This window comes from Phallusia mammillata, chromosome 6, assembly GCF_965637545.1.
Source record: "Phallusia mammillata chromosome 6, kaPhaMamm4.hap1.1, whole genome shotgun sequence".
NCBI lineage: Eukaryota > Metazoa > Chordata > Ascidiacea > Phlebobranchia > Ascidiidae > Phallusia > Phallusia mammillata.
The window spans coordinates 17,780,596-17,893,701 of NC_137257.1; the positions used below are offsets into that span (position 1 = coordinate 17,780,596).

The following is a 113,106-nucleotide window of genomic DNA, read 5'->3' on the forward strand; positions in this document are numbered from 1 at the left end:
AGATTCCTCGCGTTGTAAACGGTGTTATGAATTGTGTCGCTAGTTTATATCCTCGTCGTCTTTGTACTTGCCTCGAAACACGGTGGCCTTTGCCTATGCTACTAATGTCCACGAAAAAATTGTTAGTAGTCCTACCCATATGATTAGTAAAATTTAATTTGGGAGAATATATTCACAATTTTCAAAAGCCATTCATTGTACATTAAAATTATTGTATTGGTTCAGGACGTTAAGGGAATAATCCTAACAATGTGTTGTCCAGCATTTGTTTTACTGCATCGTTTTCTAAACGTTTTCCGCGGCAAGACGTTGTTTGATACAAGAATCAAACCTGGGAGATTCAGCCTCCGACAGGCACTATTCCAGTGCAGTCGTTTTACCGTCTACTGGCAGCTCGCTGGATGTCACCAGGCTGCAAAATTATCTACACGTCTGCATACTGATCAGTTGTAAGTCGGGCCAGGCTTTTTGGAACTCTGGTTTTAGTTCCAGTCTGATTTCACACTCGGCCATTTATGTCGTAAATTTTTGTACGTATACCCAACGGTTTTAACGTAAAACTTTGGAGCCGAGTTTCCTGATTGGACTTTGTTTTCGTGCCCCAATCTCGGACTTATCACAAGCCTAAAACAAGCGCAGGTTGTGCCTGTGTTATATCTTACCTTGCACAATAACTATGTTACTTCCGCTTACGCATTAAAAATATTTGGTTTGTTTAACATGAGGTATCCATACAGAGTCAATGTATGCAGTGGCGGCTCGTGCCTAAAATTTGTGGGGGTGCTGCCCCCAGAAATTTTAGCCTTTACTGAACATATATAAGTTGGCAATATACTGAAACGCTACATTTCTAGTTTTCTAGCCATCGTTTTGTGCAGAAAAACAAGTAATACAAATCTTAATTAGCTACTCCATTGCGACGTAATTTTTGTTACGCAATAATGTACACGAGTGAAAACAGCAGACGGCATCATTTGTGTATTTTGTTCACTTGCACAGTGACGGGCCAAACACAATAACATGCAGTAATAATGTGAAAAAACAAAAACACACATGGCACAGCTTCGAAACGAAGCGGTTGTAAATACGGTAAAACACAACAGGAATATAGAAAAAATAGATATAAATGAGTCGAAAAAGTATTTTAGTTAGAAAACAAAAATTGTCATGTTTCATTTAAGTAAATTTAGTCACAGTCAGCGTTTTCAACATATTCTATGACACTTCACAGATTATTGTCACACATAAAAACTAGACATACAGCTTTTTATTGGTATCATAACTAACAAATTTAACAACCACATTACATTGGTTTCAGAAATTCATTTAATTTTTTTTTTCTTGAAGAACTTGTTCATTTAAACATCTTTCTTGAATGTTTGTGTACAGACTATTAATTGTATTTTAGTTTCTTAACTGCTATAATTGCTGCTTGCTGGCAAATAGCTTATAATTCCTTTTTTAAGTGCAAAACGCCTTCAAGCTTCAAAATTTACAACACTCTTACTTAAATTTAAACCATATTACTAAATCTTGTGCTTCCTTTTTACAACCAAAATGGATCATGAAGTTATAGTTTGGGCATGATAATATGTCACTACTATCTTGTCTGTAGAATGTTCATTCTTAAGAAACACTTCCTGTGAAGCAATTTAGCAGCTACTGTTTAGAAAAACAGTACATGTCCATTATACCAATACACATGATTGCACTTGGTTGCAAATACTGTCCACATGGTGTGTTAAGAAATCCACAGTTTAAACTGTCTTCACTCAGGTATTTCAAAATTCCTGTTGCTTCTGCAGTTGTTTGTTCTGCATTTGATATTGCCTGAATTTCAGTGAGGCATTTAACTTCACAGACACAAATTTAAATTTTCTTTTGTAGCATTAAGAACTAAAACTGAGTATTTTTGTTGTTGCTTATTCCTGCATGACATTGGAGTAGCAGATGTTTTGTCGCATACTTTCATAAAACTTTTTAATTCAGTTATTTATTATAAAGGTTAATTGTGACTTTTCAAGGTGTTAGATGACCTCTTTTCTTTTTCAAGGTGTTAGATACACTTATTTAATTCAATGAAAACTGTAAAAATGAAACCCACTTACAGTCATCTTAAAAAGTCACGACTAACAGTCAAACAATAAATTTAATGATAGCAAAATAATTATTTAACTGCACTCACTGTCGAACTTAAAAATACAGTACACGGGTTTGGCTTTGGAGCTCACTGACGCGAAGCAGACAACACAACTAGCGCTACGTCACGGGAGGGGCTGCGCGAGCCACAGCCCCCTCTCGCCTATTTCGCCCGGCATGTAGCTTTTCCAAGTGCGCATGCGCACAACTGAAAACGTCATGAAACGTCACGAAACTGGAGCTGCAGCTCCGCCATAGATAACATATTATTATTTTTGTTTTTTTTAATTTTTTTTAAATAATACAAATTTTTTTTTTTTTTTTTTAATAAAATGCCGATTAATGCCATACAAATTATTCTTAGTATACACTGATCAAACATAAAAACTATATGTAAAGATTGTTTTGTATAACAACTTGGAATAGGAATGTCAAGTAAAAATACTGGGGTGCTGCAGCTCCGCAGCCCCCTCGCACGAGCCGCCCCTGAATGTATGCTCAAGCACTTGGTTCGGCCATATTTATAGACACGGTCCCAGCATGAGAGCATCCCGAGGCTGAAGCAAGTGAAAAAACCTATACAATAGCCTTCTCTACTTAGGGGCCATGAACTACTTTTCAAAGCTTCACCCATGTTTATTTTTTAACCTGGAGTAGGTTGGGGAGAGGCGACCACCGTAGGTCATTACCCCATGCCATTTTGTTATAAGTTATTTAAACCTTCTCTCACCTAAACTGAAAGGTAATGTGTAGACTGTAGACTGAACACAACGACAAAATGTTGTGGCCATTTAATGGCCCGTGACAATTTCAGGACATTTTTCGTCAAAACAAACCTAAATCATTCATTAAATTAATCTGCAGGAACTTCAGTTTTGATATTTTATGAAAAAAAGTGCTTCGAAAATCACTTCTTAACTAAAACCAACCTCTGGGGCTAAAATGTATTTTGTGTTCAGTCAGTTACTACTTTAATATGGTATATTAAAGAGTTGCAGTTTAATTTTTGTGTCGCTTATTGCCCCTTTACATTTGCAGAGTTTTTGAACAAAATAATAGTCTGGCAAAATTTGACGTTTAAAGGCATGTTACAAGCGTTAAACACAATTTGGAAGGGCTAATCCAGTGCTCTTCAACCTTTTTAGTGGCACGGAACCCTTAAGGTATTTTGTCAAACTTTGCGGAACCCCTCATAAAATCTAATACAAGTAGGCTACATCAAAGAAAAAAAAAAAGCACATCATAAAGGTTGACTTTAATTCAACGATTCACTAAAACGTATTGCCATGTTATTTGGGACGGTTGTTTCTACATTTATCTTGCAATTTAGCTAGAGTGTATCAAGGTTGTATTTATTACGTCACAATTGATCAATGGTGTAACAAAAGTTAATTACACGGTTTGGGCGCGACTAGATGGTTTAGCAGTTTGAAACAATGATATTATGAATCATTCGTGTTTGAATTGCCACACCAAACCGCTGCGAACCCCGTGCAACCGTTAAAGTTCACGGAACCCCTGAAAGGGTTGTACGGAACCCTAGGGTTCCGTGGAACCCCGGTTGGGAACCACTGGGCTAATCAATTGAAAGCATGACGAAAACTGCAAACTAAACGTTAATTGTCAGTTTCGTGTTAGTCTCGGAAACTGACCAAAAAATCAATTAACACATATTAATTTGCGTACGTGATTAACCAACACAATGGTACCGTCGTTGATTTGCTGATTCGGCAAATCGTTATTTCGGTACGTCTCATATGTTCTCAGAGACAAACAGCTGAACGTCGGAACCACACGAAGAAACTGTAATGTAAATGGCTGGTCAAGAGTCAGTGTCAATTGACATTATGCAAATTATTGTGGCAGAAACAACTGACCAAAGCATATGCAAAAGGTTTGTGGAGGTATTGTTACTTTTCGTTTCGCTACCAACGAAGTATTGGACGAGTACCGATACAGCACTTAGTATCGCCGCCGATACAGTATTATCGGGCCAACCATATTGGTAAGCACTTTTATTTTAGTGATTTTAAGACGAAAGACTGAAAAAGGTAGAAAGGCGATGGTGTAACGTTGACCAGCACTATCGCTGGGGTACAGACCACCGATTATAATACGATGTTGATGGTTTCAATCACACATTTTTTTGTGGATGTCCACGGCACAAAAACTGAGTCAAAAGTGATTTGCAACAAGAAACGAATGGTGTCTATTAGCAGAACAACGGATGATGGTAATTTAATTATATTGAGCACAATGTGAGTTTAATAACCTTTACTGCTTGCCTAATCTACAACTAAGTACACATACGCAAACATGTACTTTGTTTGCCAGAACAAATACAAAAAAGTACAGAACAAATACAACATGGCTTAGGTATATAGCTGAAAGGGGCGTGGCGGCTGTTTAGAGTGCGTAGGTGGGCAAAGACTCGGGGTACATAACACAAAGGTAACGTAGCGGCCTCTCAGTTCACACCTGTCGTCGTTGTGGGAAGGAACTAGCCGCAGAAGCAAGTGGGCAAGAAAAATGCCAATTTCTGAAATTAACAAGTAAGTGTGTTAAAATGAAATCGTCAGGTTGATATTTACTCCATTACTATTAAAGCAATCCATTTTTGGTGTTTTTTTCTTCATTCCGAAATAGTCACAGAAAGAATGTAACGTACGCACTAGTTCTAAGCTGCAGACAGTGCACACAGTTGCGACCTATAAGGTCTCATCAGTGCAGATGGTCTCATCAGTGCAGATATCGGCCGTGTTAGCTAATGTAGAGCAAAAATGCTAATGTATCCCCTTGCCAGTTCTGTTTTGTGATTATAACGTTGGGCAAAATAATAGGGCTGGTGTTTCCTACAATCTTCACAATCGAATTTTTCCTATTTTGACATGTTTTACTAACCCCATAAGTCATAATTGAAACATTTTTTTCTCTTTTTATTATAGCAACTTTCAAAGTACACCAACACCAATCAGCAACGTTGCTCGCCGTTTTACATACAGGCTGAGCACGTTCTTGCATCTACCGTACGCCCTACACACCGGCAATGCGGTAGCACTTGCTTCTGACGGGCTTTTCTACGCCGCAGCTTGGCACGTTCAGTGTTTCAGGTCAGCTCAATATGTAACAACTGAAAAGTTGGTGGTTTTGATTTGTAGCATTTAAATTTGCGCTGCAAGGGTTAAATATCTCGCCAGATTTACCTCATGTTATCCGTTTGCAACCCATTCCCCAGTAAGAAACCTTAGTAATTTGTGTTTATTTATTGCTGATCTCAAAAATTGCAATTGATACTCAACACCGGTAGAAATTCTTTCAAAAATTATGTTTTGTTTTTGACACTCGTTACGTGCTTCTTAATCTGTGATCCAGTGGTTCTCAATCTGTTAAACGCGAGCAGCTTTCTGTCAAACTTAATTTAAGACAGTTTAAGAATTAACCCAAACTAATCAGACCTTGTTTAAGGCGAAACTCGTGTTTTGGACATTTTTTGAATTAGGTAACCTCGTTGGTTTTAGAAGTATGTCCACCTGATCGAGAATCCATATAAGGTTGAGAACCATTGGTTTAAACTTTAAACGTACATAATAACATAAAATCTCACATATTTTATTGTATATTTTAGCTGCGGTGTACGTTCCGACCTGAGGCAAGCAGATAGCTGTTTCCACGGAAGAGATTGTTTGTTTGCCAATGGTCTGGAATGTGGCAACATACCCTTAGGTAAGGCTCAAGAAAAAAAAACGATAAGCTTTTTGAAAGGAAAGGATACCATAATTAGCATATTGCAGTGGTGAGCAAACTGCCGCCATCATGATTTTCTGCTTACTTCTTTAGGCAGAGATGTACAATGTCCAGAACCCAGCGCGAAGCGAAATCTCTAAAACTGAAACCCACTACAAACTAGATTTTTTTCTAACAAGACCCAAAGATTAGGTTAACCAACGCAAAATTACAATATATGATGGGGCCGACCGAACGTTTTCAATGAGGGGGCAAGGTTCGGCACATTCATCCTTCATAGATAGATAAAGATATCAAGTATATGGCTAGATAAACATCAAGCGACTTTAACCAGGATTTCTCTATTATTTTTACAACCCTGTTTCTAATTGAATTTATGTTTAATTGCACCTACATTGGCACTACTGTACAGACCAATTCAGGCGGCTCATGTTTGTGGGTTTTCGCATTGAACTTAAACAAGTTTGCCTACCCCTGGCCTTAGGAATAGTAAAGATTTCCATGCCGGATTGATACAAAGCCAGAAATTTCACAGGCATAGTTTATTTTAATCTCCCACAAGCTAAGAACCAATGCGGTGTTGCAATTTTAGCCAATGTACATAGCAATATGTCAATGCTGCAAACCAGTTTTCTCTGTTGTAACACAATACCTGCGTGAAAATGGTTCCTCATAGCGCTGGGAAGTTTCCATGACGTCAATTCACGCGCTGGTATTTGACATTGCGACACGATGCTATTTGTGCCCGTTGCGTGGGCGGACTTGATTTCTTTGTTTGCTTGAAGGGCATTCAGGATCAAACCGTGCAACCGATTAATTTACAATGTAACGTGATAGGGTCCTATACTCTCATAATGTTTCTATTAATTAAAACGGTTGTTTGTTAATGCGTGAGGGCAAGATTAAATTAAGGACAACGTTACAATAAATACACTAAACAACTAATAGGGAATATGAAACTGTGATAAAGAGCGTTGTATAACTATACCTTCAATGCTATCTGCGCGTTTCACTTTTTTAGCCCTTGTCAAATTTTGTTTCAATTATTTTATTTGTGTAGTGTAAATGTGCCCAACCTCTATGTATTGGTTGATTGTTTAATTATGTCGTTTCTGTAAAAACTACCATCGATTGTCATTAAACACATACTAGAATAATTAACAATAAGCGATTTCGCCTTGCTTTTAGCACACAGTCATGCCTATAAGTCTTTTACTGCCATCGCATTGTGTCATAAGGTATTATGCTGGATCTGACCTTATGTCAAACAGACTTGAAACGCCTTGTTTAAGGACCAATTGTCTATTGTGTTTGTTGTCTTGGTCTTTCCTTGAGTCTTTAAAGCATAGGGCCTAAACGGGCTTCTCAAAAAACAATTAGGGTTCGGGCCGGGTTCGGGCTTCAATTTCAGGCCCGTCTACAACTGTGGTATAACAGATTCACTATTTTTCACAGATCGGTTTGCCCCTGTTCCCCCACACGGCGACACACGTGGCCAAAGCATGTAATTAACAACTTTTAAATCAACAACCAACGTAATTTGAAAATCTGATGAATTCGATCTCTGGACTAAATTAACCGGGTAATTTTGTAATCGGGGCGGTGATGCTCCTCAATTCAGGTAAGAAATTATTAAAAATGATTTTGAATGCCTAAAGTTTTCTTTTTTTAATTTTGCAAACTGCTATTGGCTTGAATGAGTTTACAGATGTTATTGTTTTTTTGTTTTTTTAATATATTGTTAGTAAATATTTTTTTGTTAATGAAATCCTATTTTAAGTAAAGCAACGCTACGATTTAGGGTAATTAAAATCAGATCAAGAAAATTCAGCGTGAAAACCACTAAATCGGCCGCTGTAATAAGCTACCCTGGATTTGCGGTTTACAAAATACGTCCAGTAGTAGAGTTGAGATGTCGTAAACAATTTCCAAACCCACAGAATGTTGCTTTTAAATTGTACTTTAAGCTAGTTTGTACAAAACAGAACAACGGAATCTAAAAATATCCAAAGAACTTAAATGTTATTGTTTGTTTTTTCTGTTTAAAGATTTTGTTATTTATTAAAACCTTCCGAAATACTTTAGGTTTTACCTGCTGCTTAACTTATAAGTTGAATAAATCGTCACTGTGGTTTGTATTATGTGAGGCACCAGGTTGACTACAAACATTCAACTTGGGGTGTTATGATTCTAAGTCATAAAACCCAACTATAGACTCGCTATAAATATGTTAAATATTTCAGATGTTTTTGCAGATGGAAAAAATAAGAACTTCGAAAACCTTAATTTTGAAAAATCTACAAAAACTAAGTCTACGCCTATCTTTTTAAGATGTGATGTCTGCATGCTTACCAAGAAACTGCCTATCGTTACTGATACGTTTATGCAACTTTGTGTGAAATCTGCTTGCTTTTATTGCTTACGCGAACAAAATAGCTACTATATTGTTACTCAAATGAAATGAAACGTGTATGTATATTTACCCTTATAAAATGAAATGAATGAATATGTGAAAAGAGATCCCTGAAGAAAAGTACCTGTTTCTATGTGTTATCTGTAAAACGTTGAATGTTACTCCTTTTTTGCGATCGAAGCCGTTTTTAAATGTACCCTGCGAGCCCAAATACTTACTTAACGAACCCTTGCCAAAGCGACGTACAAGCACCTACACTTACTACTTACTCTACAAAACAAAGCGAAATATTTAGCCGAAAGCGAGATCTTTATGTACTGTATGAAGCAAACATTGTACGCTCGAAACGTTTTAATCAAAAGTCGGAGATGCCTTTTTGCCCATTTACGAACATCATGTACTTGTTACTTGCGAAATTTGTTTAACTTAAATGCTAAAGAAGACCCGGGGTGCAGCCGCCCCCCAAACCCCCCTTCCTATTCCCATTTCCCTGCCCTGCCCTTCCCCCTTTTCCTTTTTCGCTGTGGTCTTTGTGTGTCGTTGTGTGGTAATGGAATTTGAATGAGCCCGTCCGAAGCAAGGTCATTATTGTAGTAGCTTTTTTGTAGTCGCGCACGAAATAACATTTTTGATAATATATATTTTAATAATTTTAACATAGGCTATAAGTTAATATATATTTTAACATTTATAAACTTTTTGTATGCAACCACTTTTAACTTTGCAACATACTTTTTTCACATAATTACAAATCAATAAACTTCCGCTTAAGCACAAAATTGTTTGTGAAAAGCAATTAAGTCTATTCATATTTCAATGCGTTTTTCAAATGTCAACAACTGTAAGCTTAAACAGTTGAAAGTTAGGGCAGTAGCCAACGGGATTGAGGAAAGTGTCAAGGGCTCACCAGAAAAAACTGAACACGATTTAATCGTTTTACATTTTTTGCACGTTACATACTTCTGAAATGAACGTTTTTTATTGGTTGCTGGGATCAATGGTGACAATTGGGCAAGTTAGTCCGTTGAATGGCATCGTTGTTTGATAACATGTTTTGAAAAGTAAATTGGCTCGTGATTGAGTTGCCTTTTATTGGTTTGACGAAATGCTTTGCATACAATTCGCTTTCCGTAACTAGTTTTCATCAGCTAAAAGTCTCGAAAATCAGCTAGAAACTCGAAAATATAAATAGAAAAATTGACAAGCATAAAAAACTCAGTTATGATTTATTGTTTTTTAGCTTATTTTTAAACGTTTCTTGAAATATTTCATGGTTAGTTTTTGTTTGTTAGGATTCAGTCGCAAACAACTAAAGTAATCAGTTCCAAAACTTTAGCCAATAGTTTGACTTGTCGAAAAAACAACAAACCTCTGATAAATCATGAATTATAATTTGGTATTTCCTTCAAAAATAATCTTTCTCTTACTAGCACACACGACAAAATGAACATAAAATGCTGAAAAGACACATTTTATTTGTGTAACCAATTATGTACATTGTACAACAACCTTTTAACGACGAAACTTTGAACATCAATAGATGAAATACTTCCACAGATAAGTGTTTAAAGTAGCGTAAACTGCCTATTATAGAAAATAGATATTGTTATCTGACTGGGTTACTTACAAAAAGACACAGCAGGCGAAGGCTTTACTTTGGTAATCTCAAAACTAAGAACTTTAATACGAAAGGGCAAACGAATTTTTGAAAACAGTACAATCAATGATAAGTTTTAGTTAACAGTTGAAACAGAAAGGAACGAAACAGCTTGTAAAAGCGTTATCTCCAGTGATATAACAACCTACAGAAATTGAATGTATGCCAAATGTTGTAAGAGAGACACTAAACATTACATGCATGTTTACAAGTGTAAATGTCTTATGTACACTTTTTGAAGGCTGTCTCAGCATTAAGCCAGAGGTACCCGGTCGAAAGTATCCCCATGTCTTGACCTGGAGTGGAAAACAATGCCCAAGATACCTGACATAAACGCCAGGGCCACAGCTACCCACCCAAGATAGTACGAGTAGCCAAAGACCGGATCCATGGTCTGGAAAATGGCTAATATGTTTGCTGCATCAGGTCCAGACATTCCCATATCAGGCATTTGCCGCTTTCTACGATTGCCTCCATTATTAAAGTTACCCAAACTTCCCAAGTCAAAACCACCCATACTGTTACTGGTGTCATTAAACATACTGTTAAAATCAAGCCCACCCGTATTATCTTCATTCATGTTACCCCCGTTCGTGTTGTCTCCAGCTGTGTTAGCCCCGTTTACGCTGCCCCCACCCATACTCGAGCCAAAATCATTGAACATGGATTCAAACGGGTTGCCTCCTGCACCTCCCGAGCCAGACAAACCCGGAAAACCATTTTTCAATCCCCCGGCCATTCCCATACCCCAGAGACCAAGAAATTGAATTGGTTTGTGAATGGTAGACGCCTGTGAACCACTGAACACCACCATTGCTATGAGGAAGACCACACCTGTGATAGACAAAAAACACATTTAAAGTCCGCTGGTATTTTAAAGTTTCCGTGGAGTAAACGAAAGTTAAAACAGACACTTAATCTTGATTGAATTTAAAGACACCAAACCGAATAGGATTATGAAGTAATAAGGTTGTTTAAGGCAGTGGTTCCCAACCGGGGAGCAATTTTGAAACTTAAGGGAAGGAATTTACCTTAATTGTTACATGTGTTTTGGTAGAAAAAAACTTAAGCTCTGGGAATATAACCTGTGAAGTTGATAAAATACCCAATTTTAAATGATCTGTGTATAGTTTAGCATCCACTACGTATCATATTAGTGAGTAATGATGACGTTATGCTATATTAGTGGAGGAATTCGTCGAAAAAGGTTGGGAGCTACTGAAGCAAGGTTTAGCAATAAAGACCATAAAAAAATTAGAACATTACCAAATCCCACCTCCAACTATGATAAGGCAGGAACCGTTGCGGGACCGAGAATATGCCTGCGACTTCCCCGAATGAGACTGATTGCATGTGGCCATCGAGAAAAGCACGATGCCAATGATTAGAAGAATTATCCCAACCACGACGAGAGCACTGGTCACATGAAATGTTGCGTCCTTTTCAGCAACTGCAGAAAAAAATATAAAATCAGATTAAATTTAAAAAATAATGTTGTTTTAAACGAGGTTTTAACGTCCTATGTAGGTCGTCTTTATCGGTGGAGGCACCAACACTGAAACTCACAGTACGCCGGGTTGATCATTTTTACCGATAGATGGCGTAAAGAGCACCATTTTTAAATTAACGCTGTAACTGGAAAAGAGTTAGGAAGTAAGTTTCAAGTAAGTTAGTTGATTATATTATTATTATTATGAAACCCTAGCCCAGCCCTAATAGCCCTAAACGTCATCATTTTTTGTCACGGGGTTCGAACCCAGGACGCTCCCGGGGACGAATCCCGATCAGGTTTTATTTATGTCTGCATATGGGTCAGGCGCGCCGGACCATTTGGCAAAGTTGCCCACCGTATGATCACCGCATTTTTACACAATATGCGTTTGAAAATGCGTCACCTAACGGAAATTAGCAAACCCGTGTATTGTGAGTTTTTGTGTTAGTACCTTTTCCGCCTTCATCAGGGTAATAACACTTTAAAAGTAAAACCCAAAACGAACAAAACAGAAAAGAGGCCACCCCTATTGCATTTGCCAGAAGAGCAATATTTGGTCTATATATTATGCCTGGCAGCAACAGTGAAAAAATTAAGATAACAGACTATTTATTTTCTTGACAACGGCAAAAAGGACAGTTACACCTAACACAAAGAGGTGTTTAAATGAGGTAAGGCCCACGCATACGTTACATGAGATTGCATTTAATTTAGTAACAGTTCAAGTTAAATCAGCTAATTTGACGAATTGTCCTGAAGTTGACATTTGTAGGAAATTAGTTTAGGAAATTAAAGTTTGTATTAACAACAATGTTATTAGGCCTGGTTAAACAATCGATGCAAAATGAGGTTGGGTTTGAGTGTTAATTTCGTTTTTAATCATTTTACAGGCTTTTAATTATCCTGCTTTGTTATTATTTGACAATTAGATCTATTTTTGGTAAAATGGGAAAAAATAGTAAGAAAACGTCGGCCCAGTCTACGATGAAAAAAACATTCATCTCAGTTGAAATTGATAAACAATTTGATCACTTGATGGTGCTGGTAAGCAAAGAATTTTTTTTTAAAGCAAATGACAAGTCGGAAAAGAGGCTTGTGATTAGCAATTTAAACACATTCGGCTTGTCCTGGATGCCATTGCACATACTATTGTGATTTTTTATAAACGCACATTGCTATAAATTGTCCAAAAATTGATACTAAAGGTTTTGTTATTGACCGTATTGTTATATCGAAAGTGATTGTATGTGGCATTGCTCTTTTTTATAGAGCATTTCAGCACAAGGAAAACCAGTCGGTCGCTACTACACCATTATAAAGACAGACCCAAATGTCTGGCTTATAACATTTGCCAGTTCTTTTGCTTACAGTACAATTTACACATGTCTATACATGCTATCAACCCCCCAAAAAATGTATCGAGTATACACATGCTGCAGTGAATGTCTTCGCCAGACACTACACTTTAACCCACTTATTTGATTCTTCTAGAAATTAGTAAGGCCCACAAACAGTATGCGGAAACCATTGTTTGAATATATCACCATGTGATATTGCGCAAATTTAACTCCTGATTTTTTAAGGCTTTAACATTTCGATTTTTCACGTACTTAGTTTTAATCGGTGCGGGACGAATTATTTTTTGGGTGTCACAGAAACCAGTTTTGAACGGGAATACTTGGCACGGTTTTTGAAACAAATTCCATATGTTTTCAATAATGTTTAACATTTCAAGATAATACAATATATCCCGTTATTTCTAAGCTGCTATTAACAACCTAGAACTTACATGACATTGTCACGCTGGTTTTAACCAAATTGGCCACGTTCATTCCGACCGTTATGACCCCCATAGTCAAGCACATAGTCATCTGTCCGAACTGGTCAATCATGCCTGGTGAAATACCAGAGGCTTGACCGGCGCTTCCTGCTGCTTTCATAAGGGACGACATGTTAATGCAGGCCTGTTGAAAAATGGAACATTTCTTGTAGCGTTTTGACGACGAATGCCGGACAAACGAATGAAGTGTTGTACAGTAATGTAGCACCAATTGAGGCCATTACAAATGCAATTGATTTGCAGTGTTGGGACCTAGAGTCCTAAGGTTGGTTGTGCAATATTACATTATTGACGACATGTTATTAAATGTAACACACGCTTCATAATTATTTGGGAAAATGTATTTCGCAATTTCACAGGTGAAGGAAGATGTTAACACCTAATCGGTTAAATAATTCCACTTAAAACTATGCCAGACAGTAATGAAAAATATAGCAGAACTGCTTGTTGACGGATCGCCGCTTGTTAATTTGAAACGCATGTCTTACCTAATCATGTATTACCAAGACAATGTGCAAGAAAACTTGTTTAAAAAAACATTAATGTCTCTATTTAGCTATATAGAACCCTCTCTTTTCCTAGCACGAGTGGTTAGCTTCTAAAGCAGTTGTGTTACTACATTGTCTTTCACCAAGAAATAAACTAACTCGAAGCTTGAAGAGTACTATAATCAATGCGTTGGCAACAATATATGCCTAAAACATCAACCTATGGCATCACACTGCTAAAAAACCAAGCAATTTTCAAGCAGTGATAAAATGTGCCATATACCAGGCCTTTAAGACGTTTATGTACAAAACAATAGGAAGAAATTGGGCCAGACGTTACCCACCTTAATCCATTCATCCGTTGCGACGGCAGCAATGGCAAGCAGTACGGCCAATACTGCTACAAAAATCACTACGATTTGAACAGTTTTTGCCATGATATTTTTTTATAACTGGTGAACTTAAGGACAACCTGATGTTCTGAAACATATACAAACATTTTTTGAAATTTAATTTAAACGTGCCTTCCGATTCTAAAGTAGTACACAAGTAGTTGGAAAAGTAGTACATGTGCATTACGTGGTACAAAAAACTGTATTGCCTATACTTAATAAAAAGTTATTTCACTTTAATTCAAATTAAAATCACTAGCACATTATAAAACACAATCCATAACATGTGACACCGTAAAAAACTACATGACAAATCATAAATATCAGCTACTAAGATTTGGTCCTTATAAATCTTGTAGCCAGACTTTTAAGAAACAACAGCGTCTCATCCACGTTGCTTACTGCTGAAATGCATGCCTTATTTCAGCCGCTGTGTGGCAAAGCGCAAAAATCAGCCTCAAAACTAAGATTGCTGATGCAGCCAATGTCGGCCTGAAGCATAGCGCCTCAATTTGGCGTAGAGCGCCGTTATCTAACCTTGCGGCAACTGGCGTGGAGGGGTGGAGAAAGAATAAAACAAAGCTTGGGAGAAAAAGAGAGAAAAGAGGGGTAGGAGGAGTGAGAAACCACCGCATGTTTACAGATTGGGCCCTTGCCAGTATCCGCACTTTAGATGCCAACCTTAGGACAAATCAAGTTGTTTCTATTTGTTGTGAAGGTGATTACCAGCTTATCAAATGGGCCACACAATGCTAACGTTACAATGGCGGCAATATTGAAAAACAATCTATTGCAAACTTTTTAATATGGCTCTGATTTTGTCTAACATGGTCACTGCATTTTAAGTCTTTATAGTAAAGGAAAGTTTTGTCCATTACCTCTGCAAAGCGGTAAAAAAATCCCGAACAACCTTACTATAAGTTTGCGAAGAGTAAATTATCTAATACAGGAACTTGTAATACAGTGACTTTCCGAACACAATGTGGCCTACAACCACAAGTCTTCAGCGTACATTGCAACTTGCGCGACTATCTTTGTTCCTGTTAAGTGTTAAATAGCGTTTGTTTGTTCAAGTACTTGCGGCGTTCAAGACAAACAACGATCGAGCAGTTAACCCCACAAAAAGACTCGTTTTTGTTATCACGACTGCCCTTAAGCCTTTTTTCTTCCTGTACTGGGGAGAAATAATAATTTGAGGAACTCAAGAGTCATACCACGTGATAAAAATCGCAAATTTGAAAACGTTTCTGATAAACCTTTATCATCATGAACTTCGCTTCGTTATGCACTGCGACAGCCAGTACGTTTCATGCCAAACTCTTTTAGATTTTAGAGCTCAAATGTACTCTTAAGACAAAGAAAAAAAGAATTATGTTAATTTTTTTTCGAAATTTTGTTGGTTAAGCTAAATGCTAAAATCAAGCCTATTAGATGCCAATGCGTGTTCGTCATGCTTTATCCTGATGATACGTTAAGATTAAAAGGCAATAATATTTAAAATAAGACTAAAAAACGAGTTTACCATTTTTCTGGAAACACCATGCCTATTTAGTTATTATAGTAATAGCATATATTGCTAAATCTAAACAACATAGCCTGCTAAAAGCTTATTGAACTGTTCCGTTGCCGCTGCGCAAATATAAAGTGACGATTTCCGCAAACCTGTGGCTACAGACACAAGAATCGAAAGCGAAACTGCCAAAGGGCGAGCCCAGCATGCACGTGATTGCGATAAAATGCCAGCGACTTCTGGATTCTTAAGACTAATAAGCCTAAACGACACACAACAGGTTAAGCTTGGTATTAAATCTACCGCACCACATATCACAACGGCGATGTAATATGTTTGTGCGACAAAATTTTAAGCGTATGTCATATATAGTCAACATTACAACCATCCTTTACAATTGTGCGAAAACTTTAAAATTTAACGAACTATTGCTTATTAGCTAATGTATGGTGGCCGACAGCTGCCACTCAAAAAATAAAAATAATCAACAACAAAAATAACAATTTTCCAAAATAAATAAAAATAATTACAAAATTTTCTTAAACAAAAAATATTTCAAAAAATAAAATAAAAAAGTAAAAGCAAAAAAATAAAAACGTTTTAAAAAAACGAAAAACAAAAAAGTTTTTAAAAACTGTCGGCCACCATACTGATGTCTGCAGCATGAAAAAAAGAACACAATTGTTCGCGAGCAGTCCATTAAAAAGATAAATTGTAAACAGTTGGTTAACGTCAATGCTTTTATTTATGGGTACGATCGATTACAATGAGGATGAAACTAGATACGTTGTTTACTTTACTTCAAAAACTGACAGATAAATTTCTTGCGCAAGATTTCGTATTTTGTCTGTAAACTGTACTATTTTTGGCACCAAATGGTGTTGTAATTAGGTTATTTTTTTAAAACAAATTAAAAATAAGGTTTTTAAAATTCCCGTCCATCAAAATAAAAACACAGATACATATAAAGTCAAAAATACACATCTTAAAACTCAAAGTCATGTACAGTCACATAACGATCGAAAATCCCGGCTTTAAAGCATTATGTCATGCTAAAAATACTTCCAATATTAGAACGGTAGCCTAAAGGCTCCCGTCAAGGAAAGTTATGCAATTGCAACCTAAAGAGACCATTTGAAAAGGAAATGTAACGACATTTGCTGCTTGAAGTTAATGAAATGTGACAACCTCAGCTTTTAAACTTGATTCAAATGTCTTTTGAGTAACTTAGTTTAATTGAATAATCTATACCTGGAAATTTTCTTTAGTCCTTGCGTCTACATTTTGCGCCGTACTTAATTGTGTATTATTATTATTATATTTTTAAAGGATATTCAAAAAAGGTTCAAATTATACTGATTGAAAAGAATTAACATATCCGTTTAGAGTTTATTCAAAACACGTAACAACAACAACCAGAACAATGGTTTTCCTTAAAAGATAAATTATCATGCCGTTCTCGCTTTAGGTCCTAAGTTAGGAGGAAGTCTTATCGCCCGCCTGCTGTTTGTCAGCGCGCCCACGCCATTACGCAACACATTCGCATTTTTTAGGTTCGTTCCGACCGAAACTTGTCGAACTTGTTTGCCCTTTTGCCCGAATGTTTGTCAGATTTGTCAAGTGACTGCTTATTTTGTAAGGCACAAAAAGACAACAAAAAACGTCACGCTTAACGCAGAATTAAAAGATTCAATACGCTGGCGTACAAAATACATTAGATTTATGTCGTTTATAGGGTAATGGTATGTGATATAATATTTGTATTTTTTCCTTAAATCACATTATTGATTTGCCAGTCCATCTTAAACCATCTCAAATGTAACTATAACGCATCACTGTACGGCAGCGTAACCAATTGTCAAGTAGGCAATTGGCCTTTTGTTGTCGACCCCAAACAGCGATGTTATCGCGCGCCTTGAAAGCATTCCTAGCTCAGTAAACCAAAAAAGTGTAGAGATGATTTTTTGCCGTCACATAGCCAAAAACGTCTTTGCAGCAACCCCTCCACTGTAATGGATAATAAATAGTCATTTATGCGCATTGGTAGCAGTAAATTGAAAATGTCTTTGAAATTTCGCTTGAAAAACAGTCAACCATGGACATAATTTACCTTCAAAAGTAAATCTGTCATAAAGGTATGGCTACTGGACATAAACATTATCTGTACTTCTTCCAGTCGTTTTACCAGTCACTATACCTTGGTGTATTTTGAAATAGTTTGAGAATTTAACTCAAACGCTTATCCAGCCTCGGCATTCGGCAACATGTAAGTAACACGAACCCATAACGTTCAAACGCTTTTCCCTACTTGTTTGTGTCATTTAAAATCAACCTTTTCTGACCTTCAATTGCGCAATGCGCTTTTCCTCTCTTTAAGGTGCGCGTTTACTCTCTTTGTTATAGATTCTCTGCCGTATTTAAAATGATAACAAATATGCAAAGTAGTTTTTTAAGGTGATATGGTGGGTGCCTAATGTTATGTTACAAAACTTCAACTAACACAAACTTTAAAACCAACAGTAACCAAGTATTTTGTATCATATGTATAGAAATCGTCTAACCTGAACATGTACTAGGTTTGAACGGAAAAGCCAGTTAGCATCTTGCACTAGAAAACGAGATTTAACATGATTTACTTGCAAACAGCGAACACTACAGACACTGCAGACCGAGTTCCGGTTATGCTTGGCTGCGCACGTAACGACTGGCACTTTTGTGTGACTTGAAACGGACGGATCAGATAACAAAGATTGAAACGTTTTTGTTGTTACTGTAAAAACACAACACGCACCACAGCTAAGCCTGTTTGGAACATCAAGATGTTTTAGCACAACAGTACTGTAACAAATTCGAACCACCTATATCTATTCAGCTGTTTGGGGCATTTGTTTTACTGTACTTAAAAGCAAAATACTTTTTGTTTTATGTTTACCTATTAAGTTTACTGACCCAGTTTACTATTTTATCGTTTGTTTAGCACAACAACAAAAACCTTGGATCAAGTTTCCAAACTGAACTACGGTTATTCCTTTCACGACTAGCTTTGCTAGATTCAGCATTCACTTCTCCTACATGCGAAAACTATTTTTCAATAACAATGGACACAGCCCACACACTCACAGAGCCACACTAGGACGTAACAATAAGGTATATGTCGTATTGCGCCGTTGTTTCTTTGTGCCCTAGAAAAGTGCTGCCTAACCACAGTGATAAACAAAAAAATTTAAATTTAAACTTTCGCATCACAAAGTGGAAGCTTTAAGTCGCCCAATGTTCTCGATTAGTAAATTTACTAATTATAAGCAACTAATATGATTATAATTAATAAGCATTACTATTTGTGATATCAATGATAAAAAACGTTCCATTATTATTTTTAATAGCTGCTGCTCGTTGACTGGTTAAGATCCCTTTGCTGCAAGTATCAAAATACGCTCTGCTAATCGTATTTTTTGCCATAAACGGCACCAAAACCCATTACATGAAAATATTGTAGTTAGCTAATTGCTCTAAACCGCAGTTGTTTGTTAAGTAAATCTATTTCTGAATGCTAATACTCCACCTCCTTGCCACCTACACAGTTCCTTGCTACGAATCCGTTCAGCTAACCAGGAGCAGGAACCGAAATCGAACTTCTGCAGTCGTTCGTGAATAATTGAAAGCCCCTTGAGAGCGCGTTGAGCTCGGTTAGAAAATACCAAGGGCTTAAGGCGGTATTTTCCACAGTCGCAAGGGACCTTTTGTGGTACGACGCAATATAATTATATTACTAGCTGGACTTTTTCTATACTTTGCCCTTCTTGTCACTTAGGTGAGAAAAGCTAGTAGCTAAGAAGCTTAGTTGGTTTAGGAACCAAATTTGTAGAAAAAAATATTTTTTACTTGGTATTTCTCAAACCAGAGATTAAACTACACTGAGATAAAGGTACCTGAGCTAAAATGAGGCAGTATCAAATTATCCTTTTTTTACATTTTCAAGAACGATTTACTGTTTTCAAACACAGTAAACACCTTTAAGTTGTAGATAGTTTTCTTACAAAAAGCATATTCCTCACCAGAATGAAGCAAGCAAAACAACAAGCGGGGCCTGTTAAAAATCAACAATTTGCGATTTAGACACGGCGCCTCCTTTAAAGTAACTTCCCGCACGCTTCCTAGTGGTTTCTGCGGAATTTAAGATCGTCCCTCCTACGCGTACGTACAAGCTCTACGCACATCCTCCACAATTAGCTTCTCGCCGTACCTGCCAGCTTTTGCTAAACCGAGCTACTGCAAAAACACGTCGCGTTGTTTGTAAACAAGGTGCCATGCATATCACGTCTTGTGTTAGACAAAATAGGGTGTAACCTTGTCTATTGCCGGATGATGTATTACCTATACTGAGAACTGTGGTAATTTATGTATCATTTACTATTCTACTGCATTGCCGGATATGTTAAACATGCTATGATAAACATCACGAACTATTGTCACCAATTCGTCACAGTCACGAGCAGTTCGACGAACGAAACTGTTCACCCTTACTTCACCTTCCAGTATGGGCTACTTTTCATCATACATTCTGTGCTTTTCTGCTTCCTTCAATGACTTTTTTGTTTGTATTTTTAAAACTTAAAAATCAAGTAAAGAAACTCGAGTTGTTATTTGATCTAAATTGACGAAGTAAAGTCGCTTTCTCTAGGTTGGTTTTAAATTGGACATAACTGAAACGCTTTGATACAATTAAACTGTCGTCTCTCCCATTCTCAATAATCTGCAAACCAAATTAGACGTATTCTTTCTTCGAAACTATTTACGTCTTTGCACAGGTCTTTGCAAACCATTTAGGTAAACAACTTTTAAAGACTTTGCCGTTAAAAATTCAACATAGAAAGTGTTAGAAAAGTTAAAACTAACCAGGTTTAGTTTAGTCCACAACCAAAGTATTTAATAAATAGAAAAATACTGGTACACAAGTAAAAATATTATAAAAAATGCCTATTTATGTACCTCGGTGTACATAACCTTTGCAGTTACGCAACTGCGCGAAAAAATTGTTTCACCACTGCCGATGACGCCAAATCGGAAGTTTCGAATAACTGAACAAATTTGGCCCTGCCCGAAATAGCTCCCAATGCAAAGTAGAGTCATCGAAACATTTCCTGTGGTTTTTCCCACTTGAACACTGCAGTTTTGCCATTACTGGACTTTTGTCGATGCATGCCAAGTTAAGAGTTTTTACTTTCTATTTCTGATTCACAATAGCTTATTTTTCTGTTTCTTGTGCATAGTTGTTTATTTTTTTCGTACGTAGGTTAAACAGGGTAAAAATACGCTCTGAACATTAAAAACAAAAGTTTTTGAAATGAACACCAGAATATGGGGTTACTCTCTGAAAATGTCAGAAGTCAGCAAATTTGTTTACATTGCGGGCTGTTTTAAAACTGAAAATTTGATCACGGTCAAGCGAAAAGAACAGCAAATGTTCTACAATGAAGGTTTATTACAGCTCGTATAACATAGGCCCGCTGGACCACTGGTTTAAGTGTCACAAGCAAAATAGCCCTTTCCGGTGGACTTTTTTGTAATTCTGCTTTTCAATAAAACCACTCGTTATAACATGAGATAACATAATGTTTACTAAGTTTGTAACTCTGACAATCACTATAAGGTAGAAGCACTATTGTAGGTTGTATATGTGTCTTTGATGCCACCTTGTGACCGGATTGTTGTGATACGGCTATCACTGGAATAGTCTGAATTTAAACGGCGCCTTTAACAATGTTTAATAAGCAAAAACTATACGCATAGGCTTACAACTGAAGCGTGTTTTCTGTCAAATGTTTTTAGTCAATTATTTAAATTTCTCTCTGCGTAAAAACATACAATAGGTTAAATACGGCAAATGTGACTAAAATTATATGTTGCTTATTAGAATCTACTATTAACGAATTAACACACTAATATATGGATCGCAAAAAAGTCCGTCATACTAAATCATGTCAGTTTTAAAGCATTATTAATACTTTGTTGACATTGGTAACTGAACGCAGATTGTCCAAGAACCAACTGATGTAAAAAAACAGTTTATTTGACACTGAGAACACCGTTATCCTGCACATTATACTGCTGGTTTACAGTTTGAGGACCATTTGTAATTATTTCTGGCTTTGGCAATTCGGCTCCTCCTCTCAAAAGCGGAACAAGTAAATCATGGAAATCTGCTGAACCTTTCAGTCGATTAGGCCAGTCATTCAGAAATTGTTCTAAGCCTTCACGGTCGAATCTCAGATAAAAGAGGAAAAAGCCAAGATCTCGAGCAATGACAGCACCTTCCCGATTGTTTTTTATACCTTCGAACAAAGCAGCTCGTTGGTCGGGTAAATTTTTTGCAATGTCTTTGAATGTTTTTGTTTGTTTGGTGTCACCGTGTGATGCACAAATTGCCAGAAACAGAAGTTCGTCGTTATCAACAATGGTGCAGCAAATTCCAAGTGATAAACTTACAATCTGAGCCAATGTTGCTATCATTTAAAGACCAGCTGTCATGAGAAGAATATTCATTGATGTATAACTACAAATAAAATCGTGTTCAAGAGCTTCGCACTGATATCCAGATTCACTTGCATAGTCGTGGACAATTAGCAAGACAACGTTAAACACAAACCATACAATACAAATCACTATGGAGAAAACATTTCGCCAGAAATACCACTTGCTTGCAGGTTTCTCGTTAGAACCTTGGCTCATTGGATTTAATGGCTCTCTAACTGATGTTGAATGTGTGTGCGGGCCTAATGGGTCGCTGTCGAAAAGGTTCCGAGTTATAAAGTTGACAACAATTTCCCTGCATTGCAAGCGCTTTTGTTTTTCTGGTTCCGGTGCCTCAGCCGTGTTTGCTGTCACAGCAAATTGAACTACAACATTAACCGAGTTTTCAATTCCATTGAGTAGTTCATACTTCTTTCGAAAGGAAGCTATCGAATTGGCGCAAGGCACAATATACTCCCAGAAGTTGTTAGCTATAAACAGCACTGAAGTGAAAAGTAATCCAATCCACCAAAAGTTGATGATTACTTGATTTGCACCACTGACACATTTTTGATTTACATAATCTGCAACAGGTTGACTAAATAGGATGGTCGTGTTCAAAGATTGAGGAACACAAGATAAGTTGCTTGATCCAGTGCGATAAAACAAAAGTACAGTGGAAGACACCAAACCAGCCAGTGCAAACGACCGCACAGACTCCCACCAAGGTTTCATGTTATTTTCTGAGAGAAGATCTCTCCAGTCAAACACTTGATTCATCAACATTATCAGGCTTTACTTGCTTATCTACAATCTCATGTTAAAAAGTCAAATAACAGATAAAGTTTGCCCTGTGAGTATTTTACAATATTTCAACAAATTGATGTGAATAATATAATACCACAACAAAATTTTCAGTATAAACTGATCGACAGTTTAGGACTGTGTGAGTTACAACATTAACCTGACATTGGGCGAACAATTCCTTCCTTCAATGAACCCAGTAATCTTCACAGCCAGTAACATTGTCTTCACAGCCAACTCAAACGCACTCTGCCGTAACACAACATTTAGTGCTTGACTTGAAAACAGTACAATGTATAAGGTAATGTTGGTTTCATCATAACGCTAGCCTAATCCGTAATAGCAACAAAAAGTTTGTCAACTGTACATATGTTAGTCCACTACAATAAATCAAAAGGTATTTTCCGAAAAACAAAGTTTATGCGTGTATTTCTGGTATGTTTTACAAATTATTGACACGTTCACGTGGTATCGAAGTCCAGTAATCCTACACCTTTTTGAATCATAAAAACCATGTATGTACTGAAACAAGACCTTGCAAGCACAAGAACTTCAACAACCTAACCAGAATTTACACAGAAATCAGTTGCTGTTTTTAGCAGTTAGTTTTATTTGGGACACCCCTTCCCTACAAAAGTAACTTTCGGTTTATAGTTAAACACATCATTACCACCGATCCGATATTTAATGTCATTGACAAACTTACATTTAGCCAATCAATTTCACACCCTTAATATTACGGTAAATAGCCTCTTTTTTCGAAGTTTATCTGTGCTAAGTATGTACCCTCATTTGCAAGTTTACCAGAAAATACCCTCTATTCAAAGGGTATAGGCAAGCTTTTTTGCACTGCGGACCGGTTTGAACTAATTTTTTTTATCACGGACCGGCCTTCAAAAACCACAAATGTCCTGCACTGAAAATCAATTACAGTTGTTACAACTTATTTTCAATGTGAACCTTGAGCAAGTTTTTGCGGCCCGGTAGCGAACCCTTCGCGGACCGGCATCGTTTAATGAAAACAATCTCGCTGAACGATTCTGGGTGAAACCAGCTTTTGGATAAACAAAAATCTTTAACCGCGTAATTCCAAACGATTAACTATCAGCAGAAAATACATATTCATCCTAAACTTTTACGCGACAGATACTTATAGTTTTATTAAATTAGGATTTTAATTTAATTTAAATTTTACATTTTTTTGCAACAAAAATTTTCTCTTCACATCTTATGCTGCACATTAATGCAGATACGAGGCAATCAAAACCCATAAAAGATCAAATATCAAGTCTCTCATTTCGTGAAGGAACTTGACGACGGCAGTTTTGGACAAAAAAAACAATAACTTTGACACAACATAAAACAGCATCACATAGGTACAGGGAATGATATGTATAAAAGTGGGTCAATGCCCACTTATTTCAGACTTTGGGGTGAAAAAATCCTTTAGAATCCTATTAGGTTGTGTAGGTAGGAATAACACAAAAAATATTTGGTTTTAAGAGGCAAGAATCTGATTCGAACAGGAATATTTCGACGAAATAGCTTTAGGGATTTTCCAAAATCGACCCAAAAATTTGGGTTACTAATTCCGGTTTGAAACGGTTTGAAGGTTTGGTAGGGGCAGAAACCGGTGAAAACCAGTTAGAGTAGTTAAAAAAAATATCTAGCAAGAGAGTTTTATTTACGTCTGGGTTGCCAGTACATATATTTTAGTAAACATGTTCACGGCCGCACAAATTATTCGCTTCCAGGCGCAGGTTGTGCACCTTTGCCTTAAGGCAGTGGTCGGCAACCGCCGGTTCGTTACCGGGTCCGTATAATTTTTCAAGTTAAATGCTATAAAACATTTTGTATATGTATCCCGTGGCTGATAAACTAATTTAATCGTTTTTATTGCTAAATATTTGTAGTCTTTTTGACCGGTCCGCGATAAAATTTCACTTTCAAAAAAAAGGTTGCCGACCCCTTAAGGTATTTGCAAAAATTGGGTCAACATTGTCGATTTTCAAATCCGGTTTGAACCGGTTTGGAGGTTTGGTGAGGGGCACAAACGAAAACCTACCCAAACCCGGATGTTTCTTCATTTTTTGATCACCAGAAGTCGAAAATAGCGGAAAGGCTTTGGACTTAGGGTTTTTCGAAAATCGGGTCTAAATTTTCGATTTTGAAAATCGGTTTAAACTGGTTTGGGGGTTCGGCAGGAGGCAGAAACCGGTCATCCCGAAATTTCCGAAACTATGACGTTTTGTTACGTCATAGCATTTTGCAGCAATATTGCAATTTTGGCGCATTCCACTTAGATTTTCGGAGCTATAAGTCTTTCAAAACACACTTAGCAACTTTTCATTTTTATCGTTTTATTTGAATTACCAAAATCGGGATATTTCGACCTAAAATTCAAATGTGATTTTTAGGGTTTACGGTATTTTTTTGCATTTTTAAATTCTGCATGCTTGACTGAGTACAGGTGTGCAATTTTGCCTTTCCACCTGTTCGAGAACAAAAGATATGCGGTGTTTTGTGTGTTTGCTGAAGCCCCTTTTCGCCGTTTGCCAGGATCGCGTAGGTTATTTTGCATTAGTTGGCCTACATGGTACCACCGCGTCTAAACTAAGTCTTTTCAACAAACAATCTAACAAAACGCCTGCCACAAGCATCTGACTAACACTCTTCGCTTGTCTCGGCAAAACAATGCCTGCTTCGGTCACGTGACAAAAACTAATCGATAACTCGATAGTCGACGCACTGTTGCATAGAAATCAGCAACATTGTAGGGTTAGCCCGAACTCAAAAAGTACGAAGTATTTGGTATAGTTCAGAATTAAATGAAGATCTCATCCACAATGGGCGATAATATAAATAATGGCATAAACAATACTTTGTAGATCTGTTGGTCCCGAACCTGATACCGACTCGTCTCACAACTAAATTATCGAAATACCAATCGTAACACCAGAACATATAGCTGTGTCGCAACTAGACTATATATTTTCAGTTTGGGGCATTAAATGTGAACCAACTTTTGCCGTACAGAGCAGTTCAAGCATTTGAGAAATTTCATTGACTCATAGCTTCTAGGTGTGTAGTAGAAAACCAGCCCGTTGTAGATCTATAAAACTTAGACAGAGAGTTTATCTATCTATCAGTGTTTTTCAACCAGGTGTATCATACACCCCAGAGTGTACCATAATTTTTAAAGAGAGTACAACTTTGATGGGGTGTACTAGGGTGTACCAGATACAATATACCTATGACCAAGTATCACAACAGGCAGGTTTGTGCTTTAGAGCACACTTACTGTGTACAATTACTGGTGTACTATTTCAAAAATGGTTGTCAAGCACTGTTCTATATCACAAATTGTTCCCAAGTTTTTTTTCAACATTGTTATGAAAAGCTTATTAGGTGCTACCAAGACCCCAAATCATATAAAACCAACAAAATCAAAGTATAATAACATGTATCACATGAACGTCCGTTTATTTATTACAAGAGCGCAATCAAAATCTGATCTTCACTCTACGTCAAATCAATATAATCGTCATCAGCCTCTTCGTCATCGACGCACTGGCAGGACTTTCTGCGGCGAAATTTCCCACTAATCTTGGGCACATACTGAGGGCAAGCCATGCTGCACTCGATGTAATGATTTAAGAGACATGAGTGTAGAGTGCCGGAGTCGAAGAGTCGACCATCTGATTCCCCAGGTGTTTTAATCCACAAGTAAGCGTCCAGTCCGTCCAAATCCCCGTTGCTTGGTTCACATGTGGCGTTTTGATCCCGCAAAATTACAAGGCCCATGGGGTCGGCTCGACGGCGAAATCGCAAGGAGTTGCCACGTTTTTGCGACACAAGCAAATCTGCAATTTTTATCATTGTGTAACTATTATTCGCCAAGTACAGAAAAAGAAACAGAAACAAACATGACATGTTGAGTTATTGCTTGCATTAAGTAAAGAACGTATTTCTCAAAAATAAAAGGAAAAGCATCTATTATTTTAGTAGTTTTACTTAACGAACACATTTTAACGGTGTCTAATTTAAGCAAAACTACAGGCTCTAATTTAAAGGTTTCACCTGCTAAACGGTTGTAAACCTTCAATTTCACTTGTTTTGATCCTTCTCTCCAAGCTGGAAGGTGGCCTTCTTGTACTTGTGGTGGGTCGTACTTGCAATCGTTAATTTCGTCCATGCTCCTACAAATTACTTTATTTTGAGCGTAGATCTATATTTTGTTGGCATCTTCATTTTTTTGCGTGTATATACGAAACCATTACACTTTTATAGGTTCGTGCGAAACTGTTGATATTCACAACGGTCATAAAGCAAGTCAAGGACTTAATTTGATCTTTTTTGTGGTCTCGACCTCAGTTACACCCACACTCAAAATCCAAAAAAACGTATACTTGGCAACAATGATTGGGTTTTAATCAACCGTAAACGAATAATCGCGCAACAGCTTATTTCACTGGAGTAAATGACTAGACTAGACCCTGATTTTAAAACCAACTTCCAACGCAGGGTGTAAGGGCGCAGTAAACTTGCGTAAACACCCCAAATGTTTTTACTTTTTTAGAGTTAATACATACGGCGTGAAACTTTGGTAACTTTGGTTTCCCGTAAAAACTGTGGTGCAGTATGTGGCTGTATAAACTTGACTTTTTTTCTTACAAATACAGCGACTTATTGTCTTTGAAAATGGTAAGTATTCTGTGGTCTGTTTATAATTTACAGAAAAGTAACAAAGTACAAAGAAAATTCGTCACAGATAAAGTTTACAGCATAACCAACCTCTGTGAAAATACGCCCCCATTGCGTGACGTATCGATGACGTAATGGAGACCAGTGCGGCAGTACAGGGAGTCGGCTACGTCAGTGGTATGACTGGTGTTGACGTATGAGCCCACATTGACTGAAAATCCCCGAACCGTGGTTTGCAGTTGTTCAAGAATCCCGGCCATATAATCCATATTGACTTGCCACTGCAGAAATAGGGGGTTCCCTGCGTCCACGTAGACCCACGAGCGTTTGTAGACCCTCACCATTATGTTGATGCGCTCAAAGAAGGCAAACTAAAAACAAAGGTAGGTCTATTTCCCAATTTGGCAAAGTTGTAGGATTTGGAATGAAACACTAAAGTTTTAATGGCGTTTGAGGTAAGGCCATTAGTTATGGGGACAAAACTTACTTCGTGTGAATAATTGGGTAACAAATTCGAGTGTTGTACAGTAGGTAAGCGGTTAGACCGGGTCTTATAACGCCTTCATTCCAGAAAAATGGTAATATGTCAATCCAGTTTTGCCTAATTTAGCCTCAGCCCCAAGTTTAATAAAGTGGCCCTTTCATGCTTGAAACAAAGCTTTAGGGGCATAAATGTAAAATCTATTTGGTGTGCTATTCAGTCTGCGAAGTTTAAGTCAAGTTTACATCTCAATTTTAAACAAGGCCTAATTATAGTTGTATAGTTGTTGACAGCCTCGATACAAAACAACATATACTAGATCAGGGGTTCTCAACCTTTTGTGGACCGTGGCCCCCTAAAAGTAACTTTTTAGCCTAGTGGCCCCCGTCAAGTAACTTTGTAAGGCCTGTGAAAATGGCAACCCGTGTTGGAATTCGGTACTAATTTTTGTCTTAAACAGGTCGAATAGAGTAAACAAGAATCCGAATCGTAAAAGAACTTCAATATAGACAAATAGTGTGGGAAATAGTCGATTATATTAAGGAATAAAGGTATTTGCAGCACACAGTTAATTATGTGCAGTAAAAAATCAAATGGCTTTTAGTGATTGCTTCTGGTGAATATGTACCTGTGGCCCTGGTTGGGAACCACTGTACTAGATTTAAACTTTAAGCCAGCCGAAACCAATTTTGTTAACATAACCCGAAATAAACGTAAAAATAAGTAAAATTACATCACAAATTAAGCCAAACCCGAACCAAACTCGTTTTATTCTGAGTTTTCCAAACTTGTTTACTTGATTAACAATTTTACAAACAAGTATTCTAACCTGGTAGTTCCAATTCCAATACTTGGTTTCGTAATTGAACGTGTGCATGAGTAGTGAAGGCTCCATGATGATAAGTGAAGGTATGTCCCTCAACTCCTCAGCATATATCAACATACGAGCGTCGTACTCCTCCCAAGTTTCTAAATAGAAGGCAGTTTAAGAAGATCGTTAAACCAACTAATATTCCATCTTCCCTTCTCTGTTGTTACTTAAGTCTTAGTAGCACTCTTTTCTTCTCTGTTGTTACTTAAGTCTTAGTAGCACTCTAGCCAAGTGCATTTTTTATATAATGTAAATTTGAGTTAGTTTGTTGACAATTCGAGTCAATATGGTTCCTTTTACACCCCGCAATAGTTAAACCGTTTTTTTTACTTACAAAATGATGACTTGTCATGGTTTTTAACAAACCCACTCAAGTCAAAGTACAAAAGGATTTGACTGAATTACTCGCGTGGATGTACAAAAATGTTTGGACATTTTTCTCAAGTTAACGTAAACAATGCTTGACCAAATAAGTCGAGTTAAAGTACAAAAGTACTCGACCTATTAACTTGAATCGAAGTTGAAAAGTACTCGATCAAATAACCAGAGGTAAAAACCAAAGTAAAAATAGTAGTCACATTGACTCAAGTTACAAACTACAAAGTACTCGATCTAAGCCATAAGTACAAACACTAACCAATCTGATTTTCAGGCAAGTAATGGCTGATCTCGGCGTTTAAAACCAATCCCTCTTTAGGTAACATAGCAAACACTATGACGGGTACTGTCTTCTCTTCACAAGCCAACTTCTTTATCTGTTCAATCGTGTAAAGATCATCTTTGACACCGAGTATCCAGAAAGCGTCTCGCTGTACTTCTTGTCCCGAGATTTTATCCGTGATTCGAGCAACAGTGAGAGGATGGATGCCTGTAAAAAAATTGGTGATTTTTTCTTAATTTGTTTGTGTTTAAAAAAAGACATCGGTGACTCTTCAAGACTTTTTTCAGCTTTTTTTTGGGGGGGGAGTATATTCGACCACAGCTGTTATGTTATAAACTAAATATACTCTGGTCTAAATTAAACCCTTTTACGTTGAGCTGATAAATAACCTTTAATGATACCACCACCTTGCACTACACTAGTCTCATAAATTTCAACCATTGGAATATTAGATCTAATGTAACTATATTACTCGCAGCATAATTAAAAATAACTGATATGTCATAAAACAGCATAGTGCGAACAAAAATTCTAACTAACTATTTACAATGGCAAAGGATAATTTTATAACTATTTTTAATGCTGACTCAATTTCTAAAAATCTCTAATAAACTCAAAGAGAACAAAGTCATCCAATAAGTTGACGTATAAGCTTTTGATTTAACTATAAAGTTATACTTTGCACAAAGAGTTTCTTCTTTGGCACTTACCGAGTTCAGCTTGGTAATCGTGTGGACAATTGTAAATTATGCTTTCCTTCTGTGTGATGAGAGCTTGCGTAAGAATGAGACCGATGCAGATGACACGAAGAACAAGTTGGATGTTTCGTAGGCATGCCAACACGATGCCTGGAATCCTTACTCTACATTTACAAATCAAAAAACAAATACAGTTGGTAAAAGGTTCAAAACACCTATTATAATTTTATTGGAAAGCAACTGTACCTCAAACGTTATTTAAGATAAAGCAGTAGAGTGACATCTGCCTTATACGTTTTTTTTAAATATTGCAGTCAAAGTAAAGTATGTGTTATATTCAACATTTGCAAGAGCAGTTTTCCTGGGATAACTATTTGATACATCAACATAATCCAAAACCCAATGCACAAAACCCTAGGCCAAGTACAAAAGCGACAGGTATACGACTTTTTCGCACAAAACATATTTTATCTAAAATGTTTGCATCTACAGATGTATTGGGCTTAGAATAGGGAGAATATAAGTAATGTAAACAACACTTTTACTATTTTGGACTTTTAAAGGTGATATTCATATTTTGGGAGATAAAAAACTTTTTGTTTTATTTCTTGTGTTGCTTCAAGGGTACGTCCCTGTTTAGTTAGCCAAACATGTTTACTAAAGAGCAACTATTGACTTCAAAAACACCCAAAATAGGTCCATGATCAAATGTACTGAAGCACTTTAGTGTAGTAATATTACGGCACGCATATACGTATAAGCCAAATCGTGTGAATACCTGTAATAGCAATAAATGACCACTCCTGCGTAAGGTACCATTCCCATCAAGGCCCACGACATTCCAATCACTGATGTGTAATAGTTGGTAATAGATGCAGCTGTTATTGCTGTGGAAATAAAATTGCACGTGTCAGAGTTGGCAGGTTGCACAACAAAAAAACACGTATGCAACAAAAATAAATGACAGTTTGGTTGAAGTTTTAAGTTACTTTTTTCGTGGTTACTTTTGAGCGGCTTTTCTCACCTTTTGTGATTGCGTATACGACCGCCCCGAGTTTAAACAACAACATGAAAATGTGCATAAAACACATTTTTAAGTCCTGGATGCGAAAACCAACTTGTGTTCGTTCTGTTTCGTCTTCTGTCTTCTTCTTTGTTGTCTCAAACGTCAATTCACCTGACAATGTAAAATTTACTTTCAAAAGTGTAAATTTTGAGGGTTTTATTTCCAGCCTTTGATGTATGTGTTTCTGTTGTGTTTTGTCTAGAACGGTAATACTTGGACATCGAATAAATTGGAAACAGCTACATTATAGGCTAACTGCACTATTGCGTAAAACAAAAACTGCTAAGAAATACAAGTTACAAGTAACACATAGCCATGAAATGACTACTCCCTTTAAGCAGTGTTCATCAATCCGAAATATTACAAACAGTATAAAGCAAAATTTACCCAAAAGCGCAACCAAATTTGACTAAATTTGCCAACCAAACACCCGGTTGCTTAAAATAACAGAAACAACAATATAAGTGGATAAATAAGCTGTTACTGCCAGGCATAATGTATAAACGAGTATTGCTCTTCCAGGGGTTATTATAAACAACTGACATTTCGACGTCCTATACGAGACGCCCTCATCATAATAGTGGCAATATCTGGAAAGGTGTCTCTTTTGGGACGTCAAAATGTCGGTTGCTTTAAAAAAAACTGCTGGAAGAGCAACAAAGCACGTACCTCCCAAAAACTTTGCGGCAAGAACTCCTCTTAAAGCGTGGAAAAATGTCAGCCAGAAGTTAATGGAAGCGAGTTCTCCATTCCACATATCCTTGATCCCAAAACCATTCGGAGGATAAAGAAGTATCACATTGCTTAAGGAGTAATACACCAAAAATGTAATAGCAAACTCAAGGTTAACGTGAGATATCGGCCAAAGTCCAAACAGAATCGCCCAAACTGGAATCAACTGAAAAATTGGAGTAGAGATTGCAATGCAAATATAGTTGAACCCCAATGAGCTATAAAAGATTCGCTGAGGAAGACTCAAACGACGGTTGAAAAGAGGAAACTCATCGAGGAAGATCTGGATGTTGCCTTTGCACCATCTAGCTCTTTGCTTCATAATGCTTGAGATTTCGTTGGGCGCCTGTCCAACAGCGAGAATTTCGTGATGATAAGCTACAGCCCATCCTAGCTCACAAAGACGCAGAGAGAGAAGCGTATCCTCCGTAAGACATCCGACGGGAAGGAAGTTTGCCTCTATAAGAGCGTCCGATCGGATCACGAAATTTGTACCACAGCAGTTGACCGCTCCCCACTGGTCCAATCCCAACTCGGTTCTACTCGAAACGGGGTAGAATGTATTGTTGGGGTATATTGAGAAACAAACAGGGTACATATCGGACTTTTGAACCCAGAATTAAAACTGTCTATAAGTTGATTTAGGACAGTAATTTACACGCTTTTAATCTCATGGCTTAAATATTTAGTCAAAATTGGTCAATCTTACATGCCGAGATTTAAACTTTTTATTGTTTGCTTATAAGTGATCATGGCAATTATAAGCCTCCCATATAGTAGGCTACTACAAGTTGAAATGACACCGTGACCGACTAAAAATGTGTTTATGGTCTATCAAAGAGAAGGTATAACTATAGTTTAGGAAATGTTTTGGGGACTTTGAAGAGACAGAAGGTCTGAAGAGATACACCTCTAATCCCCGTCCAAAATGTGACACTTTATAACGTTTTTTGTACTGCTTGATTAAGATAAATTATATTGTTAGGTTGACTGCGTTGTGTATCGCTTACATTCGATTTCATGGCCTGATAAACATACGTGTACAATTTATAACTGCACTGATCTGTAGTTGGTTGCAGATGCAGCTTATTTCAGCTAATTGCCATTTTGAAGGTTTGTGTTCATTTTAGGGTAATATTTGCTGTTTTGAAAACATTAGTTACATGTTAAAAATAGGATCATGTAACGCCCAGCAATGAGTACACAATTTTTTTTAAATGATTGTTTCACATGAATCTAGTATTTTTCTCACGAGTCTCACGAACCTGTGAAAAAACGAAGTGTTCATATGATCCCACATGTCTTCATCAGGATTCACGTTGTAGAAGTGCTGAGGAGTTTGAACAAGAGCAATTGGTTTTCCTCCTCTGTCTTCCGAAAAGACGGGGAGAACTTTGGTCAGAAAATGACGCCTGTGAATACAAAAAGCAAAAGTATGATTCGTCAAAGGTCTGTGACATAGTTTACATTCAATTACAAAATGGCAATGATAATAGAATTTAAATTACGAGAGACTATGGACAATTATGGGTCTTTGATTTTTACCTAAAGAAGGTGTTTTCTTTTAGCCTTTGCTTAGGAGATTCGTAGCAAAAAATGCCCCTTTACTTGATAACTTAACATAGCATCGGACTTGTATCAAACTCCAAAATTATTTTAAACTTGTGTATGTGCATCTTGTCGCCTTATTTTGACATATGATGTGTAAGTATTCACTATAGTTCACAATGCAAGCTTTAAATTTAAACAATTTACACAAAATTCCACAACTGAATACAGTTTCAAAATATAAAACATTTTGAAGCAAATTCTACAATGAATTAACAATATCATTGTATTTACTTTGGCATAAAGTCGGCATCAAAGACAACCACACATTCATTCTCAGTACAGTCCTGATCGTACAGGAAATGGAGGAGATGATTAATGTTGCCGGATTTTGCGTGATGAGGACTTCCTGCTAGCTTCGGACGAGCCACGTAATGCAGATAAACGTATCTGACAAAATGAGAAAAAAATTGAAAAAATACTCATTCAGTAAATTATATGTTTTCTATTCTTTTCTGTTATCCTAAAGGTTCTGTTACGTTTGCAATATCCTTGTATACACGGCCATTGCCTCATGATAATTTAGACTAGGGAGTGCAATCTGCAGCCAGCGGTATTGGGTAAGGCTGTCTGGTCGCAAAGACTTTGGAATGTACATTACAAATTAGAACCACATTCATTAACATGCTCGAAATGGTATCTTGTAGGCATTGCTCCAGCAAAGACTTATTTAAGTTCAATATTTTGGAAAATTACGAAAGTTAGACCAGGGTTTCTGTTTTCTTGCCTTATGGTGTCTATAGTTTTGAGAACGTTTCTAAAATATAAAAGCACCGAGCAAATACATGATAAGCTGCAGACAGTGCACACTATCTCGACCTACAAGGTCTCATCACTGCAGCAGCTGGTAACGAGAGATCGACCGCATGGGCTAATCAATGTATCCCCCTAACTGGATGCCGTAAGGAGCTACATTGGCTTATACGGCCGATCTCTCGTCACCAGCTGCTGCAGTGATGAGACCTTGTATGTCGAGACAGTGTGCACTGTCTGCAGTTTCCAAAACATACTTTTGATTTTTTTAAGGATTTTTCTAGAAATCCTAAACTAAATCATAATGCCTACATGGGCCATGCAGGTTGCCTATTAGATAAAGACTAAATAGGTTTGCCGCAACACATTTTAATCAAAAACGAAATCAAGCCATTCGTTTTTTTTTTTTTTTTTTCTTATTCAAACAGAATCAAATTGACAATGTTTTATTTGTTAGATATACAACCATACACAATACATTACTTTACAAATTACAACTACCTTTTTGTCCTTCGGTTTGCCACCCATTGTTCCAGTTCCCGTCTAGCTCCATCATCCAGAACATAAACATGTATATGCAAACCTTCGGGTATTTCGAGATTAATAATTTCTCGAACAGTTCCAGTCACTACTTCTAGTGGCTCCTACAAAGTTGCAATAAAACTCAAGTATATTGTAGTATACGTGCGCAAACATAATGAAAAAGTATAATTAGTATGACATTAGAAGTTAATGCCTGATTTTTGCATATTACTATTAATAGTGCGTCCTCGAAATTTTGTGGTGTGAACAAGTTTGAGAAACATTATAACTATAACATGAGCGTTCAAAAAAAATCGCTGTTGTCATCATCACTGAGACTGAAATATTCATACATCACATACTCTTTGGCAGTCTTGTTTTTGATAAAGTTGATTTTTAGGACCGGGGCTAGTGCTTCTATTGTTAACGGCATATTAAACACAATTTGCAAAGTATAGTGCTTCGAAGGTCGAATTCATATATTTGAACTTAGAAACGGTCAAAGCTAACTATTGAGCATTTCCAACATGTTTATAAACTGTTTAACCTTCTATGAACAAATTACCAGTGTTGAAATAATAATGATCAAATGTTTAGGGTGACACTAAAACGCTGAATGGGCGGGACGAGCGTGAGGGGTGGCGGGACGTCGCGGAAACCGCTAAATATCGGGTAAATTTCTGACGGTTAGTGCTATTAGGGTTGTTTTATAATAGTATATGAATCAAAAAATGTCCCTGCCTAAAACTTATTCAGCTGTTTCCTGACATTCAGAAAAAATGCTTGGGCGGGAAGTCTCCCTAGGCCGCTGAATGTTTCCCTCGGTCGCGGAATGTATCCGGGGGAATTATTTTTAATGATTTTCTATTATAAAACCTTATCCCAACCTTAATAGCATTAACCGTCAGCAATTTAACATCCCGCCCGTCCCGCCCATTCAACGTTTTAGTGTCGCCCGCCCATTCAGCGTTTTAGTGTCACCCAATTTTTATCCCTGTTTGCATAGTTTTCTTAAAGGGTGATCAAATAACGTTTGGGGTTTTTTGAACAGAACTGAAAATGAAATTGTGATGGACTAACTTTAAATGTTGGAACAAGGATTCTAGCTGTGTGAAACATGGATTGTTCTTTCTCATCTATAACAGGAGGCTTCCTTGAATACCATTTCCACAGACAGAGGCCCTGCATAATAAAATGTGGAAAATGTTACACTTTACATGTTGAAAATAAAATAGCTGTGGACCAGTTGTGCGAATCTTGACACGACATTGTTTGGTTCGTCAAATTGTATTGACAACTTTGTAACATTCAAAAAGTAATCTACTCCTTACGAAAGTTTTCCTGTCGCGATATGTAGAATCAATGTTACGTAGTTTCACAGGATTACAACGCCCAGGATTAAGCCAAAGCCCGCTTGTTACGTTATAGACAAGACTACAAGTGTTATTGTGCGCAAATAATTGCCTTCTTTTGTTACTTGTGACGAAATATACAGTTTTAAAGTCGCATAACCGGATTTTAAACGGGTTGTCGCTATACAAATACGCCCTTATAAAAATATAAAAATCGTGAAGCCCCTATAAACATCGCCTCGCGGGCTAAGTTTGGAAAGACGGCACAAGGGCATGTAAACTATGCGGCCCGCGCGAATCATTATTAAACTTATCCGGCCCGCAGTGAAAAAAGTTTGGTGACCCCTGCTCTAAATAACCAAAGTTATGAATATGGTGTTGGTGTTTAATTCAGGCATAATTCATATACTGTACTTATGATCAGCCGGAAATTGTATTTGATTTACCCGACGTTCCGACGTCTCATTGGGGTAATGTTTAAGCTGAGCAACATTATCGTTTTCAAACAGGGTAACACACGAAAAATAGACTGCCGCCAAAACGTTGATAAAAAGTTGATAAACTGTAGTTTAGCGGTGTAAAAAACGACCGATAGCTAATCGGCATTAAAACATCAGATCAAACCTATGTTCAAAAAGAAACAGCGCAATGTATCAGAATTTCTGTAAAATGTCGTTTAATTATTGAGTGGTATATGTGGTACATTAATTTGAATGCTGCAAAAGGCTTTGGGCACATTTTGATGTTGTGGTTTTATACAGTGATTCACCATTTACTGATGGGTATGGTTAATAATTCTTCCAACATAATAACCAAAACTAAACGGATAACTAAAATCGTTTATTTCAGCAACACATTCTGCTTTTACTTTTAATATTGCTACTTGTGTAGAAAGCTATCTTAAATTGTAGGTTAAGGGATTTTTTGTAAGAAAATATTGAATCTTATAACTTACACTACAAGGAGATAGACTTAAAAAGCGACATGCTTTATTGTTTTAACGTTTCGGCAAATGCTCATGTCATCATCAGTGATATGAAGAGCCACATCTGTTACACCTGTTTATATTACTAATGTTCCCGCGATAAAATTTACAAAACGATATTACTGCCATAAAATTACAATGAACAAAAAACAATAGAAAACTCACGTGAATCATAAGAGCTGGGGCGGTGACGATTTCCAAGGCAGCCACGAACGTGCAATAAAATCTGCTAACTCCTGGTGCGTCCAAAGTGAACGATAGACGAACATACACGTATACGGCGAACGAAGCGAGATACAAGATGTATAGGATTCTGTAAATGAGGTTAGTAGCTCGAAAGGCAACTTGTGGCACCGGGTAGCTTGCTTCCCGAATCGGTGTTTCATCGTCACTGTCAGATAGCTGCAACAATACCCAGTTATTGTTATGTATTGTAAGCTTATAATAACGGTTTTGAGTTTACTATTTTTTGTCCGATCAGAATGACTTGCTGTTTAGTTTTTGATTTTCTTAATGACCTAAGCTGAAATTTAACAATACCGTTTGTGTAAATGGGACAAAAAATAAATTTCACACAGGTGAATAGAAATGTGTTATAAAATTCAAGAAAACTATATCAAGTCATGTTTTTGAAAGTTTTCAAACTAGTATGTATTTTTTCGTTCCACGGTCACAGCCTAATAGTTAGTAGAATGTAACAAATAGGTATTTGGTTAAATATAAAAGATACCTCGGTCATTCGGATGTCGGGTTCACTTGCGGTGTCTTCATCGCCAAACATCTTTGCAGTGGTTGCACCAAATCGTTATTCAAGAATAAATTCAACAGTTAAAAAGAAGTTTTAACTGAGTTCATTGGCCAAAAAAGCTTGAAAACTAGTTCTGGCAAGGACCTGGTATAGACCAACAACATAAACTCTGATTACAACGTCAAACAAAACCAGGTAAACTTTTTTACCCGAAGAAAAGTATTCGATCTTTTCTAACCTGCACCATATAGCCTAACTAGCTAACTACAATACTACATCAATGAAAACGTGAATCGTCCGAGCATTCGAGTGTCAGTTATATGTTTGTTTGTTTCATTTTTATCCTCGGTGGGCGGGCAACGCCTGAATGCGTTATGCTCACAATGAGTCCGCCGTCGAGCTGCCTGATTTATTGCAAGTCCGTTGATAATTTTTTATTTGATTTTTTCGGTTTAGGCAGTTGGTGGCTCCAATTTAGTTCAACCCATCGGGAACCACTGGGTTGGAGCAATGCCGTTTCTTGCTCAGGGAAACACAAGCGACCGAGATAGGATTAAAACCCATGACCTTGTGATCACAAGGCGGTTGCGCTATAACACTCGGCCATCTTTGGCGGTTGTTCCACGTAAACTGCAAAGGTTGTCCCTTAATAGCAAGACCACTTACAACAACCAACAAATATCATTTTATTCTGTCTTTTGAGGATATCCATTTTAAACTGCATCAAGACTACGCATATTCAACAATAGTTCTAGCTAAACCTTTAAAGATATCTTTTCTAAATTCAGATTGACGAAAAAACGAAATGTCAGTTAGTTCTAGCTAAACTGTTAAGGATTTTTTTTCTGAACAAAAACAAGTCCATGTGTAGCCACAATCGGTGTCTAAATATCAGAGCCCTTTAATAAATTTACTTAATTGAAAACGTTGTTGTTTGAATATGTCTATCAAATCTAATAGAAAAACCATAGTTAAAAGCGAAAAACCCGCCCATACTTCTAATTTTAACATTGATACAAAAAACTGTTATATTTGGCACAGCTAACTAACCGCGATGCAAAACAGTGACTTCAAAATCCACGCAAGACTGCATATGTCCACCAGCCAATTGCTCTAAAACAATGATCAAATTCAGTGACGAGCTTAAATAGATGGCTGATCATGTTTCCTGCTAAACAAATCATCGAATCAGATTTAACGTGTGAGTCCCATATCTACCAATAAAGTAAACTCGAAGTGCAATGGTGTTTTAATGCTTAACCGCTGTTGGTTTTTGTCTTAAATCGAAGCAGGGTATAAACAGGCCACAAGAAAATTCCAAGCGGTCACACCTAAGAACCGATAATCAAAAGGTACTTTCCCATACGCATAGCTGTATTGAAAAGCTCAAATTAACCTTTAGCTGTTATGTATTTTATTGAAATTTTTTGAGTTCAATTATTGTTAGTAAATCGAAAACAAGACTGTCAGTGCAAATGTACAAAAAGTTTATCATATTTCCACAATCCACAATCGAAAACTTTTCCACAATCGCTGTTGTCATTATCATGGCATTGACAATACGATCACAATCTATTTACAATCCCAATCTAGGATTCCTCTATTGAGTCAGTTTTCTAACAGTTCAAATTGTGGTTTACCGGGAATGAATTACATCAATTTATGTGACTTGAAAATAGACAATTCAGCTCTGTGAATATGACCTGCAAAATAGATAAAAGACCTAATTTTTTTAAATGATCTCAGTGTGGTCTAGCATCTACTATGAAGCATATTTGGAAGGAATGAAAATGGATTGAATTGTTTAGGAACGAATTATTGGAAAGGTTGGAAACCACTGAAAAGCATATAATACTGAAATAAAATGTGTTTAAAAAGTCATTTTTGTAAACATTTGTAGTGATGACCACGTTTTTGAACTAAATTGTATTTTTGCTTCTATATAGCTTTACTTGCTACTGAGCTACTCCTACATTTCTTTGCAAGAAGTTTTGAATAAAACATGACAGCTCAGCTAAAAATGCCACAATTTAAAATCACAACCTAAACATGAAAAACGGTTTCAAAGTCCTTTTTTGATAGCAAGATGAAATCAAACACCGTAAGTTGTATGTATTCACACGATGATGACGTAACGCATACGTAGTTGTGACGCAAAAATCTGGCGTTTGAATAATACTGATATGGCAAGTGGGGGGAAACCGCAGGGTTAGCAAAATCAAACTTGATGTAAGACAAATCAACTGTCATGGATTCATTGGCGAGCTGGGATTTGAACTGCGAACCTTTCGGGTTTGCTTGAAAGCAATTAAAGGTGACGATTTGTCACTTCATTAGTAGGTGCTATGCTATTTTTACAAATTAATTTAAATGAGATCGAAATGGGCATTATTATACACTAAACGAAAAACTGTGTTTGTCAGCAGAAATATCTAGTATTCGAGATACACCGAACAAAAAATGAACTGCATTTCAGAATAGTGTTTCAAAATACGTGACATATTGACACACTGCTTGAAACCAGTTTCTTTGACAAATGGGCAACTTTCAGTCCAAAGCAGTGGCGACCAAAACTAAAACCAAGGTTTTTTAGTGGAAGTACTCTAGCTGTTGTAAAAAGTTTTTGTGATCAACCAGCAGTCTTTTCAAAAACCCCTTTTCAGCTTTGTTTCAAAAGGGGTTGACCGCCATATATGAGACGTATGTTACCATAAAGTATGCAACACAAAGTGCAATTCAGGGATTAATGTGAAGGTTATTTCAAGGTGCTCAGTGACAGTCCAAAGTATCGTACTGTCTTAGTAATGGTTCAAATAAGAAGGGTATATAGAAATTGCATTTGGATGACAGACGTTATATATGAACATTTTTTTTTATATATGAACGAATTAGGAAAGTACCAACGGAATATCAAATACGTACCTAAATTTTTGCAGCACCAGTTTTCTTTGCAAAAGTTAAAAATTCTACTAACATAAAAACTCAGAACAGAAAAATTTGCTAAATATCGATAAATGGCGGAAAGAGCATTAAAGATCAAGGCTATTAGGATTTGCGTGGAGTTTATAATGAAAATAGCAATAAAACCAACTTATAAACTTATTTCCTAACCCAATGATCAGTCTTGCTCTCAACTCATATAACTGTGCTCTTTGTGCCATCTACCGGTCGATAGCAAACTTTGTCTGTTGTGAGTTCTTATGTCAGTAGCATTACCGCAAAAAATCGACTTGCGCCACCTAGTAAGTTTCACAACAACGGTGTCTCACCACTAGGTGACGTACCGAGAAAAAGAGCACCGTTGGACAGTTTGTCAATTGTTACATTCGCACCGCAGTTAAATGTGTACAGAAAATAGAAAAATATTGGAGCCAAACATTTTGGCTCAAAAATATAATAAAGAAACAAAGAAATTTCGCGCGATCGCCGCCCATGGATTGGAAACAACGATTATCACTTCACAACGGGTAAATTTAGTCGTAAGGCACTGCAAGCATTCACAATGTGGGGGTTATATGGGGAATAAACGTCAAAGGAATTTGATCGCAACATCGATAAATAGGAATAACACTTGAAAAACAGTTACTGGCCATTGTTTCAACAACTTGAAAAATAGTTTTTTATAAAATACCAACGATTGTTTGTTGCTAATTTTTTTTTGTATTTAAGGTGTGGGCAGTGGTGGGATTCAGCCGGTTCGCACCGGTTCCATAGAACCGTCTCACGAAATTTTATGAGATCAGCTAACCGGTTAGCATTACTGGTAACTGTCAATGGACTTTTTGTAACAGAGTCGGCTGGAAAATATGACTTTTTTGATAGAACGGCTGACAAAAAATTGGAATCCCACCACTGGTTGTGGGGTAAAAAAGGAGTTGGTCAAAATGCACTAATTTTAACATCACCATTGAAGCCTCAGTTTTAAGGCATTCGAATAACATTTCAATGTGATGACTATGTACTACAATTTGTTTCGATTATTATAGCTTACTATGCCAAAACAATGTTGTCAGATTAAGCTATTTCGTGTTCATAACGTTTTCTAATTAAAAAATAATATTTTTTCGAAATTGAAAAGAAAAAGTTTACAAATATAACAGCAATCTCTTGAAGTAAGCTACCAACAACTATATTACCTACTTCAAAATAGCAACAAAATCTACCTAATTGAGAAGAAAAATTACAACATAAAATTGAGGTTCCTTGAATTTCTAATTATGGCATTAATGAATTATGTGCCAACTGAAATGCTTCTCATTTAAGTATTAGGGCAGATTCAAATAAAAATGCATCTTTTGACAATTTGCATTTTTTTGTAACACAACAATGGCAGTGATAAATCTAAAGTACCAAAAGATTTTATTGTCACACCCACACCCCACCAGAATCACTGGATGACCCCACAACTGGCATAGGTCGGTTCTGGGTCCGTTTTGAGGGTGAAACAGGAGGGTTGTACTGGTCTTCGGAATGTGGTGTTTCTGTAAAGTCAGAAATGGTGAAATAATTTTCGGCATTTTAAAGTTGAGATAGATCAAGTTAGGCAAAATATTTTTAAGACAGGAGTGTGCTAACTTAATCACTGCAGGGCCAAATGCTACTACCATGATTAGATTGCGAGCTGCACTTTTATATGACACAATGTGATTTTACTATGTTGTATATCAAATATGGCTATATTGAGTTAACAAGTAAAATTCACATTTAATTTCAGCCACATTATTGTCAGGTCACAGAAAAAAGGCACATTAATCTGCTCAAAAATATATAATAATTGGACTCGTTTTCCAGTACATTTGAAATTCAAGCGTCTCAGCGGGCCACACAACCTTTAGTTATTGGATCGCATTAGGCCTTGTTTTAAGAGCCAATGTTTCTTGGTAGTTAGCTTAGGGTGGTCCATGACTGGGGGGGAAAAGGGACACATAGGGTTGGGTAAATACTGGGCAGGCCACAATAGAAGAAACTCTTATGTATCAAAGGACTGAATTCAATGTTTAATCCAGTGATTCGGGGTAGAATATTAAAACTTCAGGGGAGAAATTTACTTAAATTTGTAAATGTGGTTTGTAAATAGACACTTCAGCTCCGGGAATATGACCTTTAAAGTTAATAAAAGTCCAAATTTCAAATGATCTTTGTATGGTTAAGCATCTGCTATGTAGTCTGTTGGGGGAAAATGAAAATGTTTTGAAGTGTTATGGAAGGATTTCCCAGACCACTGGCTTAATCGAATTTTCATTCCGAGACCCAAATGTCATTACCACAATCCACTTCTATTAGCGCTCAGTTACCACTGTTTTCAAGTCCCTGCAAATTCATCAAAAATAATCCACAGTTCTACACATTTATGTGGCCATAAACTGCAAAAAAGTCCTTCATATATTGACCTGTTCTTTCATAATGAATCCATTCTATTGGATGCAGAAACTTTTGCAAGCCACACAAAAGTTATTGGCGTGCCATATGCATCCCATGTGCTAGGGTTTGGATCACCCTGAGTTAGCTACTTACTGCACACTATTCTAATATTTCCAGCAAACAAGAAAACATATTGTGCCCATAAAATGGAGTAAGGTAACAGCTTGCAAAATTTTGCTCACAGTGGTCATCAGTACATGAGCTTGTATTTATGCTTAGACAATTGTTTCTCAACAAGCAACCATGTACCATTGGCGGACTTAAAAGCAGTTTTCAAATCGGCCACATAGCTTAGCCAAAGTACAGGAACCTAAAAAATTTTATTAGCTTTATTGGATGATTAAGACACTGCTTGATAGTGTTTAAATGTTTTCCCACCAAGTGTATAAAAAAGCTAAAAACTTTTACAAGTTGAGCAAATCCGGGTACCTGCATGAAAAAGTTTAAACTTTAAATCTTAGACTAAAATTTTTAGTTTTGGTGCCAATACCTTTTTCATCTTCAGGTGGTAAAACGGTGACCTTTGACCCAGTTTGACGTATAAACTGTTGCAGGTTGACCTGTCGTAGTTCCCTGTTCAAAACTTCAAGTTGCATTCGTTGGTTGTTGGATTCTAAACAAAAAAATTTTTTACTACTAAGTATGTAACAGGTTATGTGAAGGTTTCACACAATTCTAGGCAACAGCAAATATGTTGGCAGTACAAATTTGGTCTAGCTTTACATTAGAACCCGGGGCAGGGAAGATGGCGCAATGCAACTGTAAACATGTATACTAAAATATATATAATGGCAGCCATGACAGAAATAAGCGTCTTTTGCTAAATATTTTAATTTAGAAACTGTTCAAAATATATTTAGTAGGGTTTAGAGCAGTGGTTCTCCAACATGACTCTCAGGGCCGCATGCGGCTCCCAACTACTTATTCTACGCCCTGCGGCTCTCACCAAACCTTTAGAAAACCACCAAATATTGCTATTTTAGCTTTCAAGGAAATAATCTTTAGTGATTTTCTGAGGTCCCGTTTTTTTGCTGCTCCTTACACACTTAAAAAACTACCATTTGGCCCCAACAACAAAAAAAGTTTGAGAACCACTGGATTAGAGTCCAAACTTTAAACTTTTGTACGCCTATTGTGTGCAAACAAAGACTTTTTCAAATGATTTTTAAGTTAGTGATGGGAAAAAGATTAAAAATCTAAAGTAATGTATATTTTAAAATATTTAAGTGTCTTTAATACTAAACCTACATAATATATTTTTTTTAATATTCAAACATCTTTTATCCAGAGATTCGGCTGCTAATACATATAACAAACATTTGGTGACAGTCCGTGGCTTGCCCTCAACATACAATTTAAGTGTTTCAACAGTTCTATGTATACTTTAAAGTACTTAAAGACCACAGATTTACAGAACAGGACTGCTAGAAGACATGCCTCATTTTAATAACAGTACCTGCAAACTAAAAAAATACATACAAGAAAATCAAATCACCAAAATTGGACAATGTTTATGATGAGTCCTCTTTGAGCTAATATATTTTACCTTCATCTTTGTGTTGAAGGGATCGTTCAACATCTGCAATTTCCTCTGACAGTTTATTCATTTCTAGTGTTTTCTTTTGAATTTCTGTTCGTGTCTCACGTTGCCTGCAAAACAATTTCATGATTAGTAGGTTTTAAATTGTCCAGCTTTTTTGTGCTGTATAGATATAGGCAACATGCAACAGTTTTTGAAAAAAATTTTAGCCCATTTTTACAACCCAAAGAAAAACTGCACATTGTAAAGAATCTGTTTAGTAACAATGTTTGTTTTTTGGGCTGAGGCATGGTTTTTTAGATGGCTGTACTAGCCAATACAGCCTGCCTTGTCACCAGCAGCACTGATAAGACCTCATATGTCGAAACAGTGTGTAATGTCTGCAGCTTACTCCATGTTTGTTTGTTTGTTTTATTGTATTTTTCGACAATCAGGCGGCAGTCCGAGAACTGAAAATTGCCCTTTGTCGTTCACGGGGTTTGAACCCAGGATACTCCCGGGGACGAATCCCGATCAGGTTTTGTGTATGGGTCAGGCTTGCCAGGCCATTCGGCCAAGTTCCCGCCCTCAATGTTTGTTTTATTACTAAATTGTGATTGATTGGATACAGCTAATTTTTTTAACTTACAGCATTTGAACTACAACATGGTTAAAAAGAATAGTGCATTGGTGTCTACAATGTTTAATGTTAGGGCAGTTTTAAGGGAGACATTTCAAAACTTTAGGTAAAAAAATTGCTTAAATTTGCACATGTGGTTTGTAAATAGACACTATCTCTGGGAATATAACCTGTGAAGTTGATAAAAGACCCAAAATAATAAATCTATGGTTTAGCATCTACTATGTAGTCTATAGGGGAGGAATGGAAATGTTTTGAATTCTTAAGTGAGTAATTTGGCGAAAAATGTTGGAACCACGGTGTAACACTGGTTATAACAAAAACTATTTCAAACTAAAACAGTTGGAAGGGGATACAAATAGGTAATTAAACAGGAAAGAACAAAGAGTAGGTTTTTAGTTGACTTTAAGACTGTAACTAATCAGAGAGTATTAAACTTCCAACTACATCCCTATAACATAAACCAATTGTTAAAGTATTAAATATTGATTTACAACAAAGAACACAACCTTTTCTGATGTGGTTTAAACAGTCAAGTAATTATGGCAATTACATAAAGGGTAGGCATTTTGTAAATTAAATAAGCACCTAATTTACTTTGGCCCCACGTATCGAAGTAGAGTTGGAGGCACTAGCCATTTAGGATGTCTACGATTGAACTCAGACTCCACATACTTAACATGGGATTTGTAATTACAAGGCGTTGGCATGTAATTAATCTCTCAAGATCTTAAGCCTGGAACCAGGACTTGGATTAAGCTTTGGGCTGTATTTATGTGTACAAAGCCAGATGTTAAACTTTAAAAAATGTACAAAAAAGTTAAACTATTCATGAGTTATCCAAATTGTATACTAAAAGTAATAACTTTAGTAACATACATCAATTTTTTATAGCAGCATACATTTGAATTATCAAATCTGTTAACTTTTAAGATGTTTATTGAGCTTAAAGGTAGCATTATGACATTATGGGTATTCTATATTTAGGTATTATAGTTTGCGTTTGTAAACACTGCAGTATACATTTTTGTTTGTAATTACATGGGCATTTTTTTATCAAAAGAAATATGTAGTTTTAAACAATAAACTTCATAAAACTTACACATTTATGATTTTGTTCTGCGCTTCTCGCTTTTTTAGTTTCGATTCTTTGGCAATTTCCTGTAAATAAATATTTCAGTTACAAACCTCTTCAATGCGATTCATTTCAAAATAACAATTATTATTTTTCAAAAATTTATTCAACATATTGTGTCATACAAAATCTATATTAAACAAACTTCATGGGCCATAAAAGTACACACAAAGAAGCTACACAAATTCACACTCTTTGAAAGCAATAAAACAAGGCCCCCCTGCAGATCATAAAACACACAAACAATAGTAAAACTGCAGTCATAAATCAGTGCAAAACTGTGGGTGGATTTTAAATAGGATTTGACAACAAAAGGAGGCAATGCTTTTATCTAAGTTTTGTGGTGAAATTACTAACCTCATTTAAAAATCCTAGTCTTCTTTCTATTTCCTTTATCTGTGCATTCATAGTTGAAATTTCTGTTTGCAATTTGTTGCTGGAATTTTGCAGTATTGAATCTTTAAAAAATTATAATATACGTTATTGATTCCAATCCGCGCTGCTAATGTAAAAATGCTCAGAAAGTAGCTGCACATTCATTGTTGATTAAGTTTAAAGAGCTCTTCTGGCAAATGTGATTTTATTCCACCTGCTTAAAGATTAGAGGCCCAATCAATTGTTATCGCGCAGTGTTTTTGTTGCGTTGTGACGTGCTTGCGTTCCATTCTTTTTTCCTTTGTTTATCGTGCACTGTACTAGTCGCATTCAGTGTTATTTACCCTGATGAAGACGACCTGTATAGGACATCGACACGTCGGAATAAAATCACATTTGCCAGAAGAGCTCTTTAAACTTAATACTATGCCTAGCAGCAATAGCTTATATATTCATTGTTGATATTTCTGTTAGAAATTTTTTGCTCAAATTTTGAAGTGTTAATTCTTTAAAACAATTAAGGACCTATGTTATTGATTGTAATTCACTGTGTTAACGTAAAAATGCTAGGAAAGTAGATGCACATTCATGGTTAATATTTCTGTTTGCAATTTGCTCTTTTATTTTGCAGTGATGAAACTTTAAATGTTATTGATTCTAATCTGCAGTGTTAATGTAAGAAGAGCTGGGAAAAGTAGCGTTGGCATGCAGTATCAGTTGTATGATACAAAATTATGAATCAAAACTACTTTTACTTTGTTCCTCTTCTTTTGTGAGCTGATCTTCGAGCATTTTTTCATTGTACAGTTTTATTTCATTTTCTTGGATTTTTGCCTCCAGCATTTCCACTTCGTTCTGCATATAGCAAAAATAAGTGTGATAAAAAACAGAGCTGGTGTCAACTCTGTCATTCCCAATTAACACAATGGCAACCTTATCATATATATATATATAAAGCCAAAACTGTCACACAACTCTGGCTGGGACATTTTAGAAGCCTTTTTTACCAGCTAAAACAATTTCAGAAAAACTCGAAACATTTTGTTGATTTATGTTGAAGGCTGCGATTTGGATAAAAATGTTCACTAAACAGACAAACCGATTAACATGTGTGTAAATTTGTAAAAGTTCAAAGCATGACCAAATGGTTAGAACAAACCAGCAAAGACAGAGAAAGAAAACATACAAAAACAATATGTTTTTTAACAAATATATATGTCATCCAACTGGTGTGATGCAAAACAAAATGCCAGTTGTTTTTTAACATTCTTCTGTAATTATTTAACAGTATCCCACTGCTCTTGTGTACTTTTGCTTGTTTGCTCGCAAATATTTCACAAAATTGCTCAGACGAAGCCTTATTGTTCTGGTTGGCGCAAAGTAAGCAAAATTACAAGTTCTAAAAAAAAACTAGTATTTTGTTAAGCATCACACTAGTTGACCGACAATATTTGTTAAAGTATGCAACCTGGGGCATGAAATGTTTGTTTAGTATTTTCAGCAATATGTGTCCCGTTCAGGAAAAGAGACCCATAAAAAGTTTCCCTGGTTTTAATGTAATTTTGTTTGCTGCAATCGCATTCTTGATTGTATTGACTTAAAACAATCTTTACCCTGAGTCAACCTGTGGGATGTTTCACAGAGTAAATGTTAAAGGCAAAACAAAGAACACATGTGCACTATGTGCCCCAGAATATTGTTTTATCAGACATAGTAATTGCCTAAAACCTGATGTCACACTGTCTTTCAAACTGTCAAAGTGATATTGTACTATGGGGTAACCCATTTTTCAAGAAAGATCATCAATGCACACACACCTAACAACATAGCACACATGACGCACATATGTTTGCATTTACGGTTGTGACTGAGCCTATGTATGTTTATTCTTTACTTTCTCCTCAGTAGTCATGGTTGTTTTAAATGGTGTGATGATCAAAAAGTAACCTTGAGGCAAGTCGAATTTTGATTTATTTATGCAGAAGTTTGTTTGAAATTAACTTTTAGCAGAGAGATTACCAACACACATGCTTCACAACATGCCACATATGCCAAACATATATACATGAGTGATACTGTCTTTGAAGTATATATATTAACGGCATCTTTTATCACTTGATATTTTAGAAAAAGCTTTGGACAAAGTGACTTCAGTTGATCAAATAATCATTTAAATTTATTTTCTTTACAACATATAGGCAATGGTTTGGAATTTACTGAAACTCCTTGATTAAAAGGCTTATTCTATTAACCAACATGCGAGTAACCGGAATTGTAAAAATAATGCATAATCAAATTTACAGACAAATGAAGCCCACTATTGAACCTCATTTAAGATGAATTGTTGAAGTGCGGCTATGTAAACCTTGTTTGTGCTACACAAAGTGGTACACAATTATTGCAATCAAAGGTTTTTTGGGTTTAAAGTAAAAAATCTTGTCAATTAAAAAAAGAGTTTAGTTACAACATTATTACTTATACAACAGTTCCATATTAAAATTGTGGTATGGGAGCCAACTTTGTTTGCCAAAGAGCAAAGGCCTTTTAAGAAAGCCTAAGCAAATATATAGTGCTGTTTAATCTCAGCCTAAGCCTTGAACAAACACATTATCCATGTTAGTATGAAGACTACATAGTAACAGACAACATATTGACATTTACTGCACAAACAACAACGAATTACCTGGATATTGGCTGAAGCATTTGCCTTATTCTTCATGGTCTGTTGAAATTTTTCTGTCTCCTCTGTGATGGTTTTCAAAGTTTGGGATTGCTCTTTTATATGATTGTGTTGTTCCATTACCAAGCAAACAAAATCCTCTTTGGCTCTTTCAGCCTCCGCAGATTTTGACATTTTTCTAGAGGAGGTTGTAGCCATTGCTGAGTCTGGTCGCGGCTTAACTGGTGTCGTTGCACTGCTTGAACTAGTCCTTCGGTGGTGTAACTGATCAGGTGTTTTGCTCCTAAACTTCCCTGGTTGCGTAAAATGCTTTGTTTTGCTTTCGCTCAAATTTATTTTACCAACATCATTTCTTAATGGTGGGGGAATTAATGCTTTCTTTTTCGTGGGTGTTCCAGTGGGTTCATCATGTCGAAAAGCAGGTGGAATAAGTGCTTCCTTTTTAAGCCTACTTGGTGAAACTACAGTTTCTTCTTTAATAGGTTCAACATTTGCACTAGTATTGTTTCGCAGAGGTGGAGGAATTAGGGCTTTCTTAATGACCGGCGTTTTTGACTTTTCGTTGTCATTTTCTATTGTTTTGTCTGTGTTGCGATTGATTTTGTCCTGTTGTTTTGTGGCATTGTCATTCGCCAGGCCTGAGATAGTGAGGGATTTGCGCTTGGGTTCTTTTCTGTTGAGAAGAGCATCGTTCTTTTGACGATGCTTAAGTTGCGGAGGAAGACTTTGCCTGCATAATGTATTTTTTGTTAAATTTTTCATGACAAACATTGCTTTCAAAAGTCTAAAATTCATTAGCACAAAATATTTGTAAAGAGGAAACTTTCGTAACTAGAAATAAGCACCGCTGTTTAAAAAAGAGTCAAAATCAAAGAATAACAAACCGGTATGCAGAACGCTCTGGAGTTATGATACCGTCAGAACCACTAACACTGCTTGCACCAGTACGACGCAAAACAAATTGAATCTCATTGCTGGCATCACCAAGTTTTGAAAGTACCTAAAAATTTTATAATTATTCTTTTTGTAATGATTTATTGCTCTCATTGCAGATTTTTCTGTAAATCAACAGAAGTACAAATTCAGCGATAACAAGTTTAGAGACTGGCACAAACAAAATGTTAAAATGTTAGTTTATTTAAGTTCAAATGTCAGTATGTAAAACAACAGACTTGTCGGCACTAAGACACCTGTTTTAATTTCCATGGTGCTATATTGATAGTTAGTTATGTTGTTTTTTCATAGTAAAACAGTATGAAGTGTTAGGTATCATTTCTTTTCTTGCCACAATCGTTTAAACTATATATCTGTGATTATACAAACCTGCAAAGGCTTTTCTGATGGTGGCAGCATTTTTTCAATGTTTCGTCGCTGCTCTACCAAAGTATATCGGCCAGTTCGACCTTGACAAAATATACATACATTTTATTATAAAAGCAATAAAAATTTAAAAACTACAACTGTAAATCAGTAAGGCATATATATAGAAGCAATTGAGTCGAGTTTGTGTTGCTTAATACACATTAACATAGACAATTTTGCTAAATAATCACCAAGTCAGAAATAGCTGCATAATGTTTAAATATCTTGAATGCAGAAAACATGGAATGGCATAATTGGTGGGTCATGGTTAAACATGCGGCTGCTAAACTGTATTATAATGTGTTATATGACAGGTGCTTACAAGAAAGTGGTTTTGGTATACTGTGAGTAAACACACAACTGGGGTAAAATGTTGAGATTTTACTGTAATCAACATTGTCCCAAACCAAAATAACAGTGTTTGGGCTACTTTTAAATGCTGCAGATCCACTTATTACTAGTGATGTACCGAATCGGCTAAATTTCGATTCGGCCGAAACCGAATATTCGGCGGTTTTGCCGAATAAATTCGGCCGAATCAACCGAATCATTTATGACGTCACGCGAAGTCGTACGCTACGCGTTTGACGTGAAAAAATGTTTATCTACCAGGCAGCCAGTGCAAAATAGTTGTGTTTCGTCCTTATTTCAGTTCTGTGGGGTTTAAAATTGCCTTAAGCATGATTGGCAACCTGCCAATGAATTACTAATTTTTTTGACTACCGTGGGAAAAACGATAATGTGTTGAAAAAGATAAACATTGACGCAATTTTCGTTATGTTTGGGCTTTTGAAAGATTGCGTGGACCTTAATAAGCAGAAAAGACACGTTTAACGCGTTAAATTTGTGTTCGTAAAAGATTCGGTTTCGGCCGAATCGCAACAAATTATTCGGCCGAAACCGAATCTTTGCAAAAATGATCGATTCGGCCGAATAAATTCGGCAAACCGAATATTCGGTACATCTCTACTTATTACCAGCATTAACTTTAAACCCAATGTAGTAAAGAGATAGGTGAAAATTTTTAAATGGCATGTTTTTTCAACTGTGCACAGAATAAATAATTGCAAATTCTTTAGTAATTTTACCTGTGGCCTGTGCCAAAGCTATCACAACTTCTTGGACAGTAGTTTGTTCTGTTATTCCACATACTACTCTTTGTATGCCATCCACCCACACTTTTAACTCCATTGCAAGACCAGTTTTGGGATATTTTTGAAGCTCAGAGCACAGCAGCAATTGTTTTTTAACAAGATTGTGGTTGTTTGGGAGTCACACACACAGATTCAATTGGTTCACAGGTTTATGACCATAACCTGAATTTATGAGTTACAAATCCATGGGATCTAAAAAAAACACCACATATTACAACTTGTTGCAATGTTAAGAAGCTTGGGTATTTTGTTTTGTTTTTTGTTTTTTGTGCCATATGTGAAATAACAAAAAACGTTAACAATGGCAGTCGGATGAACATAAGTTACATAAAGATGAGCTCCAGAAACGGAAAAAATGAGTTATTTAGCTTAGTTTAGACACTCGGGTTCTTTGATTACTTAAAACTTGAAATTGGAAAAATAAAAAAAAATCTCTCAAAAGCTCGATATATCTCTGCAAGCGGCATTTTGTAAAAAAATCATTCAAAAATTATTCATATTGTTTAACTGAAAAAATGACAAAGTTTATTTATGGGACTGTACTGTGTACATTTTGAGATTCTCCAGAAATTCCTTTTGGGAAAACATACTCTATCAGAGTCAGAAACACTTCAAAGTTTTCTTATTAACCAACGTCCTGAGACTCCCGACTTCTGAGTATTTATTAAGTCCTTTTGGCGCACTAGCACATTTTTCAAGTTAGTTAGAAATTGTTAACCTTCTATCTCTACAAACACTTTTCACGTTTATCAATTAACAGTTACAGACACAAAATCCACACATTTCACACTCTATGCGCCAACTATTACAACACTTCGAAATCAATTTGCACATTCAAGACTTGTTTTCGTAAAATCCAGTTATGAATCACCTAGCTGCCGAGAAATTCGTGACTGTCACAATATAATAACGACTTAAACACGGCCTGTCGCATCACAATAATCCGATAATTTTCTCCACTCCCAGTGCAAAGGTATTTAATTTTTAACTTTTCCTTTTGAAATGCCCATAGGCGTTTGTGATTGTTTTGTCGACAAATTCCAATCACCAATAGAAATCATACCTGATTTTATTTTAAACGGGGCGTTAAATGTAAAATACACTTGCTTGTGATCGTGAATTCTTTTATATGTCGCTAAAACAGTTGGTACGCCTTTTAATTGATAGCAAATGGCATTAAAAACTAACTATGAAAACAGTCATATTTAGCAGAATGTTGCAATTTTATTCTTTCGCTCAACGTTTTAAATTTGACTGAACACAAAAAAGATGGGTGGCTAATTTTGACCGCATTCACCACAGCAAGAAACCAGTTTGTCATCGATGGTCGTTTCTTTACATAGGGCCACGGTTTCAAAAGAACTTTTTTGTCAGTCACTGCTGCTGTAATATTCGTATTCATCTTCGTCGGATTCTTCCTCTTCAATTTCGTCCCATTCTTGATCAACGTCCTTTAACGTCTGCATTCCTCCTTGAATCAAATCCCGTGTTCTTGTAAAGTCATCAAGCCAACTTGTTGCCTCCCCAGTGCGATTGTCAACCACGTGACCCAATAGCGCTGTAAATTTGGCGCGATTTCTGGTGCCTGCAACGGCCTGGGTTAATGCGCCTTGAGCTTGCTCTTTTTTGCCGGTTATACGGGCCATTCCGTCTGCTATGTTCATTACACCTTCAATTCCGCCCATGACGTCACCGGGACCGCCTTTGCCACGCCCCCTCATCTTAGGCATTTTTGGCATCTTGGGCATTTTCGGCATCTTTTTGCCGAATTTTCCGAACTTGCCTTTACCAAACTTCATTTTAGGCATTTTCATTTTCTTGCCCATCTTGCCTATTTTGCCACCTTTGAATTTCTTTCCCATTTTACCTAATTTGCCCCCTTTGAGTTTCTTTCCCATTTTGCCAAATTTCGGAGATTTGAACTTTTTACCCATTTTGCCCATCTTAGGACCCTTGAATTTCTTTCCCATTTTGGGTGATTTAAACTTTTTTCCGACCTTTCCTATCTTGGGGGACTTAAACTTTTTCTTCTTCATAATCTTGCCTTGTCCGTCAGCTTTTGGTAATTTAACCTTTTTACCGGGTTTGGCATTTTTTAAACCTTTTGATCCTGATTTCTTTGAAAACTTGTTTTTTCCGTCGCTTTTTGCTTTGCTAACTGTTTTGTTGTGATTTTTCTTGCTCCTTCCTTCCCCTACCAATAATTCACAGCTTGTAAGCAAAAACTTTATTTAAAGCGAATATAGGATAATATACACAAAACATGTAATGGAACAGTTAAGAAAAATATATCACTGCTATCAATTATGCGAAACATGTGTTTTCTTCCCAGAAATTAGAGCAAAAACTTGGACAAAAAAATATTCTAACCATGGGAAACATCAGATAGTTACATAAGAAGGTAATGTTGTCAGTAAAGTGTTTTTATTGGTTTGGTCACAAAGATATTACAACCACAAAATCGTAGTCAAGTTTACATCCATTCGCCGTGTAACACCCGATCGTAGAAGATCTAGGACACTAAAACACCAGAAAATGCCTCACATTTTTATGTAACTATTTTCATATTGTGCGTGTGGTTTCATATAAAACATGCAGGCCAAGTTTTGAAAAGGCTTTTATACAATCTTCATAGAGTCTCAAATATAAGAGCACAGTTTGTGGATTTAGTCACTTTGGTTTGGTACCTTTCTTCGATTTGTGGTCTTTGTGCGAGTTTTTTGCTCCACCGTCCTTTGCTGCTTTATCTGTCGGTTTTTCTTTGGAAGCCTGTTTGGGGGATTTCCCCGCACGTTGATGCTTTTCTCCGTCACGTGTTTTATTCGACTTGCCATCTTTGTCTGCTGCAACAAACATAATTGTGCCCAAGTACTAGTATACCCTTGTTTCTATGGAAGAAGCTCCAAACTGTATACTGTACGCATAAATTCACCAGGTAAAATGCCAGATGCAGTCCATCTACCCTAGCCTAAAAAGTAAGAATGGTCTGAAGAGAGCCAGACTAGTACTCGTTGCCGAGCATCGCAATACTGCTCGGTGCTCGGCCGAGCACAAAATAAATAATGTCAACCTTTTAAGAAATATTTTAAAAACAAAAAATGCTTTGAACATCCCACTGAAAATAGCGGAAATAAAACACGCGTTTCTGATTAGTTGCAGTTGCTACTAGAAAACATGGGTATTTCTGTTAGCATTGGATTCACATGTTATGCAGAAGGGACTTTAAAAAAGTAAAAAAACTACAGTGCAAATGTGAGTGTTTGTGACGTTACAATACACCGAGCATCCTCGATCAAACAGAACTGATGCAGTTTTGGTCTATCCCTACTAAAAAGGTTGGTCAGCGGTTCTCAAACTGGTATGCGCTGTCCATTACAAGTGCGTGATGCAGATTGGGACTTGAAATGGTTTTTGTGACAACACTTTTTTATGTCTACTAAATTTGTGTAAGTTAAATCTTGCTGAGCAATACTCATTATTCTATAGATACCCCGACCCTAATACAGACGAATTCGGTTAATCGCATAATCCGTTTAATTGCATCACAATCAAAAATCCCAAACCGTCGCCCATTGTTTGTTAAGAAAATCGTCCGGTTAATCGCATACCGGTTTATCGCATAAACCGGATATTCGCATCGATTTTCAACGAAATATGCGATTTACCGGATTGATGATCTCTATGTGAAAGTCGAACAGACCGAGTTTTTCGAAAAAAAAACGACGATATGATAGTAAAATCCTCCGGAGGTAATGTACACGAAAAGACGTGGATGCATGTTTGCATTCTACACCAAATAACGCATCTAATTTCAACGTTGAAAATGACACGTCTCGACTATAAAATATTTTGGAAAAGTCATTAGGAGATTAAAACGGCGTTCAGTTTACCGCTGTGCGATAACAAGGAGTCGTTATCTCAAAGCCGTGCACATTGATCCTTTTTTTTGTTTATCTAATCGCCAATATTGATATAACAGGCGTTTAAAATTTAAATGAAGAGTTCAACGTGTCAAAATTACGAAACTGGTGTTCCGGCAAGGACGCTGATTGTAATTTCTTACTAAGTGCGAACTGCACCAAATTCGAAGTGTTAAACTGTATTGAAATTTAAACAATGTTAAATGTAAAACAAATGTTTAAAAATGTTTTCTGTTATATTGTTCATGACCCGCCAAACACGCAATGGTTGTAAAAATGTTAGATCGCAAGTAATCACACGATGTTGTTTAGATTCACGTAATTGGTAACGTGCCAACGACTGACATATTTTATGTCTTCTATTCGTGACCTTGCGCAACTTATCAGGAAGAACACCGATTAAAAAAGGCATTTATTCCTCTAGTCTAGTACTTGTTGCTGCTTTAAATTTTTGAAGCAACGATCACACGTTGATCACGTGACAGTCACGCTAGTCCTGCAGCTGCAGTTTTGCTGTGTAAGCTAGAAAGTAGCGCCACAATCTGAGTCTTTAAAGTTTTGCTAAAATCAATTATTCTTTTTGTCAATTGTATAACGGGTTATAATAGAAACTGCTGCAGCTCGCCTTAGCGCCTTTGCGCTGTAGAATGTGCCAAAGTTGTAAGTTTAACCCGGTTTCGGTCGTGTACTTTCGGGTTTGGGCCTGCTTACAAATATGCACCTAGCACTTTGCCGCTTAACGCGTTGGTTTGAACTAGAAAACGAAATAGGTTAGAAACAACAGGCCATTTTACGTGTATATGAAGCGAGAGGCCTGGCACATTTATAAGGGAAACTACCCAAAACAAGACTAAAACGTCACAAACCGTCTTCATAGGGAAGTTCCCAAATTTAAATGTTGGGCCCCTTGGCTACGATGCGATGTAACATACCTTTTCAAATAAACCTTACTGCAAGAGAAAGCACAAATCAAGCTAACTGTGGCGTGCGCGCCAACTAAGAGTGTGTGTGTGCGTTTCTACTGTTTCTTCAACACACTTGGGCGATTGCACCATAGCCACGACAGTTAGGAAGCATGACGTCATGCATTGCGCTGAGAGTAATAAATCTAGTTTTGACTTGAGAGTACTTTTTTCGATTCTCGGCAACAAAAGAGAGAAAATACTGCCCCGTTGCCATAGTTGAGCGTCACTGCAACTTTGTTTTAGCTGGGGAAGTGAAAATGAGCACTTTCGTTAACGGCGTGTTCTGTTTACATAGCAACCGGATTATCTCATAATCCGGTTGATCGCATCAAATACCCGTGGCAAATCGATGATGCGATTAACCGGATTCGTCTGTAGCTCTAACCGTGAGCATTTTTAGAGATATCGTTTTAAATGGGTAAAGTGCTCAATTATCGAAATTTAGCTAAATATGGGTCTGCCGTAAGGTATGGTGTCCGTTGCAAACACGTACAGCACTCGCTGTGTAAGAGAATTTCTGCAATCGGATATCACAATACTAAAAACACATACCTTTGTGCTTCTTTTCCCTTTCGTGAGATTTTTCGTGGCTTTTTTCTTTTTTATGACTTTTTTCATGATCCTTTTTGTGATCCCTGTTTTTGTCCACCTCGGAAGACTTTTTGTCCTTTCTATCTGACTGACTTTTGTCCTTTTCATTACTTTTTCCGTGGTCGTTATTTTTGCCCTTTTCGGTAGTTTTTGTATCTTTTTTATCCGAAGATTTATTCTCCTGTTTAGTGTTCTTTTCATTATGCTTGTCTTTTTTGCTGTCCTCGTTTTTATCTTTACTTTTTTGTTGATCGTTATTCTTGTCTTTTTCAGTAGATTTCTTGCTGTCCTTTTTATCGTCCATTTTCGACTTCTCTTTATCCTTGGACGCTTTGGATTTTTCCTTTTTTTCTTTTTGCTTCTCTTTTTTCTGCTGGCCAAAAACCTTGTTACAAACATAACAAAACAACTACAACGCATTTTAACACCTCCTTTTGCCCGTGGTCTAAGTCTTCAAGGTCGTCCAGCATGCCGCCATCATCATCACGTGACCCGTACACGTCATCACCTGAAGTTCTGACGTCATCACGGCCATTAGGCATGCGAAGGAAAACTTCCGATGGACTGCTTGGCCTTCTACCATCTTTCTTGCGCATTTGTGGCTGCTTTCTATGCAACAGGTTATTAGCTTGTTTTTTACTGACAGAATACAAAAGTACAAGTATACGTATATACATACAACGTTTGGTGCACCTTTATTCCGCTTGTGGCACGTTTTATCGCTCGGTGTAACTTTATATTGCTCGGTGGACCTTTACCTAGCGATATAAAAGTGCGCTATGTGGCATAAAGGTGCACCAAGTGATATATTTTGATGTAGTTTTTAAGCATAATGTTTTTTAAAGTGTGCCGAGGAAATTTCATCTTCCACTGAATACTGTCTAATTTAAGAGGTTTATTAACTCACGTGACAGCTTGTTGCTTATTGCCTTTGTTCTTATTGACTGAATAAACGTTGTTGTATTCATCAGACTCCGACAGAATGCTCACGTGATCACGCCGTTTCGGTTCCCTGCGTCCGACGTCATCAGGATGATCGTGATGAACTTTGTCGTAAGGCCCAGCTGCAAATTTAATCACACCAACATGTATGTCAATCTATGGTGACGTGCACCATACCAAAACGTCATCAGAAACGTCATTCTTAGCTAGAACTATCAACTAATGACGTCATCCGTTGATTAACGTCATAGTTGTATTTTGGTGACGCAAATGTTAGAATGTATCATCTATTTAGACTAGTCTCATTATTTATGATGTCATAGACAACATATCGGGCGGTACGTGACGTCATTGCTATTGTCATAAAATATTTTGAAACAAAGTTCAACATTTTACCTTCCATAGAATCTGTTTCGTTCAGAGCGTTTTCCAGGCTTCTGAAGAAATGTTTTTTGCCATAGTATGGAGAGCTTTCATTTCCCTCGTTTAATGTAATGTCTTCCAGATAGCATACAAATAAAGCACTAGAAAAAAGAACACTCTTTCTTATTGTTTGAAAAGGTCCAATTAGAAACGTTCGTCCTCAAGATTATGAGATATGTATATATTTCGCGCTAACAGCATCTTTAGCATCTGTAAGCAAACATAACAAATCGTATCGGTAAAACCGTACGCACAAAGTTTCTAACTGTGCAAAATACATTGAATTGATCAAAAACGTTAATAAAAGCTGCAACAACTGAGGTCAACACATGGTAAACCACACTGCGTGGGCATAATAAAACAGATTCTGTCCAAAAACTTAAACTTCCAAACACCAAACGTAAAATCGCTCAAAATTCAAGACCTATGTTGTCAAAATGAAATTTGTGCAGTAATGCCAAAACTAAACATTATTAAAAGCAAATAAAAAATCAAAAGCTTTTGTAAACTATCGTGTCACTAATAAAAACGTGAGACTTTTAGCTGGTCACGTGATTGTATGGACATTTTGTTTCGTCACAATATCATACTTCGAACTAATTTGTCGTTGTATAACAACTCGTACTTTCTATTCATTGTACGGTTAAGTCATAATAGTCATTATGCAAAAGCGAAAAGCTTGTGCGTCCTTTTTAAAAACTGTCGAGCTTAAAAACGGACAAAAAGCAATTTCTTACCCAACGGCTCCTTCGAAGAGAGAAAAGAAAATGTGCGAGATAAGAAATGAAAGACCAGCCCCCACAGCAAGAGGATATCCATACATAAATACTCCTTCTTTGTCTTTGAGAAGAAGAAAACCGATAGGTAGAACACTGAGTGTAACTGTTAGTTTGCCGAGAAAGAGGGCGTATGACGAAATTGCAGTAATCCCTTTGAGGTGCTAAAAATGGAAAAAATGTATTTTATTCCGCAAATAGTTTGGAAAAACAGAGCTTTTTTAATTGCCTAGTCTGATTGAGCATTTTTTTCAAAACCCGACCGAACAAGTAAATACCCAGAATTTTTATGTCAAACTAGTGATGCACCGAATTGGCAAATTTAGTTTCGAAACCGAATCTGAATATTTAGCAGTTTGTCGAAGAAATTCGACCAAAACAATCGAATCTTTTGTGACGTCACGCGAAGTCGTAGGCAACAAACATGAAAGCATAGCTTGTTCTCAGCCTGCAAAAGAATAACTGATCTTTTCTTGGGGTGGACAGAAAAGAAAAAGATAGATGTAAAAAAAAGATAGATGTAACACACTCTTTCAACAAAATCTTTAAAAAATACACCACAAAATCTTCAATACCTGCTGTTCCTGCAGAATGTTGCGAATGCCACGGCCGCCTTGAAGAAACCAATGTCCCTCTAGCGCCACCATACCGTAGTTGAGGTCACTTATGTAAATGAGAACGTTGTTGAGAAGCCAAAAAAATGGCGAACAAGCGCTTTCGACTTTACTCCACACAGCCACAGCTACATAACCGTCCGGTTCTTTCTTCTTCCTTGCCACACTTGACTTGCGCGTTCTTTGGGCCGATCCTGTCCCTAATGTGGAAGCCTGTGGAAAAGCATGATAAGCTGAAGACAATGCACAATGTTTCGACCTATGAGGTCTGATCAGTACAGCTGGTGATGAGAGATCGATTAGGTTGGCGAGGCATGGCTCATGGCTTTTTTGCCTGCTGCTTCCAACGAACTGGAGAGCCGGAAGGAGCAACATTAGCTCGTCATCAGCTGCACTGGTGAGACCTTATAGGTCGAAACAGTGTGCACTGTCTGCAGCTTATCATATATTGACTCGAAGCTTTTATTACATGGTTTGTTGTTAGAACTGGTTTGGTAGATATTGTTAAATCCCTAACCCTGTAAAAATCGGTAAAAAAGGATCTGGCATGTACAGTGGGTAAAGCTACTAACACCATATCTCACGACAGATCCAGGATTTAATTAAATTTCGATAAGTGACGCAAAGATCTGAATTGTTAACATAACAGCTAAAATGGAGTATAGTTGGGAATTTTAGAAAATTTTGCGATAGGAACTAAGTAAGTTGGTTTTATTAAATTCGTAATGATATAACACCTAACCACAATCCTATTTGCCCTAACCGTCAGCATCTTCAAAGATATACCGTTTTAAATAGGGATTTGTGCTATATGTGTCACCTATTAAAATTTAGCTAAATGTGGGTCTGCCGTGAGGTATGATGTTAGTAGAGTTTCTTGTACAGTGCCATGGCGTTATCACTGGCCAAAATGTCAACCTCAAACTCTTGATTTCGCTTTTTGTCGCTTGTTAAAATGGCAAACATTACATAATTTACACAGCACTTACAAAATGGAAACCTAACAGCCGAAAATTGTTCCACCATAGTACAAAACACCAAACCTTCTGGCCGTAAGAATACTCGTCATATGAATCTTTGCCTTGGCTATATACATCATCATATATCGCTTCATCGGCAGGGACTTGGTCATAGGTTTTTTTCGTGTTCTCGTCTTTAGGTCCTTTGGACGGCACAGGTCGATCGTAATATGGATAACGGTAGGAGCCGTACTTGTTGCTAGGCACCTCGTAGTTGTCCAGGGCAACGAGCTGGTCGTGCTGCAGCTTCTTGGCATGTTCCAATGATGAGACGACTCGCGACTGCATAAAACTGAAAGCAAATTTGTGGTCTGTTTTTGTTCATATTGTGGGGTTTAAAACTACATTACGATTTTGGTGTTGAGTTGGACGAATAAATGAATTTTATAGACGCTTTTCTACAACGTGTTTAAACAAGTCTATTAGTAGTAAGGAGGTAGAGCTACTGACACCATAACTTACGTTAGTCTCACATTTAGCTAAATTCCGGTAAGTGGCGCAAAGAGCTGAATTGATAATTTAGCAGCTAAAAAGGTAGGGTTAAGAAGTAAGTTTTGGAAATTTTAAAACTAAACCAAATTTACCTTACCCCAACCCAAATAACCCTAACAGGCACCACTTTTATTACATATACCAATTTAAATAGGGGTTTGTGCTCTTTGCGCCCCCTAGTGAAATTTAGCTAAATGTTGGGCTGACGTGAGGTATGGTGTTAGTAGATTTTTTTATTGCGACTTACTGTTTTGCTGTCTGTCAACAGAACAGAAGATTACACAAGAATATGCCAGAATATTAATACACTTCTAGACAAGTTCAGCATAATAAAGGAAATAGCCAATTTGGTCATTTCGTAAAATGGTCGAAAACACATTTTCACATATATATTCCAAATATGGTCGACCATATTTGGTAAAATATAGTAAACTACAATGAAAAGTATAACACCCACCTCAAGGGGGCTCTTAAGAGACCAAAAAAGCCAACCAGAAAAGAACCGGCAACAACTGTTCCCAGATGTTTCCTTATCAACCTCGAGCTTGCAACTCGCATTGGTCGATAAAGGTCTTCTTTATCAATTGTAAAATACCAAGTCCCCACAGCTAGGCTGGTAATTAAATGCTGACAGGCTAGAATAAAGTTCAGCACCCAAAATATGGCTAGAAATTCGAACAGCAGCACCCAGGTTGAGTACAAAGTATCAGGGACGTACGAAGCTTTGGTAAGTCCAGTGCCTTTGTCAGTTTCAATCAAAGGTTCTTCCAAGAATACCGCAGTAATGTATCTTATTGTAAACATCCATAAACCAAAGCCAAAACTGATTGAGCATATTGAGAACAACGGCAGCAGATACACCCACTTCAGTTCCACTAGAGCTGTTGTAGACTGCTCAAACAAAACTGCACAGGTTTCCATATTCCTACGTCCTACTATCAGACATATTAGGGAAAATACAGTCACTACAGTTGTACTGTAAATAGAGGCATCTCGAAATACTATTGAATAACCAGCTTGAGGTACAGTAGCGTTTGCAATTCTGGCTATAGGCCGTTCAAAATTGCGCGGAAAAATCTGCAACGCTGCGTCTCGTAAACTGTCCCTTTCGATGTCTTTCTGAACACCTTGAAATCTTAACACAGACCTGCCTTCCATTCCAGTGTCAGCCGCGTTGATAAGGGTGTACAGGTACCACATGTAACTTGTGGCCGATACACCAACGATGAAAAACGTAGCAAAACTGTACCAGCAAAGCGCAGCCGCTGCACCATGAGTAATAATAGTAAAAACCAACGTAAAACCTACAGCTATTAAGGTAATCCATGTCAGTTCCGCGGCACACACTTGGCAATCGTGAACTAGATTATGAAGCCAATCTTGGCCGTACAAATTCAGCAGTCCGTTTTGTTGCTGAATGGACAGACCTTTCGTGTAATACGAAGGCGAGCAACGGTTATTTATCTCCACAAATGAGACGTCCTCTGTGCTAGGAGCTGCCCCTGAAGGACATACAGCGTCGCGCAGGGTAGCTGGGTAAGCAGAGTGCTCTAGAAGAAAAATTTCACACGAAAACGTGTCGGTTACTGAAGGACAAAGACTCACACAAACTTTCGTTGAATCTACCATCAAGCTTTCGTCCGATGCCAGTTTTTCAGGCTTGGCAATGAATTCTGAAACTAGAACTTTCTTGTAATTTGACATATCAAGTCCAGAATTGGGCACTGATGGTATGGCTCCGTTCGATTGACCACAAACATTGCCCCACGAGTCCACGCCATTAGTAAAAACTTCTGGTCGGCCATAAACAATGCCTCGATTCATTGCAACACACATTCCTACTATAGTGGCTAAGAACAATAAAACGGCAGGAAAATCTGTCAAACCACGACCTATAGACACTGGTAAATCGAAATCTTTAAAATCAGGATCCTCTTCTGAGCCACAAATGGTAAAAGTGTTTCTGAACAATCCTTTCCAGCCCTGACCACAAGTACAAACTCTTGTTATACCGTTCCATATTGACTTTGCTGTCTCTACTCCGCAAGCTATAGCTTGGCAACAGTAACCACAAACCTGGGCACATTTTAAACCACCTCTTGCAACTGCCCCAGCCATTTTTCTGCCAGCCTGCTGAAAGAAAAAGGTTTAGCAATGACAACAGTCCTGTGAGAGTAATAAACAAATGATTATGACATCAGAAACGCGAAAGAGGACAAATGTTTAGATTTCCATGCGGGCAACAGTTATCAAGAAACGAACAGTGTTTTTTTGTGTGTGTTCTTTTGAGAAACAATTAAGCACGCGTTTTTTTCCTGTCTTGTTTAGCAGTCACAGTGTTTTGATTGAGCTTAAGCTTTTCACATTTTACAGATACATGTCACAATCAAATAAATAATGCTGCAAACAGATTGTTTTAAAGCAGAGCCAAACCATATCTTAGCTAGAACAAACATAGTTTTCCTTACCTTTTAAACTTTAGTTTTAAATTGATCGGTTTATTTAGACTCTAGTCTAGAGGTATTTTGATAACCTTTTCGTAAGGTGAGTTGACTATCGTTAGTTGCTTACCAAACATGCTGATAACAGCTCTACCACTAAAATTCGCTGGACTCGTTGACTTGCTCAGAAATTAAGTTGAAATTGCTCCCAAAACTGAACCTAAATGGATTGGCAGGCCACACAACATACAAAATCCAAACGTCTCCATGGGCCTTACAACCTGAATTCAATGGACCGCATTTGACCCGCAGACTACAAGTACCTCACTGCTGGAACCTGTGTTAGAACCAGGGAGTCGAACCGGAACCCGCGAACCGGTTTATTTCATTAAACCCGAACCGCCAATTACGATTTCCTAAAAACCGGACCGGAGTTCAACCCTGTATTTTGTTTGGCGTACACGTTTTTAAAAACCTGAACCGAACCCGAACCCTTAAAAACAAAACAAAGTGAACCCGAACCGAACCTGAACCCATATGACAAGCGGTTCGACTCCCTGGTTAAAACGGACGACCCAGCCTAAACTTACCAGGCGCCAATCTTGGTTTGTTTACCAACACAAACGATATGCAATCTTCTTGAGACTCAAACTTAAAACAGTTCGCGACATATGGTTTTATTTGCTGCCGCGAAAATACCACATGGTTTTTGTTAGCATAAAAAAACGTTAGTAGCACAAAAAGGCATTCGTTTCGCTGTAACGACTGTAAAAATGCGGTGAAGCAGAAGATATACAAGATGCGCGACGCTATGTACATGCAAAAAGACAAGGGACAGATCAAATGGAAAACATATTTAACGTGTTGCCACCCAATTTGCTGCTAACGGGGTCAAGGGTAGCCATAATGTTGGACAGTCTTTAAGTTAAAAAAGATTTTTCAATTTTACTGCCATAGTGAAACTTAAGTTTCCAGTTCGATAAGGGAAAAGTGCAAAAAATGCAACTTGGACATGTAAATTGATTTTTTCTACTACTACTCAATTACAAATTCATCACTTTATAAATTTAAGACTAAAAATATTTTGTAACAAATGGCAGAAAAACGGTTGAAATACAATTTACCCGGTCATAAAGTTTAATAATTTTATAAAACATTTTTAGTGTTAACATTTAAGTAAACAGGGCGTAAAATGTATGTAGCAGCATCAGAAAAATACAAATTTTTTGCTACTTCAGAAAAAGCACAATATTTTTGGGATTGAGATGCACCATATAGTATTTGGCATAAACAAAGACCAATTGATTATTTCAAAACAGATAACATGATCATAAACCCTTTGAAAACAGCCAAAAAATTCATAAAAAATACACAAATTGCCCATAAAGGGTAGAAATATCCACTACCATGGATAAATTTTACGTTGAAATTAGTTAGTAATTTATGAGAAATTTTTTTTTATTTATAGCCTGGACCACAAATGAAGCCAAAAAAATTCCTTAAATAACACGTTCTGGCAGTAAATGGGGAAATTTCTGACACATATCATAATTGGACGTTTAGGCAGTAGAAATTAAATACATTGCTGGTTATATGGTGATTTTCATAAATTTTTGATTTAGGCTTCAAGTAGACCATTTTAGGAAACAGTGCTCAAATTAGTGTGGTCTTTTTGAGATGGCATAATATAAACTTGACCATTTTGTCATACACATACAAAACATCAGGACTGGTTGCAAGCACAGATTTGCACATTAAGCAGGTTTTCAAAAGTTTAGGTGCCTTTATATTAGCTGGTTATTTTAGTTGACTAACCAGTAACCACTAATGGTTCATTGCATCCATAATTTGTCAACATTTTGATCATTATTTCAACCTTTTACAAATTAGGCATTTTGGTACTAGTGGTTCAACCCTATTGTTAAATGTCACTTAAGTTTGCCTGTAAGGAAAAAAAACAGGCTACAACAGAGGTCCGAAAAGTTAGAAACCAGCCTAAGGGATACATGGGGTGCATGCAAACAGACCTCATAAAAAACGAACACTAACATACAAAAAATGGACACAGAGCAGCAGTTTGAGTGCTGTGATCTCTTACAAGAATAAACAGGGTTTTTTCTGCAGCGTAAAAATTGAGAGAAACTTCATGATAAACTAGAAAGAAAAATGATACTAGCTGCAACAAAATTTTGCTGCTTTACAGTTTTTGTCATAAGAATACAATGAAAAAGTCTGTTATCATTTGTTAGTGCAAGGAGAGAAAAAAAAACAATTCCATTCGCTAGGTTGAGTTTACAAGACCAAAACAATGAAAAAAAGGTAATAGGAGTATGGCAAAGTCATGGTTTTTTACCAGTAGTTCAGTATATTGACACCACACACTGAAATATCATCACCAAACAGGCTGCCGGTATTTCAGTGCAAGTGACCTGCCTATGGAAAGTTAAGTCTTGGGACAGGTTGATCCCATTGCCAGCGGATTGCTGCTTGATTAATGGTTGAATGGTCCTGTTCGTTTTCTTTGGTTACACCAGAACTTGATGTAACAGGTTGTGTGAGAAGAATTGTTGGTGCCTGTGATAATGCATCAACCAGTTGGACATTGTCTTGCTGGGAATCTGTGCTGGTAAGAATGATGTTTTGCTGTTGTATATTTCCTGTCTGACCAACAGTCATCATCTGCTGTTGCTGCTTTTGATCGCCAATTTGAAATATCACATTATTGACTGGTATATGATGCTGGCTGGTTGACTGTACAGTATATATAGAGTGTTGGTTGTTATCGGCAACAATCTGCGGCACTTTGTACTCCGATTCCTGTGATATTGCCTGTCGGGATACAAAGTTTGCTGTGTCGTTTGCCATGCTGACCGGCTCTTCTTTAACATGAATGTTACTGCTGACTTCAGAGCTCACTGTAACTTCTTGTGTCTCAATATGCTGCTGTTGCTGTTGTGCATTGTTCTCTATAGTCACTTCTTCCATCTTAGTATCCATTCTGCGGCGCTTGGCAGGCTCCTCCTGTCCTTGGGCACTGCCGAGTTGCAACAAACTTGGGTCATATTCATTTAATACAGCACTGGAGGAGGGAATAGGTGGAGGGTCAATGCCTAAAGCTGTTGCTGTAGCTGAAATAGACATCTGTAGTTTCGTCTTGCATTCTTCAAGATGCTTCTTGAAAGTAGCCTCACGGACATAAAGTTTAGAACAACCGGGGCATAGGTACGGACGTATTTCAGCCTCTTCGTCAACTGCTGTTGGCACAATATTGGCTGCGGCTGCCGCTTGGTTGATGACATTTTGAAAGTTGAAAGCACCATCCTTTAAAGAAAACATTATTTATACATAAAACTGCTATATTTTTGATTGTTAAGATAAAAAGTATACAGGTTATGGACTTACTTCTTCTGAAGGAGTTTCTTGTTTTTTCACTGTTGTATTGTTCGCGCTGCTTTTCCTTTTATTTTTTCCTGGTGTGTGTCTTGCAACATGCGATTTCAAATTGCTCAATTGGGCAAATGACTTGCCACATTCAGGCCAGTGGCATTTGTAGGGACGGACACCAGTGTTTGGCCTGCATAAAAGGTTTTAATGTTCAACAATGACTTGAATGCGTAAAGTTGTACACAATGATTTGAAATGTAAAAGCAATAAAAAGTTTTGCTTTTAAATCAGACAGTTAAACCGGCTTTGATTATTCTGGATCTTCGCCCAATTTGGACAAAACTTAAGGCACAAATGATTTGTAATGTGGTAAGGCTTGAACTAATGGATACTGGTTAAGCTAAATCTTCACCAAATCCAAACAAGTTGTTTGGGTCCAAACAGGTCCATATTAACCAAGGTTTACTGAATATTTATACAAGCAAATATATATAACATATTATGCAGCAAAGACATAAGGTAACTAAAATCCATTGTCCATTAAAAGGTTTGTCATTTTGTAAAGTAAATATTGATATTACTTCAATGTATTCTTACTTAGGTGTGTGACGAGCTTCATGGCTTTTAAGATGCGATTGCTGCAGGAATGCTTTGCCACATCCTGGCCAATGGCACTTGTAGGGCCTTACACCAGTATGAGTTCTGTAAAAAATGAAGCAGCACTCTTGACCACTTTGTAAAGTAATACATCGCTTAATTGAAAACTGGCATGAAATAGATAAATTAAATATATCATAGTAAGAAATCCTAGCCTGCAGTGGGGTTTGAACCCATGAGAGTAGCATTTCCAGGACACACAGCTTTGGAAAAGGCTCCAGTCACGGTTTCCCTTTAGCACCCAAAAGAAGTACTTACTGGGTTTATGGTGTTTGAATTGTGTGCAGACAATTCTGATAGCTTACCAATTTGCCTAGTTTTTTGTGTATATATATAATAACCCAGGGTACTTGTATGTAACTATTTAATGGTGGACTATAGTTCAAAATACAATACAGAACACCACAGTATTTCGAACTAAACAGCAGCATTTATATTTATAGGGATGATTCTCAGTGTTTACCTCACATGTTGTTGTACATGAGACAGTTGCTTGAAGGAATTATCGCACATAGGACATTTGTAGGGTTTCTGTCCACTGTGAATCCTTTCATGTTGTTTGAGATAAAAATTCGTCGAAAATCCTTTACTGCAAAAGTTGCACCTACAAAAAAAAACATACCTTGTCTCACATATTTTGTACATTGTAAAACACGGTAGAGCTACTAACACCATAACGAGAATCAGTCACAAGAGGGCGTAAAGAGCTGAATTTTTATTTAGCGGTTATAAATGGGTTGGGTTGGAAAATATTTACAAAAAAATTGTACATTAGTAACTATTTTTTTGGGTTAGTTTTATTGAATTTTAAGTGCTAATACCTTACCCCGACCCTAATAGCCCTAACCGTGAGCATTTTTGGAGATATAACCAATCAAATTTGGGGGATAGATTCTCGTTACGGTGTTAGTAGCTCTACCGTAAAACAAAATATTTTGGGAAAGTATGTTGTTAGTTACCTGTATGGCTTGCCCTGATGATCTGTGTGCAGTCTGGAGTGAACAGTGACAGCACTTTTGTTTGGGAAAGTCACCTAAAAAACCATGGGTTTATGATATTTCCATAGTGCACCTTTTCGGTGATTTTTCATACCACTTACTGTAATTACATTTATCTATATTTGTTACAGTGCCCACACTTTTATGGCATTTCACAGCAATATTGTTCCCATAAGCAAAAAACACTGGTCTTCACACAAATAAAATTGCAAATGCTTCTGTTAATACAAGGCTAATTAAACAAGTAAATCAAGTGAATACATGTCGTTGCAAATGCTTCTGTTAATATTGGCCCTGTGTTTTTCAGCCGCACTGAGTGTAAAACACTACCGTCAAATTTACTCAATCATCTCAAATTGTATACTAATGATACTCCACATTGTATGGTTGTTTTTAAAATAGGCAAGTTTACAAACAAATTGGGAAGTAAATTTATCGAAAACAGAAACATTGTTTTGCCTTAGCTGCACTATTTTTGTCCGAAGCCTACTTTACAACAGTCTGAACTTTTGCGCAAGAAATGCAAAGTCTATCTAAGATGAAACTGTTAAGAATGGATATTGATATATAGGTACATTAGGAAATGCATACATGTTGACCTGCAACAACAGTCTGCGGTAGCAAGAAAGTTTACCTTTTAATGACCTTTTAAGGCATGCTTAAGGCATGTTGTTTATTATATAATGGGTTTGACAACAGAGTTTTGCTGGGTAAAATATGATATCCTACTGTTAGATACGTTTGTTACATGAGAAAAAATGCACAATACTAAAAAACACACCTGGCAAATTCGGCAGGTGTATGACCGCGGTTTGGGTTCAATAGCATCAGGATTAACAAGGTCCACTGGCAGCATACCATCTGCAGCATTTGTAGGTTCTTGTTTTGGTTTATCACTTCCACCAGCAACTACTCCAGATTGTGACCTGCAAAGATGAGGTTGGTTTAATAGCTTGCCTCTCCCTTTAGGTTTTGCATTGAGCCTTAGTATCATTAATTTAGTCTATTGAATGGATATGCAATCTTTATTAGTGACCAAAAACAACTAATGTAATTATATGGCATATAGCAGGCTGCACCTTTATATCACACAACTTGACTTCACTTAGTTGCATATGACACACTTGTATAAGTAAAAAACTATATGCCAGCAAAACAAGCAAGTGATTCTAGCTACATTGTTACGCAGCGCCTGGCACATTGATTTGTGCAGAAACTACACAAAAATTGGGGTTGCCCACTGCACTGCACTAACATAGTTTAGTAGGACATGTTTTACTTAAAATCCATACAGCTCCGCAAACCCTACAACATTAATTCAATGGGCTTTGTTTTGCTATGGATAGGTAGCACACCGCTGGTCTATTGCTATACAACACACCATAAAAACTCAATTTAAAACCAGTCCCTATCCCAAATATACAACTGTGTCAAAATGGTACAAAGTAACAGCAATAAGAAAAACTCACAAAAAGTTATATTTGTGAATACTAACTGACAGAAAATAAAAAACAGGTCACTGTTTCTACATTAGTACACCAACACCATTTGCCATTTCAATTAACACTCAGAAAGCCAAAGTGATAGAACAACCACAACAAAATTTAAAAAACACTGACCAATAGTATCACACAACTATACGTTGAGAATATGAAAACACCACTCACACAAATATATGCTGAGGACTTGCAACAGAAGTTTGAACCAGACTTGACTGTTTGGGAGAATTGTTGGTTTGCTGCAAACAAGGACAAACAGTGATTGGTCAAGTACAAAGGCTAATTAAACAAGCAAATCAAGTGAATACATGTCGTTGACTGAATTCACAAATAAGCTACGACACAATCTTTGGACCATCTCCAAACTTTCACCTCAATTTTACATAGAGATATATTCCATAAAATTAGTCATAAAATTGTATTTCAATGGATATGTGGCAAGGTATGGCTTTCCTTATGTAACATCAACAAATTGGAATGCAGTGGCTAGGCTGTACCATGCCTACAATGTCTTGTCACCAGTCACACTGATGAGACCTTATAGGTCAAAACAGTGTGTAATGTCTGCAGGTATGGGTAGCCGATTTGTTCGATTTTTTACCAAAACCATTTAGTATTTTAAAACGATGTTTACATACCGTCTGGGACAGAATTTGGCCTTGCTGCTGCTGCTGAATAAAACTATCCATGGAGCTGGGAACCATTGCAGTTTCACCACCATTCGATACTTCAGTAGTATTCCAGAAGTAATTGTCCGAAGAATCCATTGCAGCAGGCTAAATTTTGATTTTTAGCCAAAGTTAAATATGTTGGCATAGCATTTTGTTGTTTTAGCATTACCCTATATGTATATGTTGGGCATGCCTAACAATACAAGTTGACATTACATAAGGTTTGTATGCAACAGTCAAACTACATAACTGTGTAGTGTACCTTCAATTACCAAATTTAGCATACACTTTGGTTCTTACAATTATACAGTTACAATTGGTGCTATGGTTTACTTATTCTTTTTTTTTTTGTTTTTTTCAACCTTACCTTACAACCAAACTAAATAAATTTTAGCTGCAACATATACAAAACTACACTAGTACACAAACAATTGGGCAAAACTTTAGGTAAAACTTCAACAAAAATGCTACTTGCACACAAATGGTAACTGGAAACACATTTTCTTCTTTTATTTTTGGCAATTTGAAAGTAAATACTTTTATTGGGTAATTATTTTATTATTGATTAAGTCGTGTAGTACTTTTATAGAGGCACAACAAACCTTGTAGCATTATCAATAATACAATTTTTGTTTGAACCTTAAAGTGTGTTGTTTTTACTGTCACGTTAAAATAATTGCTTTTGTAAAATTACAAAGTGTGGACACATAGATTTAAGGAATATAAGTTTTTTTAAGTGGCAAACAGCTAGCATTGGCGGTAAGTTTTCAGCAATTATTGTTGTCCGCTGCCAATACCAATGGGCGAATGTACAGTTTCAGACAGACGTGCCGCAATGGCGGTCTTCAGCCTAAAATACTAAGTTCTTAAACAAACCGTTATCATTTATAGCACAACAACAGAAAAAAATCATCACCAATTGACTCTGCAGTTCTTCCTGATGTGGCGACGAAATTTAGTTCTTCTATTTTGTCTCTTCCCTCGCAAGATCCTTTCCGCAGAGGCAAAGCAAAATGTCCCTTTTTTTCCAACTCTTGCCTTTGCTGCGCGCAGAAAAAATGTCGGCCGCCGATCTCCTCGCGTTAAAAACGAAAAAGAACGTGACGTCACAGCGCGGTGACTTGTTTATTTGCTGTCTCGTCTACGAAAGGCGCAAAACTGCTATTCACTTTGATCTATTGTCTTTTAAAAACAAAATTTTGATACCTTTATTGTTTTATTCGAACAAAACTGCTGATATTCACCCTTTCCACCATTAAATAATTGCAGAAAATCAGCCAACCATGACGTGCGTCCATTGGTTGATGTTTACCACGTGATGATAGAAGCCACTGTCTGGATTTAAATTTACATATTATCTAATCACGCAAAACCATAAAACGATGGAAACCATTGTCAAATAGAGCTGCTAGGGTTAGTAAAACACTTCTAGTGAATGCGTTGTGCCTTTTTATGTGCAAATTATTCATGAATTAGCGGTTTTTATCAATCCATAGACATTTTCTCCTAACAGCAGTACCAGACTTTTATTTGGCCACCTAAGCGGGAAATTTAAAATGGCATGACTTGATTGCAAACTTATAACTTTAATGTTGCTACACATGACAATATATTGTTCAATGTGCCAATACATGTAATAAGTGAACAAGCGTGGTGGACCTTTAAAAGCATAACTCTTAATTCAACAACCTTTTTTATGTGGTAATATAATGTATGTGTGAATCAAAATGATCAAGAGTTACTTTATCGAATTTTCAAATCTCACGATGCAGAATGACGTAATACAGGCAAGTCACCAACACTGACCACTCCATATCGAACTCGAAGCATTTTCGACCCTAACAACACAAAGTGCGCAACATGGCGGTCTATTATCCTATGCGAGAACAAGTACCACTTATAGCACGTAATTAAGTATACGAATCAAAATTAAGGGCTACATAAAAACAGGGCAACGTTAATAAGCTAGAATGTTTATCCAAAACAGTATGTTATTGAAACAATAGAAAGTTAACAAATGTAGTCTATTGTGTTTTTTGTATTAAAAAGTATTTGAACTTGAATGTTTATGGAAACGGTTCTGTAATGAAGAGTTTTTGTTATGTGTGTATTGTGTTGAAGGTTATTTTTGAAAACAATGTGATTGGGATATTCAGGGAATAAAAATGCTTAAATGTTTAGAAAGTGCACTGCTGATTTTTTTTATTGGGCACCTTCAATGCGTAGGTAAGTTACTTAATAGTAAACATTTGTTGAATATACGCCAATTGTGCATTTGAATGAAAGCCTAGGGTGTTATGACTTAGTTTGTAACACTGTGTTTAATCCGCGCTAAAAAGCACGCGTAAAATGAAATTCATGAAAAATGATGACATCTTGGTTTTAGCCTAGGAGTCGAACCGCTTGTCATATGGGTTCAGATTCAGTTCGGGTTCACTTTGTTTTGCTTTCAGGGGTTCGGGTTCGGTTCAGGTTTTTTAAAATGTATATTTTCGGGTTCGGGTTTTGTTCCGGTACGGGCAAAGTATCCGGTCCAGACCAGCTTGCGGTTTTTAAACCGGTTCTAATTTTCATTCGTTTCATTTAAATTCTACCTATCATCTAACTGCGGCCTTACCAAACTTCAAAAGAATTTTGACCCCGTATTGTTATTTTTAAAGCGCCTTATAACTGTTATCTCGCGTTTTCTTCATATCGCTGTTGAAGAAAGTCACAAAATATAACAAAGGCTGCATTTTTACTGCTTCCTTTCCGGTTCGGAACAAACGCCAAACAAAATATTGGATTCAATTCTGGTTCGGGTTTTTATGAAATCGTAATTAGCGGTTCGGGTTCGGTTCGGATTAAATAAAATAAATCGCTCAAACCGGTTCGCGGGTTGGGGTTTAGTTCCGGTTCGACTCTCTGTTAACTGCCTTTAACATTTATTGGGTTATAAGCAGGGAGTCGAACCGCTTGTCATACGGGTTCAGGTTCGGTTCGGGTTCACTTCGTTTTGTTTTTAAGGGTTCGGGTTCGGTTCCGGTTTTTAAAAATGTGTATTTTCGGGTTCGGGTTTGGTTCCGGTTTGGGCAAATTGTCCGGTCCGAACCGGTTTGCGGTTTTTAAACCGGTTCAAATTTTCATTCGTTTCAATTTAATTCTACCAATCATCTTCCTGGCCTTATCAAACCCCACAAGATTTTTGACCGTGCACTGTTATTTTTGACACGCCCAATAAGTGCTATCTCGCGTATTCTTAAGTGCGCTGTTTTGAAAAAAAATCACAAAATATCAAACATACTGCATTTTTTACTGGTTCAGTTCCGGTTCGGGTCCAACGCCAAACAAAATATAGGGTTCAACTCTGGTTCGGGTTTTTAGAAAATCGTAATTAGCGGTTCGGGTTCGGTTCGGGTTTAATGAAATTAACCGCTCAAACCGGTTCGCGGGTTCGGGTTCAGTTCCGGTTCGACTCCCTGGTTATAAGGCAGTGGTGGGATTTAATTTTTTTGTTGGCCGGTTCTATCACAAAAGTCATATTTTTCAGCCGGATCTGTTACAGAAAGTCCATTGACAGTAACTAGTAATGCTAACCGGTTCGCTGATATCATTTCGTGGAGTGGTTCTACAGAACCGGTGCGAACCCACTGAATCCCACCACTGGTTTATGATAGGTAACCGTGTTATTCCCGTTTCTTGTCCAGATGCCTTACTTGACCTAACATTGGTATTCGAAAATCCGGTGGCCGCTTACAATGAGGAAGTGATGATGAAATGCGTCGCCAACAATTCTTACTTCCGGGTCACGTCATTTCCGTTCAATGTCGAGGCCGACATCGGAACCGGCACCAATCTCACACATATGCGGCGATATGGGCGGTAAGGCCGATGGGAGCAATTGTCCACCGATTTTCTAACAATAGATCCAATAAAGCCCCTTTTCACTCAACTATGGGTAATGCGATTACATACAGTTTCTTCACTTTATCAGCTGAATGCTTTAAAAGATGTTTTGCTTGCTGTATTGGAATTTGTTTGGTCTATAGGTAAATCTTTTATCGGCTACTTCTTCGAGAAAGAAAAGATAAAATATCGCATTTAAAACAAACTGGATATGACGAAATCATTTAACAAAACCAGCTCAAGCTATAATTAAAATCTTTTTTTCTTTTCATATGAAGTTAAAAAATTAATTTAACGTTCCACATGTTTCTAACCAGGCCTATGTAAAAACCTCTAAAGATTATAGATCTCAGAAGTTACACTTCTATCAATTCTTTCATGACTACCATCAGGACACTTGACTCGATAATCAATGTTTTTCAGCGTCTTTGTTGTTTAACGAAACTGTTCGACAATAAAAATCGGATAAAGTGACAATGCAAAAAATGAATTTTTTTAACTATTGACAGGATTACCCCCGAAAACTGGCCAGGCAGACAGATACAGCTTCTTGAAAAGGCTGGACCTTACAAGTATGGGATGTTTTCCTGTGGAATCAGCGACTTAATAACAGGGGAAGAGGCCAAAGCTGTGGGAGTTGTTATGTCGAAAAACGGTATGATCTTATTTTCTTGAATTTGTATCTTTGTTATTACCGACCGAATTTAATATAAGTAGGCAAATGTATTGGTATTATAAGTAATATTTTATGATAATAATGAAATACTGACGAAGCATCTGGTGTTTCTGATATCGGTGATAAAGGTTTGAAACTTTAATTCCTATGCAGTCTAACATCTATAGGTATATATACGAGTGGTTTCCTATATCTTCCTGACTTCCCTAGGGTTCCGTAAATGTTAAAACATTTTTACATTTTTAAATAGTTTTGAAATTACCTCAAGTAAAATAAGATTTTTGATTTTTTCGTCTTCTGCTAACACGCAAAATAGTTCTAACCTTTACGAACCTTTGTAATTGTATGATTCGGTGTTGCTAATTAGTCAAATAACATAACAAAATAATGTCAAGCAAAATAGTTATGTACCAAACCCCTTTTCTGTTCAAACATCCGTACAACTAAGCAAGTAGATCTTATTATTTGACATGAGAAATACTTACAAAAACTTCGTTTAAAACCAAAAAATTGGATCCACCGTTACTAAATTTTGTATCTTTAGACTTACTATATAGTTGTGTGTTAGAAAACACCGCCTAACACAAATTATTGTATCTAAAGGCTTACTTTAGTTATGTGTTAGTCAGTACGCGATTATTATATCATATTGGTTTTACAGCTCAGCTTTTTCCAACCCTGCTCAGCACCCGAGCGTCACTGAACGACTCCGTTCTTCTTCGAGCAGTACAATTGCGCCCCCAACCAATCAACGATGTCTTCTGGGTCCACCTATACGGTAAGCAGTGACGTCACGCCCAATGTTGACGTACCCATGACGTCTCGTAGAAAATCGTACGACACTTTGACGGCGAAATACGCAACGCTTATCTAATTAGTTTTTAATGGTATAATTGAATTTTTTTATGACGAAAACGATGCAGCAATTACTTCAGTCATGAATATGTCACAATATTGACATAAAATGTAATGTTAAGTATACTCAGACATGTTAATTAGTTTCAGACACACAAACTGGTTTAAATAATTAGTTAGAATAATTATAAATAATGGTAACATGGAATTTTCAAACATTTTAAGCTTATTTGAAAACATGTGACAATAAATATTTATTTATGTTAGTATCAGTGGTTCTCAAACTCGGTTTTCGGGGCCGCATGCGGCTCCCAACTACTTATTTTGCGGCTCGCACCCGACCTCAATAAACCACCAAACATTGCTATTTTAGATTTCAAAGTCACATTCTTTAGTCATTTTCTCAAGGTTGCGTTTTTTTGCGGCTCCCAACACACTTAAAAATACCTTTTGGCCTCGACAATAAAAAAGTTTGAGAACCACTGGTGTATATACATCAATCAAAATTTTCTTGTAAAAACCATTTTACCCGGTAAGCCAAAGTTTTTAGTTTCTTAACAACTTTAAACATTTCTAGAAAACCGGCAGCCACGTAAAGTAGGCCAACAGCAATTGCGAATCGAACTGCGTAATATTCAGCCATCAGATGCTGGGCCGTACGTTGTGTTTCATCAGACAAGGGACAATTTTCGACGTGTATTTCTACAGGGACTTTCTCGTGTAGTTGTGCGAGGTAAGAAAACGCGCATAGCTTTGGATAACTGGATAACGATCCCAGAAGTGGAAGTGATATATATGTGTACAAAATTGTTTTGTTAAAACTTTTGAAAAGCGATTGATCCTAAAGAGATGATTCTATTAACACATTTTCTATTAACATAAAATCACAAGATAACATTTTATTAAACAAGATTTAAAATTAAACAGTTTGTATTAACTAGGCTTTGTTCACCAAACCAGAAAATGTGTTACATTCATTTCGTACTTTTTTAAGTAATGTAAACCGGAATTATCGCTTATGCTTGTAATCTTTATTTCGTAACAAACATACAAATTATAGAAAGCTTTTTAAAATCACTCACTACCCAAAAAATATGCCACGTCCCATGTTTTTTTACTACAGGTTGTTTGGAACATAAGTATGGAACCGATTGCTCGCTTGAGTGCCCTCCGTGTGAAAATGGTGGCGTCTGTGATGACGTAACCGGTAGTTGCATTTGTCCTCCTGGTTTCATGGGCGAGCTTTGTGAAATCCGTAAGTAGCGTTTTGAACTAACACCAAACTAAATGGTTCTCAAATTTGTGGTCTTAGTTTAAAGAGGAACTATTTTTCGTGGGACACTTTGCAGGCACGAAACATAAAAAGTCCGTTTAAAGAAAAAAAATTTCCAACATTTATGTCAGTAATTTTCAAACTGTGTTCCGCGATTCACCAAAGAGCCCATAGAGATTCCTAAGTGCCGCGAAATATTCGCTATTTTAAACTGGAAACATTATGTGGTCTTCTAAAAATTGATGACAATGTGGCAAGCTTGGCAACGCATAAAGCTCGTTATATAGAAATACAGTAGCAATATAACTTTCTTTTGACAACTTTTGTGTCGTTGACCTGCGCTATGTGTGGAAATTTAGTTTGTTAATGCGCCACATTCTTCAAAAGCTTGCGAATCACTGATTTCTGTTCTAAGTGGGGTCGCAATGAAGTTATAGTGTCGTCATGCACATACACGTTTTGCCACTAATCCCTACACTATGGCATAAGTAAGTATAGCAGCATTTAGCAAAAAACTAATATTTTGCGACATTCAGTTTAGAAATCGAAGTAGGAATAACTTCAATCCAAAAGACTGTCCATTAACTTCATCGGTTTTGTTTTTTGACAGTTTGTGGACCAAACAAATTTGGGGCTGAATGTCAACACACTTGTAGAGAAGGAGACGAAAATGTTGGTTGCAAGGGCAAGATGTTTTGCTTGACTGATCCATATGGATGCTCATGCGCAACTGGTTTTTATGGAATAATCTGCACGTTAGGTAAAGACAACTTTTTTTATTGTTTTTCTGCCTAAAAATTTAAGATAAGACCAACGTTGCAGAAAGAAATAACTTACACTTGATGGAAATAAAAAATGAAAACTTTCATAAGATTTTTTATTTTCTTAAAAGAATGCGGTGATGAAACCTATGGGGAAAGTTGCAACCGGAAATGCCATTGTCAGGGTGGCACCTGTGACGCCTATACTGGGGAATGCCCAAATGGCTGCGCACCTGGGTGGACTGGTGTCAACTGTCAGACTCCATGTGTCAATGGCACCTTCGGCCCAAACTGCAACGATAGGTGTGGACAATGCCTGGACGGGGTCACCTGTGACCGTTTTACTGGGGCTTGTCCGCTTAGTAACGACACCAAGTGGTCAGATGATGTGGTTTTAAATGGAACTAGCTCTAATTCTACAGTAGTGTGTGAAATCGGGTTTAAACCGCCATTGTGCAAAGAATCGTGCCCTGTGGGATCTTGGGGTCCTGATTGTGATCTTGAATGCTATTGCGGTGATTCTAAAGCCTGTGACGCAATCACTGGCACTTGTCCGCGGCCGCAAAATGGCGCGGATCTTTGTGAGCCAGGGTGGAAAGGCCAGGTCTGCAACGAGACCTGCGAACCCGGTTTGTACGGAGCAAACTGTGGGTCAAAGTGTGGAAGGTGCTACAACGGGTCTTCATGTGATCCTTTGACGGGAAATTGCGCCGCATGTGAGGCCGGATTTTCACCGATGTTGTGTTCAGGATCTTGTGAACCGGGGTCATTTGGGTTCAACTGTTCGAGACCTTGTAACTGCGCTAATGGTAGCTCTTGCGACGCGGTGAATGGAAAATGCCAGGGTTATTGTCAACCTGGTTGGACTGGAGTAGAGTAAGTTCACTAATTTTTTCAGATAATTTTTTTCAGTCTTTTTTACTTATGTACAACAGAAAGAAAGAAAAGTAGGAAAAAAATGTGCTTTTCGAAGTATTTTAATTAAATCTTAATTTGACATAACAAAGAGTAGCAAATCGAAATACAAAGATAAAAATAGTTGGACTAATGTATTAGCTAAGTGCTAAGTTTTCATAAGTTTCATTTCTTTCGGTAAAAATAAAAACTTTTTTCGTAAAATTGCATACTCTGCAAATTAAAAATCTGGAACTCCGAAATCAATTGTCTCAAAAACATTGCCTCTACAGTTGTTGGGAGCCCTGTCCTTCTGGAACATACGGTCTCAACTGCACCTACAAATGTGGAAACTGCTTTCCAGTAGATGGGGTAGTAACATGCAACCCATCTTTTGGCCACTGTGAACAGGGGTGCAGTAGAAGCTGGAGTGGCCGATTTTGCGACCAAGGAATTCTTTGTGCCCAAAATCCGTGTAGAAATGAGGGAATATGCGAACAAGAGGGCGACATCTACAGGTCAATTACCTCAGTTTTTGTGTATTGAACTTATATTGAGAAGTTATAACTAGATACGAACGGTTCCAAAGTAGTAAGTCGGGTCGGGTTTGGGTTCAGGTCTGGGCCGGGTTTAAGTTTTAACAAAACGGTCTTAAACCATGGCACCAACGTCCTGGCCTGAATTTGGCTTGATTATCGAAAAAGGATTGGTTCGGGTCGGGTTTACGGCTTGTACTTTCGGGTTCAGGTCTTCATTCAGGCCCGCTTACAACTGTGCTCTCAACGTTACTAGTGCACCGTCGTACAACAAGTTCGTTGTATTTTGCCCATTTTAATTAGGTAATGATTGAGGCGCAATACTGCTACTTAAGCCGAATAATTTAATCTATTGGTTTTCTTGTGAATGCAAAACTTACCGTGGTTAAAACAAATTCTTGAACATGGTAGTTGAGAAAAACGAGAGTTTGGACAACCTGTTCTTGTGCTTGCTTGAGGCAATTAGCACACAACAGTCTTAACGAAAAGTGGGTGCCATGGGATCTGAACCTACAAGCTTACGACTTTCACTGTTGACTGACTTTCAACGTTTGTTTTACAGATGCGAATGTCGAGATGGTTACGGGGGATCTCATTGCGAGGAGCTCATTCCCGCTTGTGATTCATCTCCTTGCTTTAACAACGCCACTTGCCTTGGGAACGACACTTACGTCACGTGGTTTACTTGCGTTTGCGCGGGAAATTTTACCGGTCCCACGTGCAACGGTAATTCTTTTATTATGAAACAGCTGTTTGAAATTGCTCACAAATTTTGGTCGATCTAACATTTTAAAATATTAGTCTTATAGAATTTATTTTGCTTGGCCATTGTGAACCAGTTTTCCCTGTAGTTGATGCCTAGTTGTGGCATTTAATAGAATTGATGATGCATGGCTTTTCTGCCTGTTACTAACACCAAACTGGAGTTGGATGGCTATACTTGGCCAATACGGTCTACCATATCTTGTCACTAGCTGCACTGATTAGACTTTATGGGTCGGAAAAGTGTGCAATGTCTGCAGCTTACTTGTCATTTACTGGCTTGATTCTTTTATGTAGAGTTTATTTTATTTCCTTAAGTGGTTTAGTCTTTGTCTGCAGTAAAACGGCTAAAAAAGATAAAAAAATATAAAACGGCGTAACTAAACAAATTAAAGGGTTTTTATTATTTCAGTATCGATACTGAATGAGGAAACTACTCCAGCCCCGAAAGTTCCAGAAAATTCTGAGTCACGAGGCGTCGAAATGAAATACGTAATACCGATTGCTGTTGCTGTCGTCTTTGTCGCACTTCTGCTTGCGATCTTGTACAAAAGGCATAGGTAAGATTGATGGCTTAAACATGTAGTTTAAGAGATTGTATAGAAGACAAATTACAGTAGGCCAGGCCCATTGATGCGTATACCGAATTAGCCGGTCACCAAACAATACCATACAGCAAGGCACAGACTAGAAAAATCTAGCCTGCGGTGGGATTTGAACCCACGACAGGAACCCAGCGATCACGGCATAATCATTTATAATGTAGGAGACAATAAGATATATAACAGTGGTCGGCAACCACCGGTCCGTGGTCCGTGAGGGGTTTGTTACCGAGCCGCATAAAACTTGCCCAAGGTTCACATTGAATTAAAGTGGTAATAACTGTAATTAGTTTTCAGTGCTGAACATTTGTGGTTTGATAAAAATTGGCCGGTCCGTGATAAAAATTTCAGTTTCAGACCGGTCCGCAGTGCAAAAAAAGTTGCCGACCCCTGACCCAAAGCACAGGCTTACTGGGTGAGAAATGTGTTTTTTTAGATCTAAGTCTGCTATCGATTGGGGAAGTGTTTCGATTCACCCGAAAACCTCAGAAACGAATCTGCAAAATTGCACTCCTAACGACGGTTTGATACAATTTGTTTTGTTGTTGTTATTGCCGTATTGCGTTACTGCCTCTTAAATTTCATTAATAACTTAGCTCGCTTTCAAAATGCCTCTACGGGCCCCACATGGGGAAATTAACGTCAATTTTTTTGGTTTGTTTGACAAACTAAGTTGTAGAAAAGGTGGATTGCCAAAGAGAACAATGATTCAAAAACCGAAAATTATTTTAGTTGTTCAAAAGTTTAAAATTTAGAGTGGAAAATTTGTGGAATTAAATCAAAGTTAGAAAGAAACTTAAAATTACCACATAAAAATGACCACGGGCCTTTTGGGGGTCAGCGAAGGCAAATTGGGAAACACTGGCCTCTTGTGTGTACTTCACTCCACATTAGTTATTTAGTATATTCTAAGTAAATTTTACATTAGTATATTCAAAGTAAATAAGGACATCTTGAGGGAATAGAAGAGCTAAAACCTATCAATAAAACGCAGAGCACGATCCAGCAGAAGAGCAGAAAGAAGAAGAAGACGAAGCAGAGGATCAGACTCCCAGAGATCAAGAACTGTCTCCTGTTACTATAAGTGTTCCAGACGAAAGTGGCAACCCAATGGAAAGAGAGATAACGGTGGAGAAAGATGAACAGGTTGATAAGCAAAACAATGTTTTATTGGTTTTATTTTGCATAGGTTTTTTTCGGCCTGGGTATGCTTACTTTATGGAATCGGTTAAAGGACGGTAGAGCTACTAACATCAAAACCCACGTCAGCCGCACATTTGGTTAATTTTCGATTGGTGGCGCAAACAGCTGACTATTAATTTCGCAGCTAAAGTGGGGTAGAGATTTGAGTTGAGTTGAGTTTATTTCGCTCAGTGAAAAAAGCGTAGTAACACAATTGCACGAAAATAATCATCCTGCCGGAAACAGCTGCGCAACGTTGAGACGTTAAAAGAGCGTGACAAAGTAGAGGGCATAGTTGGTGGAGAGATGAGAAACGCGCTGCAGCTACACGGTTAAACCATTAATTTACATAAGGATCTTTTATAGCAGGATCTACGTTTTAAAGTCAGTTTTTTTAAAAGATAATACCTATCCCCAACCCCAATAGCTCTAGCGGTTGGCATTTTTATCTATACACCGTTTTACATCGGTATAGTGCCAGTGATGGGATTTAATTTTTTTGTCAGCCGGTTCTGTCACAAAAGTCATATTTTTCAGCCGGTTCTGTTACAAAAAGTCCATTGACAGTAACCAGTTACGCTAACAGGTTCGCTGATCTCATAAAATTTCGTGAGACGCTTCCATAGAACCGGTGCGAACCGGCTGGATCCCACCACTGCATAGTGCTCTTTGCGCAACCTATCAAAATTTAGCTAAAAAGGCGGCTAACGTGAGATGTGTTAGTAGATTTTCTTTGAAGGCTCAGATAATGAAAGATGCTAATTCAGATGCGAGGCATTTAACTTGCTCGGGTCTTTTTTTAATCTATTGGCAAAAAAATAACATTTGTGCAAAAAAATCTTTGTCAGCAGCCCCGTCCATTACAATCACGTGAGCGCAAGTTCTTTGACAAGCCTTCACCAATCAGAATAGACGGAATCGCTCACGTGACTCCGCTCCACCTATCAGAGAACGTCCAGCCATCCAGTGACAACGAAAGCGAGTTTGATATTATTTCCAAGTCGAGCGACCACTTGACTTTCAACGAGAGAATGTCGAAAATCAACGACGACTCCACCGCTCAGGATACTTTCAGTCCATTCTCCCATGAGGACAACACAGCGTCCAAAGAACAGGTTTCGAAGTTTGTGGATCCACCAGAGGCCCCAGTTGGTGTAGGTGACAGCAGGGTGAAGCTTTCAAGAACGAGTGGAGAGTGGAAAATTAACCGACCGAGTACTCGAGTCCGATTGAACTCGACTGCGATGAAAAGACTCAGCGAAATTAGTCTTCACAATTTTTATAGCCCCCGAAAGTCATCTGTGCACCCCGTAAATTCCCCTATACCTGAAAACGGGGCCGCAGACGTTTCCCCTAATCGCTTGTCCACGCAATCGGCCGGCGGCTGCGCACTGGACGGCTGGGATTCGAATCGGCGCGCTTCGAACGGGAGTTTAGTTTACGGAGTAACTCGCCGTGACTCAACGCTGATGGTGACGTCATCACGAAATGTGGAAGAGGAATTCGAAATGGAGTCGAGGCGTGGGTCAAGGTTCAGTCCTAGTTCAAAGGTCGGCGGCGCGGTGGCTTGAAATATTTAAAACAGTAATATATAAGTTGTCCTTAAACTTGACTTTAATGATTTCCAAAAGGCTGATGTTGGTCAGTTTTGAAGGACATAGAAATGTTCCTACATGTAACCCGTCAGATTGTTTTACAAACAGGCAAAGTTCAACGTTTTAGTCCGAATTATGTCCGAAAATCAAACCGACTGTAACCATTTGGGTGATACGCCTACTAAAATATTCACACGACATATATAACGTATACGTCTGTAAGCAGCACAAATCAATATACACCTTGCGCTCATGCACATTTGGACAAATGAAGTGAAATTCTAGTGCAAATGTGGCAGATATAGAACTCAGTTTCATCTCAGGCTTTTTGTATAAGCTATTACCAAACTTACAACTTTTGTTGAAACTGATAACATTGTGTTTGCGCGAATATCGTTCTATTTCAAAATTTGGCTGCACTGAAACCATTGTTGGCGTGATGACGAAAATATATTGTACTACAAAGAAATTTAAGGTTAAAAGCTATATTTATTTATTTTTTAAGGAGCTTTGAACCAGAGTTGTGAGCGGGCCCGAACTGTGTCCGAACCAGGATCGTTTTCGATAAGCCCGTTCAGGCCCGAAAGTTTGATTGACAGGCCTATAATAAAGAAGACATATCCAACGAACAATAGCAGACAATGGCTTAAACAAGACGTTTTGTGGTTGTTCTGCACTAGGTTATATCCAGCTACCAGCTACCAAGCTCGGTAAATTACATGAAAAAAAATTACGGACACTGAATGTGAAGTCAAACCCGAATCAATCCAGTTTGTTACAAAAACCAAAGCCCAAACACGAATTTTCATAAGAAACAAACAAACGTTTTTTCTTATACCTTTGCTTTTATACGAGCCATGACATATCACAAGCAATATTTTTTGGCCAGAAACAATCTATTCCAGCAAGTTCTTGTGAGTATAGAAAATACTTCGTGCATCTCACAACAGCTCAGGTATAGTTTTACTCTTATTTGTAGCAGGGATTTGACTTGTAATTGTTGAAAATAAGGACCCAAGTCAAAAACAAGGACATTTCTTAGAAATAAGGACAATATATTTTCTAAGACATTGACCTTTAAAATAAGAACAAATCTTGGAAAGAAGGACGGTATGGCAACCCTGTCTAATATGAAAATATATTGTTTTATTTCTTCTGATGCATCTTCGGTGTGTATTTCTGTTGTACTTCCTCACTTCATCAAGAAGTCTTCGCAAGATTTTGATCTCCTCCGCCATTCTTTCACGCCCATAAGCATCAACTCGCTTCGTTTTGATGAAATAATCGTAAAGTACAAGGTTCTAAAAAAGCAAAATGTCAACAAAGAATTAAAAACACTGATTAATGTGCCCCAACCAAAATCTTTAAACCAAGCTCACAAGGTAGTGGGTTCTAATCCCATTCTGGATGCCAGTAGTTTTGTGCCATTTTTTATCCTTCAGTAGGGTTGGCCCAAGTCCCAGTTTTCAATCCCATACCAGTACCTGATATTTTGCATGAAAAGAACTGCGATACTTGGTTTAAACACATACAAAAGCAATTTTACCTTTAAAATTTTCATTTAATTTCTGACCAGGCTTCGTACATGTTATAGCAGTACAGCACAACAAAATTGTGATAAAAAATTATTGAACGGTTTTGATGTTACTGACAAAGTTAGTGCTCTACTGACAACTAACGGTGACATATAGGACCTACTCATACACAGGAATAGGTTACTGAGGGCCGTTACTGTTTCCTCGTAGCAGATGTGGGTTTTATTGTCTATTTGTATTGCTTCCTTGCGTTGGCACAATGATTAAACTGTATTTCAATAAGGTGGTGATTAGATTGTTATAGCAGTGTTGCTTAGCCGTTCATGGACAAAACATGTCACTTCTAGCTTAAAGTTGTTCAGCTTGTCTTTTTTTCGTTCTTTTACAAGCCAACTGATTTAAGCCAAAAATGTTAAGCGAAGAATGCTGGATTCAACCAAGCAAGTGTCTTAAATTTGGCCACAAGTAAAATATGCCATTTTATAGCTGAGAATTAGCCAATTTGTTTATTTTTTTAGCTTCATTGTAAAACAAAATGGCTTAACATACGCTTTTGGCCCAATAAGCCCCAAAATGGCCAGTGAAACTTTATGAATTGAACCCTAAAGTCGGGGCCAGTGACTCTAAGACTGCGAATGGTTATCCTATTTTAAATCGCTGCCAGCAGCTAACTACAAAAGGGTTTGATGTGAATAGAATTCATAACAATGCCACGCGTAAACAATCAGATAGAGATGTTTTCCGATATTTATGGCTCATTGATTTAGAACAAAGATTTTAGAATCGTGCACTGCACATGCAATACAGCTTACGTTGTAATTAGTTGTCTTAGACAGGTAGTAAGCTTTTTTTTCCAGTTGATAGCTGCACATGAACGCAAGCACAGTTATTATAAGAAATGAAATTACAAACAAAAAATATATAATTGAAACTTGTGAAGTTAGTTTTAGTCATACGGTTTAAAATACAGCTCTTTGGCCTATTTTCACATCCGTTTGGTCCTATCTAACACATAAGCTTTGATCACAAATCCTTTGTTCAGATCAGTTAGCTGTAAAACTGTGCGTGGATTAGGAACCTGTGAACCTGTTTGGCAGGTGTAGCATTGTAAGAAACGCATGTCGTTGTACGAGTCATTTTTTGCAGTTCAGGTCTTACTTTGCTATATTAATTTCGAACGTTTAAAACAGGTTGCCATTGCCGGAAAGGCTTGAGATGGAAGGTAGACCTATTTCAACATGATCCCCAAGAGCGTTTATCGTGAAAAACTGTGCTGCATAAGTAACATTGTGTTCGGAGTTTTTCAGCTGTTATAACGGGACAACTTTTAAAGCTGTTTTAAAAATATATAAAAACTGACAACATCGGAGTCACAATGCCTAAAATGGTTTTAAAAGTGTAAACATTCAAAGGGGTATGAAGGTATCGTTTAGTGTCTGATGCTGCTGACATAAAAGAGCCGCAGAACGGCAACTGCTTGACTAGGACATTAAAATACAACTTAACACTTGAAGGCCTTTCAGCTGGTATGATACATCACAAGTGTTGTAAGAAAACTACAAGAAAAGCAGTACATTTTTTCGCCTATTTCATGTCACAAGTTACAGAAATTGAACAAAAAACTTATCATTAAATCAACGTATTTCTGTTTGGCAGGAGACTGGTAAATTTATTAAATTAAAGTGTAAAAAAATGAAACATAAAATACAAAATTACAAAGTTTATTTAATTTTTACGAGTTTTGTTTTTCTAACGTATGTATGTTACTGGAATGCTTTTTTCAATGCCGCAATAAAATCAACGAAATCAGTCAAAAACAAAATTGGTGGAAATACAGAAACCGATTTAAAGGTGAGAACCAAATGTTTTGCATAGTAAACGTTGTTTACCTCCATAAAATAAACAAGTAACTCTAGATTAAAAGTGTAACTGAGAATGGAAAGCATTTTCCAAGTTACGAAATCCGTCAATGAATTCAATGGAATATATATATTCTATTTCTATTTGAATAAGGAACTGATGATGCCATTAGGCGAAATATATATATTCCATTGAATTCATTGACGGATTTCGTAACTTGGAAAATGCTTTCCATTCTCAGTTATACAATTAAATAAACGGTGATCGTCGATGACCATGTTGCCTGTTGAAGGGTTAGATACTGTTCAGTTGAAATACTCTCAGTAGATTAAAAGTGGGTTGAATACACGTAATACGGCTAAAATCAGACACGCGGTGCACTTTGCTGTACATAAAATTCCCTTTTGATATTATAGAATCTTCGCATAACCCGGACAAAACTTAAGGTACAAATGATTTGTAATGTGGCAGGCTTAAGCCAGGGGTGTACAAACTGCGGCCGCGGAGACGAGTTTGTGCGGCCGTGACCATGCATATTAAAATATATGTACTGGCGGCCGTGACGTAACTAAAACTACATTTTGCTAAATATTTTTATTTTCAAACTGCTCTAAACAGATTTCGTGGGAATGGAAAAAAGATTACCAGCCTGTTAACGATATGCGCCAGACTTTTTGTACGCCTATTGTGCGCAAACATGCGAAAAACAGGCACCGCAATCGTCACAATACAGATTATGACGTCATAAACAGTTAGCACTGTTCAGCTCAACCTATGCACTAAGTTAGAAATTACTAATCTGGGCTTTTTAAGTGGCTTTAGATAGTATATCTAAATATATATGATATAAACCTATTTCTTTACAACAATAATTTTAAAACAAAAGCAAGCAGGCGATTGGCGGCCTTTGGTGAAATAAGGATCTGCGATGCAGGCCACCATAGAGAAAAGGTGGTGCACCCCTGGCTTAAGCTATAATGCACATCGGTTAAACCGGATCTTCGCCTAATGCGGACAAATGTTAGGTCTAAACGGGTCCAGATTAACCGAGGTTTATTGTATTATCATTTTAAATATTCAGTGTCTCTTAGACAAGTTTTGAGGCATTTCATAAATTCGCTGGTCATTTTTTTTCTCCAATACCGATATGCCTGTTTTGTTCCATGTCTAAAACACTTCTTTCTGGCAGCTAACTTTTGAAACACTCGGCGAGTCGTTGCCCGAACACGAAAACTCAATAACTGCAACGATTCAGAAGAATTGGAAAACATGCAACAGTCCGGTTTCTAAATTTGTGTATGCGAGAACCCATAAAACCGGATCATCTACTACTTTTACCTTACTTCAGGCATTTATTACAAAACATGGTTTAACAAAGGTGAGATCCTAGTAGGCCTATTCTAGTTTTTATTGCAAACATTTTTACAAATGGCGTTGATTTTTTTTGCCCTTCAATAAGCTATAATCAGGGTTGCCATACCGTCCTTATTTCTAAGATTTGTCCTTATTTTCAAGAGCTATGTCTTAGAAAAGTTCATTGTCCTTATTTCTAAGAAATGTCCTTATTTTTGACTTGAGTCCTTCTTTTGTCTTATTTTCAACAATTACAAGTCAAATCCTTGCTACAAGTAAAACTAAACCTAGACCTAAGCTGTTGTAAGTTGCACGAAGTATTGTTCACGAACAAAGAGTTGTTGAAACAGATTGTTTCTGGCAAAAAAATATGGCATATGTTATGTCATGGCTCGCAAAAATGCAAAGATTTGTTCAAAAACGTTTGTTTTAATTCGTATGCAAGTTTAATTCTTTGGTTGTCCTTATTTTTGGTTTCAAGTCGATGGCAACCCTGGCTATAATGAACCATTATTTGGCAATGATGAAATCAGCAAAGTTTATAGCCCACCCCAATTTAAGTTTACAAAACTGTGCTACAAGCAATAGTGGTTAAATCTCAATGACTTTACAATCACACTTGTTTGAACTCTACAACAATTAAACACCATAAACCGCCTTTTAAAAATAAATTTTAGGACAAGCACGGACTTAAATTGTTGGGAAAAACTATAGTCCTAGTATGCATTTCTTTCAGTTTCAAAGCGCGTTTTATCCTCGACCTAACACCGGCGGTTATCCTGGCCGCTTTAAATGCAAGTTTATGCTACGGAAGGGAGCTTCGATTGTTATCCATCATTCCAGATTCGATGCTAATGAAATGAAAAGCTGTTTTCATCCTGAAACAAGGTATTTAAGTTTCAAAATCAAATCGCAGACAAAAAAAAGAGAATAAAGAAAATATATCTTCTTTTTAAGGAAAATTCACTTTAAAATGGAAACCAAATTTAAGATAAATAAAGCAATGCGTTTTCAAAAATTGGTATTTATGTAAAAGATAAATCACCTTTCGAAAACAAATCTAACTCTAACATAAAAATAATATCATTTTTTCATTCTATAGTTAAATAAGATTTGATGATGATTTTTTTTTTGAAAAATTAAACTCGCGCTACAAAAGCAAAGATAAATGCTTTTTTATCATAAAGTGTCTTTTGAAGATATGAATCAACAAAAACCTTTTCTGTTTCAACATTTTTTCGTACACATACAAAAACAATGCGAATCGTTTTAGATATTTCACAACCATACGGGAGCCTTGGAGCATTTTTCTTTCTGCATACAACTTCTACCCAGAAAAAAGAGTAAACGATTGTAGAGGAATGCCAAAAGCTTACATAAAACAGGGCAAAATAATGGACACTGCCGAATACCTATCTAAATGTGTAGACTTACTTAATTCTTCAATTTCGTTTTATTTCAGGTAACTGTTAAGCTATAAACTTAACACAGAAAATTCGTAAAATAAAATATATTTTTTTAATTTAACATGATGCAAAACGACTTGTTTTAATGGTGCGTAACCCTGACTGGCAAAGTATCATTTCGCTGATACAAACAATTAAAACATCTCATAAATACTAACTTTAAACATTTTTATTTCTTTTTTTCAGATTCCGAAATTTCCAATCACACGATTTGGGAATTGACCCAATGTTGAACGATGCGAACGAAATTCAAAATCAAATAATGGCCTTGGATCAAAATCTGGATCTAGTGATGCTACTTGAATATTACGACGAATCCTTGATACTTTTAAAGGTAAAGATAATAAGACATTTACTGGCGAAATTTAAACAAAAAGCAACATACTTTACCTGATGTTTTTTCAGTTGTTTTTGTCACCTTTTGAGCATTTGTTTTAAACGAGCCTGGATATTAAAACGTGTGGAATAAACCTTATACACAGGGTTGTCATCGACATAGACCCCAAAATAAGAACAACTGAAAAATTAAATTTTCATACGAAACAAACGTTTTTGAATAAATCTTTGAATTTATACGAGCCGTGACATATCACACGCCATAATAGTGTGGCCAGAAACAATCTGTTCCAGCAACCTCTTTTTGTAAAAAATACTGCGTGCATCTCACAACAGCTCTAGATAATTTCACTTTTGCTTGTAGCAGGAATTTAACTTGTATTGTTAAAAAATAAGACAAAATAAGAACTCAAGTCAGAAACATCGACATTTCTTAGAAATAAGGACATCAAATTTTTCTAAGACATTGCCTTTTAAAATAAGGACGGTACGGCAATCCTACTAATTTTCTAGTCGAATTGTGCTTTTAAGACTTTTTATTGAAATTGCGTTGAATACAGGATCTTCTTTGCATGGATTGGAACAGTTTGTTTAGAGTTGGTCAAAAAAACAGCGGTCATTACGTAAGAAGACAATTTCCTAATGAAAAAGAAAGACCTGCCTTTGAGCAACTTTACAACATAGTAAGTAGACTCAACTTTTACTGCTATTCAAACATGATTCAGGGTTTCAAAATCCCAAACTTGATTTGATTTCATTCAATGTTTTACGTTTATTGAAAATTTGTGAAAATATAACTGAAATTAAGGCTACGATTTGAAAAAGTTGAAGCCCTAATTTCAGTGCTTATCACTAGGGCAAATATTTTTTGACTTGTCAAAAAAAGTCAAAATTTTGTCAACATTTTTGGAATAGGTCAAAAATTGTTCACAAAGTCAATTTTTTTTACAAAGTTAAAATTGTTTACAAACTGCATTGTCGTGGTGTTGTAGAGGTTGCAATGTCAGTGAACTGTTCATTTTACACCTTGTAGCCTACTTTATACTGTTGTAATTGGCCCATTGCCTACTTATTGTGAATCATAAACCATCAAGTGAGTGAAATAATTAGGTTGATATGGCGTGATGCTCAACACACCATAAAACGTGCAAAATGTTTGTAGGTCCCAAGTCATTTTACGGCAGCTGCAGGTTAGGTGCAGCTCTTGCTTCGGTTTTGCTTTAGGTATTTCATGTATCTTTCGTTTAGACCAGTGGTTCCCAACCTTTTTTGTCACATTCCTCCCTTTGCCCATTTTGGAACTATTCTTTCCTCCCTATAAGACAAAAAACAAATATAACATAAAAAATTATAGCAATTTGAAATAGACCTTATAATTAGGCATGTCCATTTTAGAATCCTTTACAAACATTCTGCAACATTTTCATGTAATTTTTTTTTACAGTTTTTATAAATTCCTCCCCCGAAATCATAAAATTCCTCCCTAGGGGGGAATTCCTCCCCGGTTGGGAACCACTGGTTTAGACAACTGTATTGAATAATTTTAGTTGTGTCTTAGCTGCATTTTTTGGCAGTGATTTTTAATTAGCTCATTTCCCATTTCAGAACAGGCTAGGTCTGTGTTCAGATTTTTGCCCTTCTGTTAGACATTTGCTCTACAGAGTAGCCTACAGCCATATTTTAAATTTTTGTACAATAATGTGTAATTTAACTACTTGAATTTTTCATAGGTCAAAATTTTGTCAAAAAAAAGTTTTTTAAAGTCAAAATTTGTCAAAATTTTCAATTTGTAGGTCAATTTTTTTTGTTTTTTTAGGTCAAAAAATAATTGCCCTACTTATCACCTTTTTAATAATTTGACGAATTAAAAACGCCCCCTGAATGGACAAAACTAATGTGATTACCACCATATCATTCGCACCGAAATTTCTTTTGAATTGTTTAATGTCTCTAATTTACTGCAGACGTGTTCTCATCTACAAAAATGTGCTTTAATTAGTAAAACCTTACAATAACTTCTCACTGTGCGTTTATGGCAAAAAAGTTTCAACAAACTGGAGAGCCGCATCATGGCTAGATTAGATTGCACGACCAATGTCTTGTCACCACTTATTTTATGTTGTGAAACAACAATTAAAGCAATAATTCTTTTCCAGGACATACCGCTTTACAATCACTTCAACAGAACATTCTGGAAACGAGTTGATCTATACGGACGGGATAAAATGGCTAGAGATTTAGAAACACTTCGTAAACAGCGGAAAAGGCGATCTTTATGGGAACAACAACGTATTCCACCGGGATTACAAATGGATGCGAAATTTGAGGAAGAATTACAAAATTATATGTACGAAAATTCTGGAAAATGTTTCTACCCCGGGTGGGATTAGTTCGGTTTTACGTATGGATCACCATTTTAGAATGGTCTTCTATTTCGGATTACACTACTATAATCAAATCAAATCCGGAATACCGAATCCGATTTTGTTTTTTACATTTAATTTTTTTGGCACTTATCAAATGTTAAAATAAATTATTTTTAACTTAAATGCAATTTGTACCGAACAGATAAAAACTCGTTATCAGTTATAACCACAATAAAAGAAAAAGTGTCTTTGTGTTATTTCGAAATGTGCGATTAACGAAATTTTTACGCAACTAAAACACTTAATCGAACAACGTGGTAAACATTCCATACATGTTGTAAACCGAATTTTACGATACCGTAATTTTACTTCTAATTTAAGGTAATTGTGGATTTGCTTTTCTAAATAGCTAATCCCTAGAAACCTTTTTCCTCGTGGCAAACCGTAAGGCATATTTTGTCTTTAAAATGTAACCTGAGGGAGTGTCTATCACTTCCAGAGTGGCTATATTACAGTTAAATTTATTAAGAGTACTATGTTGTGTTTAAAATTGTGATTTTTATTTCGTTCGTGCTAATAAAAACCTTATATCGCACAACTATATGTGAAGCTTTTTAACAATATTTCCAACCGACGAGTAGAAGTTCACTGCAAATGAATTCATTTTGCCTAAATGATTACAATGTCTTTCGCGCGATACTTTAATACAGTAAAACCGAAAGACTGTAAATCCTTGGTTTAAACAGAATCAGTCGGTTTTAAATGAAGGAATATATATTTCGCCTATGTGGCATCATCAGTTCCTGTAACCGAAATACAATACGATATAAAAATGATTGCTGAAACAAACACGATAAAATACTTAGTTTGTCTATTACAGCAATTACGTTTTTAGGTCCACCGCTAGGTAGTTTTTTACTTTGTAAGCACATTGCCTGTATTCAAAAAAATATTAAACCACAAAAATGCTATGTATGAAAATATTCGCTTAGATTTGAATCTATCCGTAAACGTTGATATTGTATATAATCTTGTAATAAAATGAGATCACATAGATGGCGCTATGGTTGCATTGTTGTCACCTAACATCAGAGGTGTGCAACTTGGCTAAATGGTCTGGCGCGCCTGACCCATATACAGATATAAAAAACCTTGATCGGGATTCGTCCCCGGGAGTGTCCTGGGTTCAAACACCGTGAAAATAAGGGTGTGCAACATTTTGTTACTGCATGTGGGCCATATACAATTGCTAAAATTAGATCGCGGGTCGCACCTGTAATACAAGGTGATTTTACTTTGTTGCTTACCAAATATGCTTAACCAGTAGTGTGATTCAGCCGGTTCGCACCGGTTCTATAGAATCGTCTCACGAAATTTTCTGAGAACAGCGAACTGGTTAGCATTACTGGTTACTGTCAATGGACTTTTTGTAACAGAACCGGCTGAAAAAAAATGAACTTTGTGATAGAACCGACTGACAAAAAAATTTAAATCCCACCACTGTACTTGACTACAAGTAAAATTCGCATTTGATTGTAGACACATATTGCCACGTCCAAAAAAAGCATCGAGCGCATTAAACTGCTCAAAAATATGTAATAGTTGGATTAGTTTGCCAGTTCATTCAAAATCCAAGCGTCTCTGTGGGCCGCACAACCTTAACCAAAGGCCGCATTTAACCCACGGGCAGGTTGCACACCCCCTGCCTTACATCATTGTGTTGTTGGTCACGACCGTAGTTTATGGGCTGGTCACGACCGTAGTTTATGGGCTGGATTAAAATTTGGTAAAGTAAGCACGTATTCAGAGTATCAAGACACCACAAAAGTGTTCCAGCAATTGTATACACAATATACATTTATACATTTATACACAAATATACATTTTTTCAGTTGATTTTCGTCAACGTGGTTCAATGTACTTGTAATTGTTTAATTATATATATTATATAATAACGTTTAATTTCGGTTAATGCCTCGACTGGTATCGTCTACAACAGTGGTTCTTAACCTTTTTTCCTTCCTGCACCCCTTTCAAATCACTAACCAATTTTCGCACCCCCTTTCAAATCACTAACCAATTTTCGCTCCCCCTTCTGTAATTGCTTAAATAGAATAGACCTAACCAACCTTAATGATTCAGCATCCCCGCACCCCCTAGGAACAGTTCTCTCACCCCTTGGGGGTGCGTGCACCCCAGGTTAAGAACCCCTGGTCTACAAACTTAAATTATATAACTCCTAGAGTCTAGGACCTAGACACTTCTCGTATTCTTTGCAACATTTTATTTCGGTTATGATTTTATAATACGTCCTTTATCTTTTAGTTGGTTTTAGTTATCTGCCTTGCTATATAATGGATGCCTTGTTGATAAATTTAAAATTCGGGGCGGTATTGACATATAACGCCTCGTTCCGTCCCAAAACAGACAATTTTAGTGGGAAAACGACAGATTGCGTTTAAAGCCAGCTGTTCAGCTTTAGCGCATCGTACCAAATACAGTTTAAATGACATATCGAGGTCAAAACAAGAGTTTTAAAGTTAACATTCTAACTTAAAGTTTAGTGTCTGTAAACAGTGCAAGGCCCAAGGGGACAGTTTGCCTAAGTCAGCATTGTAAAAAAAATTAACAGTTCAACGTTTTACAATTCCCATGCCAGTTAAGTTCAACTTATCCAATACTACAGGGAGTAACACAATAGCCTGCAAAGTGGCGTTAGATGGCTGCAGTTCGCCGAAATGGTTTAAATTTTTCAAAAGTTGTTGTGTAACTTAGGATAAGGTCTCCAGAGGGACGTGGTAAACTTGTTTTTTTGTTTCTGCCTAACTAAACAACAAATAAGGCACTAGCATAAGATTTAAGGCAGTGGTCCTCAACCTTTTTGCCTTTGCGGACCCCTTTGAAGGTTTTGGTATTTTTTGTCCTCTTTTTATTAAGCAACCCAAAAATGGTGCAGAATATACCAACCACGTTTGGTCCAGGACCAAAAATTCAATCACTTTGACTGGGCTGGGACATCGGAACTTAATAATAAAAGCTATTACACTGTGACGTGACGTTGTTTGCCACTGAAAATTTACCTCGGTTACATCACAATGGGGTTATAATGTCACAATGCATTTTGGTTTGTCGCGTATGAAGAACGATTTTAAACAAGTGTCATGCTATTTTAAAACGCTGAGACATATTTTTTAAATAGCGCTTTATCAATATCGTTGTCTGCAAAATCAGGAAGTGTTCGCGGACCCCCTGAAAACGCTTTGCGGACCCCCGGTTGAGAACCACTGATTTAAGGTTTGAGACAACTGCTCTTTGTTATATTCATATTTACATGGTTCATGGATAGGTCATATTTAAGTGTTTCAATAATGTTTCACTTCAAAAACTAAACATTACAAACGCTTTCAATGGTGTATAGTATATGGAAAGTCTTAAGTCATTATCCGTGCCCGATACGGCCGGGTTTGTGTTTCAGTTTCAGTAAAAACGGGCTAGATTCGGGCCTGCCTTTACTCTCGCCTTATTTGTGGCGGAACTTTTCGGGCCTAATTCGGGATTTTTTTTGAGTTAGATTTCCATTTCAAGCCCCTTTACAACTCTGGTCTGTGGACAAATGCCTATTATCACCCACCGGGCCTAATTTGTGTTAAACACTAAGGCTATTGGTTTATTTTGCACATGTTTACACACGGTAACAGCAAAAGATTCAAAATACCGTGCAATCGTTTAAAGAGTGGTCCTCATCCCCGTGGTACGCTTACAACTATTGGTACACCGGAACTTTGTAGGTGATGCGCGAGTAGCTTTCTGGCCCAACAGATCAGCCCTGGTTTAGTGTGTCGGACATTCTTCTGAAATTGCTAATCTTGCGGGTTTCAGAAATATGCTAGTCTGGTCGATAAAAATAGGCCAATCTCTTGTCCACCGTTTAAACAGGTGGTACGCAGCAAGCGATGGATAAAGTCGTCAGGTGGTACGCGATCAGTATAAGGTTGAGAACCAGTGGGTTTAAAAGGTTTACGAAAATAAATCAAGATTTTTTAGAGAGTCTAATGCAAAAATTCTACTATTTAGATACAAAACGGTTTCCAGACAGATGGTTTGGTAAGTTACCTGTTTGTAGACATAGTCCGTTTATCAGTAAATCTTTGTGAAATAAGCCTTGGGTGTCGCTGGTTTAGACAAAGCCAGTTAAAGGGACGTTTGCTGTGACGTATTTTAACCTTAACGCAGAAGGCGGTTTTTGCTTAACGATATTTTTGGCCTTCTTTGCGATTTTTCAATCCACTATCATTTAATAAAGCCTGTTGCCTGACGCGCGTAGCTTTAACTGGCAACGATTCATAATTGATGCCTGACAATAAACTCTAGTGGCATCACGCTATGACGTAGTACTGACGTCAGCTACGTGTCGGATGAGATACGAAAAATCGATAGGTAGGCGAAAATAGAAAGCCGGGTCAAATAATCGTAAACAATCACTTTTATGTGTTCTAGAATGCGCACGTTCGATTCTTGGGCACTTCACATCGAGTGATTGAAGGTCACGTAATTAATTTTCAAGGTCAAATTTTGGCATAGTCTGGCTACTATTCTTACAAGCTTTATTTAATTTAGTATTCTGAAAATACTGCATTTTAATCATTTTTCAGTAAATTATATTTGAATAAGACGAAAATTGTTAATGTAAGTTATATTAATTAAATAAAATTGACGCCTTTCTGCGTTTGAAAATCAAATTAGGATCAGTTTGATTCTGATGGACTGTCGTTCTTTATAGTGTTATATATATTTTCAGCAGAAAGGGGCTGATTTTACAAAATATAGAAAACTAAAAATGTTAACATTAATCTAAGCTGTCAGTCCTAGTGCATTACAAAAATCGATTTCAATTTCACAGAGGCATGTGCGAAAACAGGTGGTAATTCAACAACCACGTTCCGGTTGGTTGGTTCAGTCTTGAGTAAATTCTCTATCCGTGATGGCTGAAAAGTATGCCCGAAAAAAAAACCGCTGTACTTTTTAGCGTTTGAGTAAATGTTGATTGCCCCTAATTTACCAACTACAAAATGACACGTTACTACATACAGTAAACCTCGGTTATACCGAAATCGGTTAATCCGAATCTTCGCCTAATTTGGACAAAATTTGACCTACAGATGATTTGTAATGTGGTAAGGCGTTAACTAGTCTACATTGGGTAATCCGGATCTTCGCCTAATCCAGGCACATTTTTTGGTCTAAACGGGGCCGGACTGTATATAGCCTACATATAGTTAAAACATAACAGCTACTAATATACGGTGCGGGGGGTTGAAACATTTCATAAAAAAGTAAGAAAACAAGCAAAAACAGGCAGTTTAGAGTTCAAAGGGGGCTTTTACCAACGGGCCTGAGCCCGAAATGTTTCAAAACAAAGCCCAAATTAAGTTCGAAATTTGGTGAATTTCCGGCACAATAAGGCCGATTGGAATCAGGCTTGTTTTATTTAAACCTGAACCCAACTTAAACCCTAACCGAAAAGCCCGGCCCAGTTTACAACTCAAAGGCAATAACATTACAATCTTAAGAGCCTTTAGGGAAATACCGGAGCAAAACAATTAAGGACATCTTTTTCAAAAACTATTTCGCGGTAAATGAAATGGTTTAACTGCATCAACAACACGACAGCGAATGGTTTCTCGGAAAACGATTGTATGTCATCATTTTAAACTCATCGAATGGGACAAGCATTATAGTGACGTGGCATTTGAACAACATTTATCGCAGCACAATGATGTCTAATTTTATTCGCCTTTTTTGTTGTTTACTAGACAAGGCAAAAAAGGTTATGCACGTGTTTTACAAAAGATAGAAGCCATGCAAAAAGCAACCGTAGTTCAACAAGACATTTCGACCATGCATTTGTTGGTGTTTTTTTAAATTGAAACCACAAAATTCGAAAAAATTAAAGAGTCTTGAAAACAAAAATAAAAACAACAATAAAAGTATTAAATTTTGAACAAGTAAACTATACTGTGCATTTCTCTTTCATTTCAAGGCAAGGAAATCAAAGTAATTAGTGCTAAAACGCTTGATCGATCTCACAAGATTGTGTATTTCAGCAAGTTCCGGATCCAGTTCGGCGAAAAGTTGTAATAACTATGACTCATAGGCGAAGGTTACTAGCGGTCGTTCCAATTGACCCGCAGTGACCTTCGTCGGATGAATCATTGAAACAAAATTTCGAGCGGTTACTTAGGCAATTCTCGCGAAAAAAACAAACATTGCAAGCAACCTAATGCAAACATTTTCCGCACAAAAAAGCTGTAACATAATTTTTATGTTTAAGAACAGAAAAATAATTCGTGTGGTTGATTTTTCTTATTTTTGAATAGAAAAAAATACCCAAGCCAATTTGTTATGAAGCTACTTAAAATTGGTACTGCGAGAATTCAAAAAACATTATATAATCACCGAGTTAATGTCTAACATTTGACCTAATGAATCAATACTATTAATACTGATACCTTTTACTTCATTGCCGTATTCACACACAAAATACAACAACAAAATTATACAGTCAAACGTTTTTTTTACTGCCCTTGGAGCATTTCTTGTTTGTACTTAGTCGAATTTTCTGACAAGGAGAAATAGTAGATACAAGACAGTTTTAAAGACCTGTTGTTTTTATGATTGCTTTTTCAAAAATTAAAACATATTCTTTTACCACGACTTTTTGTAAGTACAGTGTTCCCTTAATTATCCACAAAAATTTACAACCAACATTCAATTATTCACTTGATAGCTTTTTTATGTTAAAATAAACAAATATTTGACTGGTGCTTCCGTTTAAAGCTGCCAAGTAACAGTTTTAAACACTTACATGGATTTGCAAGCTAGCTCTCCTAAACAAGCATTTTCTGGTAAACCACCTAACCCTATAATCGAGCAAGCACCGTTGTTAAGAAAAAAATACTCGAGCACTGTTATATTCCTTATTAAAATTGCTTGAGAGTCATTGTTTGATATAGAAAAGGACAATTGGTTGACTAAAATCCGCCTAACAATTCAAGAACGAGACAAGTCAAGTTTTGTGTTTTTATTCGACGGTTTTTCGAGGAAGGAATTGGGTCAGGGGGGGAAAAGAGACCGAGAAAAAAGGGGAAAGGGTTGTTACCGGTTAAGCCACACACACACACACGCACACACAGAAATTGTCCCAACACGCAAGAAAGATAGGAAAACACACGCCACCTTCGCCACTATTGCGTCACTCCGTTGCTTCGTGACGTCACATAAGCTCGACGAATAAATAGAAGGGCTCACAAGGCTATTGATGGGTGAACTTTTTTTCAACACTGACAAAATGCAAGAAAAAAACACAGCGATCACTACGGGACTCCCAAAACACACACCGGGAGGAGCATGACATCATCAACTAGTGACGTCAACAACCATCAAAAAATTGAAACTTAAGAATTTGCATTAAAAATATTTTGGTTTAAATAGTGACGTCATCAAAAAAGATTCATGACGTCAGGTTTCAATGTTTCAAGCGAATTGACAGAAACTTTTTGGGTGCATGCGAATTTGGGCTTGGCGAAACTTTATGTGACGCATGACTGACGTCAGAGCAGGTGGGACGTTAGATCGTGACGTACAACAAACGGGCTTTGCGAATGATTTTGGCATTTTCTTGCACGACGAAAAAAGTACATTGAAAGCGCAGAAAAGCGGGTAGGCGAAACCAGTTGCGTAAAGCAGTGGCGAAAACTAAACACTAAAACAAAGCATAAAATTCTGTGGGAAATGGCTAGGTAAAACAAAAACGCAGGAAACAACAGAATTTAAGAATTGTGTGAATAAGTTGTGGACATGTGAAAGGGGTTGTTGCGCTGGAATAAGGAAAATTTAAACAATGTTGCAGCTGGTTTGAATCTTCTTAAAATGCAAGCTTAGATTTTGTAGAGAATATATTGCAAGAATGCTTGACATAAACCATACTATATTTTTGAAAACGGGGAAAGGGTATTTTTCTAATGTTAGTAATGCCAGAAACGAAAGATATTTGCACAAAAATGATACTAATGCTGATAACTGTGAACCACCTTGTTTTAAAATTTGTGTCGGTTAAAAAAAATCGTCGAAAATGAATTTTATACACAGCGCTCAAAGAACGGTATTTTGGTTTCAACGGTATTACATTTTTAGGAAATTTCCTAACCGTTTAGTGCACATTTAGGCACTAATATGGTTTGTTACGGCTAATGCAACAACCCAATAAAACACCAAAAACGCAAAACGGGTAACTCAACCACATTACAGATTGAAAAAGTTATTTTCAAAACGTACGAAAACAGAAAAAAGCAATTTCTAAAATATGGGACCAATAAAGCCAAACGGACATCGTGTACAGTAAATAAGTCAAAAACAAAGTGAAACGTATTTCATTTTTGAGATTTTAGTGAGGCATTTGGAAATTTTGCAACCGATGAAAGATTTGGTACAGACCATTTACCTACATACCAGTAAAAACCCCAATTGGAAAACCCAACCGCTTTGGCTATGTAAATTACAATTTCAATAAATAAGTGACGAACTAGCGTGGAATAACGACACAACATGAATGTATACTTGCAAAATTCTGTAAAACACGTACATATAGATATATAACATTCAATATATTCTGTGGCGTTCTTGACACTGCGTCGCATTGAAAGTATGGCTCTGTGACATCTGGCTTAAAACAAAAGGGGAATGACAGTTTTGCTTACGGAATGGACAAAACCATGACTCGGCAGAAAAAAAACGTACCTCTAGCAAATAAAGAAAACCTATAGATTCTTGCTGTATATAAGGCCTGTTAAATTAAAACACGCAAAAAATGGGACTATTGTCGAAAGATAGAGGTGGATTTATAAGTGCACAACGTATTGAAATACTTGCAATGGCTTTTTGTGTGCTACTTGCTAAACTAAGTGGAACTTTTACCAGGGTTGTGCAACAGAAACAGGTTCTGCACAAATGGATGCGCCTAAACAATGTGGTTTAGTGGTCTACAGCCACGGGTGGATTCACTCGGAAAAGCACTAAGCCCTTCTATTCATCCTATTCAGTTAGTTTATAGCAGTGGTTTCCATCTGGGGTGAAATTTTAAAACTCGAGGGATTTTCTTCAAATTGTGCATGTGCTTTGTAAATAGACACTTAAGGTCTGGGATATGTGAAGTTGATCTAAGACCCAACCTTAAACGATCTTTGTGTGGTTTAGCATCTACTATGTAGTCTATTGGGGAGGAATGAAAATGTTTTGAATTGCATTTGAGGAATTCGTCGATAAAGGTTGGGAACCACTGGTTTAGAGTCTTTTTAGCATTGAAGACAATATATTTGTGTCATAAAAGTTCGAATAATTTAGTAATGTTTAGAGTTTCAATTTAAACCGATGTCGATATTTCAAACATTATTCAACCGGTTGTCATAACAACGCACTTTCATGTTCGAGAATTCATGCTTGACCGCACACACATCAGACGAAAGCGGATATCCGGGAAACGAGATTATACGGGACCAGAAGCCAGGAGAAAAGTGAAAGAGAAGCCAGCAATCGATATGGGCCCAACCCGGATCTGAGCGCAGGCAATTGTCCTTGATTGTGACGTCACAATGTACGGAACGCGGACAAGCTGAGTCCGGGTTTATGTCAAGTGGCAGTTGGAGCGTTTTGTTGGCTTGATAATTTTTGTAACGCAAACCCAAGTTTATTTCGCTGCCAAAGCAAAATACGGACAAAAAGGGATTTGTGAATTAAATTTAATTTTTTTACATATCACATTTCATTTTAGTTAAATCGTTAATTTTACGGCTACCACTTAATGCCATACAATTGCCATCATTTAAATATTAATCTCTTAGGCTTTATATGTAACGGACACACCCAAAACACCGGTTTTAGTAACGTAAGATATGGTTATTAAATATTGCGAATGAATTGTACGCAAAGGGTCGTTTGTTAGAGCTTTGCGATGCCAGCTAATGCATTTTTTCTTGTGATTAAGTGCAAAAACACATTTAGAAGAGCAAACTATGTCGCCATGTCAATTCACCACCGAATATACGCATATTGTCACCCCTAAACGCCAGCGGTTATTTTGAAAGACCTAAACCGACAGAAAAAACAAAGACAAAGCGCAACGAAAAAAGGCAACATTTAAAGCAAAACCAAAAATATATTTTTTTCTCGCAATTTTTTACGTAAACTGAAGCATAAGATTTCTCCGTCCCAAACTGATCATTTTTCGATCCACACGTCATCCGCTTGCAATTTATGACGTCAGAGGTTTTCCTTTTAGTGACGTCATTGGCAGGAAACTTTAAGCGTATTCCCTATGTAGGACAAGGAATGGAACACAAAAATCGTCAATAGACACGCAATGACGGAACAACGTCTGACGTCATCACGCCTGTTGCGGGTTCGTGTAAGCAGCAGGTTGGTAGAAGCACGTCATGGTATTTGGGGAGTAAAAGATGGGTGGCATAGTGGGGGTCTGGTTCTGGGGGTACTGCTGATCATAGGAGCTGGCAGTAGGTGGGTAATATAGCTGGGGCTGGTATGGGGGCTCGCACACATGCCCCCCGCAGCAACAACAACACCCACAGCAATAACATCGCCTGTACTGGGGCTGGTACTGCGGGTGCATGGGTCCAGACTGGTACTGGTCCCCGTATGGTTGGGGCTCCAGATACTGACCCCGAAAATTGGAGTTCGCACCATTAGGGGTCATGGGTCGGGATTGCGGCACTGGGCTGGGTGAGGGTGAACACGGGTCCCCGTGGGTGGATGGGGCCCGAGATGAATAGGTTGACATCGGCGATGAACGGTCGCTCATGGCAACAGGATGCTGGAGAGGGGGTGGACCCGGGTAGACTACAGGGGTCATAAATTGGGGTGCACGATCGTAGTAGTATCCCTGCATCTGGGGTGGCTGTTGTGCGTGGTGCTGACGGTTACCATGGTAACAAGGCTCCTGCAATGTCGGAAGCTGGAAGCTGGCGTCCATCCTGGCAACAGTTTGAGCCATTGTCTGGCGCATTAACACAGATATGAGATCGTAGATAAGCGCTCTTTCGTGTTGCATCAAGCACACTGTCCGTGAGCCGACCACGTCGCGTAAGCGCACCAGGTACTCCAGTTTCAAGTCAGGTTCGCCATCGAAGTGACTGTCCAGGTAGCTGATAAGTTTACGCTGCTGACAATCGATGTCGCTGAAATCTATGAAGAAGCGCGAGCACATATGCTGTTCCAAGCGCTCCACGTCTTTAGGATCAGCAGAGGAGGACTTGTCATCTTCCCTAGTAACGTCGTTTCCCTGGTCGTCGCAGTCACCAGGAGTATAATCCCGGACTCTGAGGTTACAGTAGCGAAGCAGGCCTCCGCCGCGAATCTCCTCCGGCTTGTGCGTACAAATTCGGCGGTGTTTCAGGTGTCGTATCGCCGCGGAAAAGTTGCCGTACACGCTCTCGGCGATCACAGTGGCGTGGAAGCGTTCACTCATTTCCAGCCCTGCGCTATCACCACACTCTTGCGCTGCCTTGCGGAAAGCCAGGTATGTGTCGAGAACGACTTGAAAAGAGTCCACGCTGAACTCGAACTGGCGTCGCATGTTCTGGACAAACTTCAGTTCCAGGTTGCGGCCTGTGAACAGAAATCATAGAGTTATGACAGATTATATGAGTTCAAATACGATCGCTCATATAGGCGACCTCGTAAATCCGGGCTTGACTGTCAAGCATATACCGGAAAGCACATCAGTAAAGTTTATGTTCCTTATGTAAAGAAAGGTATAGGATATTAGGCCACTTAACCACTGAATATATAATTTCACACATGTATGTTTATGTTAACATACTGAAAACATGCAATTAGACATAGTAGATAAATCCCTGTTTTGGGGGAGGTGTTTTTGTTATTTCGTGACAAACAAACCCTAGAATATCGCGTAAGGTTTCTCTTTAATGATGCTAAAGACAGTTAGCGTATTTACTCCAAAATCTCATGCACATTGCTGGACCAAAGCCTAAATCATTGGTGTAGAACAGTGGTTCCCAACCAGGAAGGAATTTACTTTAATTTGTAACATGTAGTTTGTAAATAGACACTTCAGCTCTGGGAATATAACTTCGATAAAAGTTGACACAAAAATAAATGATCTTTGTATGGTTTACCATCTGCTATGTAGTATAATAAGGGGTGGGGGATAAAAATGCTATTAAATGTTAGGAATGAAATTCATCAAAAACAGTTGGAAACCACTGGTGTAACAAACAAATAAAATACGTTTAATAAGTTACTGACGTAAAACGTGCGTGTACCAAACATAACAGCAGTAGCGTTACGCTCTGCAAAGCCCCAATGTCTGCTATTTCTGGTAATGTCGTTATTGACCGTTACGTTCCAAGCAGGGTCAACAAGGCGTGGAAGCCTGAACGGCGTAATTTTTGTGATTGGTTTTGATAGCGAGTCGCAGTGCGTTCAAAGCAAGTTTGCGGGCTTGGGCCTTTTGAAAACTTGCGTAAGTTCCGTATCTTGTGCGTATAGGTTTGGGGTGAAATAAAGGCAAGGGTGGTCTCTTTGCCCACACGGCTACAAAAAAACTAATTTTCATCACATTACCGGAAGTTTGATCGGTTTTTCAATTTCGTACAAAAGTAAATGTAAATTGTGCATTAAAATTATAGTGGTGCCCACCCGGGGAAGAATTACCCTCAAGGGAGGAATTTTATAACCTTAGGGAAGGAATTTACTTTAATTTGTACATGTAGTTTGTAAATAGACACGCTTTGGGTATATGACCTGTAAAGTTGTTAAAAGGCTCATTTCTACATGATGTTTGAATGGTTAAGCATCTACTGTGTAGTCTATTGGGGAGGAATCAAAATGTTTTCAATTGTTAAGGGAGGAATTCGTCGATAAAGGTTGGGAAGCACTGTTGCAAGGAATACCATGCTACACAAACAGTAGTATGTTTCCAGGTACGAAAAATCAACTTTAGTGAAAAGTGAAAAATGGAAATTTAAAGTCTTGCAAATATACGTATTATCTGAATACACAGTTTTTAAATGTCATCTTTGAGGTATAACCAGGCTCATCTTGTCATTAAACCTCAAATGTCACCAACTTAGAGAAGTTGCAGCTTGTTAAACACACATCGAGTCCAATCAGCTGTTCGAATGTTTAACTGGGAGGCGTTCCGGGACACAAAAAGCAAATAAATCAGAGACTAACGACTGACTGGCCCGGCGACAGCATATACACCTCTTTAGGCGACTGTGGTATCTTAATCAGGTGCGCAAACAGTGTGAAAGGACAAGGTAAATTTTACCACGTGTAAAGGGAAAGGGCTACAATTCCTATGCTGGGACATATGTGTCTTTTACAATTGTATGATCAGTTGGTATTTAATTAGGTGCGGTTACATGGGAAAATAAAGTGGAGTCGCCTACTTTATAAATTACAAGGTGGGATTTTGGTCTGTGGACACGGCTTTGTTAGAAGTGTGCATTCTGCAACATAATAATGTATAGGTCAACTAGAATGAAACACATAATTGACGCCTGACCGTGTAAAATGTGCTGACAGTATCAGAAATTACATGGTGTTTGTACTGCCTATACGCTTAAATACAATAAACCCAAAAGCTGTTTAAAAACCTTTCCTACATCCGCAGTTGTAAACAGCCTACCAATACATTATTAATTGCCATTGATAGCTACCCAGCGGGCTTAGGTTTAAATACCAACCCGCCCTTGTGCGTTCCATATGCATGCGACCTTTACAAAACCATTTGGTCTGTGACGTCACAATACGGGTGCGAGGAAATTCGAACCCGTCCATTGTCTACTGTTCGGGCAATGCATTTGGATAGATTGGACGCAGAAAAATTGGCAAGCACAATGCGCGCGGGACCGTGAACGCAGCCTACCCTTGAAACGGAGGAAAAGAACAATTTCCTTTATTGACAGACTATTTCGTGTAAGCGTCGCATAAATCAAGCGTGTATTGCTTCCTGAACCTAAACGCCATTATTGCGTGGCTTTTTACGCGAATTTGAGCCTGCGTAAAGACCACAAAAGAACAGAATCAAGCAACTGACATGAAAGAAATGAAACTGAAACCATATCTTTACCCCTGTATGGTTTAACATTTGGTTTATAGTTTAACAGCAGCTAATAATATTTTTGTAATATCAAAACAGTACATATATATTATTTTATTCAAAACAAGTAACACACTTTATAAGAACATAAAGGGCTAATCTACTTGCATCCAAGCTTCTTTAACCAAACATAAGTTCGTGACTCCTGTTTAGGCAAATCAGTTGCCATCTCAACAGTTCTTCAATAGTTCAATGGTAAATTGTATGAGCTTTTCCTACTTTCAAGTCAAGTAACCGAAACACCTCCCTAAATACACAAACTAAACCGTTTTATGCTTAACATCTAACCCAACTAAAAGGGGTAAGTGCAAATCGTCCCTGTCCGTGAGTCTACCAAGGTCCAAGGATCAAGGTTTATGTCAAGGTGGTTCACTGGTGTCGACAAGACGCCAACGAATTCGCCGTGTGGTCATTGCGGTCGACTTCATGGGGCCTGTTCCTCTCACACTAGCTGACTCAGCCAATATTTACCCCCGTTTGGTATTTGTGCGACATCAAAATTAAAAGCAGTTTAGTAAATGACAGCAGGCAGCACGACCGCAGGGCAATAAACAACAACTCGGTTGAAGTTTAAAACCTGCTAGATTACAGATTTGTATATCTTTTATAACCGCAAGTTGTTTAAACAGGCGCAAGTTTTAAGAGGCAAAGTCTGCAAATGCTCTAATTAAACCGTAGATTAATGGAACGTATGTTTAAGTGTTAAGTTTAAACGCCGACATAACTAACTTCTACAATTGTTTAAAATCCGCAATAAATTCACACTTACCGGTGTTGTTGTTCAGTGAAATGAGACTCCATCTGTCCGAATCGTTAGTGACTTTCACCATCTTCTGCACATAGGCTCCACTAAGCACCACGCTGTTCATTCTAGTGCGACTCACTCCCTCCGGCATGAACTCCAACAGAATATCCATCACTTCATCCTTAATGCGTTGCCAACACCTATCCTTGTACTGCTGCTCGAGTACATGCTGGTGATGACGCGACAAAGGGATGACGCTGCGTCGCGATGACGTAGACGATGTCGACGACTCCAAAGAGCGAGTCCTAGGACGGAGGCTGCGTTCTCGGATGCTTTGCATAAAGGAAGATGCGGACGTCGGAGAGTCAGGAGCGCTGGAAACAGATGACCCGCTGCTGGTGTAGCCGCTGTCGTCAACGACCGATGAGTCGTCTGTCGGCGGTGTTTGCGTGTTTCTCTGTCGGGGACTGGTGGGCAGGGAAGTCGGTCGCGGTTTGCGCTTGCGACTGTGATCCTCAGAGCACGGCGTAAGGGCTGCCTGTTGCCTTGGCGTGGGACTAACCCGGCCTTCTTCGGCATCAGAGATTGCGCAATCGCTCGGCGGGAAATCAATAGTAAAAATCAGGTCGAGGTCCTTATAGTTGGCCTCGACATCGTCGGAAAGAACGTGAGTCGCAGCGCTGCCGTTTAGACGAATATTGTGAACCCGAACACCAATTGAAACGAGACGTTGTCGCACAAGCTGGAAACGCAACACAGAAACAGGGTTAATGCATTTAACCTTAAACAACATACTATGTAAATATATTAACAACACATGCAAATGAGTAACCTAGTCGTTTGGGTCATGCCTAGGGCAGTATAAATACAGAGAAGACGATTATAGATAGACACTTAGTAAAACGACATATAACACTCAATAGATAGCTGACATTTTACATGGGGAAACAGGGACCTCTAATCAGTCATAATTAATCACAGGCAAGATCAAATTTACAATGCATGTCATAGTATATGTACATTATATACATCCTGAAGGTTAACAGTTCCCTTGGAAGACCTAACCTTGCCACGGCGCTAATTTAGTTCGCAGCACCGTAATTACTATGACATCGGTTAAAATTTGAAGCACCTGTTGCAAAATAGTAAAATGTGTATGCCAAAAAACCTACCTCTACAAAAAGACTGGGGCAAATTTGCAGAGTAGGAAAATTTCCCGTTCCATGAATAGGCACAACAGTTTCCATAACCTCACCCAGCCGCGTCACTTCACGGTATCCAAGCAACTGAAATCTTCGCAAATAATCCATTTTCTCTCGACAGGGGCGTTCAGAATCGCCGCTTGTCGACTTTTGCGGTAAAGTAGGAACGGGGGGTTGGTCCTGGCCTTCAGCAGCGGCCATGTTCGAAACCGGAATATTGCACTTATGTTATGGCGTCACAATAGTACTTTTAAACAACAATATTGGTCTTATGGATAGCGCTGTAAAAACAAAGCATGTTAAAAATCCTAGGACCTTTACTACCGGTCAAACGGTCCATGTAAATTCTTTGAGAACCGTCTAACTCTACAAGCTTGTGATTGAGAGGCAAAGCCGTGCGGACACAAAAATGAAAAAGCGCGTGGCCGAACTACAAGCCAACCGTAACAGTTTTGTGTTGGCTAAACAAGCTTCAGTCTGCGGTTCACGAAAAACGGGCTTTGCTGAAAAAACTTGCACCGCTAGCCTGCAAAACCCGCCTAACAAAATCCATTCGCCAAGTTACTCGACATTACCAGCGTAAATTGCAGCCCCCGAAACCTGTGATTACGCTTTAAGAGAAATGTGTGGAATTGTTAACTAGCACTGTACATTGGCAAGGCCTAACTCGCCTGTGCGACCTTTTATGTTTATAAATATATTGCGCAATGTAGGTGAAGTCCTATAAGTGTACAAAGCGCGACATAAGAAATGTCCAATCATCGCGACAGTAATCTTCACTCGCTTTGTATTTCTATCCAAGCGGAAATAGTGTATCAAGTCGCTGCTGTAAGCAATCCCGTTGCTGTTTTGAATGGCATGTCCGCACAGCCGCATTTGCTTGGCGCCATGCCAACACCAGTCACGTCACATATTGCTGACAATCACCTTCGGCTTGATTAGGTTTGCACAGACAGGCGGCCAAGGCAAGCAAAACCCAATAACAGCAATAATCAAACACACATCAGGTAAAAATCCGAGCATATTACAGCCAATATTTGCAAACTTTACTGGTAACCAGTATACACACACCAACAAGACAGATGTTGTTTAGTTTGTACAATACAAGCTTTCAATAACAGTTGAGCCTGGTCTCTTTGAGATGCGGTTTGGTATGAAGCGATGGCACCGCAGTATAATGTAATCCAAACCGCTGCCTCAAACGCCATGAGAACAGGCAGTGTCGGACGTCGCAGTGTCTGGCGAGGTTTGAACGATGCCAATGTAACATGATATGTGGGCAACAATTTTAGGCTACACAACAAAACTTCTTTTAATGATTTCTATTAAAATGTAGGTCACTTGAATTTGGTTGCTACATTTCCGTAGACCGTAATCAGAAATAAACTGACTACACTAACATGGGTACCTAATATATGCCCATTTGGTGATGTAAAACCTAGGCTAAGTATACACGTAAACACGTTTGCACAAGAAATGTCCGATAAAAAGCTAGGCCACGGTACAAAAACCTAATGTATAAGAAAATATAGATAATAGCCATGAATTAAACCTTAGTTAGTAGAGTTAGCGTTGCTTTAAGTTAAATTTCGGTGCGTCAATAGTAATTTGCATGCAGGTAGCTAGAAAGGACAACGGCAGAGCTTTACGAAAGCTAAAACTGCGTATACACACGTATTAGGACAGCGAAGCGAAGTTAGTTGCGCCCTTAAATGATCATTTAACACGATTGCCACGGAGTTTTTCGTTGATTGGTATTTACAAACGTCGGAAAATAGACCCCCACGGCAACACTTACAGCACAATAATCACGCCCCTGCAAACAAGCATGACAAATCCTACACAAGAAACTGACTGTCCACGTTATAAATTCTGACAACGCCTCTGTTTTTATGACTGGACTGTCGCCCAGAATTTTTCTTTACAGCCATAAACTAGCTTTTGTACACATCATAAACTAGGACCCCAGTCACTAACTAACAACATTGGCCTTTATATTAGAAGGTCAAGGAATTATTCCCAGAGAAAACTAAGCAAACTTTCTAAAGCCGTAAAAAGTGTCTTACAACAGGAAAAAAAATGTTAAATGAGTTTGGCCTACATTCAAGCTGATAAAAAATGAAGCTAGTGAAAAAAAAAATAACACAAATCAAGACATTTTTCAATGCAAAGAATTACTTCATTGTGACAAAACAAGTTTTTCAGTGAGACGCAAGTTTTAAATCTGCCTTAAACAACTGACAACTTATTGTTTAACTAAGCAAAGTTCGTTGCGAAGGTCATATGGCGTATACTTTAAAAACAAATATTTATCTATATTATTTAATGGGGCAATGATGGCGCAACAAAAGAGCTGACTTATTAACAAACAAACCACATGTTTTACTTAAAAAAAATGAGCAGGCTGCCTACCTAAGATATTTGCTGCTTTTTAGTTGAGTTGTGATACCTGTGGTTCAATACAATTCGTTTATATTCATATCTGTTTAAACGTTCATGCACATTTCGCTTTATATGGTCAGCAGTCTGACTGCGCAAATATGGATCATTAGATCAAAATAACTTCAAGCCAACACACTCAGCAGAATAGCTGGCGAAAGATTGCGCAACACCAAAGTGCCAAGTGCGCTAAAAACATTAGAGCAATTACAGTGGCCCAGTTTCTTCACGCGTCTAAACTTAACACCTTAAGCTGTCAGTGGCTGAGCTTTCCTTAAAGATAAGATGGCAGCAGTTAGTGAACTCAGCATGGCTGTTCACTTCTGATAACGCAATTCTTAGGTTCACTAAAAAGGTTTTAAGCATTCATCCTGCAAAGCAATATTGGCCGGAAATTCTCAACGCGAAACGAACATCTCACCGAACGCTAAACGAACCACACTACTAGAGTCTGCAAGGCAACTCCAGCATCTAAAGAACGTCACAATTGCCTTTTTCCCATCACTGTGGCGCAACAAACTGAGCGTGTGACGTCACAGATGGTGCGAGCCATTCGAGCGAGGTTCCCTTTTTTCTGTTAGGACTTGGTGGGTAGAAAATTAAAAAGAGACTTTGAGTGAGTGGCGCTCGTTGGAGAGAAGTCCCGCAAATGCACGCATTGCTCTTGGCTGTACGCTGATATGTGACCCCTTCGTGTAAACAGGGTCAGTCGTTGTCCTGCTGTATCAACAGCTGAAA

At 37.5% G+C, this 113,106-nt stretch overlaps 8 protein-coding genes across 9 annotated transcripts; 2 read left to right on the plus strand and 6 right to left on the minus strand.

The window, feature by feature from the left end:
• Positions 1-9,746: 9,746 nt before the first annotated feature.
• LOC145234001 (uncharacterized) lies at positions 9,747-14,275 on the minus strand. Its single transcript, XM_080098770.1, has 4 exons — positions 14,118-14,275; positions 13,235-13,409; positions 11,230-11,403; positions 9,747-10,787 (listed from the first exon to the last, which is right to left on the minus strand). Exons 1-4 carry the CDS (start codon positions 14,208-14,210, stop codon positions 10,207-10,209), a joined length of 1,023 nt encoding a protein of 340 aa, XP_079954896.1. The 5' UTR covers positions 14,211-14,275; the 3' UTR covers positions 9,747-10,206.
• Positions 14,276-26,453: 12,178 nt separating this feature from the next.
• LOC145232168 (uncharacterized) lies at positions 26,454-39,567 on the minus strand. The gene is made up of 15 exons (XM_080096699.1): positions 38,153-39,567; positions 37,588-37,824; positions 36,166-36,267; positions 35,065-35,207; positions 34,045-34,200; positions 33,468-33,614; positions 32,140-32,741; positions 31,429-31,581; positions 31,183-31,291; positions 30,417-30,568; positions 29,683-29,913; positions 29,004-29,143; positions 27,784-28,064; positions 27,070-27,188; positions 26,454-26,852 (listed from the first exon to the last, which is right to left on the minus strand). Exons 1-15 carry the CDS (start codon positions 38,201-38,203, stop codon positions 26,512-26,514), a joined length of 2,964 nt encoding a protein of 987 aa, XP_079952825.1. The 5' UTR covers positions 38,204-39,567; the 3' UTR covers positions 26,454-26,511.
• Positions 39,568-40,267: 700 nt separating this feature from the next.
• On the minus strand, positions 40,268-52,668 carry LOC145232169 (uncharacterized). 2 transcript variants are annotated; one of them, XM_080096701.1, is made up of 10 exons: positions 52,391-52,668; positions 51,264-51,343; positions 50,825-50,940; positions 49,944-50,670; positions 48,016-48,115; positions 47,243-47,343; positions 46,853-46,911; positions 45,138-45,241; positions 44,082-44,204; positions 40,268-42,651 (listed from the first exon to the last, which is right to left on the minus strand). In XM_080096701.1, the coding sequence occupies exons 1-10, from the start codon at positions 52,491-52,493 to the stop codon at positions 42,536-42,538; spliced, it is 1,629 nt and encodes a 542-aa protein (XP_079952827.1). In that variant the 5' UTR covers positions 52,494-52,668; the 3' UTR covers positions 40,268-42,535. The 2 variants fall into 2 exon arrangements, with proteins under 2 accessions (XP_079952827.1, XP_079952826.1); XM_080096700.1 differs by having other exon boundaries at positions 48,010-48,115.
• LOC145234423 (uncharacterized) lies at positions 52,648-64,316 on the minus strand. Its single transcript, XM_080099157.1, has 10 exons — positions 62,656-64,316; positions 61,731-61,998; positions 60,649-60,900; positions 60,035-60,237; positions 59,271-59,398; positions 58,840-58,996; positions 58,361-58,541; positions 57,894-58,302; positions 55,144-55,299; positions 52,648-54,650 (listed from the first exon to the last, which is right to left on the minus strand). Exons 1-10 carry the CDS (start codon positions 64,314-64,316, stop codon positions 53,827-53,829), a joined length of 4,239 nt encoding a protein of 1,412 aa, XP_079955283.1. The 3' UTR covers positions 52,648-53,826.
• Positions 64,317-65,300: 984 nt separating this feature from the next.
• On the minus strand, positions 65,301-72,931 carry LOC145233104 (uncharacterized). Its single transcript, XM_080097766.1, has 9 exons — positions 72,765-72,931; positions 71,816-71,953; positions 71,346-71,416; positions 70,460-70,604; positions 69,640-69,713; positions 69,144-69,284; positions 68,621-68,725; positions 68,042-68,213; positions 65,301-67,960 (listed from the first exon to the last, which is right to left on the minus strand). The coding sequence occupies exons 2-9, from the start codon at positions 71,942-71,944 to the stop codon at positions 67,073-67,075; spliced, it is 1,725 nt and encodes a 574-aa protein (XP_079953892.1). The 5' UTR covers positions 71,945-71,953; positions 72,765-72,931; the 3' UTR covers positions 65,301-67,072.
• A 2,668-nt stretch (positions 72,932-75,599) lies between these two features.
• LOC145234424 (uncharacterized) lies at positions 75,600-85,211 on the plus strand. Its single transcript, XM_080099158.1, has 13 exons — positions 75,600-75,709; positions 76,243-76,388; positions 77,071-77,187; positions 77,842-77,997; positions 78,388-78,519; positions 79,148-79,297; positions 79,430-80,174; positions 80,486-80,710; positions 81,291-81,454; positions 81,903-82,050; positions 82,529-82,614; positions 83,087-83,238; positions 84,093-85,211. The coding sequence occupies exons 1-13, from the start codon at positions 75,600-75,602 to the stop codon at positions 84,843-84,845; spliced, it is 3,084 nt and encodes a 1,027-aa protein (XP_079955284.1). The 3' UTR covers positions 84,846-85,211.
• Positions 85,212-88,046: 2,835 nt separating this feature from the next.
• On the plus strand, positions 88,047-94,383 carry LOC145234585 (galactosylceramide sulfotransferase-like). Its single transcript, XM_080099296.1, has 7 exons — positions 88,047-88,255; positions 89,454-89,642; positions 90,354-90,505; positions 90,891-91,079; positions 91,270-91,417; positions 91,980-92,102; positions 93,576-94,383. The coding sequence occupies exons 1-7, from the start codon at positions 88,097-88,099 to the stop codon at positions 93,807-93,809; spliced, it is 1,194 nt and encodes a 397-aa protein (XP_079955422.1). The 5' UTR covers positions 88,047-88,096; the 3' UTR covers positions 93,810-94,383.
• Positions 94,384-100,851: 6,468 nt separating this feature from the next.
• LOC145232523 (uncharacterized) lies at positions 100,852-112,808 on the minus strand. Its single transcript, XM_080097151.1, has 3 exons — positions 109,900-112,808; positions 108,752-109,469; positions 100,852-105,461 (listed from the first exon to the last, which is right to left on the minus strand). The coding sequence occupies exons 1-3, from the start codon at positions 110,128-110,130 to the stop codon at positions 104,224-104,226; spliced, it is 2,187 nt and encodes a 728-aa protein (XP_079953277.1). The 5' UTR covers positions 110,131-112,808; the 3' UTR covers positions 100,852-104,223.
• Between the last annotated feature and the right edge of the window lie 298 nt (positions 112,809-113,106).

Coding starts and splice junctions, on each gene's coding strand:
- LOC145234423 (XM_080099157.1), bottom strand. CDS start 64,316: ATGGCTGGGGCAGTTGCAAGAGGTGGTTTAAAATGTGCCCAGGTTTGT. Junction 58,997..59,270: donor CGAAACAGATTCTATGGAAG/GTAAAATGTTGA, acceptor TTAAATTTGCAG/CTGGGCCTTACGACAAAGTT. Junction 58,542..58,839: donor AATAAGCAACAAGCTGTCAC/GTGAGTTAATAA, acceptor CCTGTTGCATAG/AAAGCAGCCACAAATGCGCA.
- LOC145234424 (XM_080099158.1), top strand. CDS start 75,600: ATGAAATGCGTCGCCAACAATTCTTACTTCCGGGTCACGTCATTTCCG. Junction 75,710..76,242: donor CATATGCGGCGATATGGGCG/GTAAGGCCGATG, acceptor AACTATTGACAG/GATTACCCCCGAAAACTGGC. Junction 78,520..79,147: donor GGGCGAGCTTTGTGAAATCC/GTAAGTAGCGTT, acceptor GTTTTTTGACAG/TTTGTGGACCAAACAAATTT.
- LOC145234585 (XM_080099296.1), top strand. CDS start 88,097: ATGAAACATAAAATACAAAATTACAAAGTTTATTTAATTTTTACGAGT. Junction 90,506..90,890: donor TGTTTTCATCCTGAAACAAG/GTATTTAAGTTT, acceptor GAATCGTTTTAG/ATATTTCACAACCATACGGG. Junction 91,080..91,269: donor TCAATTTCGTTTTATTTCAG/GTAACTGTTAAG, acceptor TCTTTTTTTCAG/ATTCCGAAATTTCCAATCAC.
- LOC145234001 (XM_080098770.1), bottom strand. CDS start 14,210: ATGGCAAAAACTGTTCAAATCGTAGTGATTTTTGTAGCAGTATTGGCC. Junction 13,410..14,117: donor CAACGGATGAATGGATTAAG/GTGGGTAACGTC, acceptor ATTTTTCAACAG/GCCTGCATTAACATGTCGTC. Junction 10,788..11,229: donor CTGCCTTATCATAGTTGGAG/GTGGGATTTGGT, acceptor TGTCTATCACAG/GTGTGGTCTTCCTCATAGCA.
- LOC145232168 (XM_080096699.1), bottom strand. CDS start 38,203: ATGTTTGGCGATGAAGACACCGCAAGTGAACCCGACATCCGAATGACC. Junction 34,201..35,064: donor GCAAACCGAAGGACAAAAAG/GTAGTTGTAATT, acceptor TCATTTTGTCAG/ATACGTTTATCTGCATTACG. Junction 32,742..33,467: donor AACACTTCGTTTTTTCACAG/GTTCGTGAGACT, acceptor CGTTTCGAGTAG/AACCGAGTTGGGATTGGACC.
- LOC145232169 (XM_080096700.1), bottom strand. CDS start 52,493: ATGGAGTTAAAAGTGTGGGTGGATGGCATACAAAGAGTAGTATGTGGA. Junction 47,344..48,009: donor AGAAGAGGAACAAAGTAAAA/GTAGTTTTGATT, acceptor AATTTTTTAAAG/ATTCAATACTGCAAAATTCC. Junction 44,205..45,137: donor CCTTCAACACAAAGATGAAG/GTAAAATATATT, acceptor TTTTTTGTTTAG/AATCCAACAACCAACGAATG.
- LOC145233104 (XM_080097766.1), bottom strand. CDS start 71,944: ATGGATTCTTCGGACAATTACTTCTGGAATACTACTGAAGTATCGAAT. Junction 70,605..71,345: donor AGTCCTCAGCATATATTTGT/GTGAGTGGTGTT, acceptor TCATCTTTGCAG/GTCACAATCTGGAGTAGTTG. Junction 69,285..69,639: donor CATCAGGGCAAGCCATACAG/GTAACTAACAAC, acceptor TTTTTTTTGTAG/GTGCAACTTTTGCAGTAAAG.
- LOC145232523 (XM_080097151.1), bottom strand. CDS start 110,130: ATGGCCGCTGCTGAAGGCCAGGACCAACCCCCCGTTCCTACTTTACCG. Junction 109,470..109,899: donor GCCCCAGTCTTTTTGTAGAG/GTAGGTTTTTTG, acceptor TTGCGTTTCCAG/CTTGTGCGACAACGTCTCGT. Junction 105,462..108,751: donor TTCACTGAACAACAACACCG/GTAAGTGTGAAT, acceptor TTCTGTTCACAG/GCCGCAACCTGGAACTGAAG.